Source organism: Symphalangus syndactylus, chromosome 8 (genome assembly GCF_028878055.3).
Source record: "Symphalangus syndactylus isolate Jambi chromosome 8, NHGRI_mSymSyn1-v2.1_pri, whole genome shotgun sequence".
Lineage (NCBI taxonomy): Eukaryota > Metazoa > Chordata > Mammalia > Primates > Hylobatidae > Symphalangus > Symphalangus syndactylus.
Genome location: NC_072430.2, coordinates 141,525,260 through 141,669,438, shown reverse-complemented (window position 1 = coordinate 141,669,438; position 144,179 = coordinate 141,525,260). Strand labels below are relative to the sequence as shown.

The 144,179-nt window shown below is 42.2% G+C and overlaps 1 protein-coding gene, 1 long non-coding RNA gene and 1 other non-coding gene across 4 annotated transcripts; 2 read left to right on the top strand and 1 right to left on the bottom strand.

Moving 5' to 3' along the window:
- Positions 1–25,326: 25,326 nt before the first annotated feature.
- COPS8 (COP9 signalosome subunit 8) lies at positions 25,327–38,245 on the bottom strand. 2 transcript variants are annotated; one of them, XM_055291076.2, is made up of 8 exons: positions 38,048–38,245; positions 36,925–36,995; positions 35,478–35,526; positions 34,147–34,279; positions 29,959–30,066; positions 28,307–28,369; positions 27,321–27,362; positions 25,327–26,520 (listed from the first exon to the last, which is right to left on the bottom strand). In XM_055291076.2, exons 1-8 carry the CDS (start codon positions 38,123–38,125, stop codon positions 26,441–26,443), a joined length of 624 nt encoding a protein of 207 aa, XP_055147051.1. In that variant the 5' UTR covers positions 38,126–38,245; the 3' UTR covers positions 25,327–26,440. The 2 variants fall into 2 exon arrangements, with proteins under 2 accessions (XP_055147051.1, XP_055147052.1); XM_055291077.2 differs by having other exon boundaries at positions 27,321–27,368; positions 38,048–38,194.
- A 17-nt stretch (positions 38,246–38,262) lies between these two features.
- Positions 38,263–113,002, top strand: LOC134737486 (uncharacterized). Its single transcript, XR_010122447.1, has 2 exons — positions 38,263–39,939; positions 110,572–113,002. It is a non-coding gene; the product is annotated as an uncharacterized lncRNA (long non-coding RNA).
- LOC129488923 (U6 spliceosomal RNA) lies at positions 109,109–109,210 on the top strand. Its single transcript, XR_008659767.1, has one exon. It is a non-coding gene; the product is annotated as a U6 spliceosomal RNA (small nuclear RNA).
- Positions 113,003–144,179: the final 31,177 nt, after the last annotated feature.

The window sequence follows — 144,179 nt, the reverse complement described above, 5'->3', positions numbered from 1 at the left end:
CCTGGCATGTTCACACCTGACTCCCAGCAGCTGTTGTCAGGGTGGACATGAAGGCCAAAGGCTGGGGCTGAGAAATTTAGCATGTGGTTCTTTGAGAAATCTCACAAAAGCTTGCTTCTTTTATCACTTGGACACATCACCATCATCACCATCAGAGATGACCATTAGATTTCAATAATGGCACTAATATATTAATATATTTCCCCACTTGCTTTACAAAAAATATGGAAGGTAGTTACTGAAAAACATTCAGGAGAAAGAGAATTAAGTACAAGAGCTGGGTGTGTGGGCAGTAAATAGAGGGAAAGGGGAGCTGGCAAGTTGAAAAAGACGGAAAATGAATGCCATGTGCCTGTGAACAGCTGCTGGGCTCTGTATTCAGTTTGAGCTCTCTACAAGCCAAGGCAAAATGATGGAAGTAACCAATTGTAAGATACACAGTATCCACAAGGCCCTCTCTTGACACCCATATCAGAGAGCAATTTCTCACTTAAAACATTACTTGGTGATACAGGGCACAGCCCTTTCCATATTTCAACGTAATACACGAGTCGTTTTCTCCGCCTCCTTCTCATACTGCCTCCCCAGAGGCACAGGTCCCAAGCAAGCGCACAGTGAGGGTTGAAATGGAGACTGTAAATCCTCAGAGCTGCTGCCCCAAGCATCAGGATGCTAAAGAATCACTGGGGTCTTGTTAAATGCAGATTTGATTCAGTGTGTTTGGACTGGGGCTTCCAGGCAATGCCCAACTTGTGGTCCAGGAAGCACACTTTGAGAATATTTTTCACAACTGAACCTTTCATAAAACCTGGATACCAGAGTGCTTGGGGTTAATTTTCTGATGAGAGCTGGGTGCTCTCATATAACTATGTGGCAGTCAAAGGCGGGGCCACATGGTTTGAATGTGCAGGGCCAACCTAATGGTCTCTGATGATATTAACAGGCTGGACCAGGGCTGGAGCTTGCAGCTAAAGCCACTGCACTTCTCCAAGGAGAGGGACGACGGCACCACTCACCCCCTAGCCATTCCCTTATGCCAACACTGCAGGTGACCAGCTTTTATTCTTAGTTAATGTCCAGAATAATTTTGTTAGGTTTTATATATTTTAATTTTTGCTTAAATTTAGCATACATGTGGATTTGATCATCTAAACTGGTGAGTGACAAGTGTGTGACAAGCCCCTAAAATAACGCCTTGGCTGGGTCTTTTAAATAATTTTTGTTCTCTTCATCCTCACAAAATAACTAATGGGTACTACGCTTAATACCTGGATGATGAAATAATCTGCATAAGAAACCTACATGACACAAGCTTACCTATGTAACAAACCTGTACATGTACCCCTAAACTTAAAATAAAGGTTAAAAATTGTTCTTATTAGGAATTCAGCCTCTAATTCCCCACAGATTTTCTTCCTTGCCAAGTCTTAGTAAACTTATCCATTCCACTCATATGACAAAAGAACTGACGACTCAAGGGCCAAACAAACTATTTAAAAAGCAAGAACATGAAGAAAACCTCTCTTCAAACATATCTAATAACTCAAGAGCGCTTCTTCAGCCCTTAGAAAAGACTTATTTAAGCCTTTGCAGGGACTGTGTTTCAGCCAGCAGTGTTGGTGATCGGACATTCGAGAATGAAGTGTAGGAATGACCCTACACACCAAGTGAGTTATGGCAGCACATTGTAAACAACAAGACACCGGGTGACAGCGAGGAGTGAGAATCAAGCAGATGTTTGGCTCTGGCTAAGCACATGCTTTACACATCTCAACTCAAGAGGGTTTTCAAACACGGCGTCAACCCCACGTGTTTGGTTTTCCTTGTCAGAGCCCTTCTGCTATCTTGAGGGAGGGATGGGTGGAAACACAGAAAAGCTGCCCTGCACAGATTCCTGCATCTACATCCACGGCTCCACTCACATGAAAGACACCAGACGCAGCATCAAAACATTTAGCCAAGATAATGTTGACAATGTAAGATAATGTTGAAAACTAAAGCCTCCTAATCTTTTGAAGTTGGTCCATATTAAATTGCCTCAAAGTTAAAGCAGTTGAGGCCACACTCCCATATTTCCATTTACATTCTTTGTGTTTTATGACAGAAATACATTGAAAATCTTGTTCACCAGTCTGCTAAAAATCAGGGTTATAAGGGAAGGCATCCAACAGGCTTAAGGCTCCCAAACGGATTTGGAATTTTTTGGACCTTACTCGATTGACCTCATTTGCTGCCCAACCTCACAAACAACCTAATTCAGTTTTCAAACCATGTTATTTAACTGACACAGGATAGCCATGAAGAGGTTCTTATTACCTTATGCATTATTATGCATTGGGCATTTTGCACTTTGTCCTGAATTGCTCTTCTTAGAGATCAGGTGCAGGTGCACAATTAGGAGAACATTATTCAATCAAAACTGTTTTTGGCAATTCCTCCCATCATGTGACTCACAAGTTAAAAATGGTCTAGTTCCTCTTTCATTTAGAATGAAATCTTTTCCTGCAGCTCCACCCAGGAGAAAAAAATCATGATTCACATTCAGGATGCACATATGCTTGTCAGGTGGGTGCACACAACACGCTCATTCAAATCCACTCATTTCTTAAAAAGATGTCCAAACACTCCTGGCTTCCCACTATCTCAATTGACCCAGGAGAATGTCATCAATCATTTACATGAAATAAAATGTCCACCCTGGTTTTAGCTTGTCTTTAGATATTTGGATAAAACTACACAATCTTTTCCACTAATTTTGAAAACTTCCTTTACTTAGAGAAGCAACAAATTCAGAGGAAAGTTACTACTTTGCTCAACCACAAATGTGATGCAGATTACTCAAAGTTATTGACTCTAGCAAAAGGGCAAACCCTTACCTTTCTCCAACTGCAGTGATAGCAAGGGTTCTCAGGTGAGAGGAAATCCAGGCATGGCATTTGTTAACAAGGAGGTACTTACTCCACTTCATAGGCTGCTCCGCTAAGAGGCAATATATGCCTTTCTTCCCCCTGCTTTTCAATGCAGAGTTTAATTGTGGGTTGTTGTAAAAATCCCCCAGACACACTAAAAGCTAGAAGACTCCTGGAAAACTGCTAATCTCTCCAGGAGGTGTATTCGCCCTTGCTACTATCATTTGGGTGGATGGGGGCAGAGGGGATGGATGCTATCAGGTGGAATTCTGTTCTTCCTGCTTTTGCTATAAAAGGTGGAGATGGGTAAGGGGAGGGGAGTCCTGGTAACTGTCCTAACATAACCAGTGCCTGAACATTCCTTCAAAACAGCCTTGATCAGTGGTTATTGAACTTGGCTTCAACAGTATCTGACTGATGGGATCCTCATGCTATCTGAGACCATCTAGACCACCACCAACTGATACGCACGAGTTGTGTGGCTACTGAGCACTTGGAATGTGGAAGTCCAAATTGGGCTGTGCCACAAATGTAAAATACACATGGGATTTCAAAGATGTAGCATAAAGAAAATAATGTAAAATATCTCATTAACATTTTTGTATTGATGACATGTTGAACTAATAATATTTTTGACTGGCTAAATAAGATTGTTGTTAAAATTAATTTTATCTGTTTTTCTTTTTCACCTTTTTACTGTAGCTACCAGAAAATTTAAAGTTACATATGTGGTGTGTCTTCTAACTCTATTAGACAGTGCTGGTCTAGGCAGTTAAATAGCTCTTCTTTGTGTTGAGTCAAAACTGGCCTTTCTAACCTTCTTCATTTTGCCTTCTGAAGCAATAAACAAAATTCTTCCACATGACGGTTCTTCCAATATCTGAAGACAATCATCATCCCCACCCATCTTTTCTTCTCATGCTGAATAGCCTTTCCTTTTTCAAACATTCCTTCTATGACATGTGTTAAAAATTATTTATCCCAAACTTGGAAAATGTCAAAATGATTGTTGTTATCTTTCTGAACAACTTCTTTAATAAGCCCAGTTGACCTTCATCGAGCTCTCTCAGGGAGTGTAACTTTGATTTTACAGGGCTGTAAAACATCTGGTTCCTTATCAGTTACGGATAGTTGCTCCGAGTTTAACTTGCAGAAAATAGAGAGTGAGAAATGTTCTTATAACCCGAGATGAAAGGCAAAAATTCTGCAAATCGATTTCTGGGAATTATGGTGAGGACATTAAACTGAGCCTCTTCTCATGCCCCTGCATCTAGCTGTTGGGGACCTAACTTCATATTGGTTGTGGCTCAGTTTAGTGCATATTCCACCTCTTGGAAGAAAGCATCCCAGCCCGTCACGCTAGTACAATTGCTGAGCCTTGAATAGGCCATTCCACCATTCTATTAAGCTAGATACTTCTGTGTAAGGAGAACTTATAACCAATGAAATGGTCATGCACCCATTGTCCCATCTCCCTGTTCATAAAATGGGTCTCTTGGACTGAGGTGATGCTCTGCAGGATTTATTGTTAATAGATGAGACTTTTGTATGTTCTTAGAAGGTGGTGCTGGAGAAGGCACTCACAGTGCATGTAAGGCAAACCCATACTTGGAGTAGGTGCCATTTCCGGTAAGGATGTGATGCTGTTCTTCCCATGGTAGAAGGGGCCAATATAACCAACTAATGGTATCTTCAGTGCTGCCAAGTGGTATCTAGTTTCTTTCTGGAACAGTCATAGTTGACGGCTTCACATCACTCTGCACCGACTTCAGGTCCACAGAGGAAGAGGCAAGATCAGCCTTGGTGATGGAGAACTCACGCTGCCTGGCCCATGTGTAAACCCCATTCCTGCTACTATTATGACTCTATTTACAGACACATTATGCCAACACAGGGATGAGCAAAGACAGCCTGGCCCACAGGCAAAAGACAAGTTAACTTGTCTACTTGATAGATGACTTTTTCCTGTCTGGTGAGTGTTCTCTGGTGGGCATTAATGTGAAACACATAGATTTACTGTGTGCCCACTCCTACAAGTCCATTCATGATCTCTTTCCCAGACCTCTTTGTCTCCAATTTCCTGATCTTTCTCCTTTCGGGCCTCTGATCCACTAGCCTAGCCACTTGCCACTGTCTTAAAGTCCATTCTGCTGGCTGCTACTATCTCTGTTTAAAGTGAATGGCCAAATGCATGGCTCAAAAATCTGTCCACTTGGAGTATTTCCCCTCACTGCTATCCTTTATGTCCACCACTGAGTGGGCTTGAAATATGGCAGCAGTGCATTTTTAGGCTTGTATCAATGAGTCAAGCTGACCTGTTTGTGAATCAGGCCTGGGTTTTTGCTTCCTCCATCAGCAAGTCAGAAGAAACCTCCGATAAAACTATACATGTGAGTTGAGAGAGAGGTGTTGGTACAACAGAGGTAAGAGCTATGAAAGTCTAGGTCACCTGATTAGCTGTTTGTAACTGTACCTGCTTGGATCTGCTATCAAATTTACCATTTTCACTGACCAATAAATTTCTGCTGTACCCACAAACTTTTAAATCTGAAAATAGCCAGTTATAGCCCACCCACTGAAATCCTAATTTTGTTTCTCTTTTGGAGAAATTCTAGTTAATTCTTTTTCATATATGCCAGGTATGTTTTGAGGTCTCTTGCTCACTCTTCATATTTTAATGCCTTGACTTTTAAAAATATTTTAAAAAATTATTTAAACATACATTTAAATAGTTTCATAAAATAAACATGTTGTTAAACATACAAAACATTTTCATTTTATAATTATAATTTCACACCCAATGTCTTTGAGGCTTTAATTCTATGGCTTTTAATTTATGCTGATTCCTATTCATAATGGCTTATTTATTATGCACTGTTTAGTTTTGGATTGTGAACTCATCTTTCTTGGAACCCTATCTATGGCAATTCATTCAGGCATTGAGCTAAATATATTGCCAGATATTTGCTTTTGTTTCCGGCCAACCTTCTGAAGACAGACTTGTGTACTCATATCCCCTTCCCATTACTTCTTACTTGCTCCCCTACTGCAGAATCTTCTGGAGGGGAAGGATTTTTCTCTAGTTCATCTTTCCAGGGCATTATCTTTAAGATGTCCTACTGTATGTGAGTTGAGTGATCTTACTTGCCTCATCAAACATAAGGTTTTGTCTCCTGCTCCCTTCATATCAGTGGCCCCAAATAACAGAGGTTCTAGGCCATCAAGATTGGTGGCTCCAGTGATAGAGTATAGTTGTTTCTGGCCTTTGAGAATGTCCCTATTTTACTGTCAGCTCATCGATGTATATTTAAAAATAACTTTAATACTTTAAATAGCATTTTAGTTGCTCTAGACTGGGAGGTTTTCTCCAGACATTTAATTAACTATATTAGCAGAAACAGATGTTAACCTTACATTTTAGCATGCACATTTAACTTAAAGTCTAAAATTAATTTGTATCTTTTCCCCTGCATGAACATTTCAAAGATTTAGCATTAACATACTGGACAATAATAGTTACAAGTTTGGAGGCATCTTGTTTTTAAATGGTTCTAATTTAATAATTCTCAATCAAGGGTAGGGACGATGTAAATCTTCAGAAGACTTTTTCAAGTGTTACTACATGTAATGAATGTGTCGTATATGTTAATAATATGAAAGCCAAACAATGTTAAGAGTTCAGCGTTCTCATTGATGAAATCGTCTTCTTATAAAATTGCCTCTAATATTTATTACTGACCTATACATCCAACAAAAATATATATAAATATATATACAAAACTATATATATGTATATAATCTAAATTTAGTTTATGTTCTTAAAAGGAAATTTTCTTTTATAACCACAGTAAAATCAATAAAATCAGGAAAATCAGTGTACTATAAAATGATCTCATCCAAAGGCTGGAAAACTTTCTACATAGGGTCAAATAGTAAATATTTTAGCCTTTAAAGAACACACAGTTTGTGTTACAACTACTGAATTCTACTGTTATAGTGTGAAAGTAGCCACAGATGATGCATAAATCAATGGGTGTGGCTGTGTTCCAAAAAAAAACATTTGCTAAAACAAGCATTGACCTGGTTTGGTCCCACAAGCTATAGTTTGCCAACTCTTGATCTAAGACTACAGAGTTAATTCTGATTTTGCTAATTTCCCAGTCATGTGCGTTATAGCATTGTGTTGAGTTGTGCCTCCTTAGTTTCCTTTGATCTGGATAGTTTTTCAATCTTCCTTTGTCTTTCATGAAACTGACATTCCTGAAGAATGCAAGATAGTTGTTTTGTAAATTATCTCTCATTTTGGGTTTGTGTGATGCTTCTTCATTATCGGATTCAGGATTTACATTTTGGACATGGATACCACAGAATTGATGTGTTCTCTTCAGTGGTTTGTAGTGGAAAGCACATGATGCTGAAGTGACTCATTACTGGTAAAGTTAACTTGGTTAAAAGGGTCATCCACTAAAATTTTAGTATATTCTTCTTTAGAAAATACTTGTGGGAAGGGAGTTTGGGTCTGTAAATATTCTTAATTCCCAAGCTTTAACCCACTAGTTTAACGTCCATTGATGAACCTTTCCTGTATTATTATCATGATGGTTTCCCAGTGTTGATATTACAAGTCCATTCATTCTACATCTGTTAGTTGGAACTGTCCTTCAGCCCTATTTATTTGTTTATATCCATATGGAATAATGAATTCTTATGTAATTGAACAGGTTATAATCCTTAACTATCATTTATTTTGATGCTCAATCTGTCCCTAATTTGGCCAGATGGATCCCCTTTCAAGCTGGCTCTAGTGTCCTGTTAGTATGTCTTCCAATTCTTTAAGTTCCTCCTTGCTTTCTGGCACAAGCTGTTTTAAGCAGTTCTCTACTTACAGACCTGAAACCAACTATTTCTCCAAGGAGTCCTGTGTCCTTTTAAAGAAATAGCCTTGGTTTCATTGATTTTCTTTATTAATTGTAAGGTTTTTATGTTGCTTATTTCTGTTCTCTTCATTTATCTGGGGCTTAATTTGCTCTTCTTTTTCTAAGTTCTTAAGATAGAAGTTTAGATAACTGATTTTAGATTTTATTTTAATAAAATAAGCATTTTAAAACATGAATTTCACTCCAAGTAGGGCTTTAATCCCAAAAATTTTGTTGTGGCTGTTTTGATTTTCATTCATTTCAAAATATTTCCTAGTTATCCTTGTAATTTCTTCTTTCACCCATGGGTTATTAGAAGCACATTTTAAAATTATTGAATATTTGGGGATTTTAAATATATCTTCTGCTATTGATTTCTAATTTAATCCTGTTACAATCAGAGAACACATAATGCATGATTTCTAACCTTTTAAATGTATTGACACTTGCTCTGTGGCCCAACATATGGTTTATCTTTGTGAATATGTATTCTGCTGTTGTTGGGTGGAGTGTCAATTAGGTTCGCATGGTAATAGTGTTGATCATGTCCTCTACATCCTTATGCATTTTCTAATGTTCTGTTAATTACTGAAAAAGAAGTATTAAAATATCCAACTAATTGTGGCTTTGTTGGTTTCTCTTTTCAGTTCTATCAGCTTTAGATTCATGTATATTTGAAGCTCTGTTATTGGGGGCTTATACATTCCAGATTATTATGTCTTCCTGATAAACAGTCCACTTTATCATTTTGAAAGGTCTCTCTTTATCCTTTGTAACATTCCTTGTCCCAATATTGACTTCATCTGATATCAACATAGCCACTCCATACTTCTTCTGTTTAGTGTTTCTATGACATAAAATTTCATTTATTTTACTTTTAACCTCTTTTTAAGTATAATAGGTTTCTTGTACACAGAATATAATTGGGTCTTGCATTTTTAGTCAGTATGACAACCTCTTTTTGGTTAGAGTGCTTGTAATTATTCATATGATAGTTTTAAATCTCTCATCATGCTATTTGTTTTCTGTTTGTTTCATCTTAGTTCCTTTCCTCCTCACTTATTGCCTTATTTTGAATGGAATGTTTTTAAATTATTATTTCATCTATATCCACTATTGGACTTATTTTTTATATCTATGTTTTCTTTATTGGTAGTTATTCAAGAGCAGTGAGGTCCAGTAGAATTTTCAGTAATGATGGAAATGTTCTATATTTATGCTCTCAAAATGGTAGCCACATGTGACTACTGAGCATTTGATACGTAGTTGGTGCAACTGAAAAAGTGAATAATTAATTTTATTTCATTTTCATTAATTAAAATTTAGTCAGTTGTGGCTAGTGGCCACCATATTGGACATTTCACACTAGGCTTCAATATCTTTACCTTATTATAATTTAACTTTACTGTATTTTACCAATTACTATATAAGACTATTACAAAAGTATATATCCATTTCCCTCTTCAATTCTTTGCACTATTGTTGTCATATATTTTACCTTCACATATTAAAAATCCTACATTATTTTTGCTTCAAATAGCTATCTTTTAAAGCAATGAAAAAATAAAGACATTTTACCCACATATTTACTATTTCTGATGTTCTTTATACCTTCATATAGATCTAAATGTATCTGATCTGATATGATTTTATTTCAGTTGGAAGAACTTCCTTTAACATGTATTTCAGTGCAGATCTCTTGTTGATGAACTCTTTAAGTTTTTGTTTGTCAAAAAAAAAAAAGTTGTTTTTTTCCTTTGACCTTAATTTTTCAGGACATTTTTACTGGCTTTAGAACTCTAGTTTGACAGTTGTTTTCTTTTAGGCCTTTAAAGATGTCATTCCATTATCTCATTGCTGTAAATTCTTATCTTTCTTTTTATGTAATGTGTCTCCACCTACTCTTAAGGTACAGCAACTGCTTTAAAATTAAAAAAATTTTTTATCAGCTGTCCAGCAATTTTATGACATACTTTTGTACAACATATGTGTGTGTTTATTCTAGTTAGGGTTGATTGAACTTCTTGGATCTATGAGATTATGTACTATTCATCAAATTTGAGAAATTTTTGGCTAATTCTTCAAAAAGCTTTACTTCATCTTAGCTTGTGGGGACTCTAATCACACTTGTATTAGACCTCTTGATATTAATCTACAAACCCACTCATTTTTAATTATTTCTTTTCCTCTAAACTTCATTTTAGATATATCCTGTTCCCTATAATTCATTGATATTTTCTTCTGTAGGGTCTATACTGACATTAAAACAATCCAGAGAAATTTTCATTTCAGATCTTGTATTTTTTTAATCTGTAAAAGTTTCACCTTGGTCTTTTATATCTCTTCTATTTCTCTACTCATTGTGTTTATGTATTCCTTTATATCCTTAAACACTTAAAGTATATTTATCATATCTGTTTTATCATCTCTGTTTGCTATTTCCATCATTCATTTCTGTGTCTGTTTCTAGTAAGTGATTTTTCTCCTAGTTACAACATTTTTCTTATTCACATAATGTCTAATAATTTTTTATTTGTTGTTGAGCATTGTGAGGTTAGGTTGTAGAGTGCTGAATTTTGAAGTATGTCTTCAAAGAGTGTTGTACTTTTTCTGGTAACCAATTATGTAACTTGTGGATTTAGCTGTTTTTAAGCTCTTTTAAACTTTTGTACAGAAGATCTATATTTACCTTTAATTTAGGGCTAATTTAGCCCCACTACTAAGGTGTGGCCCTTCTGGAGTCTCTAGTGAACACTCCATTTAGTCAATGAGGTCTTCTTACTATAGATGAAGGGACCTTGAATGATTTCTAGCTCTTTGTTAATTTTTTTCTCATAGTTTTCCAGTAATTGTTCTTTCCTTGGAAGCTATTCTTTCCCACCTCATGGGATTCCACCCTACACATGAGCAGACTGGTACTCAACCAAAGACTCAAGCAGATGTCTATGCAAATATATACAACTATTTCTCTGACTAGTCCCCCACCCTTTATCAAACTCCACCCTACAAATTTTAGCTCCCTCAGCCTTTTGAATCTATGCTCTTCAACTAGTAAGATTGCCAGGCTCTATTTGAGCTCCACTTTGCTGAGCTGCAGTGTTATTTGCCCCCAGGCAGAAAGCATAGTAGACTGTAAGGCTTACCTTCTTTGTTCCTCCTCTCTCCAGAATTACATCTAGTATTTCCAGTTGTCTAATGTCGGAAAATAATCATTTCCTATATTGCACGAATTTTTTAAATTTACGATGGGAGGATAATTCTGAATCCTATTAGTCCATCAGAGCCAAAGTGGAAGTCCCTAATTCCTTTTAGTGGAAAATGCTTCTAGAAGCAAGGATCTGAGGGTTAGGTGTGCTTTTTGCTATACAGTCATCATTTTTGTGGTGACAGCACATAACACTGCTCTCTTTACATTTTTCAAGAATATAATATACCTTGCTGTACAACAGAGCTCTTGATATTTATTCCTTCTATCTAATTGTAATTATGTATCCTTTGACCAACATGTCCCCAGACTACCTTAACCTAACTTCCCCAGGCTCTGGTAACTGCCATTTTACTCTCTACTTCTATGAGATCACCATTTTTAGATTCCACATATGAACTAAATTATGAGGTATTTGTCTTCCTGGGCTTGTTATTTCACTTAACTTGATGTCTACCAGGTTCATCCATGTTGTCATAAATTTCAGTTTTTATGGCTGAATAGTATTCCATTCCACATATATACCACATTTTCTTTATCCATGCATCCACCACTGGACACTTAGGTTGATTCCATACCTTGGCTATTGTGAACAATGCTGTGATGAACATAGAAGGGTAGATTTTTTTTAACATACTGATTTCATCTCCTTTGGATATGAACACACATACTATTTTACATAAAGCTGTACCATTTTACACTCCCACTAACTGTTTTTAAGCATTCACTTTTCTCCTCATCCTCATCAGCACTTGTTATCTTTTGTCTTTTTGATAATGGTCATTTGAATTGGGGTGAGGTGATATCACTTTGTGGTTTTGATTTGCATTTCCCTGATAATTTGATAATTAGTGATGCTGAGTATTTTTTCATACATCTGTTGGACCTTGTATGTCTTGAGAAATGTTTATTCAGATCCTTTGCCCATTTTTTAAATGGGCTATTTGTTTTTTTGCTGTTGAGATCTTTGTGTATTTTGAATATTAGCCACTTGTCATATGTATAGTTTATAAGTATTTTCTCCCAGTTCTACAGGTTGTCTCTGAACTCTGTTGATTGTATCCTTTGCTATACAGAAGCTTTTTAGTTTGATGTAAGCCCATTTTTCTATTTCTGCTTTCATTGCCTGTTTTCATTTTAAGGTCTTATCCGAAACATCCTTGCACAGACCAATGTCATAAGGAATTTCCCCTGTGTTTTCTTCTAATAGTTTCATAATTTTAGATCTGACATGTAAGTCTTTAATCCATTTTTTATTTTTTATACGGTGGAGATAAGGGTCTCATTTCATCTTCCACATGTGAATATCCAGTTTTCCCAACACCATTTATTGAAGAGAATGTCCATTCTCCAAGGTGTGTTCTTAGAATCTTTGCCAAAAATCAGTTGGCTGTAAATGAGTGGATATATTTCTAGGCTCTCTGTTCTGTGTGTCTGTTTTTATGCCAGTACCATGAGTTTTTGGCTATTATAGCTTTGTAATATACTTTGAAGTCAGATAGTGTGATGCCTCCAGCTTTTTTTTTTTTCTGTCAAGATTGCTTTGGCTATTTAAGGTCTATTGGGGTTCCACATCAATTTTCGGATTGATTTTTCTATTTCTGTGAAGAATGTCATTGGTATTTTGACAGGGATTGCACTGAGTCTGTAGGTCACTTTGGGTAGTATGAACAATTCAACAATATTAGTTATTCCAATTCATTAAACACAGTATATCTTTCACGTATTTGTGTCTTCTTCAATTTCTTTAATCAATGTTCTGTAGTTTTTATTGTAGAGGTCTTTCACTTCCTTGGTTAAATTTATTCCTAAGCATTTTCGTAGCTATTATAAATGAGATTTTCTTGATTTCTTTTTCAGATGGCTCACTAATAATGTACAGAAATACTACTGATTTTTGTATGTTGATTTTGCATCATGTGACTTTACTGAATTTGTTAGTTCTAACAGTTTTTTTAAGTGATATGAGATCATGTCATCTGCAAACAGGGACAACTTAATTTCCTTCTTTCCGATTTTGGTGCTTTTATTGCTTTCTCTTGCCTAATTATTCTGGCTAGGATTTCCAGTATTATGATGAATAGAAGTAGTGAAAGTAGGTATCTTTGTCTTCTTCTAGATCTTAGAGGAAACATTTTCAACTTTTCCCATTCAGTATGCTGTTAGCTGTAGGTTTGTGGTATATGACCTTTATTGTGATGAGGTACATTCTTCTATACCTAATTTGTTGAGAGTTTTTATCATGAAGGAATGTTAAATTTTGTCATGCTTTTTCTGCATCTATTGAAATGATCATATAGCTTTTGACCTTCATTCTTTTAATGTGATGTATCATATTTATTGATTTGCATATGTTAAACCATCTTTGCATCTCTCTTGCATGAATCTTACTTGATCATGATCTTTTTAATGTGCTTTTGAATTTGGTTTGCTAGTATTTTGTTGGGAATTTTTGCATCAGTGTTCATCAGGATATTGACCTGTAGTTTTCTTTTTTTATTGTATCCTTGTCTGATTTTGGCATCAGGGCAATGCTGGCCTTAATAGAATGAGTTCGAAAGAAGTTTTTCCTCTTCAATTGTGTGAAATAGTTTGAGTACAATTGGTACTAATTTTTGTTTAAATGTTTGGTAGAATTTAGCAGCAAATGCTTGTCTTTGATGGGAGACTTTTTATGCAATCTCTTTACTCATTATTGGTCTGTTCAGATTTTGTTTCTTCATGGTCAATCTTAGTAGGTTGCTATGTGTCCAGGAAATTATCCATTTCTTCTGGGCTTTCCAGTTGGTTGATACCTAATTGTTCATACCAGTCTCTTATAATTCTTTGTATTTCTGTGATATCAGTTGTTATGCCACCTTTTTGTAATCTCTGATTTTCTTTAGTTGGGTATTCTCTCTTTCTTACTCTAGTTAAAGTTTTGTCAGTTTTATCTTTTAAAAAAACTCTTCATTTTGTTGCTTTTGTATTTTTTAACCTCTACTTTATTTCTGCTCTGATCTTTGTTATTCCTTTTTTCTGCTACTTTTGGGCTTAGTTTGTTCTTGTTTTTCTAGTTCCTTGAGGTGCAATGTTAGATTGTTTACTTGAGACCTCGCTTCTTTTTTGGTGTAGGTATTTACTGCTATAAACTTCCCACTTAGAACTGCTTTTGCAGGGTCCTATAGGCTTTGGTATGTTCTGTTTTCATTTTCATTTGCGTTTAGACATTTTTAAATTACTCTTTTAGTGGCGGAGGTTGCAGTGAGCCAAGATCGCACCACTGCACTCCAGCCTGGGTGACAGAGCGAGACTCCCTCTCAAAAAAAAAAAAAAAAAGTAATAATAAAATAAATAAATAATTTCCCTTTTAATTTCTTCATTGACCCATTGGCTGTTCAGGAGCATGCTGTTTAATCTCCATGTATTTGTAAAATTTCTGAGGATTCTCCTGTTATTGATTTCTAGTTATAAACCACTGTGGTCAGAAAAGACATTTGCCATTTCGATCTTCCTAAGTTTGTTAAGACTTTTGGCATACCCCATGATCTTTCCCAGAGAATTTTTCATGTGCAGTTAAAAGAATGTGTATTCTGTAGCTGCTGAATGGAATGCTCCGTAAATGTCTATTTGGTCCATTTGCTTGAGAGTGCAATTTAAATCTAATGTTTCTTTGTTGATTTTCTGTCTGAATGGCCTGTCCATTGTGAAAAGAGGAGTGGCAAAATCCCCTACTGTTAAAGTATTACAGTCTATCTATCTCTTTGGATCTATTTATATTTGCTTTATATATTTTTGTGCTCCCATGTTGGGTGCATGCATGTTTACAATTGTTACAGCCTCTTCTATCCATCCCTTTTTATAGTTTTTGACATAAAGTCTATTTTATCTGATATAAGTGTAGCTACTTCTTCTCTCTTCTGGTTTCTGTTTGCATGGAATATCTTTTTTCATCCCTTCATTTTCACTTTATGTGTGTCCTTACAGGTGAAGTGAGTCATGTGTAGGCAGCATATAGTTGGGTCTTTTTTTCTTATCCATTCAGCCACTCTGTCTTTTAATTGGTGAATAATCTATCTACATCCAAGGAAATTTTAATAGTTAAGAACTTAGTACTGACATTTTGTTAATTGTCATCTATTGTTTTGTAGCTACTATCTTCCTTTCTTTTTCTCTTACTGTTTCCCTTTGTGGCTAAGTGATTTTTTTCTAGTAGTATGTTTTGATTACTTGGTTTTTATTTTTAACGCATCTATTATAGGTTTCTGCTCTGTGGTTATCATGTGGCTTACAAAAAACATCTTATAACAAGTTTTTCAAATAAATAACAACATAACTTTGATCACTAAAAAGAAAAAAACTCTACACTTTTAACTCCACTGCCCTCATATTTTGAATTTTTGATGTTAATATGTATCTTTTTATATTGCATATTCCTTAACAATTATTGTAGTTATTATTAATAGATTTGTCTTTTAACCTTCATACTAAAGATAAATGATTTACACACTGCCATTATCAGAGTATTCAGAATTTGACTGTGTATTTACTTTTACCAGTGAGTTATATAATTTCAGTTATGTTTCTGTGATACTCATTATGTCCTTTTCTTTCAGCTTGATGAACTCTTTTTAGCATTTCTTGTAAGATAGGTCTAATGGTGATAAACTTCCTCAGCTATTGTTTGTCTGAAAAAGTCTTCATTTCTCCCTCATTTCTGAAGGACAGCTTTTACTTAAGTTTTCTACCCCTTTCTCCTTTTCAAGGTTTGAGGAAGTACCTCTTGAACATTGATACATTTGCTCTTTTGATGTTACTCCATAAGCGTTCTTCATTCTTTCTTCTTTCTCTCCTCTGACTATATATATTCAAATAATCTCTTTGAATTCAGATTCTGTCTTCTACTTGATCAATCCTCTAGATGTTCTTTATTGCATCAAAGGTGTTGATGCTCTCTATTGCCTTTTTCATTTTTTTCATTATATTTTTACTCCAAGATTGCTGTTTGATTATGTTATTCCAATCCCTCTGTAAAGATTTTCTGATACATTTCTGATTTGTTTCTCTGTATTCCCTATAAGTTTGCTGAGCTTCCTTGAAACAACTATTTTAAATTATCAGGCAATTCTTCCATTTCCATCTCTTAAAGGTCAAAGGCATCTTATTTTGTCCACTTAATGACATCATGTTTCCTTGATTATTCTTCTTCCTTGTGGCTGTGCACTCATGTTTTCACACTGAAGTGGATACCTAATACAGTGCTTGCAACTGGACTTGTTTTTGAGTGTCCTTCAGCAGTTAGCTTATCCAGAGATAGAAGGCAGGTCTATTAATGAGGTCCTTAAGCCCATGATTGCTTCAGCTGTTGAAGTGCTAGGGGGCTTCCTAAGACCAGGACTACCATGGCTGTAATCCCATGGCTGCCAAGGGATGATGCAGAGCTGGACGGCACCAGAAGCCCTCAACAGCTGAGCTGACTGCATTACCAGGGTACACCCAAGGTCCACAGCTTCTAAAGTCTGCATACAACTAACCCTGAAGTCTGAGGGTTATTCAGAGCCTGAGGCCCCTGTAGTCAGCCAGTGATGGTACTGGCTAGAACTTGATTCTATCTTACTGGGGACATGGGTTCCCAACTGGCACCAGGCAGGGTCTAGAGGCTCTGTCCATGAGCACCAACATGGAGTCAGGGGCTATGAGGTTCTCCCTCATGGGGGTGTTTTACTGTGGCAGTCCTGGTACTGAGTTCCAAGGCAAAGTCTTATACTTACCTCTCTTCTTCCCTCAAGTAGACAGTGTCTCTCCATGTCATGCTTCTGGGACTGTGGTAGGAGAATGCAGACAATGTGAAACTGCCCTTTCTACCCTCTTCAATATATCTTTTATTATTATTATGTCAAAACCAGATACTATGATCTCTCGCCTGTTTTCCTTAGCTCTTGTGAAGTCATTTTTGTGCTTGAATAGTTGAATAGTTGTTCAAATTGATGTCTTTGTTGGGGGTGGGGAATAAATGAAGAGTCTTACTCCACTATCTTGCTTTACTTTTCAGACATTCTTATAGATAAACATTTAAGTTGTTTCCAATATTTTACAACTGCAAACAACAGTGAAATAAATAACCTAGTGCATGTGTATATTAATATTGTGGGAGTGCATTTTCAGGATCAATTCCTGAAAGTTGTATTGCTGGGATAAAAAGTAAACACATATGTAATTCTATAATATTGCCAAATTCCCTTTTAGAGGGATTGTTACAACTTGCATTCCCACCAGTAAAGTATAAGAGAACCAATTTCCCCAGAGTTTGGCATAAGAATTTATTGTTACACTCCTTAGTTTTGCCAGTTGACAGGATCACAAATATTAACTCAGTGTATTTTTCATTTGCATTTATCTTATTTTATTGTAAATGAAGTTGAACATCTTTTTCTATGTTTAAGGAGCACTTCTGTATAGTGTGTGTGTGTGTGTGTGTGTGTGTGTGTGTATCATCTGTTAAAATCTTTTGTCATTTTTTCCCATTGGTTTTTGTTTTTTAATTCCCTCAGTTTTTGACTTCTTTTTATATTAGAAATATTACTAGCCCTTTATGTTGTAAACATTTTCTCTCAGTTGCTAGATTTCTATTTAAATTGCTTGTATTTTTGGCCATGCAAAACTTATTTTTATTTAGTCAAATGCATTCTTCTTCTTTTAAAATTTATTTTATTTTTTGACAGATAATAATTATACATATTCATGAGGTACATAGTGATGTTTTAATACATATAATGTATGATAATCAGATCAGGGTAATTAGTATCTCCATCATCACACAGTTATCATTTCTTTGTATTGGGAACATTTAATAAACTCCTTCTAGCTACCTGAAACTATACAATATGTTTTGTTAACTATAGTCATCCTACAGTGATATAGAACACTAGAATTTATTCCTTCTACCTACCTGTAATTTTCTGTCCTTTTATAAATATCTCCTTATATCTCCCTTTCCCTTACCCTTCCCAGCCTCTAGTATCCTCTGTTATTTTTTTACTTCTATAAGATCAACTTTTTTTTTTTTTTTAAGCTTCCACAGAGGAGTGAGAACATAGAGTGATTAACTTTCTGTTCCTGGTTTATTTCACATGACATAACATCCTTCAGTTCCATCCATGTTGCTGTGAATAACAGGATTTCATTCTTTGTTGTGGCTGAATAATATTTCATAGTACATCTATACCACATTTTCTGTTGTTGAACACCTAGGTTGATTCCATATATTTGCTATTATGAACAGTGCTGCAATAAACATGGGGGTGCAGATGTCTCTCCAATGTAATAATTTCCTTTCCTTTGGATAAATATCCAGTAGTAGAATTGCTGAATCATATGGTAGTTCTATTTTAGTTTTTTGAGGGACCTCTATACTGTTCTCCACAGTGGTTGTACTAGTTTGCATTCCTACCAACAGTGTTTAAGAGTTCCCTTTTCTTTGCATTCTCACCAGCATTTTAATTTTTTACCTTTTTGATATGAGCTATCCTAACTGGGGTGAGATGATAACTCCCTGTGGTTTTGATATGCATTTCCTTGAAGATTATTGATGGCCAACATTTTGTTCCATTTATCTGTTGGACATATTTAAATCTCTTCTTGAGAAATGTCTGTTCAGATTATTTGACCATTTTAAAATCAGATTGTTTTCTTGATGTTGAGATGTTTGTTTCCTGTATATTCTGGATATTAATCTCCTGTCAGATGACTAGTTTGCAAATATTTTTCCCATTCTGTGGGTTGTCTTTTCACTCCACTGATTGCTTTCTTTGCTGTATAGCAGCATTTTAGTTAGATATAATCCCATTTGTTTTTGCTTTTGATGCCTGTGCTTTTGAGGTGTTATTCATTTTTCCCAGACTTATATCCTAGGTTTTACTCTCCTAGACCAATATCCTGAAGTGTTTTCCTATGTTTTCTTTGCCTAGCTTTGTCATTTTGGGTCTTACATTTAGGTTCTTAATCCATTTTGAGTTGATTTTTACATAGGGTGAGAGGTGCGGGTCTAGTTTCAGCCTTTTGCATATGGATATCTAGTTTACACAGCACCATTTTTTAAAGAGACTATCCTTTTCCTAAAGAGTATTGTTGGCACATTTGTCAAAAATCAGTTGGTTATAGATATTTGGATTAATTTCTGTGTTCGCTATTCTGTTCCATTGCTCTGTATGTCTATTTTTATGCCAGTATAATGCTGTTTTGGTTACTACAGCTTTGCAGGATATTTTGACATCTGGTAGTGTGATACCTCCAGCTTTGTTCTCTTTGCTTAGGATTGTTTTGGCTATTTCAGGTATTTTGTGATTCCATACAAACTTTAGGATTAATTAAATCCAGACTGGGAGCCAGAGAAGCCTTTCCTTTGCCTAGGTTAAAGAGGAATTCACCCATTTTTCTTCTAGTACTGGTATGGTTTCATTTTTGTTTAACATTTTCTTCAAATTTTATTTTTTATTTTCTTCATCTTTTGTTTTAGGTTAATCGGTATATGTGCAATAAATAGTTATTATGACTAATATAGGCTAATTTAATCTTTGCTTGTATGGTCAATGTTTTTAGCATTTATCCTAAGTTTAGAAGAATATTCTATGTTTTCCTTAAAGTGTTAATAATTTTATGTCTATAATGCATTGGAGTTAAAAAAAAAACCCTGTATTATTCTAAGAGATATCTAATTAAATAGCACAACTTATTAAAATAAATAATCTTGTCCCTCCCTGCTCCCTGTATTGCAATGTTACCTTTGACAACAAAGGTCAATTCTGGTATGACTTTATTTGGGGTCTGTTTGGATCTTTCTATATTCCACTGGTCCTTTTGTTTATCCTACACGTCTTCACTAATGTAGCTTTAAAAGTCTTGATCTCTGGTGATGTAAGTCATCTAACGTCCTTTGTAAAGATTGCCTTGGCTATTTGTGGTCTCTTACAGTCATCAACAAATTTTAAATTTAGCTTGTCAGCCTCCCAAGTAGCTGGGACTACAGGCGCACGCCAGCATGCCTGGCTAATTTTGTATTTTTTCTTTTATTAGAGATGGGGTTTTGCCATGTTGGCGGGGCTGGTCTTGAACTCCAGGCCTCAGATGATCCACCCACCTTGGCCTCCCAAAGTGCTGGGATTACAGGCGTGAGCCACCACACCCAGCCCTATTACCAACTTTTTTGCTTTTTCACTACTGCTGTGTATAATTTGTGTTTTCTCATTATTCTTGCTAGAGTCTTAACAATTTTGTCTTTTCAAAGCCCCAATATGTGGTTTTGTTGACTTATTTCTATTGTATTTTTATTTACTATTTCATTGATTTTTGGTCTTAGTGTTTCCCTCCAACTTTATTTGTATTTGATTTGTGATTATTGGTTTTCAGCCTCTTTTCTAGTAATTGCTTTTAAGTCTATACATTATCTCCAATCTTAGCCTTGGATGAATTCCTTAAATATTTCTAATCTGTGGTTTCTTTTGTGTCTCATAGATCATTGAGAAGTATACTACATAATTTCTTTCTTTGAGACAGGGTCTTACTCTATTGTCCAGGCTGGAGTGCAGTGGCATAATCACGGCCCACTGCAGCTTTGACCTCCCAAGCTCAAGCGATCCACCTGCCTCAGCCTCTCAAGTAGCAAGGACCACAGGCATGCACCACCATGCCCAGCTGACTTTTTAAAATTACACTTTTGTAGAGACAGGGGTCTATGTTGCCCAGGATGGTCTTGAATTCCTGGGCTCAAGCGATCTTCCTGCCTCAGCCTGACAAAGTGCTGGGACTACAGGTGTGAGCCACTATGCACAGACAACTACATAATTTCTAAGCAGTTAGAGATTTCCTAGTAATCTCTATGGCTTTATTGATTTCTAGCTTAATCCCACTGTTTTCAGAGAATGCACTCATTTTGATTTCTACTCTTTGTAATGTATTAGGGCTTTATGGTCGTTCATGTGTTCAATTTTGGTAAATGGTTTATACAGCATAAAATGAAATTATATTTTGTCCGTTGGTTAGTGTTTTATGTATCCCAATTAGATCAAGTCTGTCACCTTTGCTATGTTCTTCGTGATACTGTCTGTTCATGCCATCAGCTAATATGAAAGGTGTATTATGTCTTCCAGTATTATAGATGACTCTTTTCTCCTTTTAGTTCTGTCAACTTCCACTTGATTATATTTTGAATATAAAATTAGAATTGCTACATATTCCTGTTGCCTTTTGGACTGATCTCTGTAGAATGGACATCCAAAAATGTCTATATTTGAATCTGTAGAATCTCAGGTTATATGGGAAAAGGAAATTAAGATAGCAGACAGAACTAGATTGCTAATCAGCTCACCTCAAAATAGACTGATTAGCCTGAGTTTCCAGGTGGGCCCAATATAATCGCAAGGGTCCTTCAAAGTGGAAAAAAGCAGGCAGAAGAGAGAACCAGAGAGCGAGCAGTGTGAAAATAACTCTAGCCAATGTTGCTGACTTTGAAGGTAGAGAAAGAGGGGCATGAGCCAAGAAATGTGGGCGGCCTCTAGAAGCTGCAAAGGGCAAGGTAACAGCTTGTCCCCTAGAGCCTCCAGAAAAATACGCAGCCCTATTGACATAAGCCCAGTGAGACCCATTTCAGATTTCTGAACTGCAGAACTGTAAGATAATACATCTGTGTTGTTTTAAGCCATTAAGTTTGCGGTAATTTGTTACAGAAGGAAACCATACGCAACCTTTTTCATTAAAAATCACTTTCTGTCTCTAATAATGCTTCTTGCCTTGAGGTCTACTTTGTCTAATACAACCACCCCTTGATATTCACAGGGGATATACTTGGCTTCAAGACCGCCAAGTATACAAAATCTGTAGATGAGAGTCCTTTATATAGCATAGTATTTGCAAATAACCTATACACATTCTCTCGTATACTTTAGATTTAATACCTAATACAATGCAATGTATAATTGTTATGCTGTATTTTTTTAGAAAATTTTCAAATACTTTTGAGCCACAGTTGATTGAATCACAGATGTAGAACCCACAGATATGGAGGGCCAACTCTTACTATCAAAGATGCACCAACTTTCTTTTGGTTAGTATTTGCAGTGGTATATCTTTTTCCAACTTTTAAATGTAAGAACACAGGAATATTAAAAGAGGGTCCTTTGTATGTAGCAGTTAGGATTTTATTTTTCTTTCAACATGTTAAAAATGCCATTTCACTGTCTGGCTTTACCACTACTTCTTTGAAGGTAATGTCCCCCCGGTCCTCCCTCTGTGCTTTTAATACATTCTCTTTGTCTCTGGTTTTCAGTAGTTTTACTACTGTTGTCTGGGTGTGGTTTTCTTTGCATTTATCCTCTGTGGGGGTTTTCTGAGCTTTTTCGAATCTGTGGATTGATTTCTTTCATCATTTTCAGAAAATTCTGGGCTGGTACTTCTATTTTTCCACTCTATATTCTCGCTCTTCCTTGGATTCCAGTTAGATAAATGGTAGATCGCTATGCTGTGTACCACGTCTCTAACACAATTGCCAGTTAAGTTCCACTGTTTCATTTCTGTACTTCAGCTTAATATTTTATATTGACCTGTCTTCCAGGAGCAGTTTTACTAATATTCTACTTCTGGTTTATATTTATAAGCAAACACCTTCCCCCACCCAACAACCTTGTTTAATGGAGCACTGACATAGCAAAACTCCAGGAAAACAGAACTGTTTCTCAAAGGTTTTTGACTTGCTTTTTGGTCTCCTACCCTAGGCAGCTTAAAAGTTCACCAAATGTTTTGAAGGGTGAACAGTGTGGTTTAGCCCTCTCAAGTCTCCATTGTTATCACCCCAGCCCTTTGAAAGTGCCCAAATTCCACAGGTTGTTAGGTTATTCAGCAGCAGACCCCTCACCAGGCAAAGCTTGAATCTTGCTGTGCCCAGTGGAATCAGCAAACACCTGCCACCGACCCCGCAAAGAGCTGCTGCAGATGACCTCATTGCAGTACTCTCAAATCTTAGCTCCACATTCCTCATTGATTTAGGGGCTGATGCCTCTCAAGGGATAAATGTGGGTATTCACCTATTACAGTTATTGACACAATTCTGAGTTGGCCTCAAGGTACTTCAACCCAGGAACAGAAATTTTCATACTTACCACCACCCCCTGACTTTTTGTCATTTATTTTTCAAGCGAACTCACTAATCCTCTTAAATTTCCCACATTCTGGAACTGGCTGATTGTTTCTTAGTGGGATGTTTAACTTGTTCCATTAATCCTCACATTGTATGTAAAGTAGCAGATCTAAAGCTTTAAATATATATCTATATATACACATGTATATATATACGTATATATGTATATACGTATTATATATATGTTATATATGCGCATATATATAAAAAAATTAAATTCAGGTGCTTTCAGTCTGATTCATGTGTCATACACTTCCCTTTGATTTGACTAGGTCCCCGATTCCCGCCCCAAGGCAGAATAGCATAGGTATGTAAAGATATGTAGACAGATCACTTCTGTTGATCTCTGGGAACAAAAGACAGGGAACCAGGAAAAGTAAAACAAGGAAGGAGGAAAAAACAATTGAAGGCTGCATTAGAGAGCTTATGACCATGGGACACTACAGCTCAATTTTTTGGGGGTTCTTTTTGAGGATCTAGGTATAGAACACATTGGAAATAGTCTGCCCTGAGACAAGGAAGAGAGTGTTTATTCACCATGTCATGTTCACAACTGCTGAAGGGCTGCCCAATCAGGTTTGTGTGGGCATCCTGATAGTAGTGCCAGGGTAAGTCCCAGAGCAAATTTGAGAGATATCCAATGGATCTGAAGCAGGGTGGTGTCAGGCTACACTTGTACGCAGATGGCTGGCTGAGAAACAGCCAGATCACAAAGACAGGCTCATGGATGTACTGGACATATTTCATGCTCAATCTCATTTTCTTACCCTGTGGTCTCAACAGCACTGATATATATTTCCATGATCCCTTCTTTGTTTCATTAAGGGCTGCAAGTACTGTTTTTCTAATTTTTATCTTTATTAGGTGGTATTTTCCAGCATGAGCTTTTTGACTACCCTACAGGTTCAATTTTTGTTGCTTTAGAGATTGGAAGCATATCAATTTGTCCTGAAAATTGATAATAAAGGGAAGTGAAATCAAGCACTTATCCTGCCTTTCTTGTACAGTGATGAAGTTATTAAGAGTTAAAAATAGACACATATACAAATATTTCATGCTCAAACTGTCTCATTTTTACATGGCCTGTAGAAATCCCTTCAAGTTGGCTTGTATAACTCTTTGACAGAATCCCAAGTCTTTAAGAGCCTCCTTGAATCGTGGACATCTTGTACAAGATATGAACTTGTACACTTACTGCCCTGGACCTATTAGCTGTTTTGCAAATAAGTTCTTATTCCTTTTAATTGCAAATGAAAATGAAAGAACACAATCTAGGTACTAGTGGTGCTCATTGTTACTGAACTGTAATTACTCTAGACCTTTTCATGTAGACAGGAGTAGGAAATATTTACTGTTTACAAAGAAAAATAAAGCATATAATGAGGTTTCCATGTCAAATTTAAGATTACTGGGGTCTAATGTTACATGATTATTAATTTAATCTATAATATACTTTTAATAATAAAGATATCAAGATTTTGTGAAATTAATCATGAAAAACCACATTCATTAGTCTAAGATTTTTTCTGTCCTTAGTGTATATCCTACTGACAATGTAAAATTGAAATATTGTGTTTCATCACTTGAGATTATTTTTTCTCTATGTAGTAGTTCACTGTCCTCTCCTTCCTCTTTAGGGAACTATTTTATTCATTTTGTATATATCCCCCAATTGCTTAGTTTTGAAATATAAGGAAATATGTACATATATATAATTGTAATCATCCTCCTTTTGTTACCCTCAAAATAACCATATAAACTACATGTGCTTTCTGTGTTTTCACTCTGGAGATCATTCCAGTTTAGTACAGAGATCTTCACTCCTTTTACACCTGCACAGTCGACACTGTTGTTTATTCAAACAATCCCCTATTAATGAACATTTGGATTGGCTCTAATCTGCTTTTAAAAAGTCACCATGGATACAATTTGTACTAAATACCTGGAAGTTAAAAAAACTGGCACTGTCATTCTCTTGATCACTCTCCTGATCCTCTGACTTCTTGAATTCCCATTTCCTCAACTGTAAAACAAGGAATTTTAATATGACTTACCTATCCAGGTTAAATAAAATTGCAATTCAAAAAGTATTCCCATATATGTTAAGAAAAACTGAAATAGCCACTAAAATGCATTCAAAATAAATAAATTATATAATTATCACTACACAGATTCACCATACAGCTCATTTCTACTTAAGAGATTCATATTGAGACAACAACAAAATAGATTGTGTCCACAGCAAGATCAAGAGAAATTTCCAGAAACTATCTTAGATGAAATAATTGAAGAATTCAGTTAAATATTTATTGAACAAATGCAGAATAAATGAACTAAGGGCTGTTATAACCTTAAGTTACAACAGACAACTTCGAATATTCAGAGGGCTGTCACACAGAGAATGAAAGACTTGCTCAGTATTCCTTCAAAGGGCAGAACTTGAGCCAAGGGATAAATATAAGCAACCAATGGGCTGCAGGATAGTTGTACAAAGTGTATCATGTATCTTCATAGCTTCTTTGCCCATATAATGCATTCCACACTTAAGTTTCCCCTTCTAAAAGGAGACAGCACAAGTTAATATGTCTCATGAATGTCTTAAATAAGTGGCATTTTCATGGCAAGCCCTCCACTGCCAGCAATGGATATACTCACACTATTGGGAAAAATCTAAAGTTAACAAACTGATTTAGTATGGAAATGGTCTATTTGTTCCTCAGCTACGTTTCTGTATTTTACATTAATGGCTCTCAGGAGGTGGGGGGTGAAAAGAGAACACGTTCTCCAAAGAGGGTGAATCATAATCCCCAGTGATTCAGATACTGTGCCTGGGGACAATCTTTCTTCAAGTCCAAATGAATCATTATAATTATCAACCAATGGTACATATAAGAGTATGGCATGTGCTGTGACAGAGAAAAGACAGTTGACAAACACTATTCTACATGAAACAGGAAATCTTATTTTATGAGTCACTAGAAAACAAACTAACTGTAATACTGACGGGCTCCATCCAGATTATTAAATATTACAAAATGAGAACTGTTTCAACAACTGTTCAGCATAATGTTTAAGGACAAAATGTATATAGTAAATTTTATATTCTATATGTATTTTATCACATACTCGGTAAGGAATGCTGAGGTGCTTAAGCCATCCAATAAATTGAAAATACAAACTTTACATTTCTATATTTGTCAGTATACAGGATTCTGAAGATGAATCTTGAACTCAGAGTGATAAATCAGTTTTCAAGGAAAGCCACATAATCCGTCAGTCTGGCTAACTGCTGTTCATTGGGTATTGGGGGAACTGGAGCAGGCTCTGTATGTTAAAGAAACAAACACACTTCAAGTTACATACCACATTAACAAAGCTTTGGCCCCAACACCTACCTCCCCTAATGCCTTCAATTTTTTCAGTTTTTAACAGTAAGTTAACTTTCTTAGATTTGTCCTGGTTTTAGACAAAATCTTACATCATAGAGGCTTGGACATTTTTGATAAGCAAGACAAGAAGTCTCAACTTTTATGAGTATGGTTTTACCTAACTGCTAGTAAAGGCATATCTGATGTTGTTGTTATTGAAGTATTCTATGTAAAGGTTAAAGACACTTTTATCCTGCAACATCTCTTTTAAAAGATCACAGCTCTTCCTGAAAACATCCTTACCCATGCAACATTAAATTCAAGAAATAATTAGAGTGCTTCCCATGCCCCAGGCATCACTGAAGAATATTAAATTGTCAATGAACCAAAAAAAGAAAAAAGAAAACCCACAAACAACCTCAAGGAATTTACATTCCAACATTTAAGTTACTACACGTCAGCCTGGGGACGCCTTCTGAATAATGGTACTGGTGAACAGCTCTGGCAGGCCTCCCCGACATGAGAATAAGAAGGCTCTGCAGCTGGCCCAGAGGAGGCCACTGCCTCAAGGCAAGCTCTGGGGGAGCCCAGTTTCACTCTTGTAACCAGATGTATTACTACACATTTATGAAATTTAACCTCTGTTTACAAGGTAAGAAATAGATACACACACTCACACACACATATACATATATACTACAAAAAAGAAATTAGGAACAATGAGACATTAAGAACTGTAAATATGAAAATACATACCTGATAAGGGAATAAACTTGTTAAAGGAAACATCCAGGGCCCCTGCAATTAAATAAACAAAAAAAAAATGTACAGCTCAATTTACAGAAGGCATTGTAAAGATCTTTCATAGAACATGCTATTTTCAGCACAACATGCATTTATGGCCATTTATTTCTCAAACAGGGATAATAACTGTGCTCTATTATAAGTCTTTATTATATTACTCTTCCCCCACTATCTCACTTGACTGGGATCATGTCTTCCCACTTTTTGTAACTCAAAGGGCTGAGCACATTGAGAATCCTTTACTGTATGTTCAGCAATGTCTAAACGTAGGCACTCCGAGCAGGTGGAAGGAAACTTGGGTTGATGTGGATGAAGGCAGATTTATGGAAGTGGGCATTAAGCTTGGCTCTAAAGACCTGGCAGAAAAGACACTCCTGGTCAGCAGGACGAGGAGAAACTATCAGGTGGGAATGAGTGTGGCTCACTTCCAACAGCAAGACTGAGGGGCTGGGAATTCAGATAAAGACAATGAGGGCAGGTCATAGAAATTAAGGCCTTAAAAGGAGGGCTAGAGAAGTTAACTCTGTGAAAGTGGAAGCCACAGGAAAAGTGCCCGTATGACTTGAGTGCGAACAGAAAAGGGGGGCAGTTGAATATTTAAACATTTTTTTTTAATACAGACAACAGTTTGGATATGAAGGATAAGCTCAGTTACAAATGGCTCCATAAAAGGATGGAGATTAATATTTAGTAAAAACTAAGGTGTAAGGACCATGAAACACCTACACAAAATCATTTATATACAGGAAATACATTTTTAAGAGTTTAAACTAGGTGATCCTTTCTACCCTGTCTACTACGCTTTATTTAAAATGAGTTATTTCCATTGTGTTAGTATAGCAGAATTTTACATCCAATTATCAAAAACCAAAGCCTGAAAACCTGAAGCAGTCTTAGAGGAGTCCAACGCTGCATAAATGGGTGCAAGCTCCACCTACCTGGCTTTCTGGGCAGAACCATTCTTGTGGTGGAATCAGCTTGCCATCCTTGTTCTAATATGCCTAAAGAAGTATATTACACATAAACATTTGGAAAGAATAAAACACCCCACAAAATCCACAACTTGTCCATGACATTAGTTGTACAGAAGACCTGATGTGTTTAGTATAACCCGTCATATGCATTTTTACTAGAAAGGTGTATTACAAAAAGCATGGAAACTTATTATTGAAATATTTCTGAAACAGGTATCAAAGCCTCATTTTACTCTATTACGCTGCTATAATCATTAAAAGATGGTTAGTTTTCTGTCAAGAATATATTATAGTATTAATCTAATCAGTATTATTTAAAACAAACATAAGGAAAACTAATATGTTGCCTTTTGTGACCATCATATCAGTGATAACAAAGATAGCAATAATAAAAAACAGCTTCCATATACAGAAGGTTTACCTGTAGGTACCAGACTACGTGCTTTTATAGGGATGATTTTATGTAATCACCACAACTCTATGAAGTGGGATATAAGGCCATCATTTGACAGGTATGGAAAATAAAGTTTAGGGAAATTCAAGTGATTTGTCCTAAGTCACATAGCCACTAGCATCAAGGATGGGTGGTACCAGCATTCACATCCAGGTGGTCAGCTGAGAATATGAGCTCTGAAGTATGTTATATATAGAAAATAAATGACAGACCAATTTTAAGAGCCAAAAGAAATAAATGTTTGTATTAGTAAATAAAAGTAATAACTTAGAACTTTCATTAACCTATCTTCATGTATCTACAACTATGCTAGGCCCTGGAAATTTAGGATGTAGTGCTTGATGGTACTCATATTTTAGCTGGAGAATCAAAAATGTCAATCATGGTAAAACAATGCAACAAGGTATATACAATATATATATATTTTTTGATACGGAATCTCACTCTGTTGCCCAGGCTGGAGTGCAGTGGCACCTCCTGGGTTCATGCGATTCTCCTGCCTCAGCCTCCTGAGTAGCTGGGATTACAGGTGCCTGCCACCACGCCTGGCTAATTTTTTGTATTTTTAGTAGAGACGGGGTTTCACTATGTTGGCCAGGCTGGTCTCAAACTCCTCACCTCATCATGATCCACCCACCTCGGCCTCCCAAAGTGCTAGGATTACAGGTGTGAGCCACCGCACCTGCCCAGGTGTATACAATATTCTATAACAACGAGCAAGAGGAAGGATTAGTCTGGGCATCAGCTGAGAAATAAAAATGCGAAGTTACATTTGGAGAGACCAGCAGGTATGAGTGGGGAGCAAGCAAGCGCCTAGGGTATGGGTCAAAAATGGGCTGAAAAGGGACGTGGGGATGATGCTGCCTTTACCAAATAAGGGCGAAATAAGGATTTCCAAATATAAGTAAAGAGGCCAATTAAGACATATTTTTGTAACCAACTGTGTGGATATTCACGCATTTGCTTGCTATAGAACTATTAATATGCATGATTGCAGGGTGCCTGCTGGGTGTTCCACACCTGTTTCATATCACCTCTCAAAAAACACAGCATGGACTCCAAAAGCATATTCTGTTCCAAGTGTTTCAGAGGAGACTGTGAACCTACAATTCACACCTCTATTTTCCATTTTCCTTGTAAGTAAAAAGTAAGCCAAAAATACCTTTCACAGCCTCTTCTACAGGAAGTCCAACAAAGGCTGCAAAATCATCGGCGATGATTGAAGTATACGCTTGAGAGACCAGGGCAAATGCGCGTCTCCTTGTTGCATCTATCGTGGGAGTGGAGGGTTGGCAAAGAGTGAACCAGGGGAGCAGCATTTTCAAAGCACGTCGTTAAATCACACCACTGTCCTTGTCCAGTTTTCATAAGCAAGGCCAGATGAACCCAAAGAGTTCTGTGCTTACAGATACAAATATATATGCCCAGTATGTAAAGGGGGTTCAAATATTGCTGAAAAAAAATACATTTCTTACACTTCCTCTTGGATGAAAAATCTCAGATAATGAAAATTACTAACATGGAAAAGGGTTACTAAACACAGGGCTCTAACCCTAAGAAAATGCAGTATGTTTATGCAATGGGGATATAAATTTTACTTATCTTATTTCATTTACAAATGCTGGAATCAAAGGAGCAGAAAACTGATTTGCGTAATCAGCTGTCCTTTTCAAAAACGTCTCTAATACAGGACCACACCTGGGAGTTACAGAACAACTCTTGTAACTGGAGCATTCTTCCAAGTCTGCATCAAACCCTTGACTGAATTAAAGTTCAAAATCCTAAATTCCCACCTTGAAAGAATGACTCTAAGAAGGGACTGCCAAACAATATCAGCAACGAAAACTTTCCTGAAAATGGCATTTAGGATTGTCCCCAGGCTTACATACCCAATGAAATAACCTCAGGAGTACGGCAGAGTTAAGCACTGTGAAACCAGCTGGACTTTCTCCCTGGGCAGTCTCTTTGGTAAGGTAAGAGCTCCTCCACCTGGTGGTCAACATGCTTAGGAAATATTCTGGATTTTACTTTCCATATTTAATAGGCCAGTGTACATATGTAAAACAAACACCCTAACATATTTTAAATCTTCTCTCCATTCCTGGGACATTGTCAAACTACACCAATTCCCCCAGATACCCTTTGTGTCAAACTAGTCCACTGGCTCTCGGACAAGTCTTACACCTTCTCCCCTGGGGCTTTTGGTTTATGCTGTCCCGTGGCCTGAAATGCCCTCCTGTCTGCTCTCTACCATTCCTAAGTCTGTTTATAATTCATTACGATCTCTGCCCTTCTCTAAACTCAGCAGTATTGTTTACACTTCTACTTTAACAAGCAACTTTCCACTACGGCAGACACTGTTCCACCTACCCCCTTCTTTTCAATTATATTCCAAACTTCTTGACAGGAAGGGGTATCTCTTATCTTTATAGTCCCCCAAACACCTAGCATCTCCAGTGAAATATATGCCAAATACATGCTTGTCGATGGCATCACGAGAACCAAAATGGGGCACGACTCCAACACTTAGGCTTTGTTTTCTCAGATTCCTTAAAAACTGCCGACACTCCCATCCCTTCCCTTCATCTGAGCCCGACATCCTCTCCAGCTTTCACTCAGCCACTGTCTGCTCTTCCTTCTGTGGCTTTACACTTATTATTGTAGGTTCCTTCCTTCCTTCAACCAGCCTGTAACCTAACAGACTTTACAACACCGAGAAACGTTTTCTATTAAGGCTGCATACATTCAATGGAAAAGAACTGAGCCAACAATGGAAAAGAAATATACTTTTTTTTTTTTTTTAGAGAAGTATACACCATAAAACTATATTCATTTAGTAAGTCAACTGTATTTCAAAAACATTTACTTCAGTTCAAATATTCTGGTCATATTTTCAGAGTGGGGAATAAAACAGGAATACAGTGAGAATGGAGGAGATAAACAAAAGGGAGAGAAAAGTAAAAAGATATCACTGGAAAAGGAAAGAAAAACATGTGATGGGAGGAGAAGTGAGCTGATGAAGCAAAAATAAAGGCTAAGTGTTCTCTGTCTCAGAAGCTGCAATATCCACTTGGCACGAATCACATCTACATTCCGACTAGTCACTCTGTGATCCTCAAGTTGTGAAATCTGTAACCTCAGGCCCTAGAATGACACGCTGGAAGGTGGAATAAATTGAGCCAGCACCTAATATCTGTGGCAGTAGTTGATGGAACACATTTTTGGTGAAAACAGAAACGCTAACAGAACGCAAAAGCAGTTGTTCAACAAATACTCAAGTGCCGCTCATCCATCACTGCCAGTGCTGGAGACAGAAGGGAAGAGGAGCTAGTCACTCCCATCCTTTTGAATCCTCTTCTGTCTTTCCCAGCCATGCTGTATGCCAGGGAGGTTGGCCACCAATGCCTGTTGCACCTGAGCTCTCTTGCTTTGGCGAATTGGGGCTCTATCAGGTCAGAGGCTGGGAAGGAAGGTCAGGGAATTTACTTCCTATGCCCTTTCCTTGCCTTGCTCCAGCTGACCTTCTGTATCCATCCTGTGGGGAACCCCAGTAACACTGGCCCCTCACCTTGCCCTTTCAAGCCTCAGATGAGAATGGCTACTGTCTACCTAGTTCCTAGGTACTTCCTCAGCCCTTGTTTCCTGAAAAAAATAGTTTTCACTAGCTTCTCTTCAGTTAAGTCATTTTCAGTTTTCTAATCGGACTGTGCCTAATTTAGAATAGAATGGAAAAAGATCTAAGAAAGTTCTTAACTAGAAAATAAGTTTCTAACATGTTAAGAAGCAAAATGTTAAATTCATCAGTAAGACCAATCTGTTAAGAGACCATCCTGACCTGGCTGCATTTTACAAAGGAAACCACAGTACAATTCATGAATCTGGAGATTTGTCTCAGGATATGTTCAGGAATACTGTAGTGCTTTAGAATAAGGTACATGTTTATATATTAACTCATTTATAACCTGAAAAAGTACTATTTCTAATCACGTTTCACAAATGAGGAAAATAAGACACTGAGGAGTCACCCTAGTAAGTGACAGGATCAGAATTTAAGCTCCGGAAGCACGGACCCAGAGTTTAAACTCCCACATGGTACGCTATATAGCCTTTCCTGGGTCTACTGAACTGCTTGCCAGGAATTCTCAATCTCATGGAATTCAGTGAAAGGAGGCTCTGGGAAGTAATAAAACTACGGACCTGACGGTGCACAACAGAATGCTTGCTGAACGAGTAAGGAGTCCCCAAACCCAGTCCTGCCAATGAACCCGCTGTAAAACGCTGGGAAAAGGCACATGGCCTGTGACCGCCCCACCACAATCACAAGGCTGTATCACAAGGATACTATGAAAGTCCACTATAACACCAATTCCTCAGGGCTTATATGAAGAGGTTTCTGGTGCTACTTTCTGAAACTGCCCCTGCTATACCTGTGCAATCTTCTTCCACACTCCTCCTTTCCCATCTATCTGCCTGCCTTAGGATTCTGCTCATTTCATTCACACTTAAAGTAGCTGCCTCCTGTTTTGTCACTTACATTGTTATGTTTTATGCTGCTAAGAATTTTACCATTCCAAGGGAATTATGTGCATTTCAGAAACAATCTCTGCTGTCTGCTGCCCTGTAAAGCTGATATCCCTTAGCAGAGTGATGAACAGTTATTAAAAAATTCCTGCTCACTGACTTCCTCCACAGTAGGAAGGCATACAGTGACGGTGGATATTAACTATGGAAGTAAGGGTAACAATAAGAAATAAGAGTACATAACAACATAAAACAAGATTATATCATTTTATAAAGAGTGAACCAGGAGGACTGGAAGCAAATGCTAGGGGTGGGAGACCGTAGAGAGGCAGGGAATGAGATTTTATTGTGGGATCAGTGCTCTGTCACACCAGGCTTGTAATCTTTCAAAGCAATTAAAAACACATTTGAGCATCTATGTATTAAATTGATTAGTTATAAAATCCAGAAGCTTAAGACAACACCTATCAAAGGCTGAGGCTTACAAAATTCAAAGAGCAGTCTCTATTTTCACATCTCTACAAACCCATACCTTAAACTTATTAGAATATTACAAGATCTCATTTTAATAGCAAAAAAAACTCTTAAAACTGATGAGCAATTTCTATCTAGAATTAAGAAACAACAAAAGCACAGCAGCCAATGTAATCTCAAGCAACAAAAAATGAAGAAGCATGATTAGGGCAAATCTAAAAAATTCTGAAAACTGCTCTTTTCACCTATCAAAAATATCTACTTAAACACACACCACTGATTTATTACTTCAACACTGCAGCACTTAGGGACTAAGTCTCATCTAATTTCATTTTTAACCACAAAGAAACACTACCTCTAAGTGCTTCCATAATTGGCTGGACCGTCTCAGACCACTGGTGAGCGTTGATGGTTGTATAGATCCCAGGGAAATCTCTCTGCCAGATTCTTTGTCCTACAGACCAAATTCCCCCAAGTTCAGAATTTGCCTGCAATAAATATTATTGCCTTAGAGGGTATTCACTCTGTAAATGCACCAATGATTGTATCTTAAAACAAAATATCAGAAATGATAATAAAAACTTGCTAGCTACATCATTAAAACCTAATTCAACATTTATTTTAAAAGATGCAATTATGTTTTCAGCCCAATCACTATGAAAAGGTTTTTAAACGCTATGAGCAATGAGGTAAAATTTATTTGTATGGCTGATATAAATTTACTACAATAGCAAATTAAGGCATGAGAAAGCAGTCAAAAAACATTTCAGAATGAAGCCTGGGGACTAATTAGCTTAAGCATTGTTTTTAAAGATGCTGTATTTGTATTTCATAGATACATTATGTATATATATTTAGGTCAAAAGTAATAGCAAAATGGTTAACAATAGAGACCCTCAATCTAAGATGTCATACATTGTAGCCTCTCTAAGGATAGAGTTTCTACTAATATCATTGAAACTTATGTGCATAATTTATAGTACTTCTTTATTTAGCCAAAGAAGCTGAGGAATATTCCAATCTTAACAGAATGAGGAAAAAAAAAAAGTAAAAATACTAATCTCATCTCTTGATGAATATCGACAATAAACAAAAGTTTAGATGAATTCTTGGTAATATCTCAAGAATGTTAAAAATTTCACTTGACACTCATGTTAGACACATGGAATCATTTGACATTAAAATTTTACTTCATTCCACTTTGGAAGAACCTTTTCACAGGCTATTTCTTCTAATCTCCCAACCAAAATAAGAAATTTAAAATCCTAATTAACAAAAATAATCTTATTGCTGTCAATCATTCTTAAAGTATTCTTGTAAACAATGGCAGTTTCAAAATAAGTACCATTATAGGAAGCAACATAAACCGGTTGAAAATCACCTCAGCTGCCTCCACCACCTCCAGGACCTTCCTTCATCTAAACTGGCTCAGCTGTTTAACTAGGGAAGCTGCACATAAAAGTGTCTCAAGAAATCTAATCAGCAGAAACTGAGCACAAATTCTACACCACCCCAGCAAAATTCAAATTACTGATTAGAGGACTCTGAAGATTTATTTCGAATCCTTAATACCAGTCTGATGACTATTTCTAGGACGTCAGATAGAAAACATAAACTTATAAAAGGTTGTCGTTTAAGGGAATGTCATTAAATTAAAGTAGTAAGATAGGTTTAAAGGATACTTACAGATTTTATAGCAGGTGGTATTCTTTTCCAAAGATATCTTGCATTATTCCTAATTTACGCCACCACAAAGAAGAATAATCAATTAAAAACATAATCATCTCAGTAAATGTTAAAAACTACCAGGTCCCAAACCAAACATACAGAAGTATACTTTATATAACACAAAGTAAAATTTAGTTTTATATGAATTTGTTTTGGGGAAGCAATAGTGGTTTTCCAGATAAAAAGGACATGAAATATTTTTACCAAAGTAATATTTTGCCATTTCTAGTGAATTTTTTAAAAATAATAATCCATATCCTAAATTAAGGCAACAGCACACTAAAAACATGAGGACTTATAGATAGCCCAAATGATTTATTAGGATATAAAAGTAAACAAATTTATGTACTATCAAGGCTCTAGCATTCCCTGACAATAAGCACGGTACACAACACTTCTCTCCCGATTACAGCCCCTCCTACCAGTGGGTACACAGCTTCTGAGGCAGGAGTTTTTATGGGTTTGGAGGCTTGAACTACAACAAACATATAACGACAGTTTTACAAAAAAAAAAAAAAACCTTACATATGCGTAATAAAAATTTCAATTTAGTTTTTAAAAAGATATAAAAGAAAGGTTTTGGAAGAATTTAAAATAAAATGTTATCAGGAATCATCAGTGAGTCACAGAACTATAGGAGACTTTTTTTTTTTTTTGCAGTCATGCTTTCCTTTTGAGGCAGGGTCTCACTTTGGTTGCCCAGGCTGGAGTGCAGTGGCACAATCTTGGCTCACTGCAGCCTCGACTTTCTGGGCTCAGGTGATTCTCCCCACCTCAGCTTCCCGGGTAGCTGGGATTAGAGGCACACACAACCACGCCCAGCTAATTTTTTGTATTTTTAGGACAGACGGGGTTTCACTATATTTCCCAGGCTGGTCTCAAACTCCTGGACTCAAGCCATCCACTTGCCTCGGCCTCCCAGAGTGCTGGGATTACAGGCGTGTGCCACCACGCCCGGCCCAGCATAGTTATGCTGACTTTTCCATGTGAATGTGAAATAGGAAGAATTAAAAACAAAAAAAAACTTAAGAAATCTCATACATGTTTGTAATGAATTCCTCTTGGCTGCAATCTTCTCTTTCCACTTCTTTTGTTTTATTGATTATATATTAAGTAAATAGAGGTCATAGAAGTTTTTTAAAAAGACAAAGAAAAAGTTAAATGAATTTACTGACGTAATTTGTCATAATAAATTGAAATGTTTTCTGGAAAGTATATGTAAGACAATGACGACCTAATCATAATTCATTAACCTACGATTCAATAGGAAATAAATGTTAACAATTACTGTAATAAAAAAGGTAGCTCGTTGTGCCTATGTTTGGTGGTGCTACTTCAGTGCAGAAATATTTCCATATAACTTTGAGAAACCTGTTGCTCTTGGCTTTAGGTTAAACGTACTTACATGTCATTATGGAGCAAATATAAAGCTAGAAGCTGACCATACACTGGGGGTGTAGCAATTCCTCCAGGGGCCTAGAAGGCCAAAAATGAAAACAAAACAACACAAAATTTTAAAAACCTCATTTACCCTTTAACTTTCATTTTTAAGATAATATTTTAAAAAGTCTTTTTAGTCTAAGATTATAAGTAATCTTATAGTCCTATTATAAATTTAGAAACAGCTTAAAGAAGTATCAAACACGAAAATTCTAAGTTTATATTCGTCATCAGCTTTGATTTATCTCCCTTTGGGCTTCAGTTTCTTTATACATTCAAGAATATGTAAATGGATCCCCTTCCCCAGTTCTCAAATTCCCATTTAAATGATCTTACTATTATAAGAAACAAATTCGACAGATTCCTGAAGCATTCTGATTCTGCCCATTACATCAAGCGTCCTGAATAAGAGACAGAAAATCACCACAGCTGCGTTGCAAAGACAATTCTTTCAATTTTAACTCAATAGGAAAGTATCTATTATCTATTAGTGAGCTGCTGCTTCTGGATGTTGTCTCCTTTAATTTTAAAACTAATGATATAAACCCTTTTTAAGTGTCTAAGAAAAACATTAACTTTAACAGCTGCATAACTTTCATCTGTCTTACTAAAGACAAAATGGCAAGCTTACTTGACAACATTACGAGAAAGGCTTTGTGAGTTAAAAAAAAAAAAAAAAAGGTTACAATGGTCACATCTTTCTTGGTGTGTGTAAGTTGGGGTGTGTGTTGGTGTGTGTATACCAAGGTCTTTAATAAAACCCACATTACTACTCTCTCCCAACCCGATACTGGGAAGGAAAGATGGCTAATTAATATGAGCTTATCCGTAGGTGCTGGAGCAAAGATGCACTGGGTTTTCGGGCTCACAAGCTGAAGACACATAACAAAAAGGTCCCGGCGAGTTCGGGGAGACCGGGCCCGGTCGGAGCAGGCCGCGGCGGACAACGACCCACACGTCCACCTCCCGCGCCCGCCCCGTGAGCTCCCAAAGCCCGCGAGCCTCAGACCCCGTTACCCTGGAAACCGGTGCCGCCCCGGGGCCTAAGACTACTCCGCAGTTTCTCCCAGCGCCACGCAAACGGTTACCTCGAGCTCCTGGTTCTCGCACTGATCCAGCAACTTTTTGAAACTAAAGGCGCTTTCCGCCATCACCGCCACTGGCATCTTCGCGGCCTATCTCGCCGCTGCACCTTCCGGACAGCCAGACCCCAGACTGTCCCTCGGGCGTCGCGCCCGCGATGACGTTTAAAGCCGCCTTTGCCGCCGAGCGCCCCTGCGTACCAGACCGTCAGTTCCGGGGCGCCGTCAGACATCGCCGCAGCCGGGATAGGACGCCGCCGTTCTGGCCGGCTCTCTCGGTGCCTTGGAGGACCTTGCCGGCTTTGCGGGAAGCTGTGTTCAGAGCGCGCGGCCGCCCTCTGGCAGGGAGGAGTTCGCTGCACTTTTGAGGGTTCTTCACGAAGACATCCAATACATAGGAAACAAGTAACAGCAACAGTAACGAATTTTTAAATATTAAAATTGCTGGGGAACACGACGGATCCTGTAGCTGCTCGGCTGTCCTGGTCAAGTCAGTGACCCTAGGGCTCCGCACCGTGCCCTGCATACCGTAGGTGCTCACGAAACGTTTGTGAGTTCCCTGCTTTGAGGAGACAAGATTAAAAACTCAGAATCTAAGGTTTGAGTCTCCCCAAACCTGCTTGTTGGGCAGCGTCCCCCGCCCGGGCTCGCCCTGCACGCCCCGCCGGAGCCACGCTTCTCCAGCCGGGACCCCTGCCTCCTTCCAGGCTATCCTCGGAACCGCAGCCAGAGGGAATTTTTTTTTTTCTTTCCTGAAACGTAGAGCAAATCTGGTTACTCTTCTGCACAACGCCCTAAAATCTAGGGCCCTTCCCATCGCTCAGAATTTACGTCTAATTCTCAGCTCCCCTCCAGCTTGCTGTAGCCATCCTGGCTTTTGTTTAGCACAGCACTGATTGTTAGCGAACATTATATTGTGTATTATTTATTGACATATTTGTTTTTTACATCCCTCACTAGACCCCCAGGAAAGAGGCTTTGATTTGTTGCCTGCTGCAAGGCTGGCTGCATAATTTGTGGGGCTCAGAGAGAAGTGCAGAGCTTCCTTGTTCAAAAAAACAGAAGGAAAGTGCCTTTAAGGTCATAAAATATAAAACTTTCTCTTTCATCTCAGGTTCTCTCTTTTCATAGTGTTTTTATGTGTTATTTGATATCATTCCAAGAAAAATTTAGATTTAAATTGTTAGCATGAAGTTTACCATCCATCTTTACGTTGTGCAATGCCAGTTTTAAATACTAATATAAGTGCACTGAACTCATGTGGAATCACAGAAATGATACAATTTGTACTTCATAGCTTATACACGCATATGTATTTTGTTTTTACCAGAACCACGCTGGTAAAAACAAATGCTGCACAAAGTGAACTTGCCTGTTTTCATCGCACTTTATGTGCACGAATTCTACCTCCACTCTCGACCTGGGACTCACCGATGAGTAAGGAAGGACTGAAAAGCAAAAGAACTATGGACTGGCCTTTTGGCATAATCAGGTGTCTAATATAAAGAAGTGCATGAATAAGAACATAAATGATATGTGTGATGGTTAATACTGAGTGTCAACTTGATTGGATTGAAGGATGCAAAGTATTGATCCTGGGTGTGTCTGTGAGGGTGTTGCCAAAGGAGATTAACATTTGAGTCAGTGGGCTGGGAAAGGCAGACCCACTGTTAATCTGGATGGACACCATCTAATCAGATGCCAGCCCAGCTAGAAATATAAAGCAGACAGAAAAATGTGAGAAGAGAGACTGGCCTAGCCTCCCAACCTACATCTTTCTCCCACGCTGGGTGCTTCCTGCCCTCGAACATCGGACTCCAAGTTCTTCAGTTTGGGACTTGGACTGGCTCTCCTTGCTCCTCAGCTTGAAGACTGCCTATTGTGGGACTTGTGATCATGTGAGTTAATACTTAATAAACTCCTTTCTCTCTCTCTCTCTCTCTCTATATATATATACGTATATATATATACGTGTGTATATATATACGTGTGTATATATATACGTATATATATACGTGTGTATATATATACGTATATATATACGTGTGTATATATATATATGTATATATATATACGTGTGTGTATATATATATATATATATATATATCCTATTAGTTCTGTCCCTCTAGAGAACTGTGACTCATACAATATGGTTTCTTCATGTTTCTTAAGACACCATTGCCTTCTTTCTGCCTTCGAAACAAGTTTAGGCTCTAAGGAGAAAAGTGTGGCCTTTCAGGGGTGTCAGCACCCATCTCCCTCAGTACTTTGTGCTCACTTTGAGTCTTGCTGGCCTCGCAACATCAGGGGTCCACAGGGAATTCAGCGTGCATGGTGCATTGTGAATGCTGTATGAAACATCAGTGGCCACATACAGAGGCCTGTTTCCCTGGCTCATGCTCCATTGTCTTAATGGACCTCACTTACAAACCACAAGTTTACAGATAAAATTATTAAGCATTTAAAGACAGAAACAGCCATCCTTGATTTTTTTTTTTTTTTTTTTTTTTTTTTTGCGTAATCCACAACACTCTGTGTGGAAATGATTGCTTAGTAATTCCCTGAATGAAATGTAAAGAAAAAAAAAACACTGCAGTGTTCCTCAAGGAACTGCCAACATTAAATAGAAGGGCACATAAGTAGTTAGCAGAACTAGAGAGATCTTGGTGGAATAAAGCAACAGAGTTTCATCCACAGCTGCAAGGAAGAGAAGGACTGAGGGCAGTATGATTCTAAGATCACTTGACAGAACTATGACGAGCAGGATTTTGAAGCTTGTAATAATGGTCTCTAACCCTTTTGGGGCAAAGAAATATTCAATGGAAGCCCTGCTTGGCAATTTGATCGTTTAAAGGGAAAACTATAACGTGAAAGCTTTGGCAGGTGCTTTGGGCCTCTAAGAGGTGGAAACCTACAAAGCTGGCTCTTTGCTGAATAGGAAATCCCGGTGAGGCTTTTGATACATATCACAGGTTAGAGGTGGAGATGGGGTGTCACTTAAAGGACCAAGCTGTTCTTTAGAAGACCAGTACAGGAATTTGGGAGTTGGAGCCTGGGTGCCAGAGAGGGTAGAAAGAGAGTCCTTGCGGGGCAGAGAGGAGTCTCTGGGAGAAGTTGGGTGTCTAAGGCGAGACCCTGGCCTGGACACTGGGAACTCCAAGTGGCAGTGAAGCACTGAAGCGTCTTTAGGACTGTGATGGTTGACATTCAGTTTTAAGTTGTCACTGTACTGTGCTGGAGCCACCTTTCCCCCCAGACTTTTGATAGTAAATGAGAGAAGTGAAGGGGTACAGGAAAGGGCAGTGTGGCGTAAAAGGCTGTCATCTCCGGAGGTGCAACTCAGAAGAGGGATCGAGACTGGGAAGAAGCAAGAAAGTCAATGAGAGGCACCCACAAGGACCCTCTGTTCCTGGAGATGCTGGCATTGGAGTGGGAAGGACTGCGTTTCTCTCTGCTCTTGCAGTGAGGCATGGGGTCAGCATGCTGAAGGGAAGCATGCGCTCAGAGGCTGTAGGATGGGGGTCTCAGACCCATTACCACACCTAGTCTTCCCCTTGTGCAAGCTGGCCCTTTTTCCATAACTCTTCTCTGGGAGAAGCACAGTGATTGAGGAGGTTGGAAATTGCACTAGGATGGCTGATGCAGTTTGGATGTTTGTCCCCTCCAAATCTCTTGTTGAAATGTGATCCCCAGTGTTGGAGGAGGGCCTCGTGGGAGGTGATTGGATCATGGAGATGGATCTTTCACGAATGGCTTAATGCCATCCACTTGGTGATGAGTGAGTTTTCACTCTGAAGCTCTGGGATGTGGATGAGTTGGCCAGTGTGGGACAAAGAGTGGGAGAGGAGAACGGACGATGAGCCCTGGTCACCTCTGTGCTCAGAACACTCCCATTGTGTCGGTCTGGGTTGTAGCAAGAAACATATGGAATACTCAGTGTATTCATCTGTTTTCACACTGCTATAAAGAAATACCCAAGACTGGGTAATTTACAAAGGAAAGATGTTTGATTGACTCACAGTTCTACATGGCTGAGGAGGCCTCAGGAAACTTACAATCATGGCAGAAGGGGAATCAGGTACATCTTACATGGAGGCAGGTGAGAGACGAGCAAAGGAGGAATTCTGAAACACTTATAAAACCGTCAAATCTCAGCCGGGTGCAGTGGCTCACGCCTGTAATCCTAGCACTTTGGGAGGCCAAGGTGGGCAGATCATGAGGTCAGGAGATGGAGACCATCCTGGCTAACACGATGAAATCCAATCTCTACTAAAAATACAAAAAATTGGCTGAGTGTGGTGGCACACACCTGTAGTCCCAGCTACTCGGGAGGCTGAGGCAGGAGAATCCCTGGAACCTGGGAGGTGGAGGTTGCAGTGAGCCGAGATCGCGCCACTGCACTCCAGCCTGGGTGACAGAGTGAGACTGCATCTCAAAAACAAACAAACACACACACAGAAAAACACCAAAACCGTCAGATCTCATAAGAACTCACTACCATGAGAACAGCATGGGAGGAACCGCCCCCATGATCCAATCACCTCCCTCCCTTGACACATGGGGATTACAATTCGAGATGAGATTTGGGTGGGGACACAGAGCCAAACCATATCTCAGATTGGGCAATTTGAGGAAAATTTAATAAAATGGCTATTTACAAAGGTACTGGCAAGATACTGGAAAACTACAAAGGATAGTACCCCAGGGCTCACAATAGTGTGACATCATTACCACCCCTAGAGTTTAAAAAGTGCATGAAGGGGAGTTCCACTTCTGTGGACACACTTCCCGCTGAAACAACCATAGTTGGAGAAAATAATTTCTAAGAAAACTTAAAAGTTTCTGGAAATTATCTTAAAGGTATATAAAAAATGAAAAAAAAATTTATTCAATAAAATCTATCACAACTTGGAAAGAACAGAGTGTGTGGCATTTGAGCCATAATCTGCTCTTTCCCGCCCCACACCTAGCTCAGCTTCATAGAAGCTCCACTGTGGGTGGATGTGGTCAAGATGATGGGGCTCACTCTCCCTTTCTCTGTCAAATAAGGGATAAGGTGTCTCACAAGAAGGCAAAGGTTGCAAGCATTTCTCATCCACTCCAAGTTTAAGGCTAAATTCCAGCTAACTGTGGCCAAGAGGCAAGAGGCTCCCTTCCTCCAGCAAGCTCCCACTCATGGATGGAGACTACACACTAGGCATAACAGGTCTGGAATACAGGGGTCCTAATTGCTCTCACTCCGGCTTGCTTTCTGGGGTAAACATATATTCTGTGTCCAGTAGAAAAGCTGAGAAGATCAGAGGCTACCATTCCTGCCATGTGCCAGAGTAATGGCTCTGGCATCCAAAAACCAATCAGTGTAATAAGCCATATCAACAGAATAATGGATCAAAACACACATTCATCTCAATAGATGCAGAATACATATATAAAACAAAATCCAACCTCCTTTTATAATAAAAACACTTAATGAGCTAGGGAGAGAAGGGAATGTCTTCAAACTGATAAAAAACACCTGTGTAAAACCTGCAGTTAACATTACATTTAATGGTCAATGACTGATGGCTTTTCTCTGTGATCAGGAGGAAGACAAGAATGTCTGCTTTTGCCATTTTTATTCAACAGTGTACTACAGGTTCTAGCCAGTGCAATTAGGGAAGAAAAATAAATGAAAAGCATCCAAATTGGAAAGGAAGTAGTAAAGCTATATCTATTAAAGATGACATGATCTTGTAAATAAGAAATTCACCAAAAAAACAAACAAACAAACAAACAAAACAGGTAGGAAAGGAAAATAAATCTTGGTATCCCAAACTTACTAAGCCAAAGGGAAAAGTCAAGCTAGGAAGTGGGTCATGCAAGCCTGCCTCCCATTTTGGTTCCTAAATAAGATGGCTACACACGTGAAAAGCTACACACCTCCCCTGTGGGCCCCAAGATCTTTACCCTAAAGCATTTCTGTTAAAGTTCACCATGGCAATGTAAATTGATAGCTTATCTTCACAGGTGCAGGGACATAGGGCATAACTCAAAGCTATGCCTCTGCACACCTGAAACAAATGTATATCTGATTTTTTCCTCTCCCCATCCTCTACGTTATCTTAAGTAAAAATGCATATTCACAGAGCCAAAGACATGAATGACTCTCTTCTTCCCCCTCAACATGAAAATTGTGCATTTCTCAATATCCCACTCTTTCCCCTTTGAACATTGAAGCTCTCGAAATCATCTCTTGAAAAAGGCATAAACCTGTCCCCCAGGCACACCCTTAACTTTGGCAAATACACCTCCTTAAAATGATTGAGACTTGCTTTGGTCATTTTCCTTGATTGACATAGTATTGGGTCTAGCGAGGTTGCAGGATACAAAATCAACATGCAAATATCAATTTTATTTCTGTATATTAGCAATGAATAAACCAAATAGGAAATTAAGAAAACAATTTCACCTGTTGTATTAGTCCGTTCTCACGCTACTATTAATATAAAGAACTGCCCGAAACTGGGTAATTTATAAAGGAAAGAGGTTTAAGTGACTTAGTTCTGCACACCTGGGGAGACCTCAGGAAACTTACAATCATGGTGGAAGGTGAAAAGGAAGCGCAGACCTTCACACGGCAGCAGGAAAGAGACAGCAAGAGCAAGAGCAGGGAAAACAGCCTTTAAAACCATCAGATGGCTGGGCACAGTGGCTCACACCTGTAATCCCAGCACTTTGGGAGGCTGAGGCGGGCAGATCACCTGAGGTCAGGAGTTCGAGAACATCCTGGCCAACATGGCGAAACCCCTGTCTCTACTAAAAATACAAAAAAATTAGCTGGGCGTGGTGGCACGCACCTGTATTCCCAGCTACTCGGGAGGCTGAAGCACCAGAATCGTTTGAACCCACGAGGCAGAGGTTGCAGTGAGCCAAGATCATGCCACTGCACTCCAGCCTGGGCAACAGAGTGAGACTCCGTCTCAAGAAACAAACAAATAAAACAACAACAGCAAAAGAAAAACCATCAGATACCTTGAGAACTCACTCACTATCACAAGAACAGCATGGAGGTAACTGCCCCCATGATTCAGTTACCTCCCCCCAGGTCCCTCCCATGACACATGGGGATAATGGGAACTACAACTCAAAATGAGATTTGGGTGGGGAACACAGCCAAACCATATCACCTGCAATAGTATGAAAAAGAATAAAATACTTAGAAATAAATATAATAAAAGAAGTGTAAAACTTAAATTCTGAAAACTACTCAACAATGTTGAAGGAAATTAAAGACCTAGGTAAATGGAAGACATCCCTTGTTCATGGATTGGAAGACTTTATATTATGATTGCAGTATTAAAATTGACAAGCTGATCCTAAAATTCATATACAAACTTAAGGAATGCAGAATACCCCGAAACAATCTTGAACACAAAGAACTATGAGGACTCATACTTTCTGATATCAAAACCTACTGTTAAGCTACAATAATAAACATTAGATAGACATTTCTTTAAATGGATAATAAGAGTAGACATAAAGATCAATGAAATAGAATTGAGGATCCAGAAATGAGCCCTCGCATTGACAGTCAATTGATTTTCAACCAGGATATCAAGACCATTCAGTGGGGGAAAGAACAGTCTTCTCAACAAGTGATGGTTGAACAACTGTATAGCCACACGCAAAAAAATGAAGTTGGACCTCTATCTCAGACCACCTACAAAAATTAAAATAGATCTAAGACGTAAGTGTGAGAGCTAAGACTATAGAAAAAAATAGGATAAATCTTTATGTCCAGGCATTAGGTACTGATTTCTTAGATAAGACACCAAAAGCACAAGGAACAAAAGAAAAAAAATCGATAAATTGGACATTATCAAAATTAAACTTTTGTTCTTCAAAAGACACCATCAAAAAGTGAAAAGAACCAAGAATTGAAGAATATTTTTACAAGTCACATGCCAGATAAAAGACTTGAATTTAAAATATATTGATAATTCTTAAAACTCAAAAATAAGGCAAATAACCTGATGTTAAGATGGAGTAAGGATTTGCTCAGACGTCTCTCCAAAGAAGACAGATGTCCAAAACACAAGTGAAAAGATGTTCTACATCATTAGTCATCAGGCAAATGCAAATCAAAATCACAGTGTGATAGCACTTCACACCTACTTGGGTGGTTATAATAAAAAGGCATTAGCAAGTGTTGGTGAGGATTTGGAGAAACTAGAGCCCTTATGCCCTGCTGAAGGACTATACCATGGTGCTGCTTTGGAAAACAGTCTGGTAACTCCTCAAAAGCTTTCATAGAGTTGCCATATGATGTAGCAGTCCACTTGTAGGTATATTATATAGGTATATTCCACTATCATTCCAAGAGAAAGGAAAACGTATATCCCCACAAACACTTGTAAGTGAATGTTCATAGCAAGCTTAATTCATAATAGCCAAAAAGAAGAAAAAAACCAACTGTTCATCAACTGGCGAATGAGTAAATAAAATGTGGTATATCCATTTAACAAAATATTATTCACCCGGCTGGGCGCGGTAGCTCACGCTTGTAATCCCAGCACTTTGGGAGGCCGAGGCGGGCGGATCACGAGGTCAGGAGATCGAGACCATGGTGAAACCCCGTCTCTACTAAAAAGACAAAAAATTAGCCGGGCGTGGTGGCGGGCGCCTGTAGTCCCAGCTACTCGGAGAGGCTGAGGCAGGAGAATGGCGTGAACCCGGGAGGCGGAGCTTGCAGTGAGCCGAGATTGCGCCACTGCACTCCAGCCTGGGTGACAGAGCAAAACTCCGTCTCAAAAAAAAAAAAAAAAAAAAATATTATTCACCCATAATGAGGAATGCTGTGCTGATACATTCTACAATATGGTTAAACCTTGAAAACATATATTAAGTGAAAGAAGACAGAGGCACAAAGCCCGTATTGTATGATTTTACATGAAGTGTCCAGAGTAGCAAGTCCATAGAGAGAAGCAGATTGGTGGTTGCCATGGGCTGGGATGTTTGGGGGAAATAGGAAATTACTGCTAATGGATCTGGGGTTTCTTTTGGGGGTGATGAAAATATTATTATTATTTTACAGTCTCACTCTGTTGCCCAGGCTGGAGTGCAGTAGCACTATCTTGGCTCACTGCAACCTCCACCTCCCAGGTTCAAGTGATTCTCGTGGCTCAGCCTCCCAAGCAGCTGGGATTATAGGCATGCACCACCACGCCTGGCTAATTTTTTGTATTTTTTAGTAGAGACGGGGTTTCGCCATGTTGCCCAGGCTGATCTGTAACTCCTGAGCTCGGGCAATCCGCCCACCTCAGCCTCCCAAAATGATGAAAATATTTTAACCTTCTATTGTGGTCATGTTTGTACAATTGTAAGCTTTCAGTGGGTGAATTTTTGTAAGACAAATGGAGGGAATATTTAGTAGAGCCCAGCAAAGACTGCTTGGCTGGGACTCTGATCTTTCATTGAAGGGCCAGCCAGGCAGTGAGGGAGTGAGGAATCAATACTCAGAGGACCTTCCTCCCCTCTCTCCCTCTGATCTCCTGCTGGGGCTCCCCACTGGCTGAGCCCAGCCGGAAGCCGAGGGCAGGAAGTCTGCATCAGTTGCTTATACAGCTGGCCTTCTGAGGCATAATGGGGAGGAGAGCATGGAGAGTAGATGGGAGGGACAAACGGAGGACACTCAGTGCACCTAGTGTGGTGACTGTGTGATTGGGGCCCCAGCGATGGTAGAGTGGCCTCTGTGCTGCAGGGCATGTGTCACCAACCCCCGGAATCCTCAGGCAGGAAGGTCACCTACAGAAGAGAGGAATGTGACATTAGCCCCTGCCAAACCCGCAAGAAGAAAAGTCAACACAGATCATTTGCAGCCATGAAGTGTATCAGGTTTAGAGTCCAGTCAGGCAGGCAGGCAAGAGGTGGAGAGTTCATGGATATCAGTGAGAAAGATTTCCAGATGGTTCACCTGGCTGGAGGCAGCAGGACCCGAGGCTAGAAGATGGGCCCCAGGTGATGACGATGGTTCTGCCATCAAGGGTCTGTGTCAGAGTTGCTGGAAAGCAGCTGCAGAAATAGGCCGGCCCTGAGCCAGCCCTCCATGTGGCCAGGAGTCCTGGGCTTTCTGCTTAGGGTGGAAACCAACCCTGCCCCACAGCATGGGTGGCTGCCTCTTGGAGCAGGGGTCACTGGGGTGAGAAGAACAGATAGGGAAAAATGGGATACATTTATTATTATTATTATTATTCCTGAGGCATTGAACATTCAGCAGACTAGAGGAGATTACTAATTCTGATGAGTTGTCCTCTGGAGGAACTGGAGTTTGGGGGGTGCTGCCATTGGACCATTGCCATTGGACATTGATGTCCATGACCAGCGAATTTTCCAATGGATCTCTTGGCAACGTCATCTCCAGTGGCAGTAGATGCTACCTGTTTGGAAAGCCAGGTAGCAATACACAATGAGGGCAATGAAACAGTCTTAGCCTTGGACTTAGTGTTCTGGCTCTGGGAAGTTATCCTGAGGAAGTTACTAAAAAGAGGAAATAAGCTACAGCTAAAAATGGGACAGCAGCATAAAGTACAATAGCGATTAAATTCATAAATATCAAGTCTATATAAAAGTAGTGTTTCTGAAATAACTTTGAAAAAACATGAAAAATAATATTGTGTATACCTCTTGGTTATTATATATCATAACCCAGACTAGATTTATGGGGAAATGTTGAAAGGAAACATGCAAATGAACATTATGATAAGCTTAAAGAGCTAGATTATTGGTGAAAAGTATCTCCTTACAATATTATAAAATCAATGAAGATTTTGTTCTTCTAATCTTAGACAACTTTAACAATTCAAACTTTAAAAATAGGACACTTTTCTTTCTTTTTTTTTCTCCTCCTTTTTACTAATGCTTGTGTTGGCAAGTGAATAATAAAAGAGAACATTTTTGCAAAACTTCAGAAGGGCCCTGGAGCTAAGGGCAGATGCATGTTAGGGGAAATTTGGAGGAATAAAGAAAAGCCGCGAAAAATGATGGCAGTGGTAGAGGCAAAGGCAAAGGGGTTATAAATAAAGCACGGATGAAGAACACAGGCAGGCAGTGACCCCAGAGCAGAGCGATGGTGCTTCTAGAGCAGGGTGGCTTCCAGGCACATGACATCACTGAAGGCCGCCCTCACACTCATTAGCTGTTTCCTGAGTCAGGACGTGTCTTTGCTAACGGCGTGAGTGGAAATATAGAACAGGTCATTATGCTTTTGATTTCTAGTTTTATTTTAATTCTGTGATCTCAATGAAGCTTGTTGTATTGTGAGCACTGCACATAGCAGACGTTCCATAAATGTTTGTTGAATGAATGCTAAGTGTGCTCACTTTTCTTTATTCCCTGAGAAGAGGATCTCACCTTGCTTTTACCTTCCTTGTTTTCCATCCACCCTCGTTCTTTTCCTTTTGCCTTCTATGCCTCAAGCAGTAGGATCCTGTATGATTCTGTTCTCGCACTGCTATAAATACCTGAGACTGGATGGTTTATTTTAAAAAAGAGGTTTAATTGGCTCACGGTTCCACAGGCTGTAGAGGAAGCATGATTCTGGCATCAGCTTGGCTTCTGGGGAAGCCTCAGGAAACTTACAATCATGGCGGAAGGCAAAGGGGGAACAGGAGCAAGAGAGAGTGAAGAGATGCCACACACTTTTAAACACCCAGATCTCAGGAGAATTCACTCACTATCGCGAGAACACCACCAAGGCAATGGTGCTAAACCATTCATGAGAAATCCGCCCCTGTGATCCAACCACCTCCCACCAGGCCCCACTTCCAACACTGGGGATTGCAATCAGACCTAAGATTTGGCGGGACACAGATCCAAAGCATATCAGATGGGCTGATGCTTTCAGCTCCCATGGCAGTTCTGACTAAGAGGACAAAAGCATGTCCAGATGCTGCTCTCCCCTCATAACTTGCTCTCCCAGATCTCGGTTCATGGGCCGGGCCAGGAGAGCAAGGGACAGGACAGCCATGTTGACCTCCAAGGAGTCCCCTTCTCTCTTTATAGTTGCCCTCCCCAGTATCATCTGATATGTCTGCCTGAGACATCTGTTTTCTGTCTGCAATACTTCCTACTTGTTTATGCTGATTACTTCTATCTTCTGCATTCTTCCATGCCTACAGAATCACTCAGAACCCTATCCATTCCCACTGGGTTCAGGCTCTAGTACTCTTATCTCGTTCTCTCGGATTTTCTCCTGTAGTGTTAGGTCATTTCCTCCATGCCCAGCCTTTTGGCATAGTTTTCTTGTGTGCAGGCAGCTCTCTTCTAGTCAATCACAGCCGACTTTCCCATGGAGCCTGGGCATGGCTTCAGAGTCCTCCCAACAAATAACTTCAGCCTGCTTCTACCAAAAGCTCAGAGTGGGCGTGCAAGAAGAAAGTTGTCGGCATTTCTGTGCTAAAATGAAGGCTGCTACCAAACTATTTGCCCCAGATTTCTTGTGGTTGCCACATCCCGTGTGCTTGATCAGGCGCCCTAATCCTGAGCATTGCCTGTCCCTCCCCTCTCCTGGCTTCTGCTTACTCAGAGCTCTCCAACTCCCAGTACACTTTGCACCCAAGCCCGTCTGTATCACAGTGACCCCCCAAGCCTAATCCAGTTCTTATACTAGCGACACACATTGATTTCAAAGCTCGGAGCATCTCAGCATAGCCTTATGTCAGAATCACCAAAGTCACCTTAGGTTGATGCGAGCCTCCTGCCAGTGGACTCTTCCCACAGTGCCTAGCCCAGCTACCTTGAAAATAGTATGTGATCAGTAAGCTTTCTCAAAGGGATGACTCAGACTTTCCTAGAAAAACTAGGCTTTGGAGTTGCTTAATGGAAAGTCAATATTCAGTGAGAAAAGAAACATAACAATGTTGGGAATCAAAAAGAATTAATCATGTATTTTGAGGGAACCAAGCAGAGACGGTCATGTTTTTCCTAGGCAGTTTATAGTGGTGCATTTGAGAGCCCAGGCTTGAGAATCCCGGCACTTACCGTGCGACCTTGAACAAGGCCATAGCCCCTTTCCGAGTCTATGCCTGCACCTGTAAAACTATGGTTAACAGCCAGGCTGCAAGGTAAGGCTGTCTTAAGCATTGCGTTAGATTATTCTTGGCTCAGGACATGGGCAAATAAATGGTGATTTTTGTTAATTATAGGAATGCTAGGTTGGGATGTTCCACAACCTTATTCACACAGGGTTTTAAGACATGTCTTTTTTACCTTTGATAGTGGAAATCAAGCATTATACTTAACTTGAGGGAATGCAGTCTTGGGAAATAATTTCCAATGTTCTTCCCTCCAAAGTAAAGGTGAGAGGGTAAAGCCAGACAAGGACGTCTGGAGACCTTCGGTGCAATCTCAGTCTTTCCCACCAGGGGGCGCTGTGGCACCATGCAGGATCCTTCATTTCCCACTGCCTGAGGGAACGCGGACAAGCCTTGGGTTGGGCATAACTTTTCCTCCTCTCTTTATTTTTCCTTTTCCCAAAAATTACTGTTTAAATGGCAGTCCCTTTAAGTGTGCTTTCGGGGAGTCCCTTTCCAGGTGCTGTATGTTTGTCTAAGTCTTGACAGGCTTCCTCGGGCTGCATCCCCTTCTTGGCTCCATCCTGAATCAGGTGGTCCAAGCCGAGTGGACCTCGTCCTTGTACGTGAGGCTGGGGGAAAGGTCGTGATCAGCCCGAAGCATCCATGGAAAAACTGGATGAAGTTCCTGGGAGAGCAAGAGGGGAAGGTATCAGGAAGGCTTTCCTCTGGGCACCCCTAGGTCTTTGCGCTGGGAAGGGCATTCTGCAGGGAGCATAGTCCAGTCCCTACAGAAACGCCAGGCGCTTCTACTGCAGGTTCCCGGGGAAACAGACTTTTTTGTTCATCATAACTTTCCACAGCGTTCATGGCCTTCTCAAAGGGGTGTGTGAGCCCCAGGGGTACTGAGTCCCCGGCCTCTATAGAAAACCTCCATGTCCATAGGAGGGGCCGACAGGAACCAGCTTGAGGCTGTTGCATGTCCTGGAGGTACCTGTCTGATAAGAGTTGAGGATGCTTTTTAAACTAGATTTGGCTGGATTTGAATGACCATTTATTAAGCTACCTCATTTGATTCATCTGCAATACTCAGGACACCAAATGAAGAACCGAGGTTCAGAGAAGTCAGATAACTATCCCAAGGTCACACAACTCTCAGGGATTTAAACTCAGGGCTCTCTGACTCCAAAGCCCATGTTCTCATCAGCACTGCACAGATTGAGGAGGCCTCCCACAGCACCAATGAGTGTTCACCCCAGTTATGTCCAAACTCCTGGGGATCAGTGCCAGAGACAGCCTGGAAATCACTTTATACCCAGTCACAGCAGAATATCTGAGGCCACACTGTGAATCCATGTTCTTCCTGATAACCCTTTCAATTTCAAATGGCCTCCACACTGGGATCCACTCTGCCTACTTCCCCATTCCAAGTTCTACTCATTCCCACCCATGTCTGTTCTTCTCTTTCCAGGAGCCATTTTCTTATTAAGCACCTACTGAGTGCCAGACACTTCACCAAGTGCTGGGATACAGTGGCAAATACACTCAGCCCTCACACTGGAGTGAACCATATTGCCTTGAGGAATTCCTTTAGTTCTCTTGGGGTTTTCTAGAATTTACTAGTCTATTTCTTTATCAGTTAAGATTGCATATCAATCCCAAAACTTAGCAGATTAATACAACAGACATGGGTTATCTCATGCTTTTTGTGGTTCAGGAATCCTTGTGTAGCTTAGTTGTGTTCTCTCTATCAGGGTCACTCATGAGGCTGTGATTAAGGTGTTGTCTGGGACTGTGGTCTCATCTCAAGGCTCAACTGGGGAAGGATCCCTTACCAAGATCACTTATATGGTTGTTGGTAGGATTCATTGTACCCCTCCCAGCAGGATTTCTGCTGATATTCTGGGGGAAGGGTACACAAAATGTTGCTGATGAAAAAGAGTCAAATTCTGTAAAATATTTGAAGAGATTTATTCTGAGCCAAATGTGAGGAATCATGACCTGTGACACAGCCCCAGGAGGTCCTGAGAACATGGGCCCAAAGTGGTTGGGTTTTATACATTTTAGAAAAACAAGCCATCAATCAATACAGGTAAGATATGCGTTTGTTTGGCCTGGAAAGGTGGGACAACTCAAAGCACAGTGCCGGTGTGCTTATAGGTCATAGATGAAAAGATTTTCTGATTGGCAATTGATTATTATATTATCTAAAGACCTGGAATCAATAGAAAGCAGTATCCAGGTTAAGATAAGGAGCTGTGGAGATCAAGGTTCTTATTATAGAGAATAGATGGTATATGTCTCTTATTAGTCCTTAAAAGGTGCAAACTCTTAGTTAATTCTCTCCTGGATCGGGAAAAGATCTGAAAAGGTGAGATGATTCTGTATAGAATGTAGATTTTCCCAACATGAAACAGCTTTCCAGGGCTATTAAAAATATGTCAAAGGAATATATTTTGGGGTAAAATGCTTTGATTTCTTTCAGTGCCTGCTATCTGTCATGTGATGGTATACTAGAGTCAGGTTATCTTATTGCTACAAAGAGTCTGTTTTGTCCATCTTTTTTTTTTTGAGATAGAGTCCTGATTTGTTGCCCAGGCTGGAGTGCAGTGGTGCAATCTCAGCTCACTGCAAGCTCCGCCTCACGGGTTCACGCCATCTCTTGCCTCAACCTCCCGAGTAGCTGGGACTACAGGCACCTGCCATCACGCCCAGCTAATTTTGTTTTTGTATTTTTAGTAGAGATGGGGTTTCACCATGTTAGCCAGGATGGTCTCGATCTCTTGACCTCATGATCCACCCGCCTCAGCCTCCCAAAGTGCTGGGATTACAGGCATGAGCCACCACACTGGGCCCCTGTTTTGTCCATCTTAACATTCCTGTTTTAATGTTAAGGCTGGCTTGTTGTGCCTGAATTCCAAAGGGAGGAGAATATAATTTAGCATGTCTGAACCCCCCTTCCCATTATGGCCTGAACCAGTTATTCAGGTTTACTTTGGTATGCCCTTAGCTGAGAGGGGGATTCAATTCAGTTAGCTGGGGGGCTTAGAATTTTAGTTTTGGTTTACCAAGGTTTCGGCTGTGGTACATGGGTCATCATTGTCTTACTCTTTGAACATTTTTGTGTGTCTTTTAATATTTCATAATGAATGTTTTAAAATGAAAGTATTTTAAAAATAAACCTTATGGTATTTGTGCATGACTAGACAGACACATCAGTGGAATAGAATAGAAAGTCTAGAAATAACTCAAGTACATATGGAAATTTAATATATGATAAAGATGACATTTCAAGTGCTGGAAAAGTGATTGGCTTTTTGATAAATGACGCAGAGAAAATTAAATAAACATATCTCACATGATGCACAATAAACTCTAAATGAATTAGAAATGTAAGTATAAAAGATGACATCAAACAAGCACTCGGAGGCAACATGGGTGAATTCCCCTATGGGGAAAAGCTTTTTCATTATGACTCAAAATCCAGATGAGATGCCAAGAAAGAAGAAACGAACAAAACTGGACATATAAACATTGCAAAGAAATTTATTGTCTTAGTTCATTTTCTGTTGTCTATAACGGAATACCTGAAACTGGGTAGTTTTTAAAGAAAAGAAATTTATTTCTGACGGTTATGGAGGCTGAGACGTCGAAGGTCAAGGGGCTGCATCTTGTGAGGGCCTTCTTACTGTTGGGGACTCTCTGCAGAGGCCCAAGTTGAGGCAGAACATCACATAGTGATGGGGCTGAGCATGCTAGCTCAGGTTTTTCCTCTTCTTCTTGTAAAGTCATCGTTTACCCATTAATCCATGAATGGATCAATCTATTTAAGAGAGAAGAGCCTTAATGATCCAATCATCTTTTAAAGGCCCCACTTCTCAATACTGCCATATTAGGGATTAAGTTTCAATATGAGTTTGGAAAGGACAAATATTCAAACCATAGCACCTATGTATACAAAAAAAAGATGCCATAACTACTGTTTTTAAAAACATAGTGGAAAGTAGCTACAATGTATATCAGAGACACTGGGTTAATTTCACTAATAAATAAAGAATTCTTAAAGATTGAGGAAAGACAAGTGAGGAACTGCCATGCCAATGATAGTATAGTTTTTGAAACTCTCTGAATTCCCCCGTAAGAATAGACAGAAGACTAGATAAAGAATCAGAAAGCCATGGATGACATAAACAATAAAGCTAGGTCACAAGGCATTCTTAGGAACATCAAAATATAAGCAGATGGGAATAAACCACTAACAGCATGAAGACTTGTAAGTTTGTGTGCCTGTGCAAGAAATAATGTAAGAAAGCAACACGACTGAGAGGGGGAGAACCCCAAGATAGCCAAAAGGTTTTCACCGTAAAACATAGAAAGATGATTTGAGCACAGCAGCTGAAGCTGAGAGGGACACTGCCAACTTTAGCAGCAATGATTGCAGTTGTCGCTGCTAAAGTTTGAAGGGACCAGAGCTGTCTAGACCCTGTTGACCCTCAAAATTACCTACCAGGGCTTTCTTCCAGGACAGGGCCCCATGCCCAGAAGAAACATCTAGGGGTGGAATAAACAGTTTGCAAAAAAGGGGCAGTTGAGAAACAGGAAAGAGAAGGTTCAGATACAGCTGGAAGAAGGAAACAGCCAGGAAATTTCTAAAGCCAAGCTGCCATGTTTTTAAAACACACCACAAAAATACACAGCAGAGGGAGCTCTGTGGAGTCAGAAAAGCTGGTAAGCCATGATTCTTTCTAAATGGTCAAGGAAACAACATCACATAAAAATGAACAACACAAACAGATTAATAGAAAATCCCATACAGATTCTATATAAAAAATTGAGGAAAATAGACCAAAAACCCACTAGAAAGATGGGCAAACACATGAACAGATTATCCCCCATCAGTGTACAAGTGAATGCATAAGAAAAAATGTGCATCATTATCCATAACATAAAATAAAAGACTGAGATATTGGTTTTCACACATCGGATTAGCAAAAATTCAAAAGCTTCACCACAAGCTGCATTACTGTGGCTGTGGGGACAAAGCTGCTCCCTTTCATCCTTGGGGGAGAGCAACATGGTACTATTCCATGAAGGGAAACTTGACACCATATAACCACCATATGCATGCCTTTCCTGTAAGAGGTTGAAGAGTGTTTCCCAAATTCATGCTCACCTGGAACCTGTGAATGTAACCACATATAGTTATAGGGTCTTTGCAGAAGTAATCAAGTTAAGATGAGGTCATACTGAATTAGGGTGGATATTAAGCCCAATATGACTGGTGTTGTAAGAATTGAAGAACAGACACAGACACACAGGGAGATGTTCATGTGATGACAGGGGCAGAGGATGGAGTGATGTGTCTGCAAGCCAAGGAATGCCAGGGATTGCTGGCAACACCAGAAGCTGGAACAGGCAAGGAAGGATTCTTCTCTGTAAACTTCCTGGAGAGTACAACCTGGCTGACTCCTTGATTTTGGAATTCTGGCCTCCAGAGCTGTGAGAGAATAAGTTTTTGTTATTTTTAACCACAAAGCTTGTGGCACTCTGTTCCAGCAGCCTCAGGTAACAACTATATTTACCCTTTGGCCCAACAAACCTCTTCTAAAAAATAGCATTCACAATTTTATTCACTAAGGCATTGTATGTAATTTAAAACAGCCTAAATGCTGAGACATAGAAGATTGGTTGAACTATGGCACATTCCCTCAATAGAGTGCTATATAGCTTTAAAAAGGAGTGAACAATATCATCGTCAGCTGTGAAAAATTGACTCCAAAGATAGTGCCCTATGCACGTGCAGCTAATCACATCAAGAGCCTGAGCTGACCTTGCATTTTACTTTGCCGAGTAGAATGTAGAAGTGAATTCAGTTCTTTAAGAAAACTAGTCTCTAAAAGGACTGACAACTTCTACCTTCTCTCTCAGATATTATATGAAAGATGAGGAAAGATATGGAATATGGCCAGTGCATCTGTAGGGGTGGAGAGAAAGCATTCCTTCCACCCTCTCTGAAGTTTCACTGAAATGACTGACAGTAGACAGATTCATAGGAGAAAAATGGCTTACACATTTATTAAGGTGCATATGGCCGTGGGAGTCCTACAAATAGGAGACTCAAAGAAAGGCCACTTGGTTGAGGCTTATATATCCTCTTCATAGGAGACAGGGAAGTGGGGGACTGTGGGAAATTTTAGAGGGGTAGTAAATGATTTCTAAGGAAAAATGAGTGAGCCCAAAGAATAGAGAATAGCCTGGGACAAAGTTCCTCTGAGTTCTGGGGCAGTTGGCAGGAGGGTGAGGGGCAGAACTGTGCTGTGAACAAAGGTTGTCTTCTTATGCAGATAAAGTCTCCCAGGTAATCTCTTGGAGCTGTCCTCAGACGAATAGGTGAAAAGCCTGTCTGGCATGGTGATGGCTCCCAGTCTCTTCTCTTCTGCAGTAGTTAATCTTTCCTGGTTATTTGATGAGATTCCTAGGAAGGGTGTCTTAAGACCATTACATCTCTAGCCAGGCACAGTGGCGAAACTTAGAGAAATTCCAGAAAGAGTCCTTGCTGGTGCCTCAGGAAAGAAAGAGGATCAGATAGACTGGACAGAGGGTTGAAAGGAGACTGGAGAGAGACCTTAGTTCTAAAGCTTATTTTTGACGCCTTTTAATTTCCTTTAACTCAAAAACCCTCAGCATACCAAAGTGCCATATTTTGGGGTACTGTTTTCTGAGCCTCAACTCATCCAAGAATGTCTTGAGGTATCATGGTCAAGGACATTGAAATCATGGTCTCTTTGGCAAGTGTAACCCTGTGGGAAGACAGAAAAACCCCTGACTCTCCTGGCCAGGGGTAAGGAATGTGGTGGGGGCCTTTAAGATCATGTAAGTCCTGGCAGGAAATGGTGGCTCATGCCTGTAATCCCAGCACTTTGGGAGGCCGAGGTGGGAGGATCATGAGGTCAGGAGACCAAGACCATCCTGGCCAACATGGTGAAACCCTGTCTCTACTAAAAATACAAAAATTAGCTGGGCGTGTTGGTGCGTGTCTGTAGTCCCACCTACTTAGGAGGCTGAGGCAGGAGAATCGCTTGAACCCAGGAGGCGGAAGCTGCAGTGAGCTGAGATCACGCCACTGCACTCCAGCCTGGGCGACAGAGCGAGACTCCGTCTCAAAAAAAAAAAACAAAACAAAAAACATCATATAAGTCCTTCATTCCCACTCTGTACCACCCACAATGACCTTCTGGTTGGAAGTTGGTTCTCAGGAGGCCATCCACAGGCAGGAATGGACAGGTGGGAGGTGTCTGGTTAATCTGAGAACTAACCTGGGTCTTCGGCTGCCACTGTCTGCTGAAGTTCTGTCCCGAGGCTCTCTGGAGGGCCCTGTCACACCCAGCCCTCCAGCCTGTGAAGTCAAGGTGCATTTAGTTTTCCTTCCCAGAAGGCTCTGGGCACATTCCACGTGATTTGAATTCTTTGAAGAGTTCAATCATTGGTGACATAATTTGGGTGAATAGTAAAACATTGTACCACTTGCCCAAAGGAAGAGGAAAGTGCTCATGTTTTTACAAACATAATAATTTCCTTTTAGAGCTACTTATTTTGCAATAGTCTATGAGCAGAACTTTGTGGTAAATGACTTTTCTGATATCCACCAGCAAATCCTGTGACCCACTCACACACATGCCAGCTTAGATGACTGTTGATACAATGTTTTCACTTCCCTATCAAGGGGACAAACCAGGGTGAAGTTCTGAAATTTGAGATGATTGATAACATAGCTCTGGTAAAACAGATGATCTTCAATGGAATATGATACTGCTATTAATTATGGGATTGGAAAATAAAGTTCTTTGCAGAAAGTGAGTAGGCCAAAGTGGCGTTATGCATACAATTATAGGATTTTGATGATTTTGCTGTTTTGTTAAATAGCAATCTCATTGCAGAATTTAAATGTAATTGCCCCTATCCTAGAGCCCTGTTCTCCTAAAGGGAGGTCAGTAGCTGGTTGTGTAGTAAGGATTCTGGTTGGCCTTTGTGGCAGGGTCCTCAAAAGAATCTCTAAACCTTAGGATTACCTCGCCCGGTAATCTAATCTGCTTTCTTTCTGTCAGTGGAGCTGGAAGGAGCCCAGAGGCCGGTGAGACTGGCCTTGAAGACATTGGCTCCACCAAGCAGCAAGCAGGTCCCAGTGGTCTCTGCTCTGCCTGGAGGGGGAAAAGGGTGGGGATGCATTTTGGGGCTGAAGCTTACACCCCAGTGCTTCCCTGAGAAGCCCCGATGCTATGGGCCAAGATAGGGTCCCGGCTGCAGGCGGGCTTCCTGCGTGGGCTCACGTGACGTCACAGAGCTGCTGTCTCCTTGTCCATTGTTGACCCAGTTTCCTCGAGGTTGGCTCCCTCTCAGACAGGCCCTCCGCCCAGTACTGTGGCAGCGACAGCCTCGCATCTTCTCAGGCTAGTCCAGCAGGAAGGAGGGTGAGGCTCTTTCTGGGGAGTCCCAGCCCCGGCAGTGTCATGTGCCCACGTGGACCAATCACTGCGGTGACAGTAGTGAGATGCTCTGATTGGCTTAGACCCAGGTCACGTAATCCACCCTGCCCAGAGTCCCCGGGCTTAGAGGCAAGGCGGAGTGCTTTCCCAACTGAAGTGTGGATGGAGTTACCAGGCGAATGCGTCGTAGGCATCAAGATCAGCGGATGACAACCAACATTTGTAGAGTGGTCACTGCCTGCAATAGGGATAATGATGTCCAACCTCCGAGTTGTTGAGTGAGTTCAATGAATTAATACATGTAAAGTACTTAGAACAGTGCCTGGTGCACAGCAAGCTCTCAGCAAATGTCCACTGTTTGCCAAGCAGCAGTCTCAGCTCCTCTTGCACCATATTACTTCATCCTTACAGCAGCCCCATCAAGTGAGTGCTATTTTCTCCACTTTACAAATGAGGAAACCAAGGCTCAGAGGGGTTAGGTAACTTACCTGAGGTCACACAGCTAGTGAGAGATGCAGTCAAGATTTCAACCAGGACAGTTTGACCTAAGAGTGTGGGTGCTTAATCCTTCCACAATGCTACTGCAAGAGGGATGCTCGTTCTGTATACATGCCCACTCTATATATTAGAGCCAATGGCAGTAGGCTGGACAGAAGTGAATTTAAAGCACCCCATAATATAATAGTATAAATAGGATTCTCCCAGTGGTCCATTTTCACCCTGGTTTTAATTTGGAAACCCTTTAAAACTACATTAATGCTTTTCAGATACAATTCTGAAACATGAGGACTAGCAATACCTTCCTGTCATCCCAGCAGCCAAAAAGAGTTAATGTAGCTTCCAAGGCTTTGTAACTTACAACGAGGGAGGAACTTACATGCTGGGAAAGTGTAATTCAGTGAATAATGGGAATCTGGATTAATTCCCAAATAAAGTTGTTATTATAAGAATTTATGAAGAGGGAAAAAAGACATTTAGCAGAATCTCCAGGGGCAGATACTAGACATGAAAATCAAACTTTGCAGTGCTTTAAATGTTATTTATCACGTCTTTTTCTTTTCTGCGTCTGGCGTCTGGAGCCCCAGGGCTGTGATCATATTGTTTTAAATGGACAGGATCACAAGTGGCTGCTCTCACGTGGAAGTAAGGGCAGGGAAAGACAAATGAGGCACAGATGAGACACGAATGTGTTCTGTGTTTGTGAAGGAACACAGGATGTAGGTGGTATGCCCAGCTCAAGTTCAGCACTGAAAACCCTTTTCTGGGAGCTTAACATCAGGATTTTTTCATTAAGTCAATCAGAGGATACTGGGAAGTTAAACAAAGTAGTCCTTTCCCTGCTTTATCTACTTGTATCCCAGGATCAGTGGGGCTTAACTGTGTGTGAATTGGGGTGATGAGGTGTCAGCTTTTGTTCATCCCCTGCAGGGGTCCTGGTCAACTTCCAGGACAAACCTTCAGCCAAGGGATGTGGGGAGCTGCTTCCCATCTAAACAGAAGCCAAACCAAAACAACTGCCATTGTGAGCTCAGCCGGGGTCAGCGTGTGCCATGCTGTCATTGCGTGGGGTTTCAGGGAGGCCCCTAATGACACCAGTAATTCCTTCCCGCAGGTTGCAAATCCTGAGATTCCTTCAAAACTAGTCCATTGGAGGCCAGGTGTGGTGACTCATGCCTATAATCCCAGCACTTTGGGAGGCTGAGGTGGGTGGGTCACATGAGGCCAGGAGCTCGAGACCAGCCTCACCAACAAGGCAAAACCAGGTCTCTACTAAAAGTACAAAAATTAGTGGGACATGGTGGTGCACAGGGTGATTACACTCTGGCGTAATCCCAGGGAACCCAGGGAACTGAGTTCAGCCAGTAACCTAGCGGAGCAGGGACGGGCCTTCCCCAGAGCTCCAGGAATGGATGCAACTTGCCGATACTTAGATTTTAGTCCAGCGAGATCTGTATAGAACTACTGACCTGCAGAACAGATCACAAACTTGTGCTGTTTTAATCCACAACATTTATGGCAATTAGTTACAGCAATCAAAGATTCACACAGGGGTACAGAGGAAAGCTGTGCCTGCCTCAAATTGGCCCCATAGCCTGAGCCCTTGTGGCAAGGGGGCTATGGGCAGAGCGTGATGGAGCAGTTTTTGGGTGTGACCAGGTTCCCAGGTATGATGCCCAGTAGGTGACAAGGCGTTTTGCCTGCCTTGGTACGGAGCACAGCCTGGCCACAGCAAGGACAGGTGCTCAACACCATGGGGTCCTCAGGAGTCTGCCCCGAATGTTCTCCCAGAGGGCATCTGCAGCCATGGTGGAAGGGGGTGCAGCCCTCCTCGGCTCTGTGACCAGCAGGTGGTAACAAAGACAGCTCAAGGAAAGATGCTCAGAGATGCACAAATCTAACTGCGGGCCTTGGCAGAGCAGTGTCACTGATGCTTTACGTGGAAGGAGTTAGAAGCTAGTAGAACTTGAGTATCTACAGCAAGCTGATCATGTTAGGGAAATTCAAGATAAACGAGCACATTTTCAACCTCTGTGAGCCTCAGTATCCTCATCTGTACAATGGGAAAAATAACAGTTCCCCAAGAGTTATTATGATACTGAATTAAACACCATGAGCCCACGTGCCTGCCTATACCCGGTGCATGGAGCCACCTTGTTCCGGTTCCTTCCTCCATCTCCCTGTCTTGTCTCTGTGCTTTATTCTGGGATGACACCCCAGCTCTACCCGTTTGCTTCAGGCCTTGGCAGAGTGGTGCTTCACGAGGCGCCTTTGTTTGTCCAACGTGGAGCTATGCCAGCATCTGCAGTCGCCTTGGCTGAGATCCCTCCACTGCCCCTGGGTGCAGGATGGGTCCTCATGTGGAGGGATGTGGAGTTTCCCTGTGTGGGGGGCAGCGCTTTCCTTGTTCCAGGTGTTTGTGGTTGAAGTCGTCTGTGATTATAGACTAGGGGTGGCGGGCTGCTGGGAGGGTTCCTGTTCTGGGGATTGGCCAGGCCCACTGCGTTATGCCGAAAAAATCCCAGCAAGTTGCTGAAGGGGGATGTAGGAGTGAGGAGAGAGAGATTTTGAGCAAAATGGGCATATGGAGGGACTGCGCGTGTGGGCGCCATGTAGGGCAATGGTCCCCCGGGGGTGGCCCCAGAGAGACTGTGTGGGTGGCACAGCAGCCGTAATGAGACACCTGGGCCTTGGGCTCAGGCCAGCAACTTAATGTTCAGTCTTAATTCCAGAAAATGGGACGAGCCTACTGAGGCAAGCCTGAGATGGGTCTGAGCCCTCAAGTGGGAAGGGTCTGGTAGGGTGGGAAGGAGGCACGATGGGCTGGGGAGGAGAGGCCAGCCAGAGTGTGATAACCAGGTTTCAGCAAGCGTGGGGACCCTGACGTTGTGTTCTTGGGAGATGCAAAAGGCAGACCACAAGGTGGTGCTCACCACAAAAGAATTCCAGGACCAGTCAAAACCCGGAGAGTGCCAGCTTTTTATTCACCCCAGATTTACGAAAACAGCAATGTGGACAAAAGACATTCGAGGCTCTCCCGGGTATGCTTTCCCTTTTCTTCTTTTATGGTGTTTTTCTAGTTTATTTCAGGCAATCTCGCCCTGCATTATTGGGAAGTCTTGTTCAGAACAGTTGGTGTCTTCACAGTGACCGCAAGCACTAATGAATACACACACACACACACACACACACACACACGCCCTGCGATAGGTGGCTTTCTAGATCAATACCCCCACCCCAAGGCACTGAGTGGGGTAAAGTCAGAGCCGGGCAGGGTGTCTTTCAGGATGAGACCCTGTGATTTTTGTCCTCGTCCTGAAATTCTCAGGGTAGGGAGGATTTCAGTTTCATGCAAATACTCTATTTCTATAACACATATTTTTGCTTTTTTGTACCACACGATCCTCCATTGTCTCTCACTTTCCCCACACACCATTACATGCGTCATTAACTCTCAAGGTCCTGCCAAGATAAGCAGCTCCCCTTCAGCTGTTGAGAGCGATATGGGACTCACCCCACCCAGCACACTGCCATAAGGACACGAGGTGAAGCCCCGGGGGTGGGGGTGGTGCGGGGGTGGGCAGAGGTGCTCTGGGAAGGAGCCCAGACCTTGTGAACTTTGCATGCAAGAGTGTTTTGTATCCGTGTGGAAACTCACATAAACAGCAAATTATCATAGTTTTTTCCCTCATATCTCTTGGTGTATTGTATATGTGTGAATGTGTGTAAATAAAATGTTAATTTCAGTGCAGTCTGAGATCCCCTCGCTGAATCCTGCCCACCTCTCCCGGCCAGGCTGATTCAAGGGGGCTCTGCCCAGCATCCTTCCTGCTCCACCAGCCATCGCGACGCCACCATCCATGAGCTCCATTTCCAGGACTGGCCCATCTGGGCATCACAGTCCCAACCGAAATGCATGTTGGGTCCCTGGGGCTTCCTGGATAGCTTGGAGCTTTGTGAGAACTCCAAAAGGATTTCTTCTGAAGAACCAAACCCATGTTTCGTAGGCGACACGCGGTTTGCTCCTTTCAACATGCACACAAAACACACATGCATGAAACAGCAAACGAGAGCAGCCTCGGCATGATCTGAGAGTCTGCCAATCCCTTCCTCACCAGAGCAGGGCTCAAAACCATACTCCACATCCTCGGATTCCGGGCTGCAGCCCTCATGGACAGCTTGGGGTTGAGGCCAGAACACGGCTGGAAGGGCCCAGAGCTTCTCCCCTGACCCCACCTGGCACATGGCTCAGAGCCGGTGGGGCTGGCCAAGGGTTGCTTTTCCAGTATGGTTTGCTCGTTTTTTTTTGCTGCTCTTGTTCTCGCTCTCACCTGCACTCTCTGCTCTGTCCCTGCTCCTCAAGGGTTTCAAGGTCAAGATGCGTATTGTCGAGAACTGTCTTCCTTTCAAAACTGGCTTGCAGTTCTGGCCTCCAAATGCAGGATTTTAGCTACACTGCCACATCATTCAACATTTAAAAAACAAAACAAAAATAGTTCACATTATTATTATTTTTCCATTTGCTAATGGGCAAATGAGGAGAGTTGAAAGTGCAACTGCCTGCCAAACACCTTGACAAAATCTGCAGAGAAAAGGTTTCTTTTCTGTTTTTAGGCAGGAACTAGAAAATGCTGTGCCTCATGACTCCTGTAGACGCTCCTCCACCACTGAGCTGGGCTTCGCTTTATAGTGGGCTCATGGGTTCCGTTTAAAATATTAACCCTCAGCAGAAACTAAAATTTCAGATGGATTTAGAGTTTCCTACGGCTGTTGCTTCACATGTCATCTGGAGAAGGCCCCTGTGCAGTCTTTCCAACTTTCCACAGATAAAGTTGAAAATAATGCAAGAGGAAAACAGATGACGGCCTTTCCCTAAGGCAGAAACTGGGAAGAAGGGACGCCTGAGAGGAGCAAAAGGACCAGATGCCATTAATGGCCTCAGTGTGAAACGCAGAGGGCCTCAGTTTGTGTCCCAGCACAGAGACTGCCCTACACAAAGTTTTATTCTTGTTTGTGTTTTTAACTTTTCTCCCATCCCCTGACGGAGACACCTGTGCCTGAGCTCCAGGGGAGCTCGGCAGCACCCACGCTCCATTCCTTGGATGCTTCTGTGAGTTGAGCAGAACGCCTTTCTTCTCATTTCTATCAATCACCTCTCTTTGCTCTCAGCCCACTCACTTCCCCATCTTCTACACCTCAACCGAGATGCGCCATCACGGAAACAGGAAGGAGGGGCTGCCGAGGACCCCAGGAATGCGGCCTCAGGAGTCACCATGCAGATGAAGAAGGGAGGAGCCCTCACATTCGGGCAGCCTGGGAACTGGGATGTGTTCCATGCAGTGACAGCTCCCAGTGCCCTGAAGCCATGACAGCGGAGGAGGCAAGGCAAGACCCCTCCTGCAGAACAGCCATCCACAGGGGAGATCTGGCGAGGAGTAGGAATCAGGTAGTTTTACCCCAGGTCCCCTAAGAAGCGGTGCAAAGAAATGGATCAAATAGGCAAGCATTTCATCAGGGAAAATGCCTAAGAGAAATGGGGGGGAAGCTGGGTGGAACTGGAATAGCCTTCAGACTGTGATGTGAGTCTGACCCCAGTGAAGGAGAGAGGAGGGATGGCTGCGAGGAGGTGGCCCCAGGAAAGTTCTGCAAAGCCACCGGGCATCTTCAACCCTGAACCAGAGGACTCAGCCCAACCTCTCCCCAGAGTGGACCTGCCCTGCCTTGCTCAGACACTGGCTGGGAGCAGCCTGTGGGAAACATGGCTCCATGCAAATATTTAACAGTCAGTAAGCCACAGCTGAGGAAACATGGCCACACAATCGTATTAGTCCGTTCTCGCACTGTTACAAAAAAATACCTGAGACTGGGTAATATATAAACGAAAGAGGTTAAATTGGCTCACAGTTCCACAGGCTGTACAGGAAGCATGGCAACATCTACTTCTGGGGTGGCCTCCGGGAGTTTTTACTCATGGTGGAGGCAAGGAGGGAGCAGGCATCTCACCTGGCAGGAGCAGGAAGAAGAGAGAGAGGGGGGAGGTGCCACACATTTTTTCTTTTTTTTTTTTTTTGAAAAGGAGACTTGCTCTGTCGCCCAGGCTGGAGTGCAGTGGCATGATCTCAGCTCACTGCAACCATTGCCTCCTGGATTCAAGCGATTCTCCTGCCTCAGCCTCCCAAGTAGCTGGGATTACAGGCACGTGCCACTACGCTGGACTAATTCTTTTATTTTTAGTAGAGATGGGGTTTTACCATGTTGGCTAGGCTGGTTTTGAACTCCTGACTGCAAGTGATCCACCTGCCTCGGCCTCCCAAAGTGTTGGGATTACAGGCATGAGCCACTGCTCCCAGCCTACACACTTTTATACAACCAGATCTTGTGAAAATTCTGTCACTATACAGTACCAAGGGGAGATGGTGGTAAACCATTCATGAGAACTCTGCCTCCGTGATCCAGTCATCCCCCCCAGGTCCTCCCCGACACTGGGGATTACAATTCAACATGAGATTTGGGAAGGGACACAGAGGTAAATCATAACAACCATTTGGAAAGTCATATGCAATGGGAGAGAGAAATCATGGGAAATAATATAAAATGAATTCTTTTCAGCAAAGAAATCTGCTGACATCAAGATAAATACATATATACATGCATATATATACACATATATATATATATTTAATATGAAGTTTGCTTCAAACCCAAACAATAGACAGATGGATTTATACATATCTGAAAATAAGCACTATACCTCTATTAAACAGGTGATATTGAAAAATACCCAATGGCGTGGAATAATGTTCTGAAATGAAAATAACAGGTGAAAAACAGTAAATACAAAGTAAAATGTCATGTTTCATAAAACTTCTTACCAGTGGTTCTCTCTGTGTGATGGGATTACAGATGATTTTTGTTTTTTACTATTTTCTTTAAAAAAGATTATATGTTGTTTTGTACCTTTAAGAGATTTTAAGAGCACCATCGCATGGGTCTGGCTGTCCTAGTATGTCAAGGTGCCTGCCTCTCATCCGTGGGGTCATAGGTCAGCACTGCTCGGGGAGTGGAGGGTCTGTGCTCCTTCTCTACGCTGCTGCCTCTGCTGCAATGAAGTTTATAAGGGAGCCCCCAGCCACTGGGGACTGGGGTCTTATTGTCCCAATGCTCTTCCTCTAGGCAGAACTGTGAGTGCCCCTGGAATTGGCATCTCCTGGGGATGGGATTGAGAGTGCCGGGAGGCAGGATATGCCAGTCTACCTGAGCTCACAGCCCTTGCTGGCACCTCTGGGTAGGGGCTGAGCTGGGCTTCATGTTACCCACCTTGAGGTCAACCAGTGCTGCCCCCAGCATGATTTACAGCAATCCCCTTCTGTCTGTCAAATCTCCAATAGCCCCCTCCCTCTTCAGGCTGCCCAGTGCCAGGAAACATGCTGGGCAGGTTCTCCCAGGTTGTACTCCAGGCTGAGCACAGATGCATGTGGCATCCGTACTGCCAGCACTGTTAATTAAGCCATGTCCAAGGACCCACAACATCACACAACACCTAGGTATTAAGCAGACCCATTGGAATGCAAGTCCAGTGAATGCATTCCTGTCCCGTCACATGACTCCGTGAGGTTCTATAAACAAAGACCCTAATCTGTTAACTACTCTTTTGGGTTATAATGTAATCTCCCTGCTAGTGATCTGGATTTTTAAAAAATGGATTATTTCATCTCTAAGGTTTTTGGCCCCTGTCTTTTCTGACCGTAGGGGAAAAAGGCAGAAGCAAGCCTTGGCTGGCCATGTGCACCTCATTCCATGCCATTCCAACCGTCGCTGTTCTCCCAGGCTTATATAATAAGAACCAGTTTCCCCACTTCGTGATTTTGCAGCTTAATGGGATGGATATGGTATGGCTTGCTTAGAGGCCTAGTCTCATTTTGACAGTCTTTTGTGCACGTTACATATTCCAGGCGCTATCATTATTACTGGAAAGTGAAAGTGGACATTGGCAATGGGTTGGCCTTCACAAAAAGCCATGAGAATCAAACTGTATAAACCACACTAGGAACGCCTAGCCAAGTTTATTCTAAAGCATTACCTCATATTGTTGGACAGCTGTCTTTTGGCTAAAACTGGGGGAAACGTCAATTAAATTCCTATTTTAGGGGTCAGAGTTATAGAACATTAATGAAAGCGCTGAGCTGTACTTACTGTATCCATCACCAGGAAGAGAATAATTTAGCTTCTCGACAGGCACAATCGCAGACGTACACAGAGGCTGGAAGACGGTGCACCATCTCGTCCAGTCCGCCACATGCAGCCGGAACCAGGCCACTGCCTGGGTGTCCCTTCTGTCCTGTCCTCCTCCCTCTTCCCTCTGGCCCCCACATTCCTTCCAGAGTTTCCCATACATGGATCCCTCCCAGGATCCCTTCCATTGGGGGCCAGAGGTTCTCACAGAGCACAAAGGAAGAGACCATTGGCCCCTGGGAGCATCAGGGGAATGATCTAGAAGTCAAGCAAATGTTCTAGCCCTTCAGGGTCTTCAAGATGAGTCACTTGGGGTGAACCAAACATTTCTCATGCACACAGTGGCTCTCTCATAATGACGATGCTGCATTCTGCTTGCCAAGTCTCCCTTTCTTTACTCTATGTTACTGAAGATCTTCTTCCTACCAGGAATGAGAGAGTGAAGGGAACAAAAGGTTAGCTGAGAAAACAAGTCCATTCATCCACCTCTTATCCCCACCGTGATTGCACGCACCACCCCCATCTCTAGCCTCACTTTTTCTCAGCCGACTTGTACCCGACTGTTCTAGGGAGATTACAGGGGAAGAAGGCTGAGGTAGAGAGCAGGGCCTCTATACATTTAAGCTCATAGAGATACAGAGCATATGAAGACATGGGAATTCAGAAAAGTTCCGTCCAACGGAAATGTAATGTAAGTCACATAGTAACTTTGAGTTTTCCATTAGCTGTATTAAAAACAGAAAATATAAAACAGGCAAAATTAATTTAAATACTCTAACTTATTTAACCCAATATATCCAAAATGTTATCATTTTATCATGTTACCAATTACATGATGAGCTTATTAATGATATCTTTTATAGTGTTTGTATGAAATCTTTAGAGTATAATGTGTATTTTCTACTTACTGGTGGTAGATCTGAAGGCAGATGCTAAATTTTCATCAGAACGACTTGATCTGTATTTAAATTTCATAAGATTTGCAGTAAAAAACTTAGATTCACACACCCAAGTGTTTCCAAAGATAGTTCCAAGTTTCCCAATAACAATCAAGTACCAGTTTTAATTTACAATTTATTAAAGTAAAATAAAAATTAAAAATTTAGTTTCTCAGTCGCACTAGTCACATTTTAAATAATAGTTACAGGTGGCTAGTGGCTGCCACATTGAGCATGTGGATGCAGAATCTGCGTGTATTTTGTTTCCAAGGATTGTAAAGTAACAGCAGCAGCAGCAGCGGCACTTGAGTATGATACCAACAAATAGGAAGCCTCAGGAAGACGCCTCGCAGAACTGTCAACCTGTGGAGTTGTTTCCCCAAGAGAGTTTGGAGTTAGAAAGAGGTATCCAAATCTGAGAGGTTCAATTCCTAAAGTTCTTTGTCCCAGAACTGCTACCTTAAATTGCGTAGATCCTACGACAAGCTCAGCTTTCCCACTCATTGCTCCATCAGCTCCTAACTCACTTTACTGAAGACCTATCTCACTTTAGATTGCATGACGTCTGAGGGCAGCAACCATTTTTAACTTCTGATGCTGTGGGTAACTTGCCCATATTGCTTTCGGGTCATTAAACTTCTTGCACAATTTGAATTTTTATATGAAAATTGGGGTAGACAAGAAAGCTTTCTGGCAGAGCAGATAACTCTCTTGGAGTTAACCGTGCCTGCTCTTGTTCATTGAACATGTATGTGTCTGTAATTGAAAACCAAGAGGTACTAGAAGTACTTCTTTCATGCAGAAATAGTTCACTCCTGAATACTGATACAACAGTTTTCCCATCTGTCCTGTCTCAGTTGCTGTCAAAACGAATCAGTCCTCAATAACTGCTATAAGTGTGTTCAAGGCCTTCTTTGCTTTAAGGTGTTGGTTATTGGTGGTAGAGAGAGGTTTGAGAATTGAGGTGCTACAACTGCTCCCTAGTGAGAGGTATACCATCTGCTTAGGTTGGGCAGACAGTGTGAGTCATTTCCAAGTTACCTTTTCTGCCTCCAGTATGTGTGTGTGTGTGTGTGTGTGTGTGTGTGTGTGTGTGTGTGTGTGTGTGTGTTTAAGGAGGGTATGATATGCCCAAAGGAAGCCCCACATGCCAGCAGTTCCATTGATAATCAAATACCCCCAAGTTAGCGACTATCTCCCCACAATCTCCTTCCCCGAGAGCAGATGACAGCACTCGTCACTCATCCAAACTCCTGAGAATCTCCCGGGATCCAGAGGGTGATGGTTTTTTCTCCAATTCCTTCCTGTTTTATGTGCCAATTCCCACCACAGCACAGCAAGGTGATGAGAGACCCCAGTAAAAGCTTATGCTTTCTCATCCTTCAAAAATCATGCCTTATATTTTTAATTTTGAGGCCAAGCATAATTTTGACTCTAATTGGTTTCAGGCTTCAATCAGTGACATGACTCATTATCAGGATCCTTGAGTGCAAACTCACAATCCCATCCCCTAGCCCCAGGCTTCCTTTTCCAGCATCCGTGGGAATCCTTTTGTCCTTGATCTTTCCTGTAAGGTATTTTGAAGACTTTGATCTATTAACTCCTCAGCAATCTCTCTCCCCTAATTTTCATTTGTTTCCTGGAATGATCCTTTAGTCTTTTGCAAAATTCCCTTTCCTTCATGGGTGTAACCCTCTGGGCTGGGGAGAGTCCTGGGGCCCCTTTAGCATTTGTTGCCATAGGTGCCAGCTATCTCTCCGTTTGCGCTCAGATTTTTAAATAAACACACAGGGTGCTCAGGTCGATTTGAATTTCAGATAAATAATGAATAAATGTTTGTATAACTGAGTACCAAATATCGCATGAATCATAGTTATGCTAAAAATTTTTCATTGTTTATCTGATATTCACATGTAACTGGGCATTTGTGTTTGATCTGGCAACCTCACTCTTGGAATTGATCCCTGCCCTTCCCTACTCTGATCACCATCACATAAGATGCCCCCTGTCAGCTCCCTTGCCCTTCAGATCCTGGAATGAATTTGGTTGGGACTGGTGGGCCAGAGGCCAGGAAGAGCCAGGCTGCGTCTCCTCTCTGTTCTTCCTGTGGAGTCCCCAGCCACAGCTGAGTATCTCCATGGCTCTGATCCTGTCTGTATTTTCCTGCCTCTATTGCAGTTTCCACTGGGTGGTCTGGATCCCCGGGTGCTGCCAGGATGCTCCTCCCTGTACGTGCCCAGCACTGAGATGGTGGCAGCAGCTGCCCACTTTGCTAGTCTTCCCATTGTCTGCCATCCCCTGTTTAGAGACTCCACTTGCCCAGTACCTGTTTAAGCAGTTTCCTGTATTAGATTTCATCTGTTTGAAATACATAGTGTGGCTGCTATTTCCCTGAATAGCCCTTGATTGAGAATGGCTTTGCTATTTATTTCTTCAGTTCTCAGAGCCCCCTCATCCTCCTTCCTTCAGCCTGTCAAACACTGTCTTTGCCTATTTCCTCTCGTTTTCTCCTCAACTGTCTTTGCCTGTAAAGACGGATCTGTCGTAGGCCATACACAAATAATGTGTTATCAGTATTAAAGTGCCAAAAGTTCCTTCTTTGCAAATATCTAAGGTGCAAGCCTGTGAAACAATGACACCGTCCCTCACCTGCAGTCCAATATTGTCATCAGAAAAGTTTAGTCACGGTTCTTCAGGAGAAAAAGAAGAGTTGGGATGGGAGTGAATCCACCCGGCTCTGTTTTTACCATGGAGTGTGCATCCGATCAGCTTGTGTGAAACAGAAGAAAGGCTGCACTGTCCTGCTGCAGCGCAAGAAGCGGGGCTAATGTTCAGTCTTGGACTCCTGTTCCTTCCCAGACAGGGGCATCCACATATCTGCTCTTCACCAATCCACGACTATAAAATGAAACCACATTTTCAGTTAATAATGAGATGTTAATGTCCTGAGAGATGTAATTGCCCAAAAATCCCTTCTCAAATTATTTCCAAGTAGCATTGACAAGTATTGGAGACAGCTGCCCCGTGTGTTCAGGAGTGGGCCCCGTGATCACCTGGTGAGTCTCCTGGTCATGCCATTCTGCTGCCTCTGCCTCAGTGACTCTCCCGAGGACATGGCTCCACAGGGCCCAGCTGGGATCTGCCTTGGGTGCACAGTGTCCTCCATGGCCCGCTTTGACTGTGGAATGCACTTGCCCTTAATTCTCCAAAGCATAGCAATGATCAGCCTGTAGCTTTAAAATTGTATGGAAATTTGTGAGTTAATGGAAGGGAAAAATATTACAAGAAATGCATATGTTACCTTCAGAGCCCACTGGCTGAAGGCTTCCTCTCCCTGTTCCACATGGCAGGAGCCTGTGGACTCCATTGGTGAATTTTCAAAACATCCGTTTACCTCTGAGTCCAAACCAGACTGGCAAAAGCTCCCACAAACAAATTATGCAATTCCTTACTTTTTGTCCCTAGATTGGCCTCTTCCTGTCACATGTGACACTGGGACCACTCACTCTCGTCAAGAGAAACATGACACTTCTCACAGGGGTGTAGACTAGCCCCCCACGATAATCATGCAATAGCCCTAACATCAATTCATGCACTGGGGTGTTCGTGAATTAATATTAAATAATATTACAGAATGGACAGCAATGGAATTCAATTCCTTCTTATATCACCCTGAGAGTGGAGCCTACAAATCCTCCTGAGTCTTTGAGGCTCTCTATTCCTGTTATCCTTGAACAAGAAAATGTGCACATGTACACACACACACACACACACACACCACTAATTTCCCTGAAGGCACAAGAATGAGCAATAATAGATATGCACAGGTCAGTCTAAATGAGTATTTATCAAAACAGATTTTTCTGTTTTGCAGATGAGAATTTAGAACTCTGCCTACATTTTTAAAAAACATCTCCAATAACCACCCACAACAATTTACCTCCTTAGAATTATATTATTGGATATGGATATTTCCTTCTTAGAAGAGGGTTTTCTTTTTCCCGAGGAAGACACCTCTGTGAACTGCTTAATTATGCAAATATGAACAAGGACGGTAAGCAGGGCCGTGAGCCCGAAAGGCAAATTCAAATATCTATTCTCCACAGTAGAAGCTGCTAATAACCTAAATAACAGATATTTTAAATTAAGAAATAATTGAGAGACATAAAAATATATCGTGAGTATTCTTTTAGCCAACCATTAGCTCTAAGTAATACTAATATGCTAACATTTTTACACGTTTGTTAGATGTTTTTATTTTAAATAAGACCTTATAGATAAAGTTCAAACCCCATTTTATTATCCCCTGGTCCTCTCCTCCAATTTTCTCTTTCCTGATGCATCACCTCCCTTATATTGGCTTAGGTGTTTCTCATACATAATGTTTATGTTTCTCTATATAAAACTGGTATGCAGGATACCTTTGCATGTTTTGAAATTATGTAAATGGTTTCAGACAGAATACACTTTTCTTCAAATTGGATTATTTTTACTCAATATTTAATGTCAAGATCTGTGTTACTGCATATAATCCTAATTATTAATCTAGTTCATTTATGAAAGCTGCAATATTCTATCAAATGCACTTGCTTTTCCAGTGATGGGGATTTTATTTACCTTCCTCCCTGAAACAATCAAAACACGGACAAAATATGTGATATAATGTTTTCAAGTTATAATGTTTTCAAGTCACTGGACATCAAACAATGAAGGGCAATGAACCCTCTGAGATAGCAAATGAACAATAATGAGGCCTCCGATTGCTCAGCCTGTCTTCCTTGATAGTGTTTCCAGGCTCCTGTTCGGAGAAGGGAGAATCTAGGCAGAGCTCAGTGGAGTCCCTGAGTTGGGGAGACAGAACTGAGAGTATAGAAAAATCCCAGAGGCAGGAGCTCACAGGACAGAATGCCAGCAAGGAGAGTGCTGCACAGGAAGAATGACTGGGAGGCATACAGAGGGTGTGGAGGGTCACCACTGAGGATTCCAGTGAGTACTTATGATCACATGAAAACCTCCCAAGTTTGGGGAAGGAACTACCCAAAAAGACTGGAAGTAACTGGAGCTGACCAAGGTGGGAGAACAGTGCCTGTTTCTATTAGCCAGACTGAAGAACTTCATGATTCACAGGACATTTGGTTTGAATACACAGAGAGCCTTCCCTTAATCAGTGCAGAATAAGTAGAAATAGACTTAGCATTGCTATGGTCCTACCTAGAAAATCTGAAAAGCCATACTTAAAAGGATCAGTCTATTTCCAATAACTTCATTGCATCCCAGAATAAAGCTCAATAATATTGAAAGGACTACAGCAACTTTCAATACCCAACACCAGGCATTCAGGGAAGCAGAAGAATATAACCCTTAATGGAGAGGTCAGTCCAGCAAAATTGACCCAGAACTGGCACCAATGTTAAAATCAGCAGACAAGGACATTAAAATATCAGTATGATAACTGTATTCTACATGTTCAAAAAGTTAAATAGAAGCATGGGAGATACAAAAATGACACAAGACAAACTCCTAGAGATGAAAAAAATACAATGTATAAGACAAAAAATAAATTATAGGATTAGAAACATATTAGACACTGCAGAAGAAAAGCTTCATAAATTTTAAGATCTAGTAATAGAAACTATCTAAAATGAAACAAAGAGGGAAAAGTACAGAAAAAAAACTCTAGAACATCAATAAGCTGTGAAATCATGTCAGGTGTTTATATATAATTGCAATCACGAAAGGGAAGGGGACAGAAAAAATATTTATATAGATAATGGCCAAAATTTTCCAAATTTGAAGAGCATTATAAACCCATAGATCCAATAAGCTCAGAGAACCTTAAGTATAAGAAGATGTGAAGAAAACTACATCGAAGCACATACTAACCAAATTGGCTAAAACCAGTGACTAAGAGAACATCTTAAGAGCAGTCATACAAAAAAGACAAAAGGAAAACACAGACAAAATAAAGAGGAGGGAAGATAAGGGTGACAGCAGATTTCTCAGAAGAAACAATGCAAGTGAGAAGCCATTGGAGCTGCATTTTAAAAGTACTGAAAGAAAAAAATTGCCAATCTTGAATTCTGTACCCAGTGAAAATATTTTTCAAAAACAAAGGTGAATAAAGACTTTTTTCAGATTGGAAAAGCAACTCCATCAAGTGAATATATTATAATTTGCTCATCCATTTTTCTACTGATGGGCATTTAGGTGGTTTTTGTTGTTGTTGTTTGTTGGACAGCACTGAAATGAGCATCATATACACATTACCTTTTGTTCACATGAGAGTTTTTCTAGAATATGCATCCAAAGGGAGAATTGTTGGGTAACAAGGGATGCGCATCTTCGTTTTTGCCAAGGTACATACCAAGTGCCTGGAGAGTATGAGCACTGGTATTGTCAGATTAAAATGTTTACTTTTCTAATGGGCCTGTTTCTGGATGTTCTATTCTGTTGCACTGGTCTGTCTGTCTATCATGGGGCTAATATTAGGCTGTTTAAATTGTATAGTTTCACAATAGCAATTGCACAAGACCTTCTGCATCAGTTTGCTAGGGCTGCTATTATAAACCCTATTGTAGTAGGGCTGCCATAAATAACAGAAATTTTCAAACCGCAGACATCTATTTTCTCACAGTTTTAGAGGCTAGAGATTCAAGATCAAGGTGTTGGCTGGGTTGGCTTTTTTCTGAGGGCCATGAGGGTAGGATCTGTTCCAGGCCTCTCTTCTTAGCTTGTAGATGGCCTTCTCCCTGTGTCTTTACATCATCTCCTCTCTGTATGTGTCTGTTTGTGAATTCCTCTTCTTATAATATTCATTAATATTGGATTAGCCCCACCCCATCATGACCACAATTTTAACTTAACTTCTGCAAAGACCCTATCTCCAAATGAAGTTACATTCTGAGGTACTAGGGGTTAGAACTTGAACACAGGAAATTCGAGGGAATGCAATTCAGCCCATAACACCCTCTCTCTTAGTTTTTCATCAAAAGTGAATTTTAGAATCAATTTCTCAAGTTTCACAAAGAAAAGCCCACCAGGACTGTAAGTGAGAATTGCATTGGATTGATTAGGGGAGAAATGACATATTTGTGACACTGTGCCTTCCCTTTCATAAACATGCAAGTCTGTCATTTGTTCAGGGATTATTTTATGTTTTTCAGTTAAGTTTAAATTTTACTCCTAATGGCCATGCATTAATTTCTTCCCCCTGGCTTACTACCATAGACCCTCCATCCCTGGGGGGTTCACACAGCCTTTTTGAGAAGCTCTTGCATTCAAACTTCTGGCTCCTGTATAAATTTTTCTATCCTTATTTCTCACGACTCACTGCCTCAAACTCTTCACTTCAGCAACACCAAAATTCTTGAGGTTTCTCAAACATACCACGTTAAATCACCTCTATGCTCTTTCATGTTCGCTCTGCTATTCATCTATCTATTACCTTTTAAAAGATGAGGTACATTAAAGACTCAGCCTAGACAAAACCTCCTCTAGGAATCCAACCTCAGCCCAGACCACCACCCAACCAATAGAGTTAGGTAGCTTTCTTCTCTGCTCTTCTAGCATATGACTGCAGTGCCACAGCATTTTCTAAATGTCTTTATAATGCTAGAGACATTTAAAAATGGGGTTGTATCTTATTCAAATTTGGATACCATCAAATAGTAGCACAGTGCCTGGAATATAAGAAATGATTCCAAATATTGCTGGAATAAGTGGATAAAATAAACCAGAATAGCAATTGGTTAATTTTTTCATAAGTGATATTTCCTTGTTAGAGATCGCTAGCTGGAACCTCCTTCTCAGGATTAGTGATATGGAAGTTGGGAAGTGAACATGGATTCAGGAAAAATCTCGGTGGACATGATGAACACCGAAAACCCGTTTCCACTTCTTAATAGAAAGCAGCTAATGAGTAGCCCCAGTGATGGTGTCTGCCTTATTTAACATCTCTCGTTCTTGAAAAGTCTTGGATAAAGGCCGTCGGGTCCGTCGACTTCTCCATTGCCTCACAGTTTCTTTCAGACTCAAGAGCAGCCTTCGTAACTGTGGTCACGATCTCTGTTGCTGTGTTGCTGAGATTACAAACAGCCCCTGAGGAACGACACCATGGACGTTCCCAGGAGGACCTAGGCCTGATTTCTAGACCCTCTCTTTCCCCAAGCCTCAGGATTTTCTCTCCATCCGAATTCTTGGGGGGAAGGAAGCACCTCCCTCTTGTCCTCAGGTACTGACTCCACTTAACAAGAAATATGCAGTGTATTCCCAGGCCTTTTTCTCTGAAATTAGTGAGCTGACTGAGGGTTTCAAAACACCCCCAAGAGGCCACATGGTAAAGGTGACTCTTCAAACATGTTTTAAGTTCCTGGCTTTTGATGGCTTTTATCTCCTCAAAAGTAAGTGAGAGCTTTAGACAGAGCTGTGAGGACTATTCAGTAAGTGTGAGCATATGAGCTGGGGACAGGCTTCTTGCGGAGAGCTTTTCTGTCTCATATCATCTGTGCTGTGGCCTTGCTTCCTCTACAGGTGGAGGAATTTGGAGGGGATGTTGACCTCCAATAATGTCTCCTAGACATTCTTGTGTAAACCAAATGCTCCGGGCGCTCTCCCCTTGAGTTCAATCTTGCAGAACACTGGACCCTGGAGATTTGCCATGCTTGCTGTTGGGACAGTGATGCTATGGAGATAGCCTCCCTTTGCCCTGTCCTCTGCATAACTGAGACATCTCCCTTTCTCCCTGCTCGAAAGGCTGTGGGACTCAGGTATAGCACTCAGAGGAGAGTCTTCCAGGAGGGGAAAGGATGTTCTAGAAAATGCACCATCTTTGTGAGGAGCATCCGCTCTCCCCTTGCTTCCCGTCTCCTGTTGGTAACAGTCTTCCTGTTTTCCTTAGGGAACTACCCTTGGCCTGCCCTTTGCAGCAGGCTGTTTTTGTGACATCCTAATCAATCCCCCTCCTCCTAAATAGCTCCTCCCAGGTCATGCTTGAAATGCTCCTCATGGAGGTCCCTTCTGGGGATGGTGAAAGGCTACTCGCCTGTTCCAAAGAACTTCTCCTCGCCCCACCACCCGGGGAGGATTTAGTCTCTGTTTGTGGTTTCCAGGAGTCAATGCAAGTATTCTAGGAATGGGCGGCAGCACCTCGTCCTCAACTTCTTGGGATAGACCTTCCATAATGCCTCTGTCGTGTGACATCCTTGGGGGCGTATTGCTTCACATGAGAAAAACTACAAGATCACTGCACCGAATTTTTCAGAGAAAACTGACACATTATAATCTTCTAGGGAACTTTGAAATGGAACATAGTGGAAACAAGGCCTGATCTAGCTTGTTCTTAGGAGTCAGGATGGTCCTTCTGCAAATCAGGTCTCTGCTCGGTGTTGTAATGTTATATACCAAAGTTCTTTGGCCCAGGGAACTTCAGTGGGAATTCTTTTGAATGTTTTCCTTTGTGCTTTTGAAACTTCGTTTTCTACCGGACAGCAATTGGCATTTCTTGCCAATGTGAGTATTTCCCTTCTCAGAGGCTGTTGCCTGCTGCCGGGTAAGCAAAGATGTCTAAGTCACCCTGAAGGCAGAGGGGGTAACAGTGGCGTGAGGAGAGCCAAGGCGGCTCTAGGAAGTTTGAGAGAGAGGGCAGGAGATCCACAAAACATCATCTTCAGCCAGGATAACCTATTTTCCCGAATGTTAGTTCAATAATTGAACGCAAGAATGAAAGAGAACACAGTACAGTTTTCTAAGAGGAAGCAGACCTTCCTGGAGTTCTCAAGTCACATTAGCACAGATTTCCTTTGTGCAAGTTATATAAATTGGTGTGTTTCCTTGGTCGGCTTCTTAACAGCATCATTCGAATAATGAACATTGAAAAAAATGCCAAGAAAACTGTGTAAGCATCATATTGTCAGATTTCTTTGGGAAAATGTATTGAACCAAAAACGTTACTTTGATTATTTCTTTGAAAGGGCAGGTTGTTAGGTTTTCAGATTTTTTTCCTATAAAAGTTGGTTCACTTTCATCTTCTTGTAAAGGAGCTAAACATATCGCAGGGAAAAGAAAGTACACAATTGTAGGGTGTCTGATATCAGGGATGCTTATTTGACATTATTATAAAGTAAATATTGAGTTCTGGCATGCCAGGTGAGGCCGGGCTTCCTTTCCACCCTCTATGTCCTAGTTTATGTCACTCTGTCTTTTCTGAGAAACCGATACCCATTATCTCCCTCCCTGCCATTCAAGTCGCTTTTCTTTGACATCAAAGATTCCTCTGTGATTTCCTTCCTTGGCTGTGCTGCTGACAGTGGAGAATGTGGACTCAGCAGCAGGGAAATCTGAAGTCATTAAACATTATAAATTCCCCTTTGGATGTACACAGTGATTTTTTGGCAAGCACTGCATTTCCTGTGCCTTTGTAAAAGAAAGGAAAATTAAAAAATAAATGACAAATGTCAAAGTAATTAGGTCATCCAATCACAATCCAAATGTTTACATTTGCCTGATTACGGCAGCAACATGGGAGCATCCAGGTGATGCTTTGAAGTACAATTGAATAAATGATATGTCATGGTAAAAGTAAATATTTTAAATCACTATTATGTTATCAGATTAATCACCCTACAACCGCAGCGAGGTAAATGGAGATGGAAACATGTAATGTGCATTCATTTGGAATATCTCCGGCAACCTCCACAGTGTTCCATGGGGCAGTTGATGAGGCACTCTAGGTTTTGATGAGAATGTGCCATCTGTTGCTACATGACCCAAATCCTCTATTGGGGTCAGTCCTCACTGAGCATTACTGTAGTGACTTAATCATCTGCACCGTCTGCACTGTCCAGGCATTCTTGTACAGACCATATCACAAAGTGGTTCTTTCATGGAAAAAGTAGAAATAAAGACAATAATTAGAATAAATTTCAACTGTACTGTATGTGGCCACGTACATGGAGTGATTTAATGAACAAGTAACTTCAAATTGAGGTGACTGATCATGTGTGCAGACAGACTGAGTGGGGTTCTTCCTTGGACCGCTGGCAACGCCTCCAGCCTAGCCTGGATCAGACACTGGGAATTCCAAATCTCGTTTCAGTTGTATCATCATTGCCAGCTTAACATGGACAATGGTTTATTTCACAGTACTTTATATACATTATCTCATTGATTTCTTAACCCAGGTTGGGACTCTTTGTGTTACATTCTTCAATGCCATCTCTATTCCTGGGACTCTCCCCACTTTGTAATTTTACATGCACTTTTGAAATTAGTTAATTGATGTCTCTTTTCCCCTAGTAGGCGGGAAGCTCCATGCAGGCAGGAATCAGTCTGCATTACAGTTAGCATCTGATCATGAGTAGGATCCATGCATGCCCAGGTATTCTGCAGTTCTTTAATTGGAAAATGAGAAATAAGGACATTGATTGAAAGTAACTACATTGCATATGGATGACAGTGTATATACAGAGATTTACTAAACAAGTAACTTAGAGGTGATTGCTGAAACACGCATATGGCAGGGACTGGGTTTCTTGCTTGGAACTAGGACCCAAGCACAGTTCCTGGTACCCCATAAAAAGCATTCAATAAATGTCTGTGAGTGAGTGAATGTCAATATTCACAATAACACAGTGAGTTAGGAGATAGTATTCCAAATGTGTATAAAACGAAACTGAGGCTTAAACAAGATAGGCTGTATGTTCAGTAATGAAGCTGGAACCAAAGCCAGGTCTGCAGGGCTGCAGAGTTCTGTGTGTTTGACCGCCACACTAACTGCCTTTGGCATCCTCCTCTCCTATGACCACATTCTCTTCCTGTTGGGTCCAGCGTCATCACTACTCATTGCGGGAACTCATCGCTGTTCAGCTTACATTAAATCAGTATTTCTCATGTGCAGCCGCATCCCACGGGTGCTAGTTGGGAGGATTTTATATGACAGATGGATGAATTTTTTTTATTTTTTAGTTATATATTTAATTTGAATTTGAGAAATATAAATGGAGCATTAAATCAGTTTTTTCCCATAGATATTACTGCCCAGGATGGGAAAAAGTATTTAAATTTTCAAATGAGTCAACTTAAAGAAAAACATTAAGTGATTAATATGATAGAGGAGACACATGGACAAGGCACACCTCATAAATTGTGGGAATGTTATGTAAGTTTCACTCGGAGTGGAAAACATTCTCTTTGATCTATTTCTCCCTCTTGTCAAAATTTCGTCTCACCTGCTTCAGACAATGTTGACAGTCCTCTGATGGCAAAGGAGGGACACTCCTTTTTGAGAAGGAAAACCCACTGCCTTATCTGTCTGACAATAGGAAGGCATATTTTTCTGTCCCATGGAGAAATCCTAGACTTTCCAGGGGAAGAGTTTGCTTTGAGAGGTTCTATTTGCAAACCGATCCCAAAGACAAAGCAGCTCTCTGCTTGCTATCTTTCCTGCTTTCTTTGCAAAAGTTCCTGCTGCCCTGGAGTGGGAGGATGAAAGGGAATTTCTTCTCCTGGAGTAACAATGGGCTATTGCTGCTTTGTAGGAGAGATGAAGGCCAGGTCTGGGACAGGACTGAATTCATCAGTGGTTTAAGAGCCAGCAACCTTGTCTTAGGTATACTTAAATCTTTCCCCACAAAATACATGCAAAGCATGTATCTTAGTATTGAAAAATGCTAATTGAATGAGAAATGAGTGAATAGTTCTTCTATTTTTCCCTCAAAGTAGCATGCTTTTAGAGTGATAATATATTCTTTAATAATTTGAGAACAGAGCTGACCTTCATGCCCAGATAGTACGAGTATGTGTCCTTGAACTTTCACATTGGAATATGAAATTTGGGAAACCAAGAGACATACAATTGTTTCTTATATGTTAAGCAGGTGCTCAGGAAGTATGTGTGGACTTTTGTCCTGGATTGAATAGTGTCCCTCGCAAAGTTCACGTCCTCATGGAACCCGTGAATGTGACCCCTGTGGTTTGAATGCTTCTGTCAAAACTTAATCCCCAATGCAACAATACAAAGAAATAGGATCTTTAGGAGGTGAGTGGAAGTAGATGGCCTCATAAAAGTCTTGACTGAGGGAGCTCACCCCTTTTTGCCCCTCCTGCCCCTTCCACCATGTGAGGACGCCGAGGCTGCATTATCGGTGAGGAATGGACTCTCACCAGCCACTGGACCTGCCAGCATCTTCACCTTGGACTTTCCAGCAAAGACTAGAAGAAATAAATTTCTGGTTTTTATACATTACCCAGTTTCAGATATTTTTTAGAGCAGCACAACCAGACTAACACAGTGACCTTAGTTGGAAATAGGGTCATTGCAGATGTGACCAAGTTAAAGATACACAGGGAGGCCACCATGTGAAGACGGAGGCGGAGACTGAAGTGACCTGGCCACCAGCCAGGCAACACCAACGACTGCCAAACGACTGGACTGTGTCACTCAAAAAATTAATTCTGTGGAAATGTCACATCCATCGGCAAGTTCTCCAGGAGAATTTTGTATTGTGTTTTCCATTCTGATGAAAACTTAAAAAATGATCATAGGCCTTCTTGGAATTATCAGGACAACGACTTTTGTCATGTTATTTCAAGGCCACACTTACATTTGCCTCTACTTCAGTGCCCTGTGGTTTCAAAAAATGTATCAGGTCCTAACAGCAGCATCCTTCCCTGTTTCACATTGTGTCAAGTTGAATTCTTTAACCAGCTGTGAGGGCAGAATTTCTCCCAGATCATTGGCAGAGCGTTTTTATAGACTAAGACTTCACTTTCTTAAGTTACTTAGTGAGCAAAGACTTTGATTTGACAGAATTTAAAAGACCTAATATTGCAAACTGATGCTTTCTTTAATTGTCCTGGATTAATAGGAGCAGAGGCATACTTAATGTTAAAGTGATACCAGTGCATCAACAAGGCCAAATGAAGTCACGTTTTACCTAAGCAATAAAGGTAGCAGAGGTTAGACAGAAAAGCATGCTGGGTGAACTGGGGACCTCCTCCCACACTGGCGGTGGAGCCAAGAGGACCTGGGCCTCCTCTGTCAGCCCAACACACTCCCCTCCCAGGGATGGGTCTGCCGGGCCCCAACGTCATATACTTCCTCAGAAGCAATCGCAACAGTCAGTTCGCAGTCAATGTAGCAGGAGATGGCCCACAAGGAAGTTTTCATTCAATGACATATTTTTATTTTTCATGATTGCATTTTGGAATATATTTTAAAATGATTGGCCTGTCAACATAATGGATTGGCAGTTAAAAATAACTAGGAGAATATGTAAAAAATAAAAAGGGTAAATTATGACAATGATAATATTGGTGGTGCAAACAGTGGTCCACCAAGCTGAACATAAAAACACGTTCAAGGCAGTAACAAGTTAACAGAAAGCCGCCAACACATCGTTTTCTAATATTCAACTCAGAACTAGCAATTTTGTTTTAGCAAAATAATGCAATCTGTCATATCAAATGAGTATCGTTTATTTAAATTCTATTAGTTTTTAAGTTAGGGCCTTTCTTTTGTTCCCCCTGTAAATGCACATTGCTAGTGAATAAGGACTTTATAACTAGTTTTATATTTGTACATATTTAAATAACGTTATGATGAAAGAATTTGTCAACCATGGGAATTCATGAGAATCATTTTCCTTTCAAAGGAAATCACTCAAGGTGGAGTAGTGTAGCCTTAACAGCATTGTAGCCTTTTCTACGTTTTATTTTCATGTCTTGAAAAACCACATTTTCAGTGTCTGTATGTCATTCTAAACGTGTCCGTTGTGAAAAATAATTGTCACATACAGAGAAATCGCTCATAACTCCACTACCCACACCATTTTAACCTCTTTTTTAGGGGATTTCTATAAATATTTAATTATGCAAAAACGATGTGAAACTATAAACCTTCTTTTACCATCTGCTCTTAACACTTAGTCGATATCCATGCCAATCGTAGGGTGTTAAAATGAGAATTTTCTGTCTCAGCGTTTTAGCTGAGAACACCACAACAACCCCTAGAATACATTTCCTAAGGTAGAGGAGAGAACAGATCACTGAAGTGACATGATGTGACATGAAGTGTCTTTTCCCAGCATTATCCTGGGCCAGAACCTGGGTAATCTGAGGCCAGGTCAGGGGGCAAAGAGGGTGACTTGGCTCCTGGAGGGAGAGTTGTCAGCGTGCTGTCTGCCCCTCCCTCCTGCCTGGGACAGAGGGGATGCTTCCTGCACACCTGGAGCCTGGTGAGTGAGGCTTCCATGGGGCCTGCCCAGAAACTTGACCCCCTCCTCCAGAATCTGGGGTGCAGGAGGCGTGGCTCACACTGGAGAGGCCTCAAGGCCTGACGCTGCATTAGGTGCCTCTGAAGAGGCGGAGCTCAGAAGCTGTGGGCAAAGGTGAATGTGCCTGGAACTTCATCAGTACCCGAAAGGGTTTGGGCCAACTCCGAAAGATGACACTTCCTACCTGTATGTAGATAGATTAAACATATGCACACACACTACGAAGTTGATAAAGAAGGAGGGATGGTTACAGAGGAAAGGAGGGTACTAGGGGGAGGTGTCTATGAAGGAAATTAAAATTTGCCCCTCTCCTCTGAGGTCATAAATAGAAAGTCTGTTGATCCAAGGAAATGCCTGAGATATCAGGTGTAAGTGATGGGCTGAACACCATCTTAGTAGGCATGATTAGTAGAATCATCTTCACAGGGTCAGCCTTTCATGGGTCAGTCTTCTATGTCAAAAAATAGCATTGAGACCAGGCACGGTGGCTCACGCCTGTAATCCCAGCACTCTGGGAGGCCGAGGTGGGCAGGTCACCTGAGGTCAGCCTGGCCAACATTATGAATCCCTGTGTCTGCTAAAAATACAAAAGTTAGCCGGGTGTGGTATGACATGACTGTAATCCCAGCTACTTGGTAGGCTGAGGCAGGAGAATCACTTGAACTCAGGGGGCGGAGGTTGCAGTGAGCCGAGATCGCAGCCCTGCACTCTAGCCTGGGCGACAGCGAGACTCCGTCTCAAAAAAAAAAAAGAAAAAAAAAGAAAAGTACTGAGAAAGCAGTCACATGAGAAGGCTCTTTTCCTTCTCTGATCAGTTGTCCCAGGAAGAAATTCTCTTGGGCTCTGGCCACACGGTGATTTCCTATCAATAAACACAAGCGTGTCTAAAGAATTTTACCTCAAATTTAAAAACATAACCTTACCACTGTCAGAGGTATATAATAAAATTTCAACTTGTTGCTACTTCTAAATGCCCCTTGCCTTCTCATTTTCCTATGAACCTATGTCTATTGCAAGGCTGTTCTTTTTTTTCTTAGAGAAAGAGAAGTGTCTAGCTACAAAATACAAAAATGCAGGTTGTTGTTTTCCTTATGTTAGTATTCTTCAGATGGATTAATAAGAGGAGCAGTTTTGGAACCTGGCATGCATAATTTTTCACCTGTTTGAGCATCGTGGCTTCGGGAGCTTGGCGCTGCTTGACGCTGGGTCAGCCAGTATCCTAGGGGTTGACGGGGTGGACTCCCCAGTTCTTTGACACAGGCGAAATTATATATTTGGAGGTGTTGACATGCCATCAGGTGAATGCTTTAAACTTCATCAGTAATTTTTAAAGACATGATTAAAAACGGGGGTATAAATAGCATCCAGCACCCCCAAGGCGACAAAGCATTCCATGAAGGGAGTTCCTACTTCTTGCAGGTCTGCTGTTTTGTTCTGTTTTGTCTTTTCCATTAATTAAAAATCAAGGTAGTCTCTGGAGCTCAGAATTGAGCGAAAGGTTGGAATTTAGAAGGTCAGATGCCCTGGGGTGGATAAGTCGGCCTTTCTGGGTTTGGGAGATGATTCTCTGAATTCTTGCTTAGAACTCTGCTCTCAGATTTCTCAAGGGCCTTGCGGAGGGGAGGTCCATGGGGCTCCCACCAGGAGGAGGGGCTCTGGGCCTAGGTGAACCCCCTCAAACGGGTGCCCATGAGGCTGCAAGAATTAGCTTTGCAACTTCAAGAAACCTTTGCTAGTACTAATGGACAAAGTGAGGAGGTCATGTCAGACTTAATTTGCTTCCCAACAGTCTACAAAGTCAGTTCCATGTGGTTGAAAGAGGAAACTCGTACATGTACAGTGCAGTGACTGGGTTCGAATTCAGACCCATAGAAGTCTAAATCCTGGCTTCATTGCACTCACTATGTGACTCTGGACCGTCAGTTCCCTTATCTGTAGAATGTAAATAGCAACCCTCCTAGGGCTGTCCTGCACATCAAATGCAGTGCAGCTGCTAGCACGAAGCACACCCTCCGCTGTGACAAGCAGCTGCTGAAAGTCATTGCTGTGGACACTAGCTGAAATAAAGAACAGGGTCAGACCCAGCAGGGGACACCACCGCTGTTGTGGAATCATTCTAGGACCTGGCACAGGATGTAGGGGATTTTTTTTGTTTTGTTTTTTGTTTTTGAGACAGAGTCTTACCCTGTCGCCCAGGCCGGAATGCAGTGGCACGGTCTCGGCTCACTGCAACCTCCGCCTCCTGGGTTCAAGCAATTCTCCTGCCTTAGTCTCCCAAGTAGCTGGGATTACAGGCATGCACCACCACATCCGGCTAATTTTTGTATTTTTAGTAGAGATAGGGTTTCACCATGTTGGTCAGGCTGGTCTTGAACCCCTTACCTCAGGTGATCCGCCCACCTCGGCTTCCCAAAGTGCTGGGACTACAGATGTGAGCCACTGCACTCGGCCAGGATGTAGGTTTTGATAAGTGCTATACTGTGAAATCGTTTAACATATTGGATTTGGAAGAGAAATGATTCATGCAGTAAAATGGATCTAAAATATCTTTTATGAGAAAAAAAGCTAAGGAATGCAAAGTCTGCTTCACTTTTTCCTGGAGGGGACTGGTATTTAGCATTTTGTTGTAAATTAATGATTCTGTTAAGATAAATGTCCACACTGGATGTCACATTTCCAATCATAGATAGTGACAGAAGCTTTAGTGTAAAAAGTACCTTCCATAGGGTGGAGGAAAAAAGACATAATGATGTTAAATAAAACTGAAAAAAGAAAAAAATGAATATTCTAAGGAAACAATGAGAAAAAATAATGTTAAGGGATTAAAAGGCTTGTAGGGAGGATACAATACAGTTACATAAGTTAACCTTATCCAAGTATCTCAAAGGCCATGGTCTTAGAATCTCATTACTCAACAAAGGGCATTACTAAAAAATTATTGACAGAAATATCTTAGCAAGCCAGTGCAGTTAGAGAAAAAACCAATTTACTGTATACTGAACACATCCAAACTGTAAATGAGCCATTACTTAGAGTTTGGATTGAACTCAAGTTCATTAGGCTTAAATGACCTTGGCAAACTTATAAAAATTACCATCAACTTTGAACAATTATTAGATGCCTAATTGCACAAGGCGGTGGATTCCTGATTTAAATAGGTCCAATTAGGAAACATACGAAGAGGAGCCGCTCATGTGGAAAGTGAGACCCTCCTGAGGGTGGAGTCCGTGGCACTTTGCAGAAAGAGCTGTGGGGGCAGCAGGGCAGGGCGGAGGTGTCAGGAAAAGTTGAGAGCAAGCTCGGAGGGCCGGCTGGGAAGCCAACTGTGGGTCTCTCTGGAGTCTGTCTCCCTTTGCTTATTCTAAATTATTTTGGAATTCTGGGCTTTCCTCTCTTTATATTTTGTTTATTTATTTAAAAGAACAAAGGAAACACAGAGCTAGAGATGTCAAGCAGAAGTTCATTCTTTCTCAGGGTGACAAATTGCCTTCACTTTCCTCCTCTCCTAGCAACATAACCCCATGACCGTTTCTTTTTGATTTCCTTAGGAAAACAACCTTTCACTTTTCATACTTCTGGGTTTTTTTTTCAAGACAGAGTCTTACTCTGTCGTCCAGGCTGGAGTGTAGTGGCACCATCTCGGCTCACTGCAGCCTCCGCTTCCCGGGTACAAGTGATTCCCGTGCCTCAGCCTCCTGAGTGGCTGGGATTACAGACAGGCGCCACCACGCCCAGCTAATTTTTGTATTTTTAGTAGAGTTGGGGTTTCACCAGGTTGCCCAGGCTGGTCTCAAACTCCTGGCCTCAAATCATCCACCTGTCTTGGCCTCCCAAAGTATTGGGATTACAGGCGTGAGCCACCATGTCCGTCTGGAAACAATCTTTAGCTTGCTAGAATTTAATTCTGTTTTAGACCCCATATGAAGCCCCTCTTGTGATAATCCTAATGTTCTCATTATGTATTTCTCATTAAACAGGTATATCCTATGCTTTGGCTTGAATGCTTTTCCCCTCCCAAACTTATATTTGAAAATATTAATTGAAAACAAGCTTGTAGATGAGGATGGTCCTCTCCACCATCCTTTGGCATTGGGAGTACTAACAATATCATTCCCATTTCCTCCACCCCCAGCACAACAGACATGATGGCAGTGATCAAATGCTTGCTCAAGACCACTGGAGTAGTGTGCTAGGGTGAGGACTTGGGTGGGGCCAGGTCCCTGGATTCTATCTACCACCTGTGCTTCTTCTCCTCTGACCCACTCCATCTTCTCCAGGGCACCAAGGGATTTGTGTTGCTGCTCTAATTGCTATATATATATATATATAAAAAAACCTGGACGGCCGCAACATGTATAGGTCCCTGTTAGTTCATTCTTAAAACAAAAATAGGCTCTAGAATTAATTGCAATAGAGTTGGCCTTTTAATCACTCACAAAATAAATGCATTTTGACTCAAATAAAGCAATTTATTTATGCATCATTGAAAATTTAGATTAGAGCAGTGGATTTCAAACTTCTTTAGCAGCAGAACTTCTGTACACACCTAAATACATGGATAAAGGAATAAACAAATTAGATAGACACATGAAAATGGCCTGTGTTGAGAAAAGGGGAGGGGCTGGGTCCATACTTCTACCTGTCTGTTTGGTTCTCCACTGTCACACCCTGGTGGAGAAGCCACTGCCTCACTCTAGTTGAGTTTTCCCACCAGGGTTATATAAGGCGGAAACCAAGCTCGACAGAGTTGCAGCAATGCACAAATGATGAAATGGTGAGGTCTGTAACACACACACATGCACATAGACACACGCATGCGTGCACACACGCACACGTCTTGATATTTATAGGTCTTGAATATCAAAGGTTGCTATGAATTTAGCAATGCTCTTAAATGAGTTGATATAAAATGTCAGTGCCGATTCCTTCTTTCAGATGTGTTCGATCTTGTCATACTTGTATAGAGATAGCCAAAATTAGGCACTAAAGTCACTTCCATGTGTTTTCCCTCTTCCTGCCTGTGTTTGGAATTCCCACATATGTCATCTCTGTGCCTTCTAGAACTAAGACCCCCCTGTGGAGTACTTGACTGTCCACTCATTTGAGGGCAGCTTTATTCAGAGGCCAACACAGAGAGTTAAAGGACAGATAAAGTAGTCCCTCAGAGTGACTACAGTGCTGCAGAAGTCGTTTTTCCCACAACCCTTGTGCTTTAATTAAAAGTGAGCAGCAAAGTTGCCAGTGCAGCATTAGGAACATAGTGTAAGTGAATGCAGAGTGAACTTACTGTATTGTTGTTGGATTTTTAGAAGAGGGGGAAGCTAAACATGAAGTGAGTTTCATATCAGGGAAGAAACTTGACCAAAGAAAATTCCTAGTTAGTTGCTTGCCATTTGCACTGTCTCTTAATGTCTTGCAACTGAGCTTTTGTTTCGTATGTCTTTGTAAACTTCTGATGATAAAGATCTCCATTAGAATATATTGTGTTCTCCTAAAGACTCCAAATTATGGAGAAGTTGTTCTAAATTTTATAGAGCACACAGATCCCTTTGAGGTTAGCCATTTGGGATCCTTCTGCATGATAATAGGTGCAGTCTGATTGAAAAATACCTACTGTCCAAAGCATATGTGAGGTCATAACTTGTTGATCTCAAAGTCCTGTGAGGACACATTTACATGACAGTCAAGCCTTGGTGCACAAGACTGTTAGTATGCAGGAGGCACTTGGTGCCTACAATGACTGCGAGACTCCTTTAAGAAGGATGGGGCTTGGAGTGTCCCCCAGGGGTCTGCTGCTCACAAATCAGGAACCATTGCTCCAGGAAACAGAAATTCTAGGATGTCTGGTTTCAGAGTTAATTTTCCATTAAGAGAGAGAATTTAATCTTCTGATGTTACCATACCCATTTATTCATCATCATAACAACATGACTAAAGAAGTAAATATTGCTGCCAATCTCTTCTGCTAGATTGAGATGATACAGTTAAAATATGTTACCATTAAAAATGGCAATTACACAGTAGGTAGGCCAGATAGGAAGCTTGGGAAAGCTGATGCATTTTAAGCCTATAGCAGTTTACTAAGAACAAAAAGTGCACATAATTATTCTAAAAGTGGACACAATTTTGTTTCTTGCTTTGAACTTCCATAGGAGCCATAGCTAGGATGTTGACTCAGAGTTCTATGAAGTGTGTTGGAGAAAAGTTAACAAAGTAGGAACAGGGTGCCTGTATCTGATGATCTGAATCAATTTTGGTACAGAGCTTAAAAAAGAGGGGGGAATAGGCAACCAAAACCTCCACTGGGCTTTGTCAGGAGCCTCATCAGCCGTGTATGGTTGGCATCCACAGAGAGAACCTCAATACAGGCACCTCAGGGTCCAATTGAGAGGGGCTCCTCCTGCTCTAGATGTGCAGCTGGGGAGGACGCTTTGTGTTCATTCATTCCATTCATTCAGCAGTCATTTGGGGATACAGCAGTGAACACATCCAAGTTCCTGCCCTCATGCCACCTAAGTTCTAGTGATGTGTGGGGGGATGCAGACATACAGCAAGCAAATAAACAAGTTAGTGTAGATTCCACATCGTGCTGTGTGTAGACTTCATGTGGTGTCATGTGCAGACCCCACACGGTGTTGTGTGTAGATTCCATATGGTGTTGTGTGTACACTTCACATGGCATCATGCGTAGACCCCACATGACATTGTGGATAGACTCCACATGGTATTGTGTGTAGACTCCATATGGTGTTCTGTGTAGATCCCACATGGTGTTGTGTGTAGACCCCACATGGTGTTGTGTGTAGACCCCACATGGTGTTATATGTATACCCCATATAGTGTTGTGTGTAGACTCCACCTGGCGTTGTGTTTAGACTCCAACTTGTGTTGTGCATAGACCCCACATGGTGTTGTGTATATACCCTGTATAGTGTTGTGTATAGACTCTACCTGGTGTTGTGTGTAGACTCCACCTGGTGTTGTGTGTATACCCGACAGTGTTGTGTGTGGACCCCTCATGGTGTTGTATGTAGTGTGTGCACTCCACATGGCATTGGTGCATGGAGAAAGGAAGCAGAGCAAGGAGAAGGTGACTTGGCACAGGCTGGTCCTAGGCACCTCCTGAGAAGGTGGCATTTGGGGAGAGACCTGTGTTGAGTAAAGGAGTAAGCCATGCAGCTCTGCAAGGGAGGGGAGTTTCAGGAAGGGGCTGCACCATGTGCAAAGGCCCTGAGCTGGGAGCTAGGGGGCCTGCAGGATGGAGCAGAGTGAGGGGAGTGGAGGGAGGTGAGTTAGAATGTGGGGTCAGAGAGGTCTCTGGGCCATGGTAAGGAGCTTTCTGAGTGACATGGGGAGCCAGGAGAAGCTTTTAAACAGGACACGATCTGACCTTTGTTTCAATAACATCACCTGGGCTCGAGAGATGCACATGCTCTGTCCATGGCACTCACACAGCGAGACTTTCACTCTGTCTGGGAGGGAGTTCAGACCATCCCTTTATAGAGTCATAGACACACCTCCAGCAACTCCTGCATCTCCCTTTCCCAGCCCAGAATCCATCCACTGGACTGCTGCCCTGGGGCCAGGACATGGAACAAGAGCCACCTAACCTGCTGGTGGTATGTGTGTGAGGGGGCCCCACCAGTGAATTAAACCCAGGCTCAGCTGACATGCCCACCTCTGGCTTTTGACTCCCTCCCTCCTTCCTCTTTCCCCATACCATGAGAAAATACTGCATAGGGGTTAAGAGAATGAGCCCAGGAGGCACGCTGCTGAAGTTTAAATCCAAACTTCACCAACACTAGCCTGGCAAGTTACTTCATCTCTCACTGCCACAGTCTCCTCATCTGTGTGAGGGGTTTGATGCTATTTGCACTTCCCTCACAGGATTGTTAGGAGTTCAATGTGTCATCACATGCCCAGCATGGAGAAGATTACCTGGCTCACAAGAGTGCCACGCCACAGGAATGAGTGCCACAGGAGTGAGCGCCACAGGAGTGAGCGCCACATGAGTGAGTGCCACATGGGTGAGTGCCACAGGAATGAGTGCCACATGAGTGAGTGCCACATGGGTGAGTGCCACATGGGTGAGTGCCACATGGGTGAGTGCCACATGAGTGAGTGCCACATGGGTGGGTGCCACAGGAGTGAGTGCCACATGGGTGAGTGCCACATGGGTGAGTGCCACATGGGTGGGTGCCACAGGAGTGAGTGCCACAGGAATGAGTGCCACATGGGTGAGTGCCACAGGAGTGCCACATGGGTGAGTGCCACAGGAGTGAGTGCCACAGGAGTGAGTGCCACAGGAATGAGTGAGTGCCACAGGAATGAGTGAGTGCCACATGAGTGAGTGCCACATGGGTGAGTGCCACAGGAGTGCCACATGGGTGAGTGCCACAGGAGTGAGTGCCACAGGAGTGAGTGCCACATGAGTGAGTGCCACCTGGGTCTCAGTTCCTGCCTTTGTTGTTAATGTCAGCATCTCTGCCACAGGAATAGCTTTGCTTGGGTCTCCCTGCAACGCTCTAGCCATCTCTATGCGCCTAGGGTGAGGAGCCGGCCTTCTCTGTGGCGCAGGGTGAGGGCCGGCCTTCTCTGTGGACCTAGGGTGAGGAGCCGGCCTTCTCTTTGGGCCCAGGGTGAGGGCCGGCCTTCTCTGTGGGCCCAGGGTGAGGGCCGGCCTTCTCTGTGGGCCCAGGGTGAGGAGCCGGCCTTCTCTGTGGCGCAGGGTGAGGAGCCGGCCTTCTCTGTGGCGCAGGGTGAGGAGCCGGCCTTCTCTGTGGCGCAGGGTGAGGAGCTGGCCTTCTCTGTGGACCTAGGGTGAGGAGCCGGCCTTCTCTTTGGGCCCAGGGTGAGGGCCGGCCTTCTCTGTGGACCTAGGGTGAGGAGCCGGCCTTCTCTTTGGGCCCAGGGTGAGGGCCGGCCTTCTCTGTGGGCCCAGGGTGAGGGCCGGCCTTCTCTGTGGGCCTAGGGTGAGGGCTGGCCTTCTCTTGGGGCCTGGGACCCTGCCCAGCTCCTGCAGCCACTTCCCTGGGAGCCCCACTTGGGGCCATGGGCTGCTGCCGGCCTCTATCACCTTGAAGCGGACCTTGGAGAAAGCGCTGAGCCAGCCCAGCCCTGCTTCTTGGGTGTCTGACTGCCCCTGGGGAGCCCTGTGGCAACACTCTCCTGGCTGGGTACCTGGCACCGCCTGCTCCGCTGAGGGGTCAGCCACTCCGGACCCCGAGCCTCGTGCTCTCCTGCACCGGCTTGACTTTTGTGATTGTTGTATTGTTTTGACCAGGACAGCCCCCCAAGGCCCCTCCCTGGACTGGTCCAGATGGGGACCCGAGTGTCCCCACGTGTTTTCAGCACACCCCAAATGCCACTTTGTTTTCCTCCATGCGGAAGGCTGGCATGCCTCCTTTTCCTGGGTTTCAAGGTACCTGATGAAGTCTTCAGAAAACTTGGTTATTGAGCAGCATATCTACTTCTTAGATGTTATTACCTTTTTGACCACCTGCGAAATACATTTACCTGATAATGGCTAGTCTAAATTCTGCACCTTAAACTACAGACTCTGGGCTCACCATGCACCCCACGCCCCCCAGCTCCCTCCCTCACCCTCAAATCTCCTAGGTCCTCTCAGGGCCTCCTGTTCTCCCAGCCTTTCCTGTTCCCTCCTCCCTCCCAGCACATCCCAGCGCCCCTGCCTCCATTAACCCCAGGCCCTGCCTGTATGAGAAATACCTATTTAAAAAACAGCTTTACTGAGCTGTTTTTAAAATTGATATACAAACCTGCACTTACTTAATGTACACAGTTTGAGGAGTTTGCTAGGTTCATATCCACTGAGACCATCACCACAATCAAGATAATAAATGTACCTATTGCCTCCACAAATTTCTTTGTGTCTCCCCATTTTTTACTGTGTTAAGAGCACTAAGCATGTGATCTATTCTCTTAACACATTTTTAAGTGCACAAAGGAGATATAACCTTAAACCAGGAGGCTTACATCTTGGCTCGGGTCCCATAGGATGGAATTACCTTGTGCCAAAGGCCACTGTAAAACTTTACCATGTGAAGCGGACACAGTTGGCTTTCAGAAGAAGAGCTTTAGCAAGCTTTCAGAGCATTGGGGTGCTTCACATTCCAGAGGAAATTTCATAAAAGGACTCATTAGACCATGCACCACTGTGTCATTTTAATAGGCCTTTGTAAAATAACTTTCGCTCTGAGTTTTGAAGCAGCAAATGACTTTTAATCACATTGGAGAATTATGAAACAATCAAAATTGGTGCCTGAACCATTTAAGCATCCATTGGCACAAGTGGTATTTACTGAGCATCTCTGGGCTGCCAGGCAGTGGGAAGTGCAAGGGACAAGGTGTTGTTCCTGTGCTGTCGAGGGACTCACAGTTTCCTAAGGGAGAGACCCAGGTAGACAAGGAAGCAAGGCTTTAACCGGAGTGTCAACAAAATGCCATGAGGGCCCAGAGGATGGGTGAGCGCTGGAGTTTGGCTTGGACAGGGAGGAGGGTTTACTTCAGGGAAAGGAGTGGGGTGGGGCGAAGTGGGGGTGAGACTGATGTTACAAGCCGCCGTCATGGCCTTCCTTCAAAGGCTGCAGAAACAGGCATAGAACTCTGTGATATACAGCTGAAATTTGCCATGTATCTGCTTTGTCCTTGAGTTTGTTCAGAAGATCAGGGTTTCGGCCAGGCACGGCGGCTCACTCCTGTAATCCCAGCAGTTTGGGATGCTGAAGTGGGCGGATCACTTGAGGGCAGGAGTTCAAGACCAGCCTGGTCAACATGGTGAAACCCCATCTCTGCCAAAAATACACAAATTAGCCAGATGTGGTGGTGCACACCTATAATTCTAGCTACTCAAGAGGCTAAGGCAGGAAAATCACTTGAACCCAGGAGGCGGGTGTTGCAGTGAGCCAAGATCATGTGACTGCACTCCACTGTGGGCAACAGAGCGAGACTCCGTCTCAAAAAAAAAAAAAAAAAAAAAAAAAAAAGAGCCAGGTTTTAAGGGCTTGTTAGTCTGAGGTACAGGGAATACTTCTGACTGTCATAAAACTCCACAAATTATATGTAGAAGTTTTCATGCATGTACATTTTCCTGGATATTCCATACTTGCCTTCAGTTTTTAAAGAGTGTGTGTCCCTAAAAGAGCATAACTATTGTATCTGTGCCAGGCTGCTCCCCTCTGCCTGGGAAGCCATCTGTGGTGGTGCTGGTTGTCCCTGGACTGCTACCCAGAGACCCGGGCATTCTTGTTTGACTTTGGAAATGTTAAATCCCCATGCGCCATTTTGTCCAAACAGCTCCCATTCTAGGCGCCTAGAAAATATTAGTTGAAATGAACTGAATGCTTATCTAGGTTGTATTTTCATTTCTCCAACATACCCTATATGGCCAGTAAAAGCATCTTTACCCAACTCAATAACTCCACTGGCATGAACGAGAAGGCGGGAGGCCTCCATGTGAAACCAGCAGGAAGTCTCCATGTTCCTGGTTGAGGTGCACCTCCCAGCTCAACTAGAAAATGAACTTTTCTGGTAATCTTTGGGGAGTGACTAGTTCCCTCACGCCTCGCCAATAGTGGAGAGCTGTAAAAGACTCATTGGAATAGAAGCTTCCAAAAGACATCAGCAAAGTTTCTGAAAAGGCAGTAAAAGGGAAAGAAACAAAGAAATGAACATCATTGATTATAAGGAAATTATTCTTGACATTTTACATAGCATAAAAAAAGAGGACCATGCACAATAAATTAAACAATCTTAATGCTCCCACTGCAAAGGGTCACTTGCAAATAACTTTCATTCCAGCTGTGTGTCTTTGGGTGAGTTCGTTAAATCTTCTTTTAGCCCCAACTTTCCCATCTTTGAGAGGTCAAGTCTCACATGGCTATGGTGAAAATCAAATGAGGTGAAGGATGTTGAAAGGACTTAGTAAAAGATCCAGTCTGCACAAATAGAAGCTTCCATGGCCGTCAATACTGACCGTCTTTGATAACTTTGCTGCAACCTATCTTGAAATCACTTGAGATGATAGTACTGCCTTCATGTCACCCACCGGCCACCAGGTGGACTCAGCTGCCCTGGCTTAGTGGCTGCATATCCAATTTCTCACTGCTTCCTAAGCGTCCTCCCGTCTCTAAGCCACACCTTCAGAAGGGGAGAATGCCTTTCCTGTAGAGGAAGACTGTTCCTCAGTCAGGTGGTCAGATGCAGTCCCCTTACCCTGTAACCTCTCTCCTCCCCTATGTTTCAGGGCTAACTCATGGAGCTCATGGAAGTGGGCAGATGGCAGGTAGGGTAGAGATTGGGGGTCGGGAGCTTTCCTCCTTCCCTAGGGCTGTGGCACAACTTCTCCTGTTCACCCCTTTCACGGAAGAGACATTTCCCCTGAAGTTCTACCCTTGAGTCTCCTGTCTCTTAACTCATGGTCTCCTGGGCAGTCTCATCTACTCTGTGACTCCGGCTCTTGCCCCCTAGGCCACTCTAAATGCCACCTCCTAATGTGCCTAGGGCTCCAAGGGAGTGCACAGCGCACAGCAGTCTCTCAGCAAATACCCCTGAAATGAATGCACCCTGGGCTTCCCATGCCTCCTTCTTGTCCCTGGACACACTGCACTCCCCGGTGAGCTCCCTCAGATCCTCCCTCCCTTCCTCGCCCTCCCCAACTCCATGTCTCCCACCAGGGTTAACTCTGTCATTGCCAAGCCCGATCCTGTGGGCTGTCACCCCATCCTCTTTCATGTTCCTCCCTTCAGTTTCTTTTTCCTCTGGTGACTTCTTGGCACTGATACTCTGCTCATCCATTCCTAGGGCCCCTGCTCTCAGGCCGCTCAGCACTTCTGATAGACACAGCCCACCTGGTCTCCATTCCCAATGGGGCCATCTGTGGCTGCTCAGTATCTCTCATACTCTGTTCATCTCTCTCCTCCAAACGACCTGGCCTCCTGGCCTCCTTCTTAGTAAGTTAATAAAATTTCTCTTGCCACTCTTCCCTTCTTCCTTCGGGTACGGAGCATGCATCTCCTTCTTCACTCAGGTGAGTCCCTCTGTCTGGCTCTGAATTCCATCCAATAGATCCAGGCTCTGGGGCTCCCAGTCATCCCCTCCTCCCAGTGTCTGTTGCTTCTTCTGTCACTGCCTCCTTCCCTTCAGCCTGTCCACCTGCTCTGTGGTTTCAGGTATTTGCACACACACCACAGCCAAAGGCACACACCTTTCTGGGACCCAGTTTAGTGTCAGGAAACCACCTTATCCCTTTGTGCTGCTTTCTATTGATTCAATGCATGTAAAGTGTTTAGAATAGATGATAGATATGAGCGAGCGACCGTCATCATCATCACTATGGTCATCATCATTGTAATTTTTGTAGCAAACATTCTTAAATGTTTGTCCAAGTTCACCACCTCCATTTCCTCCTCCTCCAAAAGCCCCTGAAATCTCAGGAGCCACAGGCTGGCTTTGATTCTGCCACACCCTGAAAGTATTCTGACTAAGATCATCACTGGCATCCCCGTCACCAAATCTAAAGGAGGATTTTGGCCCTTGTCATACTTTACCTCCCCATCAGCTTCAGATGCAGTTGGAGCCTCTCTTCGTTTTTCCCTGAAATGCTCTCCAGCTTCCTCAGATTGGGCAGCCCCTACCTGCAGCTGACACCACCCCCAAGCACAGCTGAGGCTCCTCCTCATCTCTGACCTTGAAAGTCAAGGTAATCCTTGGTCATCGTTGGAGTCATCAGGGCTCAGTCCTCTGAGCCCCTCTCTTTTCTGTCCTCACTCATCCCTAGGGGACCTCATGCTGTTTCCTGGCTTTAGATATCATCTATATCCTGACCACTGGCAAATATACTCGCTGGCCCTGGCCTTCCCCTTGAATTCCAGACTGGTACACCTGAGCTTCTCCTTGACATCTGCTGCTCTTGGACATTCAGTGGGCATCTGAAGCTCAGCATGTTTGAATCAGAGCTTCTCATGTTTCCACCAAACCTGTTCTTCAAATCTGTCTCCAGTTTCAGTGAATTCTTCCAATTGCTTAAGATTGGAGCGAACGTTCATTCGTCTCTACTTCTTACACCCCACATGAAACTCCCTAGCAGATTATGTTGGCCTGAGAATCAGGTCACATTCTCCCCACTATACTAACCCACCCTGCTCCAAGCCCCTATCAGCTTCTCCCAGCTTCCCACAATAGCCTTTTAATGATCCTCCTGCATCAGATCTGGCTCCCCTGCCCTCTCCCCTCTGCACTGCTATAGCCTTCTGTCAACATCTGTAAAATTAATATCAGTTTTGTCATTTAAGTCAGCCACAGGGATCCTGTTACAATCAGATCATGTCATTCCTCTGAGCAAAATTCCCCCCGGCCACCAACTCACTCCATCCAGGCCAAAGTCCTCATGACATGCGAGGCTGTGAGTGGTCCTGTCATCCTGACTCATCTCTTACTTCTCTTCCCCATTCCTTCTGTTCAAGCCAACTGTCCTATGCACTATGCCCCAAACTCGCGACACACCCCTGCTTCGTGTCTGTGCACATTCTGTTCCTTCCGTTCCTGAAGTTATTTGCATGGCTTCCTCCCTGACTTCCTTTGACCCTTCATTCACACCTTCTTAGTGCATCCTTCTCTGGCCAGGGACACTACGATTTCACCCCCTCCTCCCATCACTACATACCCACTTCTCTTCTTTGCTTTAAATATTCTTTTGCTAACACTTAATAGCTAACATTCTACATGTTTTATTATTTATCTTGTATATTGTTGGTCTCCCCAGTGTCTTACTAGAACAGAAGCTTCATGATGCAGGGGCTTTTTTGACAGCTTTCCCACCCCAGAAATAGAAACAGAGCCCAACCCATAGTTGGCACTCAATAAATAGCTATACAATCAATAAGTGAAGATTCTTTTTAAAACCTTTTTCATGTGCCCATCTTCTGCTCCATAGCCATTGGTGTCCCCTTATCTCATTGATATTTTCTTCAGGGTATTTTATCCATGCCCTGGGCTTCACCTGGAGTGACACCATGTGATGGAGAGCAATATTGTTCCATAGCTTTTATTTCTTCCTGAAACCACACCCTTTTCAATACAACTTTGAAGCAGAAGCAGAATATACGTTCTCCAGCCAACTGAAGATGGACTCAACTATGTGATTTGCTTTGGGAGTCTTAACAAACATGTGGAGCCTGAGTCCAGCCAAGCTTAGCAGCAATGAGCAGAGCCCCCACAGCTGACCATCTCACATGCTTCTGAGTTTGGGGAGGTAGTTTGTTATGCAGCAGTAGCTGACTGACACATATTTTAGTAACTCCCAAATTCATTCCTGAGTCTAAGTCTCTATCCTGAGTTCAAGGTCCAAGTTCCACTTTTTAACTGCCTCCTGGACGTGGCCCCTGAATATCTTGCAGGGATTTAGCAGCTGTCTTTCTCATCTTCCACTCCATTGCCAGCCAGCTCTGAATTAGCAAGGACACTTTAAATTATCAGGCAATTAATTGGCTCATTAAACTGGAAAGCCCAGTGGCAGGATAGACTTTGGGTCAGCAAATCCAGTGGCTCCATGCTGCCATCAGGGATCCAATTTGTTCCTGTCTGGCTGCTTGGCCTTCTATTGTGTTGGTTTCATTCCAAGCCTGGCTGCCTTCTTGGCCTTAGGATGGCTGCCATTGCAGCCTGGGCTTCTTTAAACACACACAATAGCCGGGAGGAGGTCTTCCCACAACTCTCAAGCTCAAATCTAGAGCTTTATGCTGGTTGGATCACCCTTGAAGTAAGCAGTGTGGCCAGGGGAATATCATTTGCTGAATGGCTCAGAACTGTGCTGTTTGAACCACATCAGGTGGATGGGGTCTGGCTGCTTGATGGAGACCTGTGGTGGGGTGGGGACCTGTAGAACTGGCATGGAATCCATTGCCCCAAAGAACTCAGTTACTGAACAATGGGAGAGGAAGAAAGGATGTCGAGGAGACCCTGGCATCTGCCACATGTCTCTTCTGTATTTCCAATATTTATATGCTGTCTAGTGGTTGTTTTGGTGTTTTCCTAGCTCCTGGTCACTCTCTTGGTCACCAGGTCTAGCACTCTCTAGATACTCTCATATCTTTATCTCTCCATTCTCACTGCCAGTGCCTGTATCAGTCCCCATATTTCAATTAAAATGAATAACTTATTGCAAAATGCTAATATGATATTATAGGAAAGTCAAGCAATACTGCTAAGTAAAAAGGAAAAGAGTGAATATCACCCACACTACCCAGAAATCACAGTTCACATTTCGATATTTGTCCATTTGAATTATATTCTTCAAAGATTTTAGTCAAACCGTATGACTGGGTTCAGAACAGCAGCCTGGTCTGGACTGTGCACGGAGTTAGGTGATTCCTCACTTTCTAGAGCCCTTTCTGGGTTTTGACCTGGCAAATCCATCCATGTGCTTGTGAGTATTTGAGGACATTGAAGCCGATTCACAGCCATTTTTTTTGTTTTTTTTAATTTAAAGGAGGCCCAGGAGCTCAATAGGAAGTGCTGAAGCTCGGCCACAGAGATGTAGAGATGTGTCTGACCTGGAAGAGTTGGGGGGAAGGGGATAGAAGACAAACTGCAGAGGGACAGAGTGATTCCTGAGAGAAAAATCACGAGTGAGAAGGCTGTTTGTGGGAGGTGTGAGGAAGCAGGGACATTTCAGGTATAGTGTGGGGATACACTGGAACCTTTTCTGACTCAGTTTTCATTTTCCTGGAGGAAACAACTTCATGTCCTGAAAGTGCAAAACTGAAAGAGTTATTTTGGTAAGGTCCCCAACTCCCAACCCCTTCTCGCAGAGGAGATCCAATGGAGGAAAGAAATCAAACGAAAACATGTAACAATGAAAGCATTATCTGACGGATGGAGAGAAAGATGAGAACCCAAGGTCGCCAGCAGCCACTGAGATGCCACTACTTGACGGTGGCAGTAGAGGGTGGCAGAGGTACTACTATTACCATGAGCACTAGCGGGCAGATGGGGAGAAGGTAGGAAGTGCCGCAGATGGGCCGTCAAAGGTGGCTTCTCCAGCTCTAGGGTGGACAGCTCTCTTCGACTGTGTCGCCTCAAGTGGGAAGATAGTCCAGAGGGCCTAGTGATAAACAGTTAACATGAGCCTTTCTTTCTTTCTCTTTCTTTCTTTCTTTCTTTCTTTCTTTCTTTCTTTCTTTCTTTCTTTCTTTCTCTTTCTTTCTTTCTTTTTCTTTCTTTCCTTTCTCCTTCCTTCCTTCTTTCTTTTCTTTTCCTTTCTTTCTTCCTTTCTTTCTTCTTTCTTTCTTTTTTTCTTTCTTTCTTTCTCTTTCTTTCTTTTTCTTTCTTTCTTTCCTTTCTCCTTCCTTCCTTCTTTCTTTTCTTTTCCTTTCTTTCTTTCTTCCTTTCTTTCTTCCTTCTTTTTCTTTATTTTTCTTTTCCTTTCTTTCTTTCTCCTTCCTTCCTTCCTTCTTTCTTTTCTTTCTTTCTTTTCTTTCTTTCTTTTTTTCTTTCCCCTTCCTTCCTTCCTTCCTTCCTTCCTTCCCTTCCCTTCCCTTCCCTCGTCCTTCCTTCCTTCCTTCCTTCCTTCCTTCCTTCCTTCCTTCCTTCCTTCCTTCTTTCGAGACGAAACCTCACTCTGTTGCCCAGGCTGGAGTACAGTGGCATGATCTCAGCTCACTGCAACCTCTGCCTCCTGAGTTCAAGTGATTCTCCTGCCTCAGCCTCCTGAGTAGCTGGGATTACAGGCATGCACCACCATACCTGTCTAATTTTTGTACTTTTAGTGGAGATGGGTTTCACTATGTTGGTCAGGCTGGTCTCGAACTCCTGACCTCAGGCGATCCATACACCTCGGCCTCCCAAAGTGCTGGGATTATAGGTGTGAGCCACCATGTCTGGCCCTAACATGAGCATTTCTAACAAAAATAAAACAAAGATATTCAACCCCCCAAATTCATACTCAATATACAGTCATACAAATTGAATCTTTTCAATTTAAAAGTGTTGAGAATATTTTATAGTCAATTTGAAATTTGAATAGAGAAGTTAGTGACCACGCGGTTCATATAATTTCGTATTTCTCGGTCCTTTCCTGTTGTAAAGAGCCATGACCCTTTATGCCAGCTCCACGCTGGTGATATATAGCACTCAATGAAACCAACACCTTATTGAACCATCAAATATGTCAAAAGGAAATTTAGAACAAGTGGCAGGAAAAGCTTCATAGCAGGAAAGTCTTATGGGAACATAAAATTATTTCCCAAGGAAGTTGTTAAAAATCCATTATGCGAGCCATTTATAAATGTGTTATTTATCAACATCTTGCAAAAAAAAAAAGTGAGACAGCACATTACCAGCAAAATTCATATACTGGCAAGCTAGACCACATGCCTCAATAGCACCTTTTTTCAAGTCCACTGATGATTTCATTTATAGCACTCCTTTTTTTCACATGATAGAGAATGTTATTTGCTTGCAATATGATATGTAATACCAAAATGAAACAGTTGCTTTCCGAGAATGAATATGGAAAGATATTTTTTGTTATCCCTCATAGCTCTCACTCGTAAATCAGTGCAAAATACATGTGAAAAATCTGTGCAACTTCAAATAAATTTAATTTTTTAATAGTCAGATTAGTTATGCGAATATGTCCTTAGATGACACAAAATTGATTTATTGCTGATTAACATGATGTATTAATATTAACGTGGTTATTAGTACATATTAATTTAAAATGACCCAAGGGAAAGTTGGTTGGGAAGGAAGGCATCATAGGGAAAGCCTCTGGTTGGGGAGGACAATGGAGAAGGATGAGGTGGAAGAAGTGGTGAGCAGAGGGCACGTACAGTCTAGGATTGGGAGGGAGTGGGTTTAGGGCATTTCATATAATAAAGATTTGTATTCAAAGCTGAATCAAGATGGTACCACTGAAGACCACTGGCAGAGATCTTTTAAAAATCTAAAATATGGCTGGATGCAGTGGCTCACACCTATAATCTCAGCACTTTGAGAGGTGGGTGGATCACAAGGTCAGGAGTTCAAGACCAGCCTGGCCAAGATGGTGAAACCTCGTCTCTACTAAAAAATACAAAAATTAGCTGGGCATGGTAGTGGGCACCTGTAATCCCAGCTACTCTGGAGGCTGAGGCAGAGAATTACTTGAACCCGGGAGATGGAGTTTGCAGTGAGCCGAGATCATACCACTGCTCTCCAGCCTGGGAGACAGAGTGAGACTCCATCTCGAAAAAAAAAAAAAGAAAAAACTACAATATGATTTCTAATGTGAGATCCCACCATAGAGGAGAAATTAATTGGAAAATATTCATTCTTATGAGCCACCCTGATCTATGCTTCTGGGATATCTCTATATGTGCCTAAGGCCTAAATAACAATGCACTTTTAGACTTCAAAGTCTGAGAAAAAAAAAAAAATGGTGTGTGGAGCCCACAAGATATCAACTACCAAGTTTCTAATTTACAGAGCAGCCTGAAAGATCAGAGAACATTCTGTAACCATGTGTGAAGTGACCACTGTAAAGTTCTTCAAGCTATGGAAAATATTGAAGTCAAATATTTACAGTACTGAAGGGCCCACATGCAATGGAAAATAACCCCCAAATTAAGAACATCTGGGGGAAAAGTCTAACAAGAGCCAAGCAATGAAAGCAGCAATAAAGATGCAGAATGCATTTGTGGAAGGCTCATGAAGAAGGGAGCCTTTTTTTCTTTTTCTTTTTTGTTCTCTTTTTTAGGTAATTAGGCTACCTTCCTGTGGTGAGCTTAAGGGAAGTGATTTGATTCTGTCTGACTGAGTTTACAAGCTGCCAGATGAAAAAATTGCTACTTCCCATTTCATGAAATAAAATAATTACTGATGTATAGAACTTGTAGACGATCTTAGATGTTAAAACACTAGAGAAGTAAAACATATGCGTATATAATTATCTAGGATCAATCAATTGAGGAATGTTTTATCTGGGTTGTAGAAAAACAAGAAAGGGAGACAATTTAAAGAGAAGAAGAAAAATATTGGCTTTCTTGTAGTCAAGATCTGGATCCATGTGTTACTTATCATTATTTTAGGCCGGTTGCCTAAACCTCTCCCAGCCTCAGTTTGCACATCTTTAAAATGGGACTCTGATAAAGATTCATTGACAGAATTGCCAGACATGGTGGCTCATGCCTGTAATCCCAGTACTTTGGGAGGTCGAGGCGGGTGGATCACTTGAGGCCAGGGGTTTGAGACCAGCCTTGTCAACATGGTGAAATCTCGTCTCTACTGATATTCAAAAATCAACCAGGCTTGGTGGCTCATGCCTGTAATCCCAGTACTTTGGGAGGCCAAGGCAGGTGGATCACTTGAGTCCAGGGGTTTGAAACCAGCCTGGTCAACATGGGTGAAATCTCATCTCTACTAATATACAAAGATTAGCTAGGCTTGTTGGAACATGCCTGTAATCCCAGCTACTCTGGAGGCTGAGGCACAAGAATCGCTTGAACTTGGGAGGTGGAGGTTTCAGTGAGCAGACTCATTGGCAGAATGCAGATGAGGCACACAGCCTTACACCTGGCCTATAGAAAGTGCAGACCACCTGGTGTTTGCCATTACTATTATTGTCGTTGTGTTGTTGTTATTGCTGTAAGTGTTGTTATTACATTTTTACTTAGGGAAGCAAGGTGTCAGAAGGAGGTTAAGATTCTATCAAACAATAGTGTCCTAATGAAAAGTACTTATAAACTTTTAAGGGTTGAAACTCTCTTGGAAGCCACATAAAATAATGGGGTGAAGTATTTTTTTTTTCCTTTGATGAGAACAGTTGCCTGAATGCACAGGAATGCCCCTGGGGTATGTTAAGATGCTCTCATGTTGAATGTACTGGGGAGGAAAAATTAATAAAACCCAATATGAATGAACAAGGCCTCACTCCCCAAGTTTCCTCTAATCTGATATTTATAATAGGACATCATACAAGGGTAGATTCTCACAGCTGCTGTCTAGCTTAATACAAATGGTTTTGAAGTCTTGGATGCCCTTGGATGTGTGTTATTTATACTGTGCATGGTATACTCATTTAGCATTTCCACCTTGAAAACCTCCTGCTACTTAGGCATGGAGAAAACTTTGAAGTTAAGAAAGTTATAAACTTCAAAAGATTGCTATTGGTTGAGTGTACAGGATTATAATAGGGAATCAGAAGAGGACAAAAGAATCCAGTGGTATTCAAATCATGTTAGAGACCATTTGATGTCTGCCTGCTGTTTAGGGACTGAATAGCAAATTGCAAAGAACTCCTAATCATAGGTATGGTCTAAGTGCCTATTAGAATACCTTGAGCAGTTAACAGTAGCAGCAAAAGTCTATTAAAAAAAAAAGTCAGAAACATCCAAATTTGTTGTTGGTCAAACAGGTCGACTTAGTTACTGGCATTGTCAATGACGCCAGTGGCTAAAAAACCATGATATATAATGATATGATAGAATACATATAATCATCCTTTCAGAACTGCAAGGGATGGAAGGAGATACCATGTCTGTTCAATGCCTGATGCAAAGCTAATGATTAATTCAAGTTCTTTTTGTTTTTCCTCTTCTTCCCTTCCCAGAAAACCAAATAAGGGTCCCAATGACATTTTGCCATGGATGTTCCCACTGCTGGAATTACTGTCAATGATACGTGTTTAGTGGATGAGGACCCAGTTTTCTTCCTGACCTGTAGGAGGGGTGGAGGAAGATGACTCTGGGTGCGGGCAGACATGCTAATGGTCAAACCCTGAGGAGGAGGAACATCCTATGCCTGGGACTGTATCAAAGCCCCTGAGTTACCAGTGACTGTGCATTCCTCTGGAATCCCTCTTTTTCTGAACCCCAGGTCTTAGAATGGCTGCTCATAATCTGGAACAGGGTGGGACAATCAATAACAGATCTGCACCTCATAGGCCTGAAGATGTAAGTTCAGGGCCCTGTGTTGAGAAGAATTGTAAAGCTCAGTTGGAAAGCAAGCCATGATCAATTAGTGATGCCATTTAGAACTGGGTTTTCATCCACTAAACAAGTAACATTGACAGCAATTCAAACAGTGGGAACATCCATGGCAAAATGTCATTGGGACCCTTATTTGGTTTTCTGGGAAAGGAGGAAGAGGAAGAACAAAAGGAACTTGAATTACTCACCTGCTTTGCATCAGACATTGAACAGGCACTTTCAGACATGGTATCTCCTTCCCTGCCTTGCAGTAATCAATTATCATGGAGAAATCAATTAGTGATGTCTGCCACTGGCTAGGGCTAAAGGAAGGCAGCACACACCAGCTTGTGAGAATTCCTTTCCATAGTGCAAGATTTGGCTCAAATACCATCTTACAACCATATCCCAAGATTTAGAATTAAAGCAATGTATGAGCTAAAGGGTAATGAGATCATCCCTATCACTGTTTCTATAATTTAGGCAGTCAATTTATTATACTACCTTATATTATAATTTTTTCTTATTCTTACCACCAGCTTATAAGCTCCTTGAAGGCAGGCACTTTTTCTAAATCGTCCTTACATAACCATGATTCCCCGTCCCTCTCTCTCATTTCCAACTCTAATGCATGCATTCAGCCTTTCTTCTGGTGACACATTCAAAAAATGTTTGCTGAGCCCCTATTAGGGACTAGAAGTGACATCAAGAGGACAAGGCTCATCTCCGTGGAGCTTGCGGCTCGGCATAAGGCAGGTGCCCAGAAGCTCTGCCGCTAAATCTGCCTGCTGGACTCATTGCATCCTACTCCTAAGCCTGGCCAGTGGTGACCTGGGCTGTGGCCGAAGCAGAGTGAGCATTAGGGACCAGCACTGGGTGTAGAGCAGCCTTCTGTGGCAGGGCCTTAGTGAGAGGAACTCAGAAGAGATGCTAGCAGAAGATGGGAGGTGATTGGAATGCTGGACTCTCAGGGGGTCCCAGGGACTAGTTTGCTAGCGGAGGTGGTTGCATTTTCTCAAATCTCTACAGGTTTCTGGAGTAAGCTTGGAAAGCCAGGCAGCTTCTGATCAGTAAGCAGAGGCTGCCACCACTCAATGTGGGGACTGTAACTGCCCGCAGGTCAGCGCACAGGGAACGCCCGTCTGTCCTAGGGTGCAATGATCAAAGGCTTCTTTCATGGAATTCTCCCCCTGCATTCCTGCTTTCTTGTGAGAATTAGTTAGATATTTCACCTTAACTTCACTTATCAGAAAAATTGAAAGGATAAGACTAAATTATTTTGTATCTATTGAACTAATGTTTGCATTTCTAACTTCCTAAATCATCTTACCTAGGCTGCATGAAAGAAGTGTGTCCTAGACTTAGAATAATGTTTAATTTTTTAAAAGATGCCATTCTCTTTCCATGGAAGGTTAGTAATTCCAAAGAAGTCAATATAACATTATCCAGTCCTTCTGTTAACATTTTGATTGCTTTCTTTGTCAGAGTCTTCTTGTCTCAATGGTGAAGTAGGTATAAACGTTTCAACAGCTGTGGAAGAAATGTTTATTACCCTCCAGTTAGGCAAAGAGATCCGTCTTCCCCAAAACAATGCTTGGGGTTAAAGACTTGTCTCCCCTTTGCAATTTAGTTTGCACCTTTATTTCTGAGAATGACTTCAATGTAGGCAGTTGATAAATCAAGGATCTGACTACAAGAAAACCCCCTCCTTCTTGTCCTCTGTGGACAAAAAGGATGTTGTTCTGGTTTGTGGTGGTTGTTTTGGGAGTGAGTGTTGTTTGATTTTCCTGTAGAGGTTTCTCAAAGAAGCTGACTTGATTTTTCCAGGTGCCCCAGTCTGGTACATCACTCCTAGGCATCAAGAACAGCTCAAAACCTCTATGCTGCTGGAGATGGCAAGTTAGGGTAGAAATTCCCCTGGTAGAAAGTCCAATAGGTTCAGGTTCCTTTTGCCTCAATCTTCTTTACCTGTTAGTTCCTTCCAGTATGGGAAAATCCCTGGAGACACTGCAATGCCGGTGGCACCAGGAGACCCCATGTGAGGGCCATTCTCATTAGCAGCAGTCAGACCCCCATGGCAGTGCCACTTTCATCCCACATCCCATGCTTGGAATCCTTCCAGGCTCCCCAGTGTCAGTGGGACAAAGTGGAAACACTAGAGTCCTCCCTGGGAAGGCACAGGTGCCTCCAGCCAAGTGCTTTCTCTCTCACCTTCAAGCCCCTCTGGTAGACACGTCCCGTTCCTGGCGACCTCGGGCATCTGGGCTTTCCATGTTCTGTTCATGGCCTCCAGTGACCTCCCCGGCCCTGCCCTGTGAACATCTCCGACTAAGACCCACACTGCAGAGCCCAGCCTCTGTCACACACTGAATGGCCCAACCACCTGTGCACACACTTTTTCTCCACCTCCCTGAGGACTATGACCCACACTGCAGAGCCCAGCCTCTGTCACACACCGAATGGCCCAACCACCTGGGCACACTTTTTCTCCACCTCCCTAAGTTAATTATTATGTACTCCATAAAGGGATCTTGGAGATCATGTAGTCCGACACCCCATTTAGTAGGCAAGAATATCGAGGCCTAACAGGCAAAAGGAGAGTTAGTTCACATAGAACCCAAGGGTCCTGGTGTATGCTTGAGCAGCACATACACCAAAATTGGAACAATGCAGAGAAGATGAGCACGGCCCCTGCACAGGATAGCATACAAATTCATGAAGCATTCCATCTTTTTATGTTTATTCCAACAATGTTCACGGTAGCAAAGTCAGGAAATCAACCTAAGTGTCCATTAATAGATGGATAAAGAATACATGGAACTGGGAGCAGTGGCTCACGCCTGTAATCCCAGCACTTTGAGAGGCCGAGGCAGGTGGATCATCTGAGGTCAGGAGTTTGAGATCAGCCTGGCCAACATGGCAAAACTCCCTCTAAAAATACAAAGAAAATTAGCCGGGTGTGGTGGTGCACACCTGTAGTCCCAGTTACTCAGGAAGCCAAGGCATGAGAATGGCGTGAACCCGGAAACGGAGGTTGCAGTGAGCTGAGATTGCTCCACTGCACTCCAGCCTCAGTGACAGAGCGAGACTCCGTCTCAAAAAAAAAAAAAAAAAAAGGAAAAAGAAAAAGAATATGTGGTCTATATATTCAGCCATAAAAGAGACTGCACTCCAGCCTCGGTGACAGAGCGAGACTCTGTCTCAAAAAAAAAAAAAAAAAAAGGAAAAAGAAAAAGAATATGTGGTGTATATATTCAGCCATAAAAGAGAATGGAATCATGTATTTTGCAGCAACGTGGATGGAACTGGAGGCCATTCTCCTAAGTGAAATAACTCAGAAACAGAAAGTCAAATATCATATGTTCTCACTTAGAAGTGGGAACTAAACAGTGGGTCCACATGGACATACAGGGGAATCCTTGGAGACTTCAGAAGGTGGGGAGGGTGGGAAGTCGGTAAGGGCTGAAAAATTACCTGTTGGGTCCAGTGTTCATTATTTGGGCAGTGGGTACACTAAAAGCCTAGACGTCACCACTATGCAACACAGACATGTAACAGAACTACCTTCCTACCCCCGAGATCTATAAGAATAAAAAAAAACACAGTGGGGAAAAAAGAGTCCCAGGATCATTTCTATTACACTGCATTGTCTTTTATTTTGTTGTCTTATCAGCCTTTTTTTTTTTTTTTTTGAGACGAAGTCTCACTCTGTTGCCCAGGCTGGAGTGCAGTGGTGTGATCTTGGCTCACTGCAACCTCCGCCTCCCAGGCTCAAGCGATTCTCCTGCCTCAGCCTCCTGAGTACCTGGGATTATGGGCACATGCCACTACCCTCCCACTAATTTTTATATTTTTAGTGGAGACGGAGTTTCACTGTGTTGATCAGGCTGGTCTTGAACTCCTGACTTCAAATGATCCACCCACATCAGCCTCCCAAAGTGCTGGGATTACCTGCATGAGCCACCACACCCGGCCCTCTTACCAGCTTTTGTGGCCCATCTGTGAATCTGTCTGATTTCTCCAACCAGATTCTCAGCCCTTTGAGAATAACTATGTCTTGTTTCCTTTGTGCTACTACTTATTTCCTTCGTAACAGTCAGCAGAGCCTGCAAAGAAGGATCCTCTGGCTGAATTGATGGATAACAGCTGTGTGCTTTATAAAACAGCAAATCACCAGGACACCCATCTTGGAGACTGTCGTGACACTCAGAACAGGGGCTGTTGAGCTGCTGATACCGGAAAGCAAATTGTGCCTTGTCATAGAGCAGACCTGCTGGACAGAGATGGAGCGGTCACTTGGTCCGGTGTTGTAATTGTTCAGTGCAGACGCCGAAGCCCAGCATGCTGAGGTCACACAGTTATCTGGCACCGAAACCGGAATTGGAACAATGTCCTGCCCTGCGTTTGTCACTTCAATGCCCCCCAGTTTTCCCGGACAAAGGTTTGCATGAATAGTAGCTGAGGGAGGTAAGGAGGAAGGAAGAGAAGCTGCTGCACTGAACAGAAGTCAGGGTGCTGTGGCTCTGCGTGTGTTACTGCAGCAGGACCCGGCAGCGGAGGCCGAGGAGGCTCCCAAACTTCTCCAGTGTCTTTCCCAAGCTTCTGCTCTTCTTTCTCTTTTCAGCTAACCTCCAGGCTCTCTATCTTTTTGTCCTTAGGCTATAGTCTCTGATTAAGATGTACTCGCTTCCTGCTTAATGGAACTCATTACATCAGGTCCTACCTGTCCCCAGAACTCCCTACTTCATTACAGAAAACTGCCCGCTGATCTTGGAAAGGGCTGTCAGGCGAGGGACCCTCCTCAGACTCACGATTCTTTTGGGCCTGCTTTTCCAAAACTGCTCCCATTTCTGTCTCTGCCTCTGTCTCTGTCAAACAACCACTGTCAACAGTTCTTTAAACCAAAAATCATTGCTCAGGAAGCAAATTTGTTTGCGGGAAGAATGACAGTCTGTCGCCATGCAGAGGGCGGCGTTCATAACGGTGCTTGAAGGAATTCACAGGTCAGGCCAAACAACGCCCAGCGCGTTCATCAGGCAGCTTGAGCACGGGTTGTCTTCCGCCTTCTTGCTGGTTTGACATCGTGGGTAAAACCCGGTCATTTTTCCAGAAGGATTCTGAAGAGGTTGTGTAAATTGAAGAAATGGCTTGCTCTTGTTAGGAAAGCAAAGCCAACCTTTGAGATATTCAGGGAATGTGAGGTCTACTGGGCTCTTTTACTGCCAAGTTTCTTATCATGAGAAACCGCTCTCAGCTCCTTAGTGGAAGGAAACGAAATGTATGGAAGGCATTATCAGCTTACTCAGATAACTGCACCAGCGTAAACCAGGTTGTGACTAATTTGCAAACTTAGTGCAGGGAAGGGCCTTAGACGTGATTCTGGAATTGCCAACCCTATGAGCTTCCACAGATGCCGTGGGCCACTTTTAGAGCTCATGGATTCAGCATGTGGCTGTTGGGAACAGGCTTTGCTATGAAAATCAGTGATGGCTTATAATGCCTCCAACTGCCATATATGTTTTCATAGGATTATTATTTATGATCTCAAATAATATTTCCATCTGATTAGCAGTGAAACAAACCAGGATGTGAGGAAATGGGAACTTAATTAAAGGTTGCTGCCTGGTCAGGGTGGCATTCCAGACCATGGATCCTGTTATGTTGGAGGGACGCCCAGATTCACCCTGAGCATGCCTCCCTTCGTCTTCTCATGCAGCCTCTAACTCCGGGTGTCTCTTGCAATGCCACTTAGAATAGTTTCGCTGAAGATGTAGGTGATTAATCAAGGCCCCGGGTGTCACAATGGCCCATTGTCCCAGAAGGCATTCCTTTCGCCAGCTTCTGACCTTTTCTCTTGGGGCAAGTGTGCATTTTCCCAAACTCTTAATGGACAAGAACTCACAGACAATGGCCCTGCGTGTAACTTTCATTTGCGGGATGGAACAGAGACTGTTCGGGTTGCTGGAAGGAGGGAAAAGGGCATGCATTAACTCAATCTTTGTATTCTCATCAAAAAACAGACACATATTTTGAAGAGGACAGCTTTCCACTCGGATTTTTATATTTAAAAGAATCCATTGTACGTAAGCCCATCCTGATAATATTAAAGGAAATTAAAATAAAAGACTCACTCCCAGTCCTACCACCCTGACACTCTGGAAATTTAATTATTTCCGTTTACCGTGTTTCCCTCTAATCTTGTCCATATACAAAGTTTTTACTGAGTTGTCATCAAAGCTCCCCTGGCTTTTAAAAGAATTACATTGTGATGGAGATATCTCTTTTAGAGAGTTATGTGCCATTATTAAAGATTCAAAATATCATTAATTTCCGTCAAGCTCTATTATGTTTATCATCTATCACTGTGTCAGCACACTAATCACTTCCTCAGCTGCCTCAGGACTGCGGCTTAACTATTTACTTTTAATAGAAATCGGACCACTGTGGCCTTTCTCTGCACCAACAAAGACATGCCGTTTCATGAGCTGTTGATCCCCTGAAGCAAGTAAAGTCCTTTAACGGTCTCCTACATGGTTGAGATTTTTTTTAGGTGATGAAAATGAAAGGTCAGAGAAGTCTGTGGAAACAAAGAGACTCATCCCTATTCTCCTATAGTCCCTGGATGATGAGCAATTGTGGACAGCAGCCAGCCTTTACACAGTAGTGTGGAGAATTCTGCAGGAGGGATGCTTCCTCCAACCCTGGGTCCCCAGGCTTGGCTGACAGCTGCCCAGGCAGCTGAGATGAGGGAATTGGCTCAGGTTACCCTGAAGGTGCAAGCTTGGACCCTGGCTCTTTCTACATGCATGGTCCTATCCCTGTAAGAAAGCATGAGAATAGGGGCTTTGGAATCAGATACTCTGGGTTCAAGTTCAGACTTTCACATTTACTTAATATGTGATATCAGGTAAGTTATGTGACCTTCCTCATTCTTGTTTCTTCATATTTGAAATAGAAATTATATCGCTCATTCATTCAATAGATATTGATTGAGCACAGTTCTAGATACGGGGAATATAATGGAGTTTACAGATGAGGAATGGGGAGGGGATACAGATACTGATCTAATTGTTATCCTGTGAACTGCAAGTGCATTCATCAAGGAACAGAGTACCACGCTGTGAGAGCCCGTTAAGAGGGAACTTGAACTTGTTAGGCACGTCAGAGAATGAGTTCACCAGCTGGGGACTGGAGGGAACAGCATTCCCACTATAGATAGTCTCTATACTAAGAGGAAGCATTGTCACCAAAGGTTCCACAGAAGTAGGGGGGCCAAGAAGCACAGGGGCCAACAGAGATGTGGCGAAGGGGTAGGAACCATGGTCTGTGTTAAGAATTCCCTCCCGTGGTGGTGAATTTTAGGTGTCAACTGCGTTAAGGGATGCCCAGCTAGCTGGGTAAGTGTCATTTCTGGATATGCCTGTGAAGGTGTTCGCAGAAGAGCTTGGTGTTTGAATCAGTAACTGAGTAAGGAAGATCCACCTTCACCCAGTGTAGGCGGTCACCATCCAATGGGTTGAGGGTTCAGATAGAGCAAAACACTCTCACACACACACACACACACACACACAACGCAAAGGAAAGAAGAATCTATTCTCTGTCTTTTGGAGCTGGGACAACCTTCTTCTCCTGCTCTCCTGCTATTGGACATCAGAACTCCAGGCTGTCCAGCCTTCAGACTTCAGGATTTTCACCAGTGGCCCTGGCTCTAAGGTGGTTGGTCTCAGACTGAGAGCTACCCTTACCCCAACAGCCGACTGGTTCTCAGACCTTCAGACTTAGATTGAGCTATGCTCCTGGCTTTCCTGGTTCCCCAGCTGGCAGAAGGCCTATTGTGGAACCTCTCAGCCTCCATAATTGTGTGAGCCAAGTCCCCTATTAAATACCTTCTCATATATCTATTTTTGTATCTGTCTATGTATAATCAATCTATCTACCCATCTATCTATTTATCCATCTATTTATCTTTTCTGCCCTAACTCATCCCTTAAGAGCAAAGAGAAGCCATGGAGGGTGTAGCAGTGCCTGCTATAACGAGACACGGGCGCTGAAATGTCTCTCTCACTGCAGCGTGAAGCTGGTATTCCCGGTGAGTTGGAGCAGATGCAGGAAGACCAGTGGGTCTCTGGGGAATTCACCTGGTTTCCTCTCTATTCGAATCTGGCAGCTGGCTTAGTGCTTGGGATAGCGTTGGTGCTGAATAAATATTTGTTTCAGTGAATGAATGATCTAAACTGATGATTGCGGAGGTGGGGAGACTTAGATGGATTTTAGGGATATTTAGAGAGAAGGTTGACATTTGTTGCTGCCTAGTCTGGGTAGGTCACCATCCAGGCACCCTTGCTGATTGTGGTTGGGACTGCATGTCTGGGTTCAACTTCACAGTGACCTCAGCCAGGACGACCGGAGCCCGTTGGCTCTGCCCATGTTTTCCATACAGAAGGTTAAATTTTCTCTCATATTTCCCTCCCGGCCTTTTATTTCTGCCTCCCCCATTCCCCAGTGTTCCCCAGTTGTATCCTAGTCAATTTAGAATTAACACCCAGTGATGAAAAAAAAAAACCACCCAGAAGTGGCATGTTGTTTAAATTCCATATCCCTCTGCCTGATATGTTTAACCTTAATATTGTATAAGTTCATTCCTAAGACCATGAACTCTTTCATATTGAATTGTCATGTATTTCATGGACAATGTAAACCATGCAGTAGGTATTCATTGCTCAATAATGATATATTCAGCCTTGCAGTTTCATCCTCAGTCAATATCTTGGACCATTCTATAAGCATCATTGTCTCCAGAATATTCAGTTTGAGCCTTTGCTGAGTCTCCAAAACGTTCTCTGTTGTTGGCTACATTCCAGAAAACACATTTGCCCCACATAATAACAATAATTATAATAATAACAATAATAACATCAGCAGCAGCTGGAAACTATGTAGTGCTTCCCATATGCCAGGCACTGTTCTGAGTGCTTATTTCACAGAAACATACCTTCTACACTCATCCTCCTGCAAGGTTACTCAGTTGTAAGAAAGAATTATCTCAAGAGAGCTTTACAAAACACAGTCATACTGTGTACAAACACTATATATTTGATAAGACACTATCAACAGAAAATGAGCCTAAACACTGTTTACTTAAATATATGTTTAAAGTCCTTCTGTTTGGTTTGTAATATTAAAGTGTTTTTTCTATAAATGGTATATTCCTTCATTTAAAAAATAAAACATTTAGGGCCGGGCGTGGTGGCTCACGCCTGTAATCCCAGCACTTTGGGAGGCTGAGGTGGGCGGATCACGAGGTCAAGAGATCGAGACCATCCTGGCCAACATGGTGAAACCCCATCTTTACTAAAAATACAAAAAATTAGCCGGGTGTGGTGGTGGCAAGTGCCTGTAATCCCAGCTACTTGTGAGGCTGAGGCAGAAGAATCGCTTGAACCTGGGAGGTGGAAGTTGCAGTGAGCTGAGATCGTGCCATTGCACTCCAACCTGGGCAAAAATAGCAAAACTCCATCTCAAAAAATAATAATAATAAATAAATAAATAAAACATTTACAGTAAAGGATTCTATAATATTTTCTGTTTTGAGGAGCCTGAACTCAGGTGGAGATGCACAGGCAACGGACCTAGCCCCGAAGCCTGGTGGCATCTCGGGGCTGTCCCATCTGACCGACAAAGATGAAGGAATGTGTGATAAAGCTGAAGACTGTTAAGGATTTCACAGTGTTTCCACTCTTTACTTTTAACTGTGCTGTAAAAATTCATTTCCCTACTGGAACTTGGCTCTGCAGGTTTAAGTTTGAAAGGCTAAAGTCACATCAAGCCATATTTCTCCCCAAGTGGAAAATAATAGACTATTTGATGTAGAGTGGATCTATGATGAAGAATGAGAGTGTGAGAAGAAAAGAGACTCTTTTAAGCAAATGAAAGTAAGATTTTGGTTTTTATTTGGAATTCCTAGAGCACTCTTTTGATGTTTAAAAATTGCCTGCCAAAATCTCGTGGTTTATATGCAGGTAATGGACATCTTCACTCTGGTTTTGACATTTAAGAGGGTCTCGTCCTAAAAGGCAGAATCTTAATAGAAACACACTATGGGTTAAAAAAATAAAATATGGGAATCCACTGTTTTCTTACTTAAAGTAGTTATGATATCTGGCAATTCCCATTAGTTCTGAGCACCAACCGCTACACCCCCTCTCCACCCCAGCCACACACACATCCCAAGGGCCAAAGATGTTGAATCTAACTTCTTCTTCTCTACTCTAATGGGTGGGTGGATCGGGTAGGCATTTGTTTACCTTGGGTCTGTGTTCACATACTTGATTCATTTTATATCATAGTGTACACTTGCCTGAGTTTCTACATGGTCTTTTAACTGTTTTGTTCAGTGAGTTCAACGTGATTCAAACACATTGAAGTACCAGAATTTGCTCATCTATTTCTTTGTTATTCAACATTTGAGTTGTTCCTATTTTTTTCTCTAACAGATATCACGGCAACAATTAATTTTTAAATATAAATTTTAGAATTATAGCTTCTTTTTTTTTTTTTTTAAGATGGAGTCTCACACTGTCTCCCAGGCTGGAGTACAGTGGCACTGTCTTGGCTCACTGCAACCTCTGCCTCCCAGGATCAAGCAACTCTCCTGCCTCAGCCTCTCTGAGTAGCTGGGACTACAGACACATGCCACCACGTCCAGCTAATTTTTGTATTTTTAGTAGAGACGGGGTTTCACCATGTTGGCCAGGCCGGTCTCTAACTCCTGACCTCAGATGACCTACCTGCCTTGGCCTCCCAAAGTGCTGGGATTACAGGCGTGACCACCATGCCTGGCCAGTTATAGCTTCTATTTAATTATTTCTTTAATCATTCCTGCTAGATAAATTTCAAAATGTGGGAAAACAAGGTTAAAAAATTTAGTTGCCAAAGCGCAGTGATCTAAAAAGGTTTGTACTAATGTACAATGCTATCAACTGTGTATTATGTACACACAGATGCACACACACGTCTATGTATATATTAGTTTTATCCCAACTTCACCAGCAACAGATGTTATTATTTAAACTATTTTCTGATTTAAGTTTTAAAGGTTCACATATGCTGTTACGTTAATTTTTATCTTATGTTATTTTATATTTTATTTTACGTTATTTTTATCTTACTTTATGTTTATTCAAGTGCTGGTTTATTATTTTTATCTGCTTATATGTGTATATTTTTTGTAGTTGGCCTTGACTCATTTTTTATGAAGGTCTTAAGTCTTTCCAAATATGCATGAGTATTTTCAAAGGTCATTATCAATATTAATCATATTTGTTAACATAATTCATGTAAATATTTTATCTTACACGTCTCCTCCTACATTTAGGCTGGTTCTTTTTATTTTAATCAGTGCAGTCAAAAATTTCAACATTGCATTGCCCATCAGTCTGCTTTACATTTCCTTGAATTTTGAAAAAAACTTATTTATTATTTCTTCAAAGGTAGGATATTTTCTGCTGATTTTTCTCTACAAATATATTTGTAATGATGAAACAACCTCCTTTATTCAGGGATTATGGTGTAAAGTATGGATATAAATTAGGTTTTCTCCAAATTGCCCCCTGATTATCCCAACATTATTTATATTACAATTCCTTATCCTTTTGTTTTGAGAAGATTGCATAATAATATATTATTCTGGGTCTATTCTGCTGTGCCTATTCCATCCTTTCATCTTTATTTTCATTTCTTTGCAATTCTACTTGACATTTTATTGCCATGGGAGCTAATATTATGTTTTTTAAAAAGGCTAAGGTTTATTTTCTTCTACTTGGAATATTTGTTAACATACCCACACAAGGAAGACTATGTGTTCTGTGGAACATAAAACTTACACCGTTTGAGTGGCCTCTTAAGAAAAACAAGACACAATAATTAATACAAAACATCCAAGCTCCCTCTGTTAAAGACAGAGAGCAAATGAGGGGCCCTGAAACCTCTGTGTCCTTAGCTTCGTGGCAAATTCACCTCTATTTTATTTTTGCTAAATGAATTTAACAATATTTGGCTGTTATTTAAAAAAAGAACTTTATATTTCAGTTGGAATCCCATTATATCTGTGAAATAGAACACGGTGTTTCTCTACTTTATTTGTCTTCTTTTTATACTCCTGATAAGACGTTCTAATTTCGCTCATTCATCCAGCAGCGATTTATTGAGTACCTCTTCAATAACTTCGCAAGGATTTTTTTTCTTTTTTTTTTTTTTTTTTTTTTTTTGAGACAAAATCTCACTCTGTTGCCCAAGCTGGAGTGCAGTGGCGCGGTCTTGGCTCACTGCAACCTCCACCTCCTGGGTTCAAGCAACTCTCCTGCCTCAGCCCTGCCGAGTAGCTGGGACTACAGGCACACGCCACCATGCCCGGCTAATTTTTGTATTTTTAGTAGAGACGGGGTTTCACTATGTTGGCCAGACTGCTCACAAACTCCTGACCTTGTGATCCACCCGCCTCGGCCTCCCAAAGTGCTGGGATTACAGACATGAGCCACGGCGCCCAGCCGCAAGGTTTTTTAATAATGATGATATGCAATTCTGCTTATTATGATTTCAGATTCTTGAATGTTTTATAAATGGGATCTTGAATTTCACAATGGTTTTGTTTCCTATAATTAATGACTTTGCTACTTTTTTGTATATTTTTCTTATATACAGAGGGATCTTCTTCAGAGGGTTTTTTTTTAAATTATGTTTATGTTTTTAGTAAGTTTGTCTTTTAGACTTTTGGGGGTGGAGTCCGGTCATCTTAAATGAATCGTTTTTTTAAAAATCTAAGTGTCTCTGCTTTTCCACAGTTCCCCATTTCCCTTTTTGAAATTTTTTAAAAACTATATTTTTAATTGTTATAACAAAAAAGTAACATAAAATTTGCCGTCTTACCATTTTTAAGCATATGCTTCAGTAGCATTAAGCATTTCTGCGATATTGTTGTGCAACAGATCTCCAGAACTTGTGCATCTTGCAAAACTGAAACTCTGTCCCCATTAAACAACCCCTCCCCATCCCTTCAGCCCCTGGTAGCCACCACTCTGCTCCTGTCTTCATGAACTGGACTGCTCTAGGGACCCCATGTAAGTGGAATCATACAGCACTTGTGTTTTGTGACTGGCTTATTTCACTGAGTGTGATGGCCTCAGGGCTTATCCACGTTGTAGCAGGGGTCTGGATCTTCTTCCTTTTCAAGGCTGGATAATATTCCCCTCCATGTGTGTATATTGTATTTTGTTTATCAACCTGTTGCTGCATCCCCATTGCCCTTTGATGGACCCTGACTCCTCTCCCTGCACAGCCCAGTCTCCTGTCTCCTGGCTTCATCCTGGTTTGTCCTCCCCTGTCTAGCACTGCATCCTCATTGCTTTCTTCCTGTCCCTCAGAAGATGCCAAGTGTGTTCCTGCTCCAGGAACTTTGCTCACACTTTCCCTCCACCCTTGATGTTCTTCCCCCAACTTTCAAAGGGCTGGCTCCTCTCAGCATTCAGGTCTCATTTCCAATATCACTTCCTCACAGAGGCCTGTTTACTACTTAAATAGAGGCTTGATCTCTGCCGCTTTCTGCCATGCTACCTTTAAAACCCGTATTCATTACATTTACCATGACCTGCCATTCACCTGCTTATTTATTCCTGCAAACCTTGTTTCTGTCCCTCCACAGGTGTATTAGTCTGTTCTCACATTGCTGTAAAGAACTACCTGACACTGGGTAATTTGTGAAGAAAAGAGGTTTAACTGACTCACAGTCCCATAGGCTGTGCAGGAAGCATGGCTGGAAGGCCTCAGGAAACTTAAAATCATGGCCAAAGGCAAAGGGGAAGCCATCAAGTCTTCACATGTTGGAGCTGGAGGAAGAGAGTGAAGGGGGGAATGCCACACACTTTTGTTAAGCTTGTTCTCGTGAGCACTCACTCACTATCATGAGAATAGCAAGGGGGAAATCCGACCCCAGGATCACCTTCCACCAGGTCCCTCCCTCAACATTGGGAATTCAACATGAAATTTGGGTGGGGACACAGAGCAAAGCCATATTAGAAGATAAACTCCATATGGGTCAGAAGATTACCTAACTAGCCACTGCCTCCCCATGCTGAGAGCATCCGGCAGCAACTTATTAAGTATCTCTCCAATGAATTCATTCACCACTATTTATTTTTCTCTTGTGTTATTGCATTGCAGGGTACTTAAAAATATAGAAAAGTAATGGGATTAGTGGTTATCTAGTTTCATTTTTGAACTTGAGGAAGTCTTTAGATTGCTTCACTCTTATTATGTACATGAGTATTATGCATATTATGAATTATATTATGAATCTTATGAATGAATGAAGAGCATTTAAACATTTTAAGGAGGGTTTCTTAAAACAATTTTACTAGAAACCTATGATGAATGATATTAATTCTGCCTCAGCATCTATTTGAAATGTTATTCTTTGTTTGTCTATCCAAGCCTAAGACAAACCAGCCCCCACAGGAAGGCCCGGATTAGAGATCTTCACTCTGAAATAATGGCATGCTAGAGTGTTCTCAGTGGGATCAGTTGTCCGGCGCTGTGTTAGACAAATTAATTGCTTTGTTTAAAATAGTCACCCTTGCATTAAATGACTCTCTAAAATTATTTTGATATTGATTGGAACAATTAAAACTGACAATATCTCTTTGACTGCAAAACAGGGGTGCATAAAGCCTGGACCATTTGGAAATGCTGAAATACAGCACTTCATGCATCTGGCCTCTTTGTTTACAACTGTTTGCCACTGACAGCAGTTAAATGATCTCAGCAATGTCTTTCCCAGACATATGCAGACATCCTGTGTGGCAGGTACCTGCCCCATCAGAACAAGAAGGCCTGCATTGGAAATCTTCACTTTATAATACCAAGGCCTGGGGCTGTGCTCAGCTCTGCCCACTGCCTAGGGCGTCCTGGGTCTCCTTTCTGAAATCCTGCCTGTTTGGAGGAGGCGGCACACCATGATTGCAGCAGTGTCTGCCTCTAAGTCAGTTTAGAGTAGTTGGGCATCCTACTAGCTGTACGGCCCTGGGCAACTCATTTACCATCTTCGTACCGCCGTCATGGTATATAGGTCTTGACAGTGCTAACACATGCTTATCAGGGAGGAGGAGAGCATCCAACATGGGAGTAGAGTACCTGAGCCAGAGGAGGTGTTCCGCAAACAAGAGCTTTCTTATCATCATCAGAATCCCTGCTTGCCACTCTTCCAGTTTTTACCAATTAATTACCCTGGTAAAAATACACGTCTCTCTCTCATTTTCTTTCTCTCCTCTGTCTGTTTTTGTTTTTTTTTTTTTATGTTCTTGCAGCTGAACAGGATTTTTTATTTTTCAGTCTAATCATAGCAGCACCCATTTGAATCCATATTGAAGCTATTGTTTCAAAACATTAGCCTGGCCCACAGATTGAATTTCAGATTTGGAACCCTTCTGTCACACAACGCTTTTGATGAAATCAGTTGACTCCTTCTGAAATTATTCTGAAACAGACCAAAAAATGAACATGAAATGTCAAGTCATTGGACTGAAACTGAAATCTCATTTTAGTCAATGAAACCAGATGTCATGGCTATCCTGGAAAACCTTGATAAGCTGAACACATAGCGGAGGCTTGGTTACATCTCAGAGAAGGAACCCATGATGAGAAAAGCCAGTCTAAGTGATGGCACACTCCAGCAGCAGCCTGTGCAGGGGACAACCATGGTGCTTAATCATGGGAATTCACACTTGGTGATGAGCCTGGAGGATGTCTAACCCAGAGCCATGGTGTATGAGATTGCCAGGGCTACCATAACTCAGTTGCATCGACTGGGTAGCTTAAACCACAGGTATTTATTGTCTCTCAGTTCTGGAGGCCCGAAGTCTGAGATCACTGTATCTGTAGGCTTGGTTCCTTCTGAGACCTCTCTCCTTGGCTTGTAGACAGTCATCTCCTCCATGTACCTTCATGTGATCTTCTTTCTGTTGAGTCTCTGTCCTAATCACCTCTTCTTATAAAGAGACTGGTCATGTAAATTAAGACTCACATGAATGACCTCATTTTAACCTAATTGCCTTTTTAAATAACCTATCTTCAAATACGGTCACATTCTGAGGTACTGAGGATCAAGACTTCAGCAGATGAATTTGAGGAGGGCACAGTTCTGTCTAGACAGATGGATTTCCTTGTCTCTCCTGGTGCTCCATGGCCTATTTTGTTTCTTGCAAGTTCTCTAACCTACAGAGTTAAGTGACCTCTGGCTCATAATGTGTTACTCAAATGGCCAATTGCCCTGATATTATGGTGGGGATGATTCAGTACTTTCCCCAAACTTTGAATCATTAGTGCATGAAGCTTCACATTCTTAAGTTCTTTTCCTATTTTATTTATTTATTTATTTTTTTTTTGAGACAGAGGCTTGCTCTTTTGCCCAGGCTGGAGTGCAGTGGTACTATTTCAGCTCATTGCAACCTCCACCTCCCAGGTTCAAGCAATTCTCATGCTTCAGCTTCCCCAGCAGCTGGGATTACAAGCATGCGCCACCACACCTGGCTAATTTTTGTATTTTTTAGTAGAGATGGGTTTCATTATGTTGGCCAGGCTGGTCTCGAACTCTTGGCCTCAAGTGATCCACCTGCTTCAGCCTCCCAAAGTGCTGGGATTACAGGTGTGAGCCACCACACCCGTCCAGTTCTTTTCCTTTTCTTTCATTAATAATTACTTTAGGTAGTCTGTAATTTGAATTTACTTATTTTTTCAAGGGAGTGTTTCTGAAACACAAGGTTGAAACTAAATGTTTCTATATTTTGTAGAATGTTTTATGGTTTATTAACACATTTTAAATACATATGTTTTGGACTCTGAAAAATATTGTAAACCTTGCCACTTCTATAGCTGTATTGATTTCAATTTCCTGTGTTGAAGTGACAGTAACATGGAGAGAGTTGTTTTTTTTTTTCATTTTTCACATAGACCCAAATGATGTTGAGCAGGTGGCCCAATTTAACCTTTTGTTTTTTGAATGAAGCTAATAAGATTAAATGTTGGAAAACAAAATATATTACATTTATTTAATAACAATGCAGGTCTAAAAATCCAGGCCAGTATTAAAAGCTGAGCAAAGAAAAACAACAGGAAAGTCAGATGGATAAAATTGGCCAACACAGCTATAGACTCCAGAAGAGAGGACCTTGATTTGGAGAAACTAGAAAATGCCACCCTCTGAAAGAGAAGCTCATAGTGACCAATAGAAAATTAATGAGCTCGGGCACCTGTATATATACACCAGGAACTGGGTCATTTGTCAGTGTGCTCAGAGGTTCAGCAGTGTTTCCGGCGGTGTGTGCTGGAGAAGGTCACTTCTGTAATACCTTACAGGGATTGAGGGTGCCTGGGTATGCAGACCTCTGTATATTGTTCCCCTTTCTTAGAGAACTGAAATGCTCAATAATGCTTTAAATGCCCTGAGAGGACCTACAAGGAAAACAAGCAAATCCAGGTTAATTTCATTTAACCTAGCGTTTTCTACAAGGGGTTTCACTCTAGGCCTCTCTTTGTAGGACCACATTCACAGGAGGTTAGCATAAGCCTCTCACATGCATTATTTCATTGAATTCCCTTACAGCCCTACACAATTTGCCACCATTAGTACCCACATGTGATGAATAATGAAGCAGAATCTAACAGAGATGAAATAAACTAACCTCAGGGGACAGTGAGTGCTGGAACCTGGGCTGACTCCCCGCAGCCTGCAGAGAGGCTATGTCCCACACGCTTCCCACCCAGGTGCACCAGCAGGCTCTTCTGAGCTGCCCAGTTCCCACGAGAGGTCCATCCCCTGGGTGGAGATAGAGAAACTGGGCGTTCAGAGCCCAACAGCTCTCAAGTACTGCTTCTCTTAAGGCCACCCCGCCACCCCTCATCCTCTGGTTGGTGCTCACCAATGGGTCATTGGTAGAAATTTTGTTTCCAGATAGGTTTATCGACTTTGAAAGAAGAGTGTGCTTTGTGGACTGGCCTCTGTGAATGCATCATCCTCCTCACAATCCAAGCAGGGCTTCACAAGATCACAAGGGCAGCACTAACTGTGGACATTTGGGAAGGGTCGTACGTCATCGTGGGGGCTGTCTTGTGCAGTGGGAATGCTTGCGAGCATCCCTGGCATCCACCTACCACAGGCCAGTAGCACCCCTCACCCTCCCCAACAGGTTGTGGTGACCAAAAATGTCTCCAGCCACTGCCAGTGTCCCCTGGGGGGTAGAATTGCCTGGTGAGAATGACTTGAGTTAGAGCATTATGTTAATTCACACCCCCCATCCATTTGCATGTCTGTGAGCATGAATCAGGCCGCAGGAGCACTCCCCAGTCTTGGGTAAATAGAGAAACTTGGGATTCTGAAATTGCACAGTATTAGGCTGTTCTTGCATTGCTATAAAAAATACCTGAGACTGGATAATTTATAGAGAAAGGAGGTTTAATTGGCTCGTGGTTCCTCAGGCTGTACAGGAACCATGATACTGGCATCTGCTCAGTTTCTGGAGAAGCCTCAGGAAACTTACAATCGTGGTGGAAGGTGAAGGGTGAGTAGGCATGTCACATATCACATGGCAAAAGCAGGAGCACTTTTAAGTGACCAGATTTTGCAAGAACTCACTCACTATCATGAGGATAGCACCAACGGAATGGCACTACACCATTCGTGAGAAATCCACCCCATGATCCAATCACCTCTCACCAGGCCCCACCTCCAACATTGGGGATTACAATTCAATATGAGATTTGGACAAGGACAGATCCAAACCCCATCACATAGGAAGCTGAAACTTAGCGACTGAATCCCAGGGCACCTGGATCGGTCAGTACCCCAGGAGGAACCAGAAGGCCCACTAGGACTGGTGAACTGACGTAAGCCTAAGGATGATCAAGATAGTGCCAGCGGAGTTGAGGGACGTCAACAAAGAATGATGCAGCACACTGGGCCCAGCCCAGCTGGAAGTGACTGTCATCCCTGCACCTGCAGAAGCAGGTGAGTAAGCAGTTTCCTGAACCTGGAGAGTTGTATGGAAAGGCTGCCCAAGCCAAGCTGTAGCCCTTAGGACAGAGACACAGCCTTCTGGAACAACCTGGCATGGAGTGCCAGGGAGAAACGACTCCCTTCATACTCTTCCTCCCTCCTTCCTATTTTTTGCTGTCTTCCTCCATTGGCCAAGGTAATGGAAAGCCAAAAGACAAGAGAGTGGTGAATGTGGAATATTGGCTCTCATTCTAGATCAGTTTTCTCCAAATTACTCACAAGCCATCCCAGCATCATTTATTATATGATCCTTCTCCCCAAATGGAGTGCTTATTTATTTTATATTGAATTGTTATATAAAACAGTCTTATTTTTGTTGATTCTGTTATGCTACTCTATATATCTTTTTAAAAACTAGCTCATTATTTCAATTATTTGCTTTATGACATGGTTTAATATCTAATGGAGCTAGCTGGACTAATTTTGCTGCCAAACTACAGTTTGCCATTCCCCTTTCCTCCTTCTTTGTTTATTTCCCCATTGTGTGTCTTAAATGACTGACAGCCAAAACCTTTCTGATTGCAGTGGGCAGATTGCCTGAACCTTACTATAAATTTAGTACTCTTTAACACTTATCCAGGTTTTCTTTGATTTGCTTTCCTTTTCATTAAAAACAAAAAATTATTGAAAATTATTCCTCAGCATGTTTGCTAGAATGGTTTATTTCAGCTTGGATGTATGCATTTATTTCCTTTCCAAATGGAAAATTCTATAAAACTAAAAAACAAGCATACCACACCCTTCCTTTTTTTAGACTAGTATTTCCAACAGTCACTTCAGCTTTGTTTTGGTCTCCAGTTATGTCCTAAGTCTTGTTTGAGCAGTGTTGCTTTCTTGAGACCTGATGCTTCACTCAGACACACACCATTTCTTCAGTGTAAATGTTTTGTTTTTAATGAGAAAAATTTAGACTCAATATCTGCAAGGAAAAGTAAGATTTTGATATCCGACATGACTACTAATCCTTTGGGATGTGTAAAATGCACAACATCTGGGTACAATAAACAATAATACGGTCTAATAATGTTTTCATTGCTCAGCATTCTTTTAATAAGCTGTCCACAGGTTTTTTTAAAAATGTCTTAAACAAATAATAACAAGGAAATTTCAGAACCACAGACATCATTAGCTTGTATTTCCTGAGAGTGATTCCACAGAGTGAAATAGGGACATACACAGGTGAGATAAAATTTCTGGTTGAGAGAGACATTTATCGTAGCACACGGGGAAATGCCTAATGAGTTACACGAAAGCAAAACATCCAGACTCTTGCAATTTTGATTTGTGCTGCATCTTGAAGCAGGCGCTGTGGACTGAAGGGTCGTGATGATTAAGCTCCAACTGGAGCCAGTGGAACAATGTAAAAAATTTACCCTTCAATTTGGCTAACTTTCCTTTTTTTTTTTTTTTTAAGTACCTTTTGGTTTCACACGGCTTTAAAATGTACTAAATAACACTAGCAAGAATTCCACCAATGCAGCAATGAGACAAGGCCATAATTTATTTGGGAAATTGACCAAAACAAAAATACATTACTGAAGAAGGTGAAGAATGGCTTCCCCTTTCTCTTTCTCCGTTGGCGGAGTGATTCTGTGTACTTGGCTCCAGCAGGGAAAACAAGCATTGATAAATTAGGTGTTGCAAGCACCCTCCTGCCAGGTTAGCAGTCGGGACCTGTGGCATGCTTTCCCTCACTGGCTGTCACGCTCTCTGTCTCCTTGGGGACATCAGGCAGCTGTCCAGAAAAATAATTGCTTGACATGGTGGGTGGGTCAGGACCCTTTCCAAGCGACCTAGAAGAAAGAATAAAATATTACATTCAAATATGTGTCTAGCAAACATGCCTATATTTTGTATTTTCCATAATTCCACCATGCAAACAAGTCAGTTGATATATTACCTTCGAAGAGGGTAAGTGTTAAGGGGAATAAAAAGTGGAAATGTGTGGTCTCTTCCTTAAAGAGGTACAAGTAACAGAACATTTCTAATTTAAAATTAGCCAGTAATATGAAATATTGTTCGTGTTTATATGTGAATTAAAGACTACAAAGGATGTGACCTATTGGGATACATCCCCCAAGCAGATCAGAGAACAGGCTGTGTGGCAACTCTGAAAGGAACCTGCCTCCAGGGGTCAGGAGCCTCTCAAGATCTTCAGCTGAGGGCTCAGGAACTAACACAGCTCTCCACTGGAACACCCAGCAAACTGGAAATTGTGAGATATCTGAACAGCATCCATGGTTTTAAAGAAGGGACCAACCTGTACAAATACCTCCCCATGCTGACAGGCTGCCTCAGGAGCACAAGATAACTCTGAAATAACCAATTCACATTCTCAAAGAGATTTGAGGACATTCTTTAGAGAGAAAAGGGAGTAGTATAAACTGGGAAGGGTGCTTCATAAGTTTTGTTTTGTTTCTAATCAAGTAGTCAATGGTAGATTGGCTTCTCCAGAAAACTGAGCATTTATTACTTTTATAGTCAGAAAAAAGTGAAACTATTTGCATTTTGGATTTTAAGAAGAAAAGCATACAATTAGATACATCTCTGTGAAGATTTCAAAATTCCGGAAATACAGGCAACCTGCTGAAACAAAACAAAACAAAACAAAACAAAACAGGCATTTCACTTCTTTGCAGCAAGATTTATCAGTCACAGTGGACCAGCAGCTTCCAAGTGTTGAGGGGACATCTGTGGCCCCAGCATCCAATCTTGCCGAGTATCGTCCCTTCCTGTGGCCACAATCACAACGATCTCAGGAAGGGCCCCTTCCCCCAATGTGAAAGTTGCCAGGAAAGATCTCCTGAGAACTGAGCAATGATCAAAATATGGACGGTGATAACAGGGAATATTGGTATAAAATAAACCACATGAAATGGACATGAAGGAGTAAGTAAACATTGATAACAAGTTTATAAAACTCAATGCCTCAATGCAAAAGTGAAAAAAAAAAACGCGGTGGCTCATGCCTGTAATCCTAGCACTTTCGGAGGCCAAGGCGGGCAGATCACCTGCGATCAGGGGTTCAAGACCAGCCTGGCCAATAAGGCAAATGCCCGTGTCTACTAAAAGTACAAGAATTAGCTGGGCGTGGTGGCACGTGCCTGTAATCCCAGCTACTCAGAAGGCTGAGGCGGGAGAATCGCTTAAACGTGGGAGGTGGAGGTTGCAGTAAGCCGAGATAGTGCCACTGCACTCCAGCCTGGGCGACAAAGGCGAGGCTCCGTCTCAAATAATAATAATAATACTAAAAAGAAATGATCTGTAATGTAAAAATAGTTTAACGATAATCATCTGCATTTTAAATTCCCACTGACTTTACCAACAGCTTGGAAGGGAGATAGAGCAAAAGAAAAAAAACCAATATAACATGCTACGTGCTTTCATCTTATGTGAGAAAGGTAAAAGACCAATAACATGCTACATGTTAACATCTCATCCTACATGAGAAAGCGAAAAGATGCAGTTTATACAAATGTTGATTTAAATATATATGTGTATATATACAAATGAAACTTAAGCATTACCATTGTTAGTGAAGTAAACAGAAAATGCACAAATTATCAAGAAAAAAGAGAACAAGTACTGCCTGGCAATGTGGCAAAAGGTAGGGAAGGAAATACATTGGAAGCATGAGGGAAACATAAATAAACATCATAAATTAAGATGACAGAATTAAGACCAAGCAAATCAGTTAATATGGCAAAGTAAATGTTTAAACTCTTCTGTTAAAAGACAAACTCTTAGACTGAATAAAAGCAAATATAAACTTTTATGTTCCTCTGAACGATCCTTTTAAAATGTAAGCATCCCCATAAAGGCAGGTTCTTGGAAAAAGAATTTCCTGGAAGTGCATGTCTTCTGACACCTAAAGGACAGAGAGAAAATAAGCAAAAGGCCATGAATTCATCCATCTGCATTCACTCAGCCAGCATGTCCTGAATGACCCTGGACACTGCGTGGGTTGTGGAGAATACGATAGTGAGCAAGACACTACGTCTGCTCTTGGGAGGTGCCATTCTGGAGAGGAGCACAGACATGGGAAGAGGTGGTGACCCCACGAAGGACACATGCCATGAGGGGAAGAATGGCAAGCACAGGGCCAGCCTCCCCCACCTCAAGCCAGGAAATCAGTTTGAAGCAGGATACGGTCATTATATAATTGGTCTTTTGTGTCTGTAACTCTCATAGAAAAACTCAGATTAAATAACTAATACATGCCCACATGCTCAAAATGTACCCCACTTTGTGTACATTTCAGTTGTTAATATTTTTTTTCAGCCAGGGTTGCTTCCCTGTGTAGATGCACAGAGCCTGATTCTCCTGCACAGCTCTCCCGGGTGGGTGATGCTTGCAAGCTGGTTGAACAGAAAAAGGCTCTGAGCTGCACAAGGGAACTTTTCCTACAGCAGCAGAGAAGTCAGAAGATGAAAATAAGGATCCAGGAAATCACTGCACAGAGCAGGGAATTGAAGCATTATCCTGTCTGGGGTGGAGGTGGTCGTTCGAAGCGTGCAATTACTTTCAACTATTTTTATAACTGGTTAGCCGTCGTGCCAGATCTGAGGCTTTCTTTAGTGAAGGGCAAGGTTTTTAATAATTCTGTACATTTTCAGAGCCCTCAGAGACAATGTGAGACGATTGCAGCTTCTAACATGTCTCACATCTGTGCAAGTGACTTAGCTTATTCTAGTTGGGGACTGGCTTAGGTTGGGCTCCCCCAGAAGCAGACCCCCAAACCAAGATGTGAGTGCAAGTCATGTATTTTAGAGGTGATCCTAGAGAGCCATGGCAAGTGAGTCGGGAAAGGGGCGGGGGAAGGTGGGAAACCAAGGCAGTGAGTTCTTGTAAGCAGGTCCCCCCACCCGCCCAGGGCATTTGGGCTCATCCACTACATTCTGCTGGGGGAAGAGGAAGCTGGGTATTCACCCACTCACTCCCTTCCATCATAGTTGAGAGCAGCCCTGGGATATTAACTCCCCAGCTTGGTCAGCCATGCCTGGCCCTGCAGCCATTGAACTCTTTCATGCAGCAGGCACAGGGGTTTGAAGGTCATAAACCGTGGGCATGTGTATGAATGGAGAGTACCTAGGTGATGCTGGTGGGGTGCTGGCAGCATCCATTAAACAGCTGTGCCTCCACTCTTCCTGCTATCCTCTGCTACTGCTTTTCTTTTCACATCTTTGTTAAATTAATGCTTGTATATATTTTTTAATTTTTAAAGATACTTTTATGTTGCTCAGCCTGGTCTCAAACTCCTGACTTCAAGTGATCCTCCTGTCTCAGCCTCCCAAAATGCTAGAATTACAGGCATCAGCCACTGCACCCAGCTGGTGCCTTGCATCTTATTTCTGATAAACTGCTGTGGCTTCACTCTGTTACACTTTCCCTCCCTCCTTCCTTCTCCCTACTTCCTTCTTTCCTGCCTGCAAACATTTAATGAATGACCACTCATTTCAGGCCCTGGTGATGAAAGATGACTGGACCTTTATGTGCACAGATTCTTCATGACACTGTATTGGCAAGGCTAGGAGACAGGCATGCATGAAATACTGTGGAACATGGAGCTAGTGTCTTCTAGCTCGAAAGTAACTGCCAGGGAACTGGATGAAGTGACTCCTGAAAAGGCAGTGCAAAAACATGCGTCAAGCTCAGAGCATGCAAGGTGCTGGTTGAATGTGACGTTTGATTATGACAGCAGGTGACAGGTGGGCTGATGTGTTATGAGGAGTCTCTGCTGCTCCAAGTTCCCATCACTTTCCCAGCAAAGAAGTGAGGAGACGAATGACCTCCGCTGTTGAGGATGGAGGAGGCCACAGTACATGCTCTATTGATGCATTTTCCAGGTGGAATTCAGGTCATAGCATAAACAGTTTGTGAAAGCTTGAAGGAAGACATATGACAGACGACATGCTCTTCAAATAAAGTAAGGCCACTGTCACCTGTCCTTAAATCCCGTCCTTCCCAGAGAATGTTCCCTGAGTGTCTAATGTGTACATATCATTCAGCCAGATGTTCAAGCCAACCTTTTGTGGACCTCTCTGTCGTCCCTTGAACTCAAACTTCACCGTATATTATGAACCCTGGGGAGCCTATTATAATGATATTCCTAGGCCCTGTTCCAAACCTACTGAATCAGAATCTCCACTGGTGGTCCCAGTACTCTCGAGTTTAGGCACTTCTTATGCAGCCAACTGTGCTTTCTCTGGGTTAGAGGAATGATACACTCATTCATCCATCTATTTATGTATCTGCCCATCCATCCACCCATCCATTTATCCACCCATCCACCCATCCGTCCATTTATCCATCCATCTGTCCATCCATCCATCCATTCGTCCATTTATCTATCCATTATCCATCCCCATCTGTCCATAAATTCATCCATTCATCTATCCATTTATTCATTTAAAAATATTCATTGACGACCTACTGTGTGCAACGCACAGTGCTAGGCAGTGGAGCTACTGAACAAAACAGACAATAACTCCTGCCATCAGAAATGTCACTTTCTTGGGAGGGAGGAAGACAAGAAAGTGCCAGATAGGTGAGGTATGTGGTATGTCAAGAATAGTAAGTGTTATGGGAAACCTAAAGCAGGGGAGAGGGATCTGGAATGTAAAGGGGCAGCTGAAATTTTAACAACAGTGGTTGGAAAAAGTTCCTCTGAGAAGCTGACATTTGCATTGAAGACTTAAGGCAAGACAGCCCACCATCAACATGCTCATTGGGGAGAGAATTCCCCACAGAGGGACCAGCTACATCTGGAAAGGCTCTAGAAATAGAAAGCCAGCACAGCTGAGCTGGGTGAGTGAGAGGTGAGGGTTCGGTGTGAGGTCAGAGAGGTAGGGAGAAGCTGAGGGACTTTGGGTTTTTCCCTGGTTGAGATGAGAAGCTCTTGGAGGAACTGGAGCCATGGAGTCCCATGATCTGATTCGTGCTTTAACAGGATCTCTCGGGCTGCTGTGTTTAGAATAAACAGAAAGGTAGGGAGGTAGATTCAGGTAGCCTGGTTGGGAGGCAACCACAATGAAGTTCTAAGACCAGCAGAGAGTGTTCAATTTTTTTTTTTGCTTTAACAAAAGGATTTTCTTCCAAAATGGATGTGACAAATAAATAATAAAACATACGAAAAATACAAAATATACTCCAGGTGGAAGATGCTGGGTCTATTAGTCCATTCTCATGCTGCTATGAAGAAATACCCAAGACTGGGTGATTTGTAAAAGAAAGAGGTTTAATTGACTCACATTTCTGCAGGGCCGGGGAGGCCTCAGGAAGCTTAAAATCATGGTGGAAGGAGAAGTGAACATCCTTCTTCACATGGTGGCAGCAAGGAGAAGTGCAGAGTGAAGTGGGAGAAAAGCTCCTGATAAAACCATCAGATCTCTTGAGAACTCACTAACTATCACGAGGAGAGCATGGCAGTTATCACCCCCATGATTCAGTTACCTCCCACCAGGTCCCTCCCGTGACACATGGGGATTATGGGAACTACAACTCAAGATGAGATTTGGGTAGGGACACAGCCAAACCATACCACTGGGTATCACAAGGCCACCCCAGGCTGACTGTGCCCCCCACAATCCTAGGGGCACCGCTGCACACACATTGGAGCTGTGCATGCAGTGGCCCTGCTTGGGCTGGGGAATTAGCAGGAAATGAGGGGAAAGGGCTGGGACTCTGAATATGTTTGGAAGGTAAAACCAACAGGCTATCTAGCAAGATCCCTTTCACCGTGGAAATGGAATCATCTTTTGTCATTTTCCTCATGTGGTTCCCCTCTGCAGAGCAGGTTCAGGGTAGGACTTTCATTTGGATTCTCAAGAACCAGCAGAAAGTCACCAAGTGCTGCCCTGTTTTTGTCATCGGTCATCAATCTCCCAAAAGCCTAGGGAAGAAAACGTGGAGAATGAGCCCAGATGTATCTTTGGAGAAAACGTGCCCATTAATAGAATGTCATATTTAGTCAATGACATTGTAGGAATTTGTAAGTGTTTTCTGAAGGGAAAAACATTTTGTCTTTGATGGATTTTCTGTTTTACAGACATAATTAATCACACGTCTTAAGAAATCAATTTCTCTAATAGCAAAAATAATCTGTTTTGCCAACTGGAAACACCACTTTCATTTAAGAAACATTCTCCATCAGTTGATTGTACTTCTTGGCGCCAGAAGCAAGGATGCCGTCCGTGTGCTCAGATTATAATGATTTACTGAAGAAATATGAAGTTCTCAGACCAGCAAGTGTTCAAATGCTTTTGATTTAACAAAAGGATTCTCATTCACAAATAGATGTCACAAGTAACAAAATACAAATATACAATGCGCAAAATATACAATTGTATATTTTGTACAAAACAACTGTTTTCAAACTTCTGAGGAATAGACATTTTCTGAAGAGTGTTGTGTGATAATCTAGAATCAAAGAATTTGAACTCACAGGCAGATGTTAACCTAGTCCCCTTCCCCTGCCCCCGTGTTAGGACCCCTCTTTAATGTCCTCAGGAGATGGGCTTCTACGCCCTCTCCCAGCATGTCAGGGGAGGAAGAGGCTGACACGCTGCCCGCTGCTTCCTATCTGAATAGTGCTGGCTGTGGGAAAGCTCTGCTTATTGCAGATCTACCCTCTTGCCATTTCCCCATTGGCGCTGGTTAGGTCTTCTGGAATTGGAGTTCTTTTCTCAAAAAGGTGAAGCTGGCTATCTAGTCAATACTAAAACATCACTTTTCTGAGCCCCCACTTTCCTCATTCCGTCAGCTGCAACAGGAATCCAGTGTTGGTGATTTTTTTTTCGTTGTTGTTGTTGTTGTTGTTGAGACGGAGTCTCATTCTGTCACCCAGGCTGGGGTGCAGTGGTGCGATCTCAGCTCACTGCAACTTCCGCCTCCAGGGTTCAAGCGATTCTCCTGCCTCAGCCTCCTGAGTAGCTGGGATTACAGATGTGTGTCACCACATCCAGCTAATTTTTGTATTTTTTTTAGTAGAGATGGTGTTTCACCATGTTGGCCAGGCTGGTCTCAAACTCCCGACCTCAGGTGATCCACCCACCTTGGTCTCCCAAAGTGCTGGGATTACAGGTGTGAGGCACCATGCCCGGCCTCAAAAAGGTGAAGGTGGCTATCAAGTCAGTACTAAGAATTCACTTTTCTGAGCCCTCACTTTCCCCATTCCGTCAGCTGCAACAGGAATCTAGTTTTGGTGATTTCTTAAAGAAGCCATTTGAACCGAGGCACAGCATCCTAAAGTCGCATGGCCCCCACAGAGCTCACCACGTGCTTTCCACATCTACCCCAGGTTTCCAGAGGGAATGAGGGCTGGCACTTACTGAGAGTCACCTCCTTCTTGCCCTGGAGTTGGAGTGGGGTCACCTTAGGGGAAGAAGTCCTACTTCTCTGAAAACAGTGAAGGAACTAACACTTGGCTCACCCCGACTCAGCTGTGCAGGCTCTGTTGGAAGAGAAAACCCAGCACCCCTAATCCATTAGGGTCTGGAAGAAATCTCGCAAGAGAGAATGACTTGATTTTAAAATTCTGACTGCCTTTGTCATCCTCCTGCCAGGCCTGACCTTTTGCAGATATGCTTTTAATTAAGCAAGGGTTTTGCTTAGCCTCCTCCCACCTTCTTCAGTTTCCAGTGACTGTGCCAGATTGTTCAGTCAACTTCTTAAATTAACACGAGGGCTGCCGGTGCACTGGGGGCTTCTACAGGAGGCACCAGTGCCCGCCTTTCTGTGCTTGTCACAGCTGCTTCTCTGCAGACTGAGGTCCAGGGTGTTGGGGTGACAGAGAGCACACAGCCACACCGGCCAGTCACAGGGAGGACCTTGCTGTGTGCTGCACATATTTGTGACCTGACCAATGACTGGCAGGCTGCATCCTGGACTGAACCTAGAAGACACGCCTCTGGGGTGAAGAGGGGTCAACAAAGAAGCTCGTGTTCCCTGCTCCAAAGGACACAGCTGCAAAGTGTTTTGGTCATAGAGAATTGCTACCGTCCCCAACTCAGAACTTGGAACAGGCTGTCTCGTCTCCAAAATAAAAAATAAAATAAAAAAGATCAACAGGAACCCAAAGTGAGGTGACGAAAAGTGCAGTTGTGCAACAAGCCCGCTGTTCTTGCCATGAGGAAATGCTGAAGTCACTTAGAACTGATGGCTGAAATGATCGTGGCAAGTGCTTTCTTGCCACACTGGGTAAGGTGGCACTTCCCTATTAAAGTCCCTTACCATTTTCCAAGGGGTGCAGTTTAAGGACGTCTTTCCGTAAAATACCCAACTGTACTAACTAAGCTTCCTTTTGGAGAGAACTGACCCTGCTTTTCTCCAAAGGTAAATATTGAATGTGACCGTGGGAGAAAATCATTCATTTCAAATTGTTATTGACACGCTCTGATAAACATTCGGCAAGCAAGAATCTGGTTTGAAATCCAGACACCCAAAGTCCTAGGCTGATCACTGTGTTCATCTCTAACACGGGTACCTGCAAACAACAATCTGTTACATGGGTTTCCTTGGAACTAGGAAGGCTGGTGTCCTTCCAAAGGGCCACTGGCTCTAAGGTCCATCTGCCCGCTTGGTTCCAAAACCTTCTCTTGTGTCTAGAATGTTGGGAGATATCATGGCCTTCTTATGCCCATTGGCCAGCCCATTGGTTTAGAATGCACTTAACAAACAGAAATACAGACACGTTTGCTTCTAAGATTTTAGGAATGAAATTCCCTTTAGAGCTCACCTGAAATGGAGCGTTAAGTGCCTCCTCGCAGAAGGGTTGGTCCTACCTTTGTCCTGTTGTGATGCATGCCTTTGACACACAGCAAATGCCTAGGATCCTAGAATGTCACACCAGCAAGGCCCTAAGACATCACGCTTCTTCTGATGACAAACCTACAGCCCAGGGTGCTATGTGACTGGCTCAAGGCCCCACAACAAGTTGACCTCAAAGCTGCGCCCAGGCTCCTGGGCTGATAAGCCCGCACCCCCCATCCTGCCCTCCCAGGATCCTCCAGACCCTTTAAGAGGAGGAGATGCTGACCTTGGCATTTGGAGAGACACAGTCTTCCTGGACTCGGGGGTGGGAGGGGTAAGGGCAGTCACCAGGTTGCTGACCCTCTTTACAGTCTCAGGAATTGTACCTGTTTAGGGTCCCTCAGTTTTGCATCCAATGCCAAGGCAGGTGAGGAAAACAGTCCCTGCCTGCTATGTGTTGCTGGGACACTTTGCAGCAGATGTCACCTTTGCTCTCCTTACTCACCTAATGCTGACAATGGCGCCTGTGGACCAGGCCTTCTTCCCACACCTACTGAAATGCTCATTTATCAGTGGAAACTCCCTTTGAAGCACCTCAAGGAATTTCCCCCTTCAAGGGCTGGTGAATGGCAGCCAGAGCAGCCTATTGTATACGGTATTGTCAGATTGAAATACAAAGAACTATAGCCCAATGAGTGGTATTAGACCTGCATGAGGTAGTGCCAATGGGAATTGGAATTCCAGCCCTTTATCTTCCAGAAGAATTCCTCGGACTCCACGGAAGGCCATCATGCCACAAAGCAGTTCACTGCTGCTGCTTCCCTTGGAGGGCTGTGTCTCAGTGCAAGATGCAAAGAAGTCAAGTGGACCGGGAAGCATGTTGTCCAGCGTTGGTCACCTCACCTGTCCAGGTGGGTACTCCCTTCTGCAGCTGTCCCCATGGCTTCTCCCCATGAGGGTGGACACCCAGGCAGTGTTCCAGTGTTCACAGAGGCCACTGGCTCAGGAACGGTGCTCCAATTCATCTCCACCAAGCAGGAAGGACAAAGATCTACTTGAATGCTAAAATAGCATACTTTCAGATTTTAGGAGCACTTTTCTATGGGAAATACTGAAAATGGACTTTTGAACCTCTAGGAGAGGAAGAGAGAGAATAAGTCAGGCTGAGAAACATGGTTCCCAGCAAGCAGCAGCCCGCCTGAATGCCTGTGCCTACACATGGGGTGGGCTTCTGGTGGAAGACTGTGGGAACCAAGACTAAATAAATGCTAAGTGCCCTCAATGCTTCTAAAACACAAGGCTGGCAACAATACAAAATACAAGCTGAAAAGAAAAACAAACAGGTAGCCCTGCCAGCTGGGCATTGCCCCAGGTGTCTGAATAATTTTGTGATTGAATCAGGCACCTGGCTATAGCATTGTAGTTTATTCCTCCTCAGCTAAAGTGACATGAGAATGTCGCCTTAGTGTCTGGGCTTCTTCAAAAACAAAGGTAAATAGAAGGGGCAAGAATGGAACAGGGTGTGCAGGATTTGCTCAGGACTGTTTGCTTTTGCCCATGGAAACACAGTGGCCTCGAGAAGCAGTTGAGTGTGTTGTACCACCCTCAGCTGCCACAGTCTCAACAGGGAAAATACTGACCTGGGTAAGCACACCTTGGGTTTTTGTTTTTTTTTTAACTGAATCAATTTCTTAGAAAAATGAAGTCTCCATAGCATTTGTTTTCCATTTTTAAGTTGTTGTAAGAGCAATGGAGTGAAATGGAGATGGAACTGCCTCCCAGTGCCTGCGACCTTCCCCCACCTGCATCCTTCATCTGTCTCCGTATCATTCCCCCTTTATCACACTCTGACCCCCTCTCTGATCACAATCTTTAGTTATACTATTATTACTCACCTCCCAGACAGACTCTGTAGATTTTAAATGTCAAAATCAAGGAATTCCCCACACGATCATTTAATCAGGAAAAGAGAGAAATGTAAATGAAGTACAGCTCACATTTTCCACACCCTCTGCACCCTCTGTGGATGCTAGACTTCAGCCAAGTCTCCTTCCTAAACATGTGTGCTGCTTGTTGAACTATAAACTAAAAGGTTTGTTTCCAGGGTTATGTTACTGTTGGCTGATAGCATATCATTTCAAGGGGGTCCATTTTTCTCAGCTCAGCTCAAATCACTTTGGCAAGTTTAATCTGGTCTAACAGCTTTGCTATTTACTGCTGGAATTTCTGTATCTTAAGAGCACCCTGGGAATTTAGCTTAGTGGCTAAAAGATTGACTTATAGCTCCAAACCAGGTGGAAGTCGGGATGCACTGAAAATATACACAAGGATATGTTGCAGAATTATCTCTGCTCTGAGAGCATTCCCATGGGCGTGGAATTAATTTCTGGTTTTTAAACTGTGCAAAAGTGACTGTATGAATCTAGAGATTTAGAGCATTCCTCACATTGAAAGTGGAGAGCTAGGCTGGGGAAGGAGCGGGGGCTGGGACGCACACAGACCTGGAATCTGTGATTTACTAGTCCTGTGATCTTGGGTGTGTTCCTTGATCTCTTTGAGCTTTCTTCTCCTCATTTGCACAAGGGGTTAATAAATCCCCCGTGGAGAGTTGTCCTGAGGATCTAGTGAAGCAATGCTCTGGGGATATATATTCGTAAGTCTCTATCTCTATTTAGAGGACTCGCCATCCCCTCCTCTATCTAAATCACTCTCGCCTTCTCTCCATTTATAAAATCTGTTTTAAATGTCAGAGAGCTTGAGACTTATGAGGACCATTAGAGTAATAGTGACCCAGTCTTTGTAGATGGGACCAATGTTGATCAAGCTTTTTCACAAATATGTTTCATCCCATTCTTCCAAGCGTCCTAGGAAGAGATCATTCTTACTTCTGTTATCTAGATGAAGAAGCCATGCTACATAACTGAAGATTAGCAAAGCAGGGACCTAATAATCATAAGATAACAACAATGGCAACGATGACAAGGATGATGATGATGATGACAGCTAACCTTCACTGAGGGCTTCCTTGTACCTGATATTCTATTAAGTGGCCCAATGTAGAGTTACTCATTTAATACTCATGACACCTTATTTGATAGGACTATTATGCTCCCTATTTTATGGATGAGATTATCATGTTTCAGAGATATCCAAGGTTACCAAACAAGTGAAAAGCAGAACAGGATTCAAATCCCATCTTTTTACTCCATCTCCATATCAAACCATGGTCTAATTATCTTTCTACTGTCTCAAGTGATAGACGACATTAGAGAAGAAAGGTTACCTTTGTAGAAAATAAAATCATTAGCAAGATTTTTAAAGGAAGAAACAGTAAGATCATTCAGCAAATACTCTGGGTGTCTATTAAGATTAGGTGCTGCATTGGACATTGAGAAGCCCTTGAAATCACCCAGGTGAGAGATGGCAATAGCCAGGTATATCAGATACTTTCAGTTGTTCCTCTTCTATTTCCTGCTTTCAGCTACTTGGTCTGTATCAGCCACTGCTGTGACCAACTTTCCATGGAGTACAATGAATCACACAGGCACAACAAAAAATTCGTCTGGAATATATACAGAATCCATACAAAATAAAGACAAAATAATCAGATTTCAAAATGGACAAAATATTTGAAAAGTCATTAAGCAAAAGAGGAAATTGAAATGTCCAATAACCGTATATAAAGATGCTCAACTTCGTTAGTTATTTTGGAAATTCTCATTAAAACCAAAATGCAATGCTCCTACATACCCATCAAAAGGGCTACAATAAAAAGAGTGGAAGGAATTTGGAGCTACAAAAACATTCATACACTACTAACAGAAGGATAAACTCACACAATCACTTTGGAAAATTGTTTGGCTGTATCCACCAAAAACACATGTGTGCCTTATGATTCAGCAATTCTGCTCCTGGGTGTATACCAACAGTAATACATGGATATGTTCACCAAGAGGAATGTTCATTGTGACACTATTTGTAATAGTCCCAAATTGGAAGCTTGACAAAAGCCCATGAATAGAAGAATAGATAAATAAAATATGTTAGCATCATACAATTTATTATCACACAGCAATGAAAATGAACATTATACACAGCAGTATGGAGAAACTCACAAACATAATGTTGGCCAAAAGAAACCATCAATAGAAGCCATTCATTCCAGCACTACAAAGTTTTAAAATATCTTTAAAAATTAATAAATGTTATTAGCAGTCAGGACAGTGGGTCTTCTGGGTTGGGGAGAAGTAGGGAGTGCCTGAAAAAGGGCCTAAGTGGTGCTTCTGGGGTGTTGGTAATGCTTTGTTTCTTGATCTAAATGCTGAGTACCTGGTTGTATTCAGGTGAAACGTAGTCCATTTTCACACTGCTGATAAAGACATACCTGAAACTGGGCAATTTACAAAAGAAAGAGACTTAATGGACTCACAGTTCCACATGGCTGGGGAGGCCTCACAATCATGGTGGAATGTTAACAACACATCTCACATGGTGGCAGACAAGAGAAGAGAGCTTGTGCAGGGAAACTCCCCTTTTGAAAACCATCGGATCTCGTGAGATTTATTCACTATCAAAAGAAAAGCATGGGAAAGACCTGCCCCCATGATTCAGTTATCTCCCACTGGGTCCCTCCTACAACACATGGAAATTCAAGATGGGATTTAACAATTTTTTTAATCAATAAAATGCTAATGTGACTGACATTGATTAGTGTGGTTGCATTTGGCCACTCTTTGTGATACACTTACTCAAGTAGCCCAAAAGTACAATAGCTCCTGGCATTCTTGCTCATATGTAACCCCCTCCTACACTGTCTCCAGATTTGGCCATGTGACCAGCTTCAACAATGGGACACCAGCAAGTGTGATGTAAGTGGAGGTTTAATAAGCTTTTGCACGCTGAGTTTGTTTTCTTGGAATGCCCCTTCTTGGAACCTGGCCACCATGCTGTGAGGAAGCCCAAGCAGCCATCTGGAGATGCCCATGTAAAGTTCCCACCTCTTATGTGCAGATAAGCATGCCAACCTTGTGAACTGTAGAGGTGATTAAGTGAGTTAATATATATAGGTGGACACACAGTGAAAGGCAGGCCCTAGCTGCTGACCTTGACCAAAAAGATTTCCTTTCATTTCTACAAACTCATACATTTCCTTCTTCCACACTGCTCAAAGTTCGCCTTTTCTAGGAAGCTATTTGGTACTTCTTAGTCCTGCTCTATCAGTCTGCACAGCCTGCACAATTCAACACAGGAGTATTTGGTCTGTGCTCTGGGGCTGGGCAATACTTTAACTAGTGAGTCATTGCATTGTATGGTGCTGAGAAGCAGTTGTACCCTTCATCTCATCTGGGCTTCATCACAATGCTATATGAATTGGGCAGAGTAGATACTATCACGTCCATTTCAAAGATGAGATAACTGACGCACGGAGGGCTGCCGTTCCCCGGCTGGCCCTGTGAGAGGTGAGAGGAGTGGTGGGATCCGGAGCTGGGCTTTCCACTTCTCCAGCTGTCTTGAACCCCAAGGAAAGATCTGGTGCTTCATCTCCTTGGTATCTCCTCTCAGGCATCTGCTCTTCCTGGACCCACCAAGACACTCCAGTGCTCTCGCCAATGCTGAACCCAGGACTTTGCTCAATAAAGCTTCTCGATTATGATACTAATAATGCAGCATTGACAACGGATAGATGGGACACTCTGCTGAGAATCAGAGGGATGGGTTGTCTCCACATTCACTGAAGAAGGTGCTTCATCATCCACGCAGGTATCAGTCCTTAAGCACAGCCTGAATGCCACCTGCTGATGCTGCTTCCGCTGACTGCTGCTTACTGACCACTGGTTCTGTGGGCTCTGTGGTACACGGATGGATGCGTCCTTTCTCCACTGGGGCATCTCATTGTGACCAGGACTAAGACAGGGAAACAAACAAAGGATAGTGGGATCAGAGCTGTTGACGGCACACACAGGGTGCTGTGAAAATCCACAGATGAGGAGAAGCTGGGTGAACTATGTGATGACATTCATCTTCATTTTGCCTCCCAGGATCCCCCAGGAGAAGGAACAAGGGTACACCTAGCAAGATCCATAGATGCTCTCCAAAACATGTTTATCTCACCTACTTTTCCATTCCCATTGACGTGGTCCAGGCCCAAGGCCTGTAACCCCCAGCCAGAGTGCAGTGCCCTCCCCAGCCTGGCTGCCTCCTCCAGCCCTGCACTTCCCCGCACTGGCACACGGCTGCCAGCCTGGCCTCCAGCACAGTCTACTCTTCCCACAGCCTCCTCCACAGCCTGTCACAGCTCTTGCAGCCTTCAGCAACATTTCCCTACTTTTTTCTCACTGCAAAGCTACATTTGGCCCCAAAGTGTCTTGGCAACATGACCTCACAGGGAACAGAGGCAGCTGATACAGATTTGTTTATTTGATCAGGCTTTAGCCTAAGCATGATGTAGTCAGGAAAACCCTCTCTGGGCTGGTGGCCTGGGGCCACATTGGCACTGCACTGTCTTCCTTCAAATTATGGGTGCTCACATGGGGGAACATTCCAGGCATTTGCTTCCCGTGTTAAACGGGACCCTCTACAAAGGCAATGGTGGTGTCCATCCCGTTCACCATGACAGGCTGCACTGAGCAGAGGATGGGGCCCGTGGCTGGTGTTTCCTAGGGGGCAGCTATCCAGCTACTGTTTCCAAGACCATTCTTTGCATTTGGAGGTCTCTGTTCAGGACATTCAGGCTCCCCTGTGTCAGGTTTTATGCTAGAAGCAAAAGGAAATTCAGACAGGTTTGAAATGACAGGTTGGTGGCTTATAGGTTGGTGGAGGAGACAGACTTTATTAACAAGGGCTTCAAGTCTGGGCTCCTCTGTGCCCCTGCAGAGCACAAGGCCATCTCTCATGCCGGGGTGCCTCTCCACCACCATTGCCCCAGGCAGCAACTCCTTCACTGGCATTTTCTGTGACTCTTCTGAGTAAGTTCGTTGAAGCTGGTATTTGTTGAACACTCATCTGAGTCAGACACTGTACAGGCAGTTTCATACCCAATCCATACAAGAGCTCCAGGTCAGAGGAAAGAAGGTGAGAGTTGGAGATGTGAAGTCACTTGTCTAACTAATGTCCAGCAGAGAGAAAATGGGAGAGGCTGCAATGGAGAGAGATCTGTGTGATGCTGCGACCAAATATGCTTCAGTTACAGAGAACAGAGTCACGCTTGCCAGTTTAGAAAGGGATTTACCTCTGTTACAAAATTGATAACAGAATCATTGAGGAGCTGAAGAATGATCCTAGGTGAGCCTCCAGGACCAACTATGATGCCACAGAAGTAGGCTGTTAAGGAAGCTGACTGTTGAGTGGGGCCCCCAAGATGTCATTGCTGCCTCCAGAATGCTGCCCTCCACCCACTGAACTCAGTTCTGAATGCAAGTCTTGAACAGTGTTTCTAATTGGCCTGAGATCAATTGCAATGAGAATCTTGGCTATAAGGACATCTGGGAAATAGTGTTTTTAGCTCTCTAGCCTCTGTAGAGTAAAAAGGCACATTCAATAGAGTTGGAGAAAATAAATCTTGGGCAAGGTAAGTCAGAGGTAGCCTCAAATATCAGTCCAACATTAAATGGTGATTGTGTGTGTGTGTGTGTGTATGTGTGTGTGTGTGTGTGTGTGTGTCTGGTGTGGTGTGATCTGGGATGGGGTGGGGGTGATTGTATGTGTGCATTCTCTCTACCCTCCTTCCATGCGTGTGCATCCAGGAGAGAGGGGTCCACCTTCTCTCCTTCTGGCACATGCCCCCATATTTCATCTTATCTAAAGATCTTTGTATCCTGCCAACCTTCTGACTTTGGGGGCCACTGCTAACTGCCTAT

Excerpts from the sequence above, each read along its gene's own strand:
- COPS8 (XM_055291077.2), bottom strand. The coding sequence starts at position 38,125 with ATGCCAGTGGCGGTGATGGCGGAAAGCGCCTTTAGTTTCAAAAAGTTG. Across the intron at positions 36,996-38,047 it reads GCGAGAACCAGGAGCTCGAG|GCCCCTGGAGGAATTGCTAC; the intron begins GTAACCGTTTGC and ends TTGGCCTTCTAG. Across the intron at positions 30,067-34,146 it reads AATTATGGAAGCACTTAGAG|ATGCAACAAGGAGACGCGCA; the intron begins GTAGTGTTTCTT and ends CTCCCACGATAG.